This window comes from Cucurbita maxima, unplaced genomic scaffold (genome assembly GCF_002738345.1).
Source record: "Cucurbita maxima cultivar Rimu unplaced genomic scaffold, Cmax_1.0 Cma_Scf00027, whole genome shotgun sequence".
NCBI lineage: Eukaryota > Viridiplantae > Streptophyta > Magnoliopsida > Cucurbitales > Cucurbitaceae > Cucurbita > Cucurbita maxima.
In genome coordinates, this window is record NW_019272043.1 from 5,639 (window position 1) to 145,776 (window position 140,138).

Here is a 140,138-nt window from a genome sequence, read left to right on the forward strand (position 1 = left end):
AAATCATTATGCCCGATCACTCAGAACAGGAATTTTGAAAAACGCCAAGAGCTACTCAGTTTTTTTAACACGTGGTTCAAATGTCCTTGATTAGGGTTCACAAATCAGGGCTTCGATTTTAAGTTTTCTTTTACTGTTTTTCTACACTCTGTTTGTTCGACATTCTATTCTAAATCATCAACACTAAACATTCCCAACAAAATTTTCGAGAAACGTCAACCGTGACACGGTTTTTTTAGCACGTACTTCTAACTAATCAGGTTAGGGAATCGATTTAAAGCACTATTTTACTGTTTTATGCACTCCATTTCTTCTAAATTCTATTGTAAATAATTATGCCCGATCACTCGAAACTGGAATTTCGAAAAACGCCGACAGCTACTCAGTTTTTTTATCACGTGTTTCAAACTTCCTGGATTACTGTCCACAAATTAGGGCTTCGATTTTAAGCACTCTTTTACTGTTTTTCTCCACTCCGTTTCTTCGACATTCTATTCTAAATCATCAAGACTAAACATTCCATACAAAAGTTTCGAGAAACGTCGACCGTGACACGGTTATTTTAGCACGTACTTCAAACGTCATAGGTTAGGGAATCGATTTAAAGCACTCTTTTACTGCTTTATCCACTCCATTTCTTCCAAATTCTATTCTAAATCATTATGCCTGATAACTCCCAATAGGAATTTCGAAAAACGCCGACCGCCACTCAGTTTTTTTATCACGTGGTTCAAACGTTTTGGTTTATGGTTCACAAATTAGGGCTTCGATTTTAAGCCCTCTTTTACTGTTTTTCTACACTCCGTTTCTTCGACATTCTATTCTAAATCATCAAGACTAAACATTTCCAACAACAGTTTCGAGAAACGTCGACTGTGACACGGTTTTTTTAGAACGTACTTCTACCTAACCAGGTTAGGTAATCGATTTAAAGCACTCTTTTACTGTTTTATGCACTCCATTTCTACCAAATTCTATTCTAAATCATTATGCCCGATCACTCCCAATAGGAATTTCGAAAAACGCCGACCGCTACTTAATTTTTTTATCACGTGGTTCAAACGTTCTGGATTAGGGTTCACAAATTAGGGCTTCGATTTTAAGCACTCTCTTACTTTTTTTCTACACTCCGTTTCTTCGACATTCTATTCTAAATCATCAAGACTAAACATTCCCAACAAAAGTTTCAAGAAACGTCGACCGTGACACGGTTTTTTTAGCACGTACTTCTAACTAACCAGGTGAGGGAATCGATTTCAAGCACTCTTTTACTGTTTTATGCACTCCATTTCTTCCAAATTCTATTCTAAATCATTCTGTCCGATCACTCAGAACAGGAATTTTGAAAAACGTCGAGAGCTACTCAGTTTTTTTAACACGTGGTTCAAACGTCCTAGATTAGGGTTCACAAATTAGGGCTTCAATTGTAAGCACTTTTTTACTGTTTTTCTACACTTCGTTTCTTCGACATTCTATTCTAAATCATCAAGACTAAACATTCCCAACAAAAGTTTCGTGAAACGTCGACCGTGACACGATTTTTTAGCACGTACTTCTAACTAACCAGGTTAAGGAATCGATTTAAAGCACTCTTTTACTATTTTATGCACTCAATTTCTTCCAAATTCTATTCTAAATCAGTATGCCCGATCACTCGCAACAGTATTTTCGAAAAACGCCGACAGCTACTCAGCTTTTTTATCACTTGGTTCAAACGTCCTGGATTAGGGTTCACAAATTAGGGCTTCGATTTTAAGCACTCTTTTACTGTTTTTCTACACTCCGTTTCTTCGACATTCTATTCTAAATCATCAAGACTAAACATTCCCAACAAAAGTTTCGAGAAACGTCGACCGTTACACGGGTTTTTTAACACGTACTTCTAACTAACCAGGTTAGGGAATCGATTTAAAGCACTCTTTTACTATTTTATGCACTCCATTTCTTCCAAATTCTATTCTAAATCATTATGCCCGATGACTCCGAGCAGGAGTTTCGAAAAACGCAGACCGCTACTCAGTTTTTTTATCACGTGGTTCAAACGTCCCGGATTAGGGTTCACAAAGTAGGGCTTCGATTTTAAGAACTCTTTTACTGTTTTTCTACACTCCGTTTCTTCGACATTCTATTCTAAATCATCAAGACTAAACATTCCCAACAAATGTTTCGAGAAATGTCGACCGTGACACGGTTATTTTAGCACGTACTTCAAACGGCATAGGTTGGGGAATCGATTTTAAGCACTCTTTTACTGTTTTATGCACTCCGTTTCTTCCATTTTCTACTCTAAATCATTATGCCTGATCACTTCCAACTGGCATTTCGAATTACGCCGACCGCTACTCAGTGTTTTTATCACGTACTTCAAACGTCCTTGATTAGGGTTGACAAATTTGGGTTTCGATTTTAAGCCCTCTTTTAGTGTGATTTACACTCCGTTTCAACGACATTTTATTCTAAATCAACAAGCCTAAATGTTCCCCAAAATAGTTTCGAGAAACGTCGGCCGTGACACAGTTATTTTAGCACGTACTTCTAACGTCCAAGGTTCGGGAATAGATTTTAAGCACTCTTTTACTGTTTTATGCACTCCGTTCCTTGGAGATTCTATTTTAAATCATTATGTCTGATCACTCCCAACAGGGATTTCGAATTATGCCGACCGCTACTCAGTGTTTTTAACACGTGCTTCAAACATCCTTGATTATGGTTGACAAATTTGGGATTTGATTTTAAGCCCCCATTTAGTGCTTTTTACACTCTGTTTCTTCGACATTCTATTCTAAATTATCAAGCCTAAACATTTCCAACAAAAGTGATAAGATAAGGAACCACTACAAGGGGAGTAAGATTCAGATTACCTTGTTGATCGAATATCTCAAGACAAGAACATTGTTTGAGATTCGAATCACTCCACAAGCAAGATCGATCATGTCTAGCTTGAATGATTCTTGTTGATCAAATATCTCAAGACAATAACACTTGATTGAGATTCAAATTACTCCACAAGGAAGATTGATCACGTCAAGCTTGAATGATTCTACATGCAACCTAAACTACATAGAGTTGTAAAGAAAATTAGCCATTGGCCAAAGAAGAACACAAATGCTTCTTTTACTACATTTTCTAAGTCTCTTGCAAAAATAGCAAACATGGCTTTATATAGCCTCAAAATAAAACCACTAAAGGCATTCCAAGAGTTGTAACATTCCTTCTTAATGGCCTTAATTAACCATTATGTAATTGTAACCTAAAGTAAATTAAAAGTCTTAAAATACATTAATGAAATACAATAACTCTAAATCACTCTAAATTGTAATCCACCCTAAATTCAAAACATGAAATTTCATTCTTCTTCAATGTGGCATGAATTGAAATATCTTTTGATAATTTCAACAATATTTTCTTCTCATCTCATTGAAGCATAATGTATGATTGATGTCTCTTGGTTCATATCAAAAAGTTTCGAGAAAGGTCAACCGTGACACGGTTATTTTAGCACGTACTTCAAACGTCCTAGGTTGGGGAATCGATTTTAAGCACTGTTTTATCTTTTTATGCACTCCGTTTCTTCCACTTTCTACTCTAAATCATTATGCCTGATCACTTCCAACTGGCATTTCGAATTACGTCGACCGCTACTCAGTGTTTTTAGCACGTACTTCAAACGTCCTTGATTAGGGTTGACAAATTTGGGTTTCGATTTTAAGCCCTCTTTTAGTGTCTTTTACACTCCGTTTCAACGACATTCTTATCTAAATCATCAAGCCTAAACGTTCCCCAAAAAAGTTTTGAGAAACGTCGGCCGTGACACGGTTATTTTAGCACGTACTTCTAACATCCAAGGTTCAAGAATAGATTTTAAGCACTCTTTTACTGTTTTATGCACTCCGTTCCTTGGAGATTCTATTTTAATTCATTATGCCTGATCACTCCCAACAGGGATTTCGAATTACGCCGATCGCTACTCAGTGTTTTTAGCACGTGCTTCAAACGTCCTTGATTAGGGTTGACAAATTTGGGTTTTGATTTAAAGCCCCCATTTAGTGCTTTTTACACTATGTTTCTTCGACATTCTATTCTAAATCATCAAGCCTATACATTTCCCACATAAGTTTCGAGAAAGGTCGACCGTGACACAGTTATTTTAGCACGTACTTCAAACGTCCTAGGTTGGGGAATCGATTTTAAGCAGTCTTTTACTGTTTTATGCACTCCGTTTCTTCCATTTCCTACTCTAAATCATTATGTCTGATCACTTCCAACAGGGATTTCGAATTACGTCGACCGCTACTTAGTGTTTTTAGCACGTACTTCCAACGTCCTTGATTAGGGTTGACAAATTTGGGTTTTGATTTTAAGCTCTCTTTTAGTGTCTTTTACACTCCGTTTCAACGACATTCTATTCTAAATCATCAAGCCTAAACGTTCCCCAAAAAAGTTTCGAGAAACGTCGGCCGTGACACGGTTATTTTATCACGTACTTCTAACGTCCAAGGTTCGGGAATAGATTTTAAGCACTATTTTACTTTTTTATGCACTCTGTTTGATATGAACCAAAAGGCATCAATCATACAATATACTTCAATAAAGATGTGAAGAAAAGGTTGTCAAAATTATCAAAAGGTGTTTCAATTCATGCCACGTTGAAGAAGAATGAAGTTTGATTGTTAATAAATTTTTGGTGGGTTACAATTTAGAGTAATTTAGAGTTATTGTATTTTAAGACATTTTATTTACTTTAGGTTACATTTACATAATGGCTAATTATAGCCATAAAGTATAAAGATTACAACTCTTGGAATGCTTTTAATAGTTTCATTTTTTAGGTTATTTTAAAGCCATGTATGTTGTATTTGTAAGTAGACTTGGAAAAATATAGTAAAAAGAAGCATTTGTGCTCTTCTTTAGTCAATGGCTAAGTTTCTTTGCAATTCTATGTAGTTTAGGTTGCATGTAGAATCATTCAAGCTCGACATGATCAATCTTGCTTGTGGAGTGGTTCGAATCTCAAGCAAGTGTTCTTGCCTTGAGATATTTGATCAACAAGAATCATTCAAGCTAGACATGATCGATCTTGCTTGTGGAGTGATTCGAATCTCAAACAATGTTCTTGCCTTGAGATATTCGATCAACAAGGTAATCCGAATCTTACTCCCCTTGTAGTGGTTCCTTTTCTTATCACCGCTCCTTGGAGATTCTATTTTAAATCATTATGCCTGATCACTCTCAACAGGGATTTCGAATTACGCCGACCGCTACTCAGTGTTTTTAGCACTTGCTTCAAACGTCCTTGATTAGGGTTGACAAATTTGGGTTTTGATTTTAAGCCCCCTTTTAGTGCTTTTTACACTATGTTTCTTCGACATTCTACTCTAAATCATCAAGCCTATACATTTCCCACATAAGTTTCGAGAAAGGTCGACCGTGACACGGTTATTTTAGCACGTACTTCAAACGTCCTAGGTTGGGGAATCGATTTTAAGCACTCTTTTACTGTTTAATGCACTCCGTTCCTCGGAGATTCTATTTTAAATCATTATGCCTGATCACTCCCAACAGGGATTTTGAATTACGCCGACCACTACTCAGTGTTTTTAGCACGTGCTTTAAACGTCCTTGATTAGGGTTGACAAATTTGGGGTTTGATTTTAAGCCCCCATTTAGTGCTTTTTACACTCTATTTCTTCGACATTCTATTCTAAATTTTCAAGCCTAAACATTTCCAACAAAAGTTTCGAGAAAGGTCGACCGTGACACGGATATTGTAGCAGGTACTTCAAACGTCCTAGGTTGGGGAATCGATTTTAAGCACTCTTTTACTGTTTTATGCACTCCGTTTCTTCCATTTTCTACTCTAAATCATTATGCCTGATCACTTCCTACAACGATTTTGAATTACGCCGACCACTACTCAGTGTTGTTAGCATGTACTTCAAACGTCCTTGATTAGGGTTTTCAAATTTGGATTTCGATTTTTAGCCCTCTTTTAGTGTCTTATACACTCAGTTTCAACGACATTCTATTCTAAATCATCAAGCCTAAACGTTCCCTAAAAAATTTCGAGAAACGTCGGTCGTGACACGGTTATTTTAGCACGTACTTCTAACATCCAAGGTTCGGGAATAGATTTTAAGCACTCTTTTACCTTTTTATGCACTTCATTCCTTGGGGATTCTATATTAAATCATTATGCCAAATCACTCCGAACAGGGATTTCGAATTACGCCGACCGCTACTCAGTGTTTTTAGTACGTGCTTCAAACGTCCTTGATTAGGGTTGACAAATTTGGGTTTTGATTTTAAGCTCCCATTTAGTGCTTTTTACACTCTGTTTCTTCGACATTTTATTCTAAATTATCAAGCCTAAACATTTCCAACAAAAGTTTCTAGACAGGTCGACAGTGACACGAATATTGTAGCACGTACTTCAAACGTCCTAGGTTGGGGAATCGATTTTAAGCACTCTTTTACTATTTTATGCACTGTGTTTCTTCCATTTTCTACTCTAAATCATTATGTCTGATCACTTCCAACAGGGATTTCGAATTACGCCGACCGCTACTCAGTGTTTTTAGCACGTACTTCAAATGTCCCTAATTAGGGTTGACAAATTTGGGTTTCGATTTTAAGCCCTCTTTTAGTGTCTTGTACACTCTGTTTCTTCGACATTCTATTCTAAATCATCTAACCTAAACATTTCCCACATAAGTTTCGAGAAAGGTCGATCGTGACACGGTTATTTTAGCACGTACTTCAAACGTCCTAGGTTGGGGAATCGATTTTAAGCACTCTTTTACTGTTTAATTCACTCCGTTCCTCGGAGATTCTATTTTAAATCATTATGCCTGATCACTCCCAACAGGGATTTTGAATTACGCCGACCACTACTCAGTGTTTTTAGCACGTGCTTTAAACGTCCTTGATTAAGGTTGACAAATTTGGGATTTGATTTTAAGCCCCCATTTAGTGCTTTTTACACTCTGTTTCTTCGACATTCTATTCTAAATTATCAAGCCTAAACATTTCCAACAAAAGTTTCGAGAAAGGTCGACCGTGACACGAATATTGTAGCAGGTACTTCAAACGTCCTAGGTTGGGGAATTGATTTTAAGCACTCTTTTACTGTTTTATGCACTCCGTTTCTTCGATTTTCTACTCTAAATCATTATGCCTGGTCACTTCCAACAGGGATTTCAAATTACGCCGACCATTACTCAGTGTTTTTCGCACGTACTTCAAACTACCTTGATTAGGGTTGATAGATTTGGGTTATGATTTTAAGCCCTTTTTTAGTGTCGTTTACACTCCTTTTCAACGACATTCTATTCTAAATCATCAAGCGTAAACGTTCCCCAAAAAAGTTTCGAGAAACGTCGGCTGTGTCATGGTTATTTTAGCACGTACTTCTAACGTCCAAGGTTCGGGAATAGATTTTAAGCACTCTTTTACTTTTTTATGCACTCCGTTCCTTGGAGATTCTATTTTAAATCATTATGCCTGATCACTCCCAACAGGGATTTAGAATTACGCCGACCGATACTCAGTGTTTTTAGCACGAGCTTCAAACGTCCTTGATTAGGGTTGAAAATTTTGGGTTTTGATTTTAAGCCCCCTTTTAGTGCTTTTTACACTTTTTTTCTTCAACATTCTATTCTAAATTATCAAGCCTAAACATTTCCAACAAAAGTTTCGAGAAAGGTCGACCATGACACGGTTACTTTTGCAACGTACTTCAAACATCCTAGGTTGGGGAAAAAACTTAGTCATTGGCTAAAGAAAAGCACAAATGCTTATTTTATTATATTTTCCAAATCTGCTTACAAATAAACTTAAATGGCTTTATATAGCCTCAAAATGAAACTAATTACAAGAGTTGTAACATTCATACTTAGTGGTCATAATTAACCCTTATATAATTGTAACCTAAAGTAAATAAAAAGTCTTAAAATATATTGATGAAATACAATAATACTAAATTACTCTAAATTGTAATCTACCCAAAATTTATAACATGAAACTTCATTTTTCTTCCATGTGGCATGAATTGAAATATCTTTTGATAATTTCAACAATATTTTCTTCACATCTTCAATGAAGTATATTGTATGATTGATGTCTCTTGGTTCATATCATTCTTCACTTCTTCAAGAGGATTCATCCTCGAATCTATTCGTGAAACTTTGCTAAAAAAAATAAGTTATGGAAATACAAAGGACCTCACAACACTCTATCACGAGTATATACTCAAGTAATTTTTAGGCCACTCGTTTTACACGCATTTACACAAATGAAGCTCTCATTCTCACCTCTCAAATTTTTAAATAAAGCAAAGATTGAAATTTGAACTCTAGGTCGATTAAAAACTAAAAAGATAAAAATAAATAAAAATCAAATTGAGAAGAAATGCAAAGGAAACATATATCTGATCTTGAGCCTAAGGCTTTGATACCAAATGATATGGGGAAATCACTACAAGAGGAGTAAGATTCGGATTACCTTGTTGATCGAATATCTCAAGGCAAGAACATTGTTTGAAATTCGAATCACTCCACAAGAAAGATCAATCATGTTTAGCTTGAATGATTCTACATGCAACCTAAACTACATAGAATTGCAAAGAAACTTAACCATGGGCTAAAGAAAGCACGAATGCTCCTTTTACTATATTTTCAAGTCTACTTACAAATACAACGTACCTCAAAATGAAACTATTAAATTCATTCCAAGAGTTGTAACATTCATACTTAATGGTCATAATTAACCATTATGTAATTGTAACCTAAAGTAAATAAAATGTCTTAAAATACATTAATGAAATACAATAACTCTAAATTGTAATCCACCCAAAATTTATAACATGAAACTTCATTCTTCTTCAATGTGGCATGAATTGAAATATTTTTTGATAATTTCAACAATATTTTCTTCACATCTTCATTGAAGCATATTGTATGACTGATGTCTCTTGGTTCATATCAGTTGAACTCTCGCTCGAGAAGTAAGTAAGTTGGTCCTTGTTTGGTCACAAGGATAATGGTTCTTATTAGGTCAGGGGCAACCGACCCGAGGGTTACCTGTGCGATTGGTAATGGCATAATCAGAAGAGGGGTAGGGGAAATAAGGTTATGCGCTGGTTAGCGCAACGCATCTGTTTCAAGTACAAAGGCGACAAGAGGTGCTAACCCGGCCACCCAACCCAGCAGGTCAGGGGCGAGCTGGCCATAGGTTCGAATCACGAGTTTAGAAACGAGTTTTCTTTACTCTTGATCTTGATCATCAAGGTAATTTGTTCCATACTTTCCATATATTACATTGATGATCAATATCAAGAATAAAGAAAACTCGTTTCTAAACTCGTGATTCGAATCATTCCACAAGAGATTTGATCAATATCACTTGAATGACTCTTGCATGCAAGTTCTAAACACAAGAATTTGCAAAGAAAATCTTAGCTAATATGTGGAAATCACTACAAGGGGAGTAAGATTCAGATTACCTTGTTGATCGAATATCTCAAGGCAAGAACATTGGATATGAACCAAGAGACATCCATCCTACAATAGACTTCAATGCAGATGTGAAGAAAATATTGTTGAAATTATATAAAAAAAAAAATTCAATTCATGCCACATTGAAGAATAATGAAGTTTCATGTTATAAATTATGGGTGTATTACATTTTAGAGTAATTTAGAGTTATTGTATTTCATTAATGTATTTTAAGAACTCTAAATTACTCTAAAATGTAATCCACCCAAAATTTATAACATGAAATTTCATTATTCTTCAATGTGCCATGAATTGAAATATCTTTTGATAATTTCAAAAATATTTTCTTCATATCTTCATTGAAGCATATTGTATGATTGATGTCTCTTGGTTCATATCAACATTGTTTGAGATTCAAATCACTCCACAAGCAAGATCGATCATGTCTAGCTTGAATGATTCTTGTTGATCAAATATCTCAAGACAAGAACACTTGATTGAGATTCGAATCACTCCACAAGCAAGATTGATCATATCGAGCTTGAATGATTCTACATGCAACCTAACCTAAACTACATAGAATTGCAAAGAAACTTAGTCATTGGCTAAAGAAAGCACAAATGCTCCTTTTACTACATTTTCCAAGTCTACTTACAAATACAACATACATGGCTTTAAATAGCCTCAAAATGAAACTATTCAAGGCATTCCAAGAGTTGTAACATTCATACTTAATAGCCATAATTAACCATTATGTAATTGTAACCTAAAATAAATAAAAAGTCTTAAAATACATTAATGAAATACTATAACTCTAAATTACTCTAAATTGTAATCCACCCAAAATTTATAATATGAATTCTTCAATGTGGCATGAATTGAAATATCTTTTGATAATTTCAATAATATTTTCTTCACATCTTCATTGAAGTATATTGTATGATTGATGTCTCTTGTTTCATATCATTAGCTCTCAACAAAGCTAAAAAAAATAGAAATTCAATTCTTTTTTAATTCCAAAATGTGATTTGATATGAACCACAACCAAGGAATTTCCATACCTCAAGGTTCAATTACAAGGACGAGAGCAAGAAGCTACAACAAACCTTATACACTTATATTCAAGCTATGGAAAGCTCATCAATGGAAATTCTAGAAGACGTTGAAGACCTCCCTTATATGTTGTACAAAGTTGAGCTTCAAGAAAGAGATGAATTAAATGAACTTTAAGTCGCATTTAATGAACTCAGCTAGATTTATGAAACTAGTCCAAGGATGACTAATAAGCTCATTTCATTCATTGCCATATTTAATTATAATTAAAATATTTGTTTGTCATATTTAAGTTAGTTTTAAATATAGGAGTTAAGGTTATATTGTAACCCACATAGGTTACCATATTCCACCATTAACTAGTCATTTTAATATGGAGGTTATGGTATTTCTCATTTACTAGCCCATTTAATTTGAGAGTTATATATCACATAGGTTAAGGTTGTAAAGGCTATATAAAACCTTATTTTCTTTAATTAGAGACATCAGATTTTGGAATTAAGAATATAATTTCTATTTTAGTTTGGTTGAGAGCTAAGTTTTTCTTTGCAAATTCTTGATCAAATCTCTTGTGGAGTGATTTGAATCACGAGTTTAGAAACGAGTTTTCTTTACTCTTGATCTTGATCATCAACGTAATCCGTTCCATACTTTTCCTTGGGTTGATTTCCATATCATGATCTCTCTAATCAAAGAAAATAAGGCTGGTTATTCAAAGCCAGCAATTGGCTGCCGGATTTCGTCCCACAACTAGAAGAAGATCGCTTCAGGGGTCACAGTGGCGTGGTTGAATGTAGAGTCGTCTGCCTTCGTTTGACCAATCAATTCTTTTTTTCTTTGGAAGATGGTCAAGGTAGCTTGCTTCCAAGCCACTACACTAGATGCACATGGAGTCGTAGTAGTCGGCTTAGAATGCCTCTGTTCTATACTAAAAGACTACTTTGGAGGGATCTTTGCTCTGCAAAATTAGGCAGACGAGTATACCATTGATTCTTTTGATAGTTTTCTCGGTTTCAAATAGTATATGAGTAGAGCGAGAGTGACTAGAGTTTACTTCAGGAATAGAGGTTTTTTATGCAGTTGTGCACATTTTTGCTTTTTTCATTGAGATTGGGTCGGTATTCAGCGTCAGAACAAGATGGAAAAGAATTCATAGCATTCCAAGTGAGATGTCAAAGATAAAAGGAATGAAGGGAAGAATCGGCGAGCTTTTTAAACCCCAAAACTCAAAATCCATGGAATGAATGTATCTAAATCCATGAAAAGATCTTTTCTATCTGTATAGATAGGGAAAATAAAGAGAGCTTGTGATATGAACAAGGGACATCAATCATACAATATGCTTCAATGAAGATGTGAAGAAAATATTGTTGAAATTATCAAAAGATATTTCAATGCATGCAGAATTAAAGAAGAATGAAATTTCATGTGATAAATTTTGGGTAGATTACAATTTAGAGTTATTGTATTTCACTAATGTATATTAAGAGTTTTTAATTTACTTTAGGTTACAATTACATAATGGTTAAGTAAGGCCATTAAGTATGAATGTTACAACTCTTGGAATGCCTTTAGTAGCTTCATTTTAAGGCTATATAAAGCCATGTATGTTGTATTTGTAAGCAGACTTGGAAAATATATAGTAAAAGAAGCATTTGTGCTTTCTTTAGCAATGGCTAAGTTTATTTGCAATTCTATGTAGTTTAGGTTGCATGTAGAATCATTCAAGCTCGACATGATCAATCTTTCTTGTGGAGTGATTTGAATCTCAAACAAGTTTTTGAGATATTTGATCAACAAGAATGATTCAAGCTAGACATGATCGATCTTGCTTGTGGAGTGATTCGAATCTCAAACAATGTTCTTGTCTTGAGATATTCGATCAATAAGGTAATCCGAATCTTACTCTTCTTGTAGTGATTCCTTATCTTATCATTTGGTATAAAAGCTTCAGGCTCAAGATCGGATATATGTTTCCTTTGCATTTTTTTTTTCTCAATTTGATTTTTATTTATTTTTATCTTTTTAGTTTTTAATTGATCCAGAATTCAAAATTCAATCTTTGCTCTATTTCAAATTTTGAGAGGTGAGAATGAGGGCTTCATTTGTGTAACTGAGTGTAAAAAGAGTGGCCTAAACTTCCTCGAGTCTCGTGAGAGAGTGTTGTGAGGTCCATCGTATTTCCATAACTTATTTTTTGCAGCAAAGTTTCACAAATAGATTCGAGGGCGAATCCTCTTGAAGAAGTGGAGAATGATATGTACAAAAAAACATCAATCATACAATATACTTCAATGAAGATGTGAAGAAAAGATTGTAAAAATTATCAAAAGATGTTTCAATTCATGCAACATTGAAGAAGAATGAAGTTTGATTGTTATAAATTTTGGGAGGGTTACAATTTAGAGTTATTGTATTTCATTAATGTATTTTAAGAGTTTTTAATTTACTTTAGGTTACAATTACATAATGGTTAATTAAGGCCATTAAGTATCAATGTTACAACTCTTGGAATGCCTTTAATAGTTTCATTTTGAGGCTATATAAAGACATGTATGTTGTATTTGTAGGTAGACTTGAAAATGTAGTAAAAAAAGCATTTGTGCTTTCTTTAGTCAATGGCCAAGGTTCTTTGAAATTCTTTATAGTTTAGGTTGTATGTAGAATCATTCAAGCTCGACATGATCAATCTTGCTTGTGGAGTGATTCGAATCTCACACTAGTGTTTGAGATATTTGATCAACAAGAATGATTAAAGCTAGACATGATCGATCTTGCTTGCAGAGTGATTCGAATCTCAAAAAATGTTCTTGCCTTGAGATATTCGATCAACAAGGTAATTCGAATCTGAAACAATGTAGTGGAATAAGATTCGGATTACCTTATTGATCGAATATCTCAAGGCAAGAACATTGTTTGAGATTCGAATCACTCCACAAGCAAGATCGATCATGTCTAGCTTGAATCATTCTTGTTGATCAAATATCTCAAAAACTTGTTTGAGATTCGAATCACTCCACAAGAAAGATTGATCATATCGAGCTTGAATGATTCTACATGCAACCTAAACTACATAGAATTGCAAATAAACTTAGCCATTGGCTAAAGAAAGCACAAATGCTTCTTTTACTATATATTTTTCAAGTCTGCTTACAAATACAACATACAGCTTTATATAGCCTCAAAATGAAGCTACTAAAGCATTTCAAGAGTGGTAACATTCATACTTAATGGTCATAATTATTAACCATTATGTAATTGTAACTTAAAGTAAATAAAAAGTCCTAAAAACTCTAAATTACTTTAAATTGTAACCCACCCAAAATTTATAACAATCAAACTTCATTCTTCTTCAATGTGGCATGAATTCAAACATCTTTTTGATAATTTTTACAATCTTTTCTTCACATCTTCATTGAAGTATATTGTATGATTGATTTTTGTTCATATCATTCTCCACTTCTTCAAAAGGATTCGCCCTCGAATCTATTTGTGAAACTTTGCTGCAAAAAATAAGTTATGGAAATACGATGGACCTCACAACACTCTCTCACGAGACTCGAGGAAGTTTAGGCCACTCTTTTTACACTCAGTTACACAAATGAAGCCCTCATTCTCACCTCTCAAAATTTGAAATAGAGCAAAGATTGAATTTTGAATTCTGGATCAATTAAAAACTAAAAATATAAAAATAAATAAAAATCAAATTGAGAAAAAAAAAATGCAAAGGAAACATATATCCGATCTTGAGCCTGAAGCTTTGATACCAAATGATAAGATAAGGAATCACTACAAGAAGAGTAAGATTCGGATTACCTTATTGATCGAATATCTCAAGACAAGAACATTGTTTGAGATTCGAATCACTCCACAAGCAAGATCGATCATGTCTAGCTTGAATCATTCTTGTTGATCAAATATCTCAAAAACTTGTTTGAGATTCGAATCACTCCACAAGAAAGATTGATCATGTCGAGCTTGAATGATTCTACATGCAACCTAAACTACATAGAATTGCAAATAAACTTAGCCATTGGCTAAAGAAAGCACAAATGCTTCTTTTACTATATATTTTTCAAGTCTGCTTACAAATACAACATACAGCTTTATATAGCCTCAAAATGAAGCTACTAAAGCATTTCAAGAGTGGTAACATTCATACTTAATGGTCATAATTATTAACCATTATGTAATTGTAACTTAAAGTAAATAAAAAGTCCTAAAAACTCTAAATTACTTTAAATTGTAACCCACCCAAAATTTATAACAATCAAACTTCATTCTTCTTCAATGTGGCATGAATTCAAACATCTTTTTGATAATTTTTACAATCTTTTCTTCACATCTTCATTGAAGTATATTGTATGATTGATTTTTGTTCATATCATTCTCCACTTCTTCAAAAGGATTCGCCCTCGAATCTATTTGTGAAACTTTGCTGCAAAAAATAAGTTATGGAAATACGATGGACCTCACAACACTCTCTCACGAGACTCGAGGAAGTTTAGGCCACTCTTTTTACACTCAGTTACACAAATGAAGCCCTCATTCTCACCTCTCAAAATTTGAAATAGAGCAAAGATTGAATTTTGAATTCTGGATCAATTAAAAACTAAAAATATAAAAATAAATAAAAATCAAATTGAGAAAAAAAAAATGCAAAGGAAACATATATCCGATCTTGAGCCTGAAGCTTTGATACCAAATGATAAGATAAGGAATCACTACAAGAAGAGTAAGATTCGAATTACCTTATTGATCGAATATCTCAAGACAAGAACATTGTTTGAGATTCGAATCACTCCACAAGCAAGATCGATCATGTCTAGCTTGAATCATTCTTGTTGATCAAATATCTCAAAAACTTGTTTGAGATTCGAATCACTCCACAAGAAAGATTGATCATGTCGAGCTTGAATGATTCTACATGCAACCTAAACTACATAGAATTGCAAATAAACTTAGCCATTGGCTAAAGAAAGCACAAATGCTTCTTTTACTATATATTTTTCAAGTCTGCTTACAAATACAACATACAGCTTTATATAGCCTCAAAATGAAGCTACTAAAGCATTTCAAGAGTGGTAACATTCATACTTAATGGTCATAATTATTAACCATTATGTAATTGTAACTTAAAGTAAATAAAAAGTCCTAAAAACTCTAAATTACTTTAAATTGTAACCCACCCAAAATTTATAACAATCAAACTTCATTCTTCTTCAATGTGGCATGAATTCAAACATCTTTTTGATAATTTTTACAATCTTTTCTTCACATCTTCATTGAAGTATATTGTATGATTGATTTTTGTTCATATCATTCTCCACTTCTTCAAAAGGATTCGCCCTCGAATCTATTTGTGAAACTTTGCTGCAAAAAATAAGTTATGGAAATACGATGGACCTCACAACACTCTCTCACGAGACTCGAGGAAGTTTAGGCCACTCTTTTTACACTCAGTTACACAAATGAAGCCCTCATTCTCACCTCTCAAAATTTGAAATAGAGCAAAGATTGAATTTTGAATTCTGGATCAATTAAAAACTAAAAATATAAAAATAAATAAAAATCAAATTGAGAAAAAAAAAATGCAAAGGAAACATATATCCGATCTTGAGCCTGAAGCTTTGATACCAAATGATAAGATAAGGAATCACTACAAGAAGAGTAAGATTCGGATTACCTTATTGATCGAATATCTCAAGACAAGAACATTGTTTGAGATTCGAATCACTCCACAAGCAAGATCGATCATGTCTAGCTTGAATCATTCTTGTTAATCAAATATCTCAAAAACTTGTTTGAGATTCGAATCACTCCACAAGAAAGATTGATCATGTCGAGCTTGAATGATTCTACATGCAACTTAAACTACATAGAATTGCAAATAAACTTAGCCATTGGCTAAAGAAAGCACAAATGCTTCTTTTACTATATATTTTTCAAGTCTGCTTACAAATACAACATACAGCTTTATATAGCCTCAAAATGAAGCTACTAAAGGCATTTCAAGAGTGGTAACATTCATACTTAATGGTCATAATTATTAACCATTATGTAATTGTAACCTAAAGTAAATAAAAAGTCCTAAAAACTCTAAATTACTTTAAATTGTAACCCACCCAAAATTTATAACAATCAAACTTCATTTTTCTTCAATGTGGCATGAATTGAAACATCTTTTTGATAATTTTTACAATCTTTTCTTCACATCTTCATTGAAGTATATTGTATGATTGATGTTTTTTTGTTCATATCATTCTCCACTTCTTCAAGAGGATTCGCCCTCGAATCTATTTTTGAAACTTTGCTGCAAAAAATAAGTTATGGAAATACGATGGACCTCACAACACTCTCTCACGAGACTCGAGGAAGTTTAGGCCACTCTTTTTACACTCAGTTACACAAATGAAGCCCTCATTCTCACCTCTCAAAATTTGAAATAGAGCAAAGATTGAATTTTGAATTCTGGATCAATTAAAAACTAAAAATATAAAAATAAATAAAAATCAAATTGAGAAAAAAAAATGCAAAGGAAACATATATCCGATCTTGAGCCTGAAGCTTTGATACCAAATGATAAGATAAGGAATCACTACAAGAAGAGTAAGATTCGGATTACCTTATTGATCGAATATCTCAAGACAAGAACATTGTTTGAGATTCGAATCACTCCACAAGCAAGATCGATCATGTCTAGCTTGAATCATTCTTGTTGATCAAATATCTCAAAAACTTGTTTGAGATTCGAATCACTCCACAAGAAAGATTGATCATGTCGAGCTTGAATGATTCTACATGCAATCTAAACTACATAGAATTGCAAATAAACTTAGCCATTGGCTAAAGAAAGCACAAATGCTTCTTTTACTATATATTTTTCAAGTCTGCTTACAAATACAACATACAGCTTTATATAGCCTCAAAATGAAGCTACTAAAGCATTTCAAGAGTGGTAACATTCATACTTAATGGTCATAATTATTAACCATTATGTAATTGTAACTTAAAGTAAATAAAAAGTCCTAAAAACTCTAAATTACTTTAAATTGTAACCCACCCAAAATTTATAACAATCAAACTTCATTCTTCTTCAATGTGGCATGAATTCAAACATCTTTTTGATAATTTTTACAATCTTTTCTTCACATCTTCATTGAAGTATATTGTATGATTGATTTTTGTTCATATCATTCTCCACTTCTTCAAAAGGATTCGCCCTCGAATCTATTTGTGAAACTTTGCTGCAAAAAATAAGTTATGGAAATACGATGGACCTCACAACACTCTCTCACGAGACTCGAGGAAGTTTAGGCCACTCTTTTTACACTCAGTTACACAAATGAAGCCCTCATTCTCACCTCTCAAAATTTGAAATAGAGCAAAGATTGAATTTTGAATTCTGGATCAATTAAAAACTAAAAATATAAAAATAAATAAAAATCAAATTGAGAAAAAAAAAATGCAAAGGAAACATATATCCGATCTTGAGCCTGAAGCTTTGATACCAAATGATAAGATAAGGAATCACTACAAGAAGAGTAAGATTCGGATTACCTTATTGATCGAATATCTCAAGACAAGAACATTGTTTGAGATTCGAATCACTCCACAAGCAAGATCGATCATGTCTAGCTTGAATCATTCTTGTTGATCAAATATCTCAAAAACTTGTTTGAGATTCGAATCACTCCACAAGAAAGATTGATCATGTCGAGCTTGAATGATTCTACATGCAACCTAAACTACATAGAATTGCAAATAAACTTAGCCATTGGCTAAAGAAAGCACAAATGCTTCTTTTACTATATATTTTTCAAGTCTGCTTACAAATACAACATACAGCTTTATATAGCCTCAAAATGAAGCTACTAAAGCATTTCAAGAGTGGTAACATTCATACTTAATGGTCATAATTATTAACCATTATGTAATTGTAACTTAAAGTAAATAAAAAGTCCTAAAAACTCTAAATTACTTTAAATTGTAACCCACCCAAAATTTATAACAATCAAACTTCATTCTTCTTCAATGTGGCATGAATTCAAACATCTTTTTGATAATTTTTACAATCTTTTCTTCACATCTTCATTGAAGTATATTGTATGATTGATTTTTGTTCATATCATTCTCCACTTCTTCAAAAGGATTCGCCCTCGAATCTATTTGTGAAACTTTGCTGCAAAAAATAAGTTATGGAAATACGATGGACCTCACAACACTCTCTCACGAGACTCGAGGAAGTTTAGGCCACTCTTTTTACACTCAGTTACACAAATGAAGCCCTCATTCTCACCTCTCAAAATTTGAAATAGAGCAAAGATTGAATTTTGAATTCTGGATCAATTAAAAACTAAAAATATAAAAATAAATAAAAATCAAATTGAGAAAAAAAAAATGCAAAGGAAACATATATCCGATCTTGAGCCTGAAGCTTTGATACCAAATGATAAGATAAGGAATCACTACAAGAAGAGTAAGATTCGGATTACCTTATTGATCGAATATCTCAAGACAAGAACATTGTTTGAGATTCGAATCACTCCACAAGCAAGATCGATCATGTCTAGCTTGAATCATTCTTGTTGATCAAATATCTCAAAAACTTGTTTGAGATTCGAATCACTCCACAAGAAAGATTGATCATGTCGAGCTTGAATGATTCTACATGCAACCTAAACTACATAGAATTGCAAATAAACTTAGCCATTGGCTAAAGAAAGCACAAATGCTTCTTTTACTATATATTTTTCAAGTCTGCTTACAAATACAACATACAGCTTTATATAGCCTCAAAATGAAGCTACTAAAGGCATTTCAAGAGTGGTAACATTCATACTTAATGGTCATAATTATTAACCATTATGTAATTGTAACCTAAAGTAAATAAAAAGTCCTAAAAACTCTAAATTACTTTAAATTGTAACCCACCCAAAATTTATAACAATCAAACTTCATTCTTCTTCAATGTGGCATGAATTGAAACATCTTTTTGATAATTTTTACAATCTTTTCTTCACATCTTCATTGAAGTATATTGTATGATTGATGTTTTTTTGTTCATATCATTCTCCACTTCTTCAAGAGGATTCGCCCTCGAATCTATTTGTGAAACTTTGCTGCAAAAAATAAGTTATGGAAATACGATGGACCTCACAACACTCTCTCACGAGACTCGAGGAAGTTTAGGCCACTCTTTTTACACTCAGTTACACAAATGAAGCCCTCATTCTCACCTCTCAAAATTTGAAATAGAGCAAAGATTGAATTTTGAATTCTGGATCAATTAAAAACTAAAAAGATAAAAATAAATAAAAATCAAATTGAGAAAAAAAAAATGCAAAGGAAACATATATCCGATCTTGAGCCTGAAGCTTTGATACCAAATGATAAGATAAGGAATCACTACAAGAAGAGTAAGATTCGGATTACCTTATTGATCGAATATCTCAAGACAAGAACATTGTTTGAGATTCGAATCACTCCACAAGCAAGATCGATCATGTCTAGCTTGAATCATTCTTGTTGATCAAATATCTCAAAAACTTGTTTGAGATTCCAATCACTCCACAAGAAAGATTGATCATGTCGAGCTTGAATGATTCTACATGCAACCTAAACTACATAGAATTGCAAATAAACTTAGCCATTGGTTAAAGAAAGCACAAATGCTTCTTTTACTATATATTTTCCGAGTCTGCTTACAAATACAACATACAGCTTTATATAGCCTCAAAATGAAGCTACTAAAGGCATTCCAAGAGTTGTAACATTCATACTTAATGGCCTTAATTAACCATTATGTAACTGTAACCTAAAGTAAATTAAAAACTCTTAAAATACATTAATGAGATACAATAACTCTAAATTGTAATCCACCCAAAATTTATCACATGAAACTTCATTCTTCTTCAATGTGGCATGAATTGAAATATCTTTTGATAATTTCAACAATATTTTCTTCACATCTTCATTGAAGCATATTGTATGATTGATGTCTCTTAGTTCATATCATTCTCCACTTCTTCATGAGGATTCGTCCTCGAATCTATTTGTGAAACTTTGCTGCAAGAAATAAGTTATGAAAATACAAAGAACCTCACAACACTCTCTCACGAGTATATTCTCAAGGAATTTTTCGGCCACTCTTTTTACAGTCGTTTACACAAATGAAGCTCTCATTCTCATCTCTCAAAATTTTAAATCAAGAAAATATTGAATTTTTAACTTTGGGTAGATTAAAAACTAAAAAGATAAAAATAAATAAAAATCAAATTGAGAAGAAACGCAAATGAAATATATATCCGATTTGGAGCGTGAAGCTCTGATATCAAATGATATGATAAGGAACCACTACAAGGGGAGTAAGATTCGAATTACCTTGTTGATCGAATATCTCAAGGCAAGAACTTTGTTTGAGATTCGAATCACTCCACAAGCAAGATCAATCATGTCTAGCTTGAATGATTCTTGTTGATCAATTATCTCAAACACTTTTTTGAGATTCGAATCACTCCACAAGCAAAATTGATCATGTCGAGCTTGAATGATTCTACATGCAACCTAAACTACATAGAATTGTAAATAAAATTAGTCATTGGCTAAAGAAAGCACAAATGCTTGTTTTACTATATATTTTCCAAGTCTGCTTACAAATACAGCATACATGGCTTTATATAGCCTCAAAATGAAACTATCAAAGGCATTCCAAGAGTTAGAAACATTCATACTTAATGGCCATAATTAGCCATTATGTAATTGTAACCGAAAGTAAATAAAAAGTCTTAAAAATACAGTGACTCTAAATTACTTTAAATTGTAACCCACCCAAAATTTATAACAATCAAACTTCATTCTTCTTCAATGTGGTATGAATTGAAACATCTTTTGATAATTTTGACAACCTTTTCTTCACATCTTCATTGAAGCATATTGTATGATTGATGTCTTTTAGTTCATATCAGCTTGACTTTAAGATAGCTCGGGCAAGCAACTCCTCTTTCCGAAGAAGAGTGCCACCCCTTGACCTTACTTATTCAGACCTTTAGGTGAGCTTGCGTAAACTTAATAAGTAAGCACAACTCAACTCGTCTCAAAGTGACTGGATCGCCCCTGCGAGGTTGCTCTGACTCGGCCCTGAGAAACGCAACACCCCAATAACTGATCCTTTTGTAGGTTTAAGGGCAAAGAAAGCGTACCTTGTTTGATAAGCTCCCTTGGCAATAGTTTCACTTCTAATGTTCTGCCTTGATGAGTGGGAGAGGTAGCCTAATTAGGATCTAACTATTGGCACGGACACAGCGCAGGAAATTTAAATCCTCACAATGGGAAAGAAAGATGGAGGAAAACATCACCCTTTCAAAATCAAGCTAGACAGGGGATTCCACTACCTGCACTCTCAACTGTGTTGGTTTTATGTTCTAAAACTCATAGTGTGTAAACAAAACCATATTCTATTTTGATTAAAATTATTATTGTTGTTTATTCAGTAAAGATTGTTATTGAATAAAGTGAACTTTACGATTATTAATCTAAATCCAATAAACAAAGAACACTCTGACTATAGAATGATTACTTGAACTATTTATAGAGACATAAAAGTGGATCAAGTTCAAGTATATAAGTCAAAATGAGGATGAGGCTGAGTACCTTATCCTGGGGACACTATGGATGCGGCCCACTTTTGTATATGACATAAACAATGTGATCACTAAATTGTACATGTGAAGACATGTGAGTGGGGGTGTCCTATGCAATGAGTATTGCATAAGATTGAACCATGAAGAAAATCACTCTCACTTTATAATGTCGTTTACTGTTGAGACTAATTTTCTTTTCATTCGATGATCTAGGTAACTCGATTTTAATACTGAGCTAACCATGAACTCCTGTTTATTCAGAATTATCCTTAGATTTGCATGGGTGAGAGTGGCTCGAGTTCGCCGACTCAATAGGCCTCCCATTTCAGGGGTAAGACTGGGTGAATGGCTGGGGACGTGAGGTGCAAGATGGAATTCACTCCTACCCACTTTTAGGGATAGAAGAGAGGTAGTTCCCTTAAGAACTGACTCCAGGTCTTGAACAAGGGGCCCCACCCTCTCATTTTTCTAAAAGGGATTCGGTTTACTGGTTGGACCACAAACCAATTGTTCATTAGAGGATCAGTGAGACATAAGGAACAAGAAGTAACTTCAGGGGTAAAATGACTAATTGACCCAACACTAGTTACGAACAACCTGTGAAGGATCAACTTACTAATCATGGTTATATCAAATGAACAGAAATATATTTATAGTGAGGGGAGTGCAACTACTAGGCTATAGTGGAGTGTCCTAGTGGTTAACAAGGTTAATGAGTTTAACCGGTTAATCTTGGATCGTTGGAGCCCATTAGGTCTCTTTGCTAGCTCATATCGGACTAAACCATAGAACAGTGTGACGAGTGAGTTCGAAGTGTTCGAATTCAAATTAGAGAATATGCGCTACATATATACGATATATTTAACCGTAGTTTTGTTTTATTTACGAATTAAACAAAAACAGAGAATCTCAGATATTTGATATTACTTTAATTTGAAATTAATTATTCAAATTAATTGTAACGAAGAAAGTCAAGATGTTGACTTCATTTAATGAAAAAATCCATGTTTGAGTTAGTGAAATTTTGAGGTGTCAAAATTTGGTTTAACCAAACTTGCATGCTTGCCAAATAAACCCCACAAATTTTAGTTGAATTTTGAGTGTCAAAATTTGGTTAACTCAAGCTTGCATGCTTGCCACATAATCCCAAACATTTGAGTGGAATTTTGAGGGTCAAAATTTGGTGATCTCAAATTTGCATGAACATGCAAACATGACTCGATAAATAGAGTGATCATGGTACATGGAAGGTCTTCCTTGGGAAAAAAATCTTGAGAAAAACCTCTCACAAACTCTCTCTTCATATATACTAAATCCCTCCCAAGTTTAGTCACTCACCGGATTTCATAATCCCGTTCTAAGGCCGGAGAATAGTGGAGAAGACACTAGTGGTGATTCGAAAGCGGTTCGTGAGGAAAAAGAAACTTGAGCGACAAAAGGTTAGTATTCAAACTCATTGAGTTTTAATGCTTTTGAACATGCTAGCTAATTCACTATAATTGATGTACTTAGAGTGCTTAAGATCCAAATTGTTTCCGCATGTATTATATTAACACCATCAAACCGATAAATATGAGGGCGATAATTCTGATCACCACGAGGATAATCCACATGCGGTTAGTCGTGGCTTGATGCGAGGGAGAGACCATGGAAGAAGGTATCATAATTTACAACAACGAGTTCCTTATGATGATAGAATTGATCGTATCGTGGGAAGCATCAAATTAAAAATTTCCAAGTTTTATGGCAAAACTGATCCAGAGGAGTACCTTGAATGGGAGAAGATGGTGGAGTCGGTGTTCAACTGTCATAATTTTAGTGATGCAAAGAAGGTATTGTTATGCATTGCTCAATTCAAACAATATGCTCAAATTTGGTGAGATAAATTGATGTCAAGTAGGAGAAACTCTTGAAGCACCAATTGATTCATGGTACGAGTTCAAAGAGTCCATGCATAAGCATTTTGTTCCATAATATTTTCAACGAGACATGGCACAAAAGCTTCAAGCATTGAAACAAGGACGCAAATCTGTGGAGGATTATTACAAGGAGATGGATACATTGATGGATCGACTTGATCTCGATGAGGACATGGAGGCTCTCATGGCGCGGTTTCTTAATGGGTTAAACACAGAGATTGCGGACAAGACTGATTTACAGCCTTATTCTGATATCGAGGAGTTTGATATGAACCAAGGGACATCAATCATACAATATGCTTCAATGAAGATGTGAAGAAAATATTGTTGAAATTATCAAAAGAGATTTCAATTCATAAGTTTCATGTTATAAGTTTTGGGTGGATTACAATTTAGAGTAATTTAGAGTTATTGTATTTCATTAATGTATTTTAAATGTTACAACTCTATGAAGTTTTAATTTTGTGTATTTTAAATGTAGAATCATTCAAGCTCGACATGATCGATCTTGCTTGTGGAGTGATTCGAATCTTAAACAATGTTTTTGTCTTGAGATATTCCCTGATCACTCGCTCAACGACAACTCGACGCCGTCATCACTGCGTCGGCCTCTTCGTGGTAGTGATGAAGATGCTGACACTTAGAGTGGCGACGTGGAGGAGTGAGCGAGCCTGCTCGAGATGGATCCCACGATGTGTGTATTTTCGCACTTTGCATTTTCTTCTACTCGAATCTAAGACCTGTGCGTTATTAGGTCGATGCTCTAACCACTTGGAGCTATTCAACTTGACTATTGATAAGGTTGGCTCCTCGACAATGATATACCACCAATGGCTTCAACTTGGCTCTGATACCACTTGTTGTTTTTCAACAATCGACAAGGATAATCGGCAAGTGAAATCATTTTCAATGAGAGGAAATCGTTTGACGGGAAGTTGTTGGAAGAAAATAAAAATGCGAAAAATACTAGAGAGAGAATTGCTTAAGACTTTTGCTTAAAAGGAGGTGATGATGTATTTCTGAACAGATTCACTCTTTAAATATTTAACTTATCCTAAAAATGGCACCAGAGTGGCCAACTAACTCTGTGCTACTTCCTACCTACAAAATGGCCATCTAAAAAAGTTGGTAATCCATTTGACCTGTTTCTCAAATGATCAAAGAAAGATATTCAATCAACTAATAGAAATGTGTAAAGCTAAATAAGGAAACCTCAGGTTTTATCTAACAAGATTTAATAAAATTTAATGGATAGATCTATAAACTGGATGATCGTAGCCAAACAATCGACTTAAAATTGTCCAGTAATATCTATTTATACAATTGAAAATCTATTTACATAATGAAAATAATGAGAGAGAGTGGGAGGGAGATTGAGGAAAGATTTGTTGAGCAGAATTTACACTAAAAAAGGAAATATAAGAGAGGGCAATGAACTCCGTTAAATCTTGTCTAACAGGAAATATCAGGAAATATCATAATTTTACGATGGCCAATGTAAATTAGAGAAATAATTTTATAGAGTTCAAACTTGAAACTGATGTCATGAGCTCACATAGATTGACTTGGATTTCAAAGGACGAAATCGAACTTTCATTAAGGATATACGTGACAACGACTTAAACTAACCAAGTAAGTGGCCTTACTATTGGCATGGTTATATGATAGGTATAAAAATGTTAGGCTATGATAAGTTAGGGAACGATATGACCATGGAGTGTTTACGATATTCAATGTTTATGATACGATGTGATGTGTCATGTTTAGATTGTTTTGTGTGACCATTGAGGTAATTGTTGTATGAATTGCACGTTATGAAATGACATGTTAAAAGCATGGAGCGTTATGTTATGTTTTCTAAATTGTATGTATACATACAGCATGTTATGAATGACGTGATATCACGACAAATGAAATGAAATGTAACCCCGTTAAGATTATGTATGATATGTAGACTGAAAATGAGAAATGACATGTTAAGCATGAAAGATGATAGCTGGGTTATATTCATTAATGATAAAAGTAGAAATATTGGGGACCTCATGCATTATGTGTGATCATGCATTTGGGGGATACCCCTATTCCATCACTAGGGTACGGACACGTACATCCAATGGCAGAACAACGATCGTTATATTTGCATAGCGCTGCCGTGACGATGACTAGTTCTAACGGGTGTCGACCTAAAGAGCTCCCAGAGTATGCTTGTCGGACAAGGAAAGTGGCTCAGCAGTGTGCGAGCTGACTAGTGAGCCCATACTCGCATGTATGGGTTGTGTGTAGAGTATATGGTACACGTCCGAATTACTCGTTAGAACAGCACCGTAGGAAGACAGATTAAAAGATAGGTCCCATCATCTCATTTGCATGTGATTATTGCATTTAACCTCAATAGTGGGGTCACTTTGATATGAATCCAACAACTAATCACTTCCATGTACCCGAACGAGCAATTACAAGAAGCAATACAAAGAAGATTCAAGTATCAAATCAAGAAATAATGGAGTGGCTGACATTGAAAAGTGATTAGAAGACTTGTCATTGGTAGTTGAATTACCAATTAAGACAATTTATAAATGCCTTATTTTCTTCAATTTGTATTTAATAGCATTTATTAGTGATTTGTGGTTGGTGCTGAACTTTATTAGGTTAGGGTTATCTTTTGGGCCTATTTAAAGGCATTTAATATTCATGTTTGGGAAATGAATGGTTGAATACAAATAAAACCTTTGTGTTTTTTTGATACCATTTTGGTGTTATTCTTTTTCAAATCTTGCTTTAGGTTTGATGTTTAAACCGATTCATTGAATTAGTTTTGATAAGCTAATTCTGGAGTGAGTCGTCTTGGAATCTAAGAGTGACCATCATAGATTCTAAGTTCGATCTAAGAGTCATTCATCTTCTAACCAGCTCTTGGTTGGAATCAATCCGTTAAGTTAGCTTTCTCTGTGAACGTTTTGCAAAGATTCTAGAAGGACCTCTAGCTTTGCAAAAATCTAGCATTGTTAGCGCTTATCATTTGGTATCGAGCATTTGGTCGACGTTCTTTGGCCACTCTAGAGGTGAAATATCTTTATTGTTATTTTTTTTTCCATCAATTTTTTTCTCTCTCATATCATCGGAACAGAAAAAAAAAAAAAGAATTAGTAGAAAAAAAAAAACTTGTTAGTAAAAAAAAGAAAAAAAAAATCAGTTCTGAGAAATATATATATATATATATATATATATATTCTGTTCTTATCATTTATTTGAGTTTGTTCAAAATTTTCAAGCTCTTGATCATTGAGATACTAGTCTTAGCTTCATAGAGTTGATCGTTGAATTGGTTATAATCAAGCTTAAAGCAAGATTGCACCAAAAAAAAAAAAAAAAGTCAGCATTTACATTCTTGACCTAGTACCAAAAGTCTATCTTTGAGTGTTAAACACGAGTGTCCCTGAGTGAAAATTTTTGTGAGAAGTGTGGAGAGGTCCCTTAATAACAAAATGCCACATAATGGAGGAGTACCAACAGTACCAGATCTTAATATAACTATTCTTCAAGTAATTCAAGGTATGATGGAAATGATGATGGAAGATAGACAAGAAAGAGGGCGCAACAACAAAGACAAGAACGAACATTACAAGAAGATGAAGGTCGTACAAGAAAGAGAAGTTGAAGGAAGATGAAGAGGAAGAAATAACCATGCAACTATTATGCAACCTAGAAGGATGGAAAGAGTACATGAAGATAAAGATGGGGAGTTAAACTCAAAATCCCACCCTTTTGTGGAACAGTAGATTCTGAGGCGTACTTGCAATAGGAAAGAAAGATAGAGCATGTGTTTGATTGCAACATCTATAGTGAAAATAAGAAGATGAGACTTGTTGTTGCCGAATTTACCAATCATGTCGGTGATTGGTACCAACATCTCAAATCCTAGAGAAGAAGAAAAGATGAGGATCCAATAGAGACTTGGAAGAACTTAAAGAAGCCATGAGAAAAAGGTATGTTCCAAAACATTATGAAAGAAATTTGAAAACTAAATTGCAAGGTTTGAGGCAAGGAACAAAAAGTGTGGCAGAATATTATCAAGAGATGGAGACTATGATGGATAGAGCAAAGGTTAGAGAAGAACCATGTCTAGATTCCTTGGAGGTTTGAATCGAGAAATTGCTAATCTTATGGACAGAAATCCACCACCATATCTGGAAGACATGTATCATTATGCTCTCAAAATTGAAGACCAATTGAAGGAAGAAAAAGAGCATTAAAAAAGGTACACATCACGAACTAACACCTTTTCAAATTCTAAAACTTGGAACAATGATAGTTTTGTGAATAGAAATGAATCGTTGTCACCAAAAGAAAAGTTTGTGGCTGCTAAAAGAGTGGAGGCTGAGAGTTCCAATTGTAAAAAGAATGAAGCTTCAAAGACGGTAAAAGAGAAGTCTAATTCTATTCAATGTTGGAAGTGCAAAGGGTTTGAACACATGAGCAAAAAGTGTGTTAATAAAAAAGTTACGGTGATAAGGAATGGTATACTTGATTCAGATGATGAATGTGAGGATCATGATTCACAGTGTGTGGAAGAAATCGCAGCATATGATGATGAGTATGTTGAAGAAGGTAATTCCATATCTTTTATCACAAAAAGGGTACTTAATGTTCAAATCAAGGAAGAGAAATTTTAAAATCAAACGGAAAACTTGTTCCACACAAGATGTTTGATCAAAGGAAACCCATGCAGCTTGATGATTGATAGTGGAAGTTGCACAAATGTGGTAAGTAACTTCCTTGTAAAAAGACTTCAATTTTCTGTCAATCCACATCCAAAATCATATAAACTTCAATGGTTGACAAATGAAGAATAAATTAAGGTGAACTCCCAAGCTCTTATTTCTTTTACTCTTGGAAGATGTAAAGATGAAGTCCTTTGTGATGTCGTACCAATGTATGTGGGGGACATCTTGTTCGGCCGACCTTGGCAATATGATAGAAAGGTAACATTTGATGGTTTGATGAACAAGTATACTTTTACTTTGTGTGGGAAGAAATTTACTTTACTCTCGTTGTCTCCATATGAAATACATTGTGACAAATTGAAATTAGAGAAGAAAAGAAAAGAATATGAAGAACAACAGTGGAGAGAAGAAACTAAGGTAAAAGAGAGAGATAAGAGTGAAAAAAAAAAAGAGAAAAGTGAGGGGCAGAGGATGAGTGAAAACCAAGAAAGAAAAAAAAATGTGAGAAACAAAATGTGAGAAAAAAATATATTAGTAGAGAAAAAAAAATAATATTCAATTCTTGTTCGGAAAGAACGAATTATTTGATTTGAGGACAAATCCTTTTAAAGAAAGGGGGATGATATGAATCCAACAACAGATCACTTCCATGTACCCGAACGAGCAATTACAAAAAGCAATACAAAGAAGATTCAAGTATCAAATCAAGAAAATAATAGAGTGGTTGACATTGGAAAGTGATTAGAAGACTTGTCATTGGTAGTTGAATTACCAATTAAGAAAATTTATGAATGCCTCATTTTGTTTCATTCGTATTTAATAGCATTCATTAGTGATTTGTAGTTGGTGGTTGAACTTTATTAGGTTAGGGTTATTTTATGAGTGATTTGTAGTTGGTGGTTGAACTTTATTATGTTAGGGTTATCTTGTGGGCCTATTTAAGGCATGTAATATTCATGTTTGAGAAAAGAATTGTTGAATACAAACAAAACTTTTGTGTTTTCTTGATACATTTTTGGTGTTATTCTTTTTCAAACCTTGATTTAGGTTTGATGTTTAAACCGATTCATTGAATTAGTTTTGATCAAGCTAATTCTAGAGTGAGTCGTCTTGGAATCTAAGAGTGATCATCATAGGTTCCAAGTTCGATCTAAGAGTCATTCATCTTCTAACCAACTCTTGGTTGGAATCAATTCGTTAAGTTAGCTTTCATTGTGAACGTTTGCAAGGATTCTAGAAGGATCTCTAGCTTTGCAAAATCCAGCATTGTTGGCGCTTATCACACTTACTAATTATTTCTTTAAATACTCAAGTTATGTGCTACTACATTTTTCAGGTTAAGGCAAGACATTCTTGTACGGCTGACGACGGCATCGCAACTCGAGACCATGACACATGCATAGGATAGTGGTATTTATTTTCTTAGATTTAGGCTAGAATAGAATGTTTTAAACTTATACGCTTATTTATTTTATTTCGGGTCTTTTGTTGTGTCGTTTTAAAGATGTTTTTGAAACACGTAAGTTCATGGCTGTATTCTAAGATAAAGATTATGTTTTATGGAATTTAAATGAAGTCTTCCGCATTCAATGTTTATGGTACGTGCATAGTAGCGACCTTAAATTAAGTAGAAAATTTTGGGTCGTTATAGTGTTACTACAACTTTTAATGTTGTTGATTTTAGTCCTTTAGATGTAGGTGATGGCTAGGATTCGAGGACAAATCCTTCTCAAGAAGGGGAGAATGATATGAACCACGACCAAGAAATTTTCATACCTCAAGGTCTAATTACAAGAACGAGAGCCAAGAAACTACAACAAACCTTGTACAGTTATATTCAAGCTATGGTGAGCTCATCAAAAGAAATTCTAGAAGACGTTGGAGACCCCTTATATGTTGTGCAAAGTTGAGCTTCAAGAAAGAGGTGAATCAAATGCACTTTAAGTTGCATTTAATGAACTAAGTTGAATTTATGAAACTAGTCCAAGGATGACTAATAAGCACATTTCATTCATTGCGATATTTAATTATAATTTAAATATTTGTTTGTCATATTGAAGCTAGTTTTTAATATAGAAGTTAAGATTATATTGTAACCCACCTAGGCTACCATATTCCACCCTTAACTAGCCATTTTAATGTGGAGATTATGGGTAGTTTCATTTACTAGCCAATTTAATTTTAGAGTTATGTGTCGCATAGGTTAAGGCTGTGATAAGGTAACCCTAATCCTCAGCCCAACGATCCAAGCTTTTATTTTAGAACCCTTGAATCGAAGTAATTAACACCTCCTTATGCGAAATTTGGATCAACCAAGAGATAAGGCTAGAATTAAATTACCTCTTACGATCTAAGATCTAGAAGCAAGATTTGTAACCTTGTTCTAAATTGAGTCACTCCACAATCTAACTTGATCAAGGCTTGATTGAATGGCTTGGGTGCAATTCTACCACAAGAATTGCTTGAAACTTAGAAATGGCAAATATAATGCTCGGATTTCTAAGGAAAACGTCTCAATTTGAGATCTGAATTACATTCATCAACGAATCTGTTTTTTACATAACATATTGTGGGTATTTATAATCTCCCGACAAAAGACGTTTGTGGCCGGGATTCAATCCCGATATGTTTGTGGACGGGATTTATTCCCGATCCCCTTTAATCTCCACAAAGAATAAGTCGACTTTTACATAATTTATAAAATTAAACATAGTTTTTTCTAACAAATGTTGATGTGCTTGAGTGGTTAATGCAACAGATTTGAAATTAATTGAGCTCTTTGCGTGTAGGTTTGAATTTTGTAGTTGACATATTTTTTGAATATTCTTGGCAATTGGCCCATTTGGAACACCGTGATTCTTATCATCTTCCCCGATTCGTCCTCGAATCAGAAAAAACTTCACATTCAATTTCAATAGTTTTATCAAAGCTAGCCAAAACAAATAATGGTTTGCTTAATTTCTTCCTAAGAAAATTGGATGCATTCTCTTGCATTTCTCCCCATTTAAAAATAACATTCTTTTTCACTAAGTCATTCAATAGTTGATTTATGGTTCTAAAATCATTTATAAATCTCTTATAGAGGTTAGCTAACTCATGAGAACTCCGAAATTTACATGCACTTTTTGGTGTTGGCAAATCCATAATGAATTAACTTTGTCTCTATCCAAAGCTACTTTACTTTTACCAACTATGAAGCCAATAGAGTGAACTTTTTCCATGCAAAAACTACCCTACTAAAATTAAATTTCTCGATGTGTAATCAAAACTAATTTAACATGCTCCACATGCTTAAGCAAAATCTTCAAATAAATTATAATATCATCAATATAAACAACAACATGTTTTCTCATATATTTTATCAAAACATTATATATTAAGCGCAGGTGTACTAGGAACATTAGTTAACCTAAAAGGCATAACAAGTCATTCATACAATCCAAACATAATATTGAAAGTTGTTTTCCATTCATCTCCTACGTGCATTCTAATTTGATGATATCTAGATTTCAAAATAATTTTTATAAATAGACACGAATCATGCAATAAATCAAGCATATCGTCTAACCTAGGAATAGGATGTCGACACTTTATCGTGATTTTGTTGATGACTCTATTATCCATGCATATGCGCCAAGGTTCATCTTTCTTTGGCACCAATAAGTCTCGTATAGAACATGGACTCAAACTTTCTCGTACATAGCCCTTCTCCATGAGCTCCTCCACTTGCCTTTGAATTTCTTTTGTCTCGGTTGGATTGACTCTATAAGCTTGCTTATAAGGAATGACAGTCCTTGGAATTTGAAGTCTATTTTATGTTCAGTACCTCTAATGGGAGATATTTCTTTATCTTGAATCATGTCTTCAAATTCCTGTAAAAGAGATTATAAAACGCTAGGCAAAGCCAAGTTGTTATAGTTAAAGACCAAATATCCTCCATTGTACATAAGTACAAAGATGATTTTTGTGAAAGCCTTCTCACCTCTTCAACTGTAGCCAAATAACTCTCTCTCTCTTCCTTTTTCCTTCAATTTCATCCTTTTTTCATTCTTTTTTTTCTCTTTGATTTTTCTCTACTTTTTCACTCTACTCTTGTTTTTCTTTTAACTCTTTTTCCTCAAACTCTTTCTTTCTTTCCTCCAACTTTAATTGATCAGCAAATACATTTGTAGAACTCAAAGGTACAAGAATGGTTTTTCTACCATCTTTTACAAAAGAATACTTATTCAAATAGTCATCATACATAATCCTCCTGTCAAATTGCCATGGTCGGCCAAGCAATATGTCTCCAGCATGCATTGGCAACACATCACAAAGAACTTCATCTTTATATTTTCCCAAAGTAAAAGATATTAAAGCTTGGGAAATTACCTTCATTGTTCCACTATCATTGAGCCATTGGAGCTTGTAAGGTTTAGGATGATCTTGAGTTGGAATTTGCAACCTTTTGATCAACATAGTACTTACTACATTGGTGCAACTTCCACTATCAATGATAAGACTACAAGCAATTCCCTTGACTAAACACCGCGTGTGAAATAGGTTGTCTCTTTGATCATCAACATCATCCTCCATATCTTGAGTTTTAAGAAGTCTTTTTGTAATAAGGGCCAAATGAATATCATCTTCTAGTTTCTTCTCATTCTTCTGGACTTCTTCAACTAGATCATTGATCTCCCCTCCATTTTTCTCGTCTTGGTTCATGATTGTACAAACAATAGTTTTATATGCTTAGGACCTCACACACTCAACTCACTGATTTTACACTCAGGAACACTCGTGTTTAACACACAAAGGTAGGCTATTTGGAAAAGTGACTAATTTCTTATCAAGGTAGATAATATGGATAAACAATTCTGATAGTAGCGAGCTATTCAAGACAATCAAGACAAGGTAATTATGTAGTAACAACAAAATAAAACCAAGAAATGAACAAATAAATAAGGGACACGAAGATATTTTTGGATATAATTGCACACAGAAAAAAAAAATCCAAAAAGAAAGGACGTGAAGATTTTAAGAACGATCTAACTCTCCTTTTTACAGAATTCGAGAAATTTAGAAGTTATCTTCAAGCGTAGATTATGAGGAAAAGAAAAAAAAATATATCAAACACAACGGTTCTAGATTTAGATGGATGAAGAAAAAGATGTGAATCGAAGTTTATTTGATCTTCAAATAAACATGCAAATGATCTAAAAAAATGATAAGTATCGTTTATAATCACAATCGTAAAAACAAATATGATAAGATTTTTTTTTTTTTTTTTCAAGATCTCAACATGATCTTTAGGAAGAAAATGAGAAAAAAGTGAAAACGTTGATGAATAATGGCTAAAATGACCGCAAGAAAATAAATGGACAAATTTAGAGAAAAGATAAACAAGAGTAGAAATGAAAGATAAAATCAATTCTAGAGTCGGCCACAAAGATGTAAGCCTAGGCTCTGATACCAAATTGATAAGGCAACTCTAATCCTCAGCCTAACGATCCAAACTTTTATTTTAGCAAGAACCCTTAAATCAAAGTAATTAACACCTCCTTATGCGAAATTTGGATCAACCAAGAGATAAGGCTAGAATTAGATTACCTCTTACGATCTAAGATCTAGAAGCAAGATTTGGAACCTTGTTCTAAATTGAGTCACTCCACAATCTAACTTGATCAAGGCTTGATTGAATGGCTCGGGTGCAATTCTACCACAAAAATTGCTTGAAACTTAGGAATGGAAAATATGATGCTCAGATTTCTAAGGGAAACGTCTCAATTTGAGATCTGAATTACATTCATCAACGAATCTGTTTTTTACATAACATATTGTGGGTATTTATAGTCTCCCGACAAAAGACGTTTGCGGTCGGGATTCAATCCTGATATGTTTGTGGACGGGATTTATTCTCGATCCCCTTTAATCTCCACAAAGAATAAGTCAAATTGACCATTTGACTTTTACATAATTTATAAAATTAAACATAGTTTTTTCTAACAAATGTTGATGTGCTTGAGTGGTTAATGTAATAAACTTAAAATTAATTGAGCTTTTCGTGCGTAGGTTTGAATTCTGTTATTGACATATTTTTTTAAATCTTCATGACATTTTTTGAATCTTCTTGGCAATTGGTCCATTTGGAACACCGTATTCTTATTAAAGGCTATAATCTTCTTTTCTTTGATTAGAGACATACATTTTGGAATTAAGAATAGAATTTTTATTTTATCTTTATTGAGAACTAAGTTTTTTCTTTGCAAATTCTTGCGTTTAGAACTTGCATGCTAGAGTCATTCAAGTGGTATTGATCAAACCTCTTGTGGAGTAATTTCAACACGAGTTTAGAAACGAATTTTCTTTACTCTTGATCTTGATCATCAAGGTAATCCGTTATATACTTTCCCTTGAGTTGATTTCCATATCAATAAAGTATGAATGTTACCACTCTTGGAATGCCTTTAATAGTTTCATTTTGAGGCTATATAAAGCCATGTATGTTGTATTTGTAAGTAGACTTGAAAATGTAGTAAAAAAAGCATTTGTGCTTTCTTTAGTCAATGGTCAAGGTTCTTTGCAATTCTATATAGTTTAGGTTGTATGTAGAATCATTCAAGCTCGACATGATCAATCTTGCTTGTGGAGTGATTCGAATCTCAAACAAGTGTTTGAGATATTTGATCAACAAGAATCATTCAAGCTAGACATGATCGATCTTGCTTGTGGAGTGATTCGAATCTTAAACAATGTTCTTGCCTTGAGATATTCGATCAACAAGGTGATTTGAATCTTACTCCCCTTGTAGTGATTTCCACATATCATTTGGTATCTTAGGCTCAAGATCGGATATATGTTTCCTTTGCGTTTCTTCTCAATTTGATTTTTATTTATTTTTATCTTTTTAGTTTTTAATCGACCCAAAGTTTAAAATTCAATCTTTGCTATATTTAAAAATTTGAGAGGTGAGAATGAGAGCTTCATTTGTGTAAATGAGTGCAAACAGAGTGACCTAAAATTTCTTGAGTGTATACACGTTGAGAGAGTCTTGTGAGGTTCTTTGTATTTCCATAGGTTATTTTTGCAGCAAAGTTTAGCAATTAAGATTCGAGGACGAATCCTCTTGAAGAAGTGGCGAATGATATGAACCAAGAGACATCAATCATACAATATATTTCAATGAAGATGCCACCAATACTGGTAAGGATACTTTATTTGTCCTCGAATAAAGTAAGGTAGTCCCCTGGTTTGGAAGGAACATGAGTCCAAACGCTATGTTGAATGTGCCACCGACACTACACTACGTAGGTATCTATGCAGGTAAGGCGTCGATCGGTCATAGAAACAGCGGCAGCAACGCGAGGAGTTAACGACCAAATGTGCTGCAACCTAAGGATCACCAAGCCACTCCTGCCCCCGCAAGCAAAGAGGTTTTATTCAAGATATTAGGCGACCAAATGAAAGTGAACAGCCCCAAGCAAATCTTCTAGAGAGCATACCCTTTGTTTCGACTCTCTCTTCTAACAAAAGGCAAAAGAAATAATATCTTATTTTTCTTCTATAGACCCCTTGGACCTCCGACCAATGAGGTGATAATGCATGTGTGCACATTCACTTCTCAAAAGTGGGTTCCAAACCTGGGTGACACTATGTAACTTAATCCATGAGAGGTCGTTTATATGAATCAAGAGACATCAATCATACAATATACTTCAAATGTGTTGGGTTTTATGTCCTAAAACTCATAGTTTGTAAACAAAGACATATTCTATTTTCAATAAAGTTATTATTGATGTTTATTCAGTAAAGATTGTTATGGAATAAAGTGAACTTTACAATCATTAATCTAAATCCAATAAACTAAGAACACTCTGGCTATAGTATGATTACTTGAACTATATGTAGAGACATAAAGTGGATCAAGTTCAAGTATATAGTCAAAATGATCTATAGTATAAGGATAAGGTTGAGTACCTTATTCTAGGGACATTATGGATGCGGCCCACTTTTGTATATGATATAAACAATGTGATCACTAAATTGTACATGTGGAGACATGTGAGTGGAGGCGTCCTATGCAATGAGTATTGCATAAGATCGAACCATGAAGAAAATCACTCTCTCTTTATAATGTCGTTTACTATTGAGACTGATTTTCTTTTCATTCGATGACCTAGGTAACTCGATCTTAATCCTGAGCTAACCATGAACTCCTGTTCATTCGGAATTATCCTTAGATTTGCATGGGTGAGAGTGGCTCGAGTTTGCCGACTCAATAGGTCTCCCATTTCAGGGGTAAGACTGGGTGAATAGCTGGGGACGTGGGGTGCAAGATGGAATTCGCTCCTACCCACTTTTAGGGATAGAAGAGAGGTAGTTCCCTTAAGTACTGACTCCAGGTCTTGAACAAGGGGCCCCACCCACTCATTGGCCTGAGAAGGATTTGGTTTACTGGTTGGACCACAAACCAATTGTTCATAAGAGGATCAGTGGGACATAAGGAACAAGAAGTAACTTCAGAGGTAAAACGACTAATTGACCCAACTCTAGTTATGAACAACCTGTGAAGGATCGACTTACTAATTATGGTTATATCAAATGGACAGAAATATTTCTATAGTGAGGGGAGTGCAACTATTAGGCTATAGTGGAGTGTCCTAGTAGTTAACGAATGTTGGTTAACAAGGTTAATGAGTTTAACCGGTTAATCTTGGATCGTTGGAGCCCATGATCTATAGGTTCGTTAGGTCCCTCTGCTAGCTCATATCGGACTAAACCATAGAACAGTGTGACGAGTGAGTTCGAAGTGTTCAAATTCAAATTATGGAATATGCGCTACATATATACGATATATTTAACTGCATTTTTGTTTTATTTACGAATTAAACAAAAAGAGAGATATTTAAATAAGATTAAAATATCTTAATCAATTATGTGTCGGAATTGATTGGGATTGGCATTTGAATTAATATTAAATATTAATTAAATAGTTTAATTAATCATTTAATGTTACTTTAATTTGAAATTAATTATTCAAATTAATTGTTGAATTAAAATGAAGAAAGTCAAAATGTTGACTTTCATTGAATGGAAAAATCCATGTTAATGGAATTTTGAGGTGTCAAAATTTGGTTTAGCCAAATTTGCATGCTTGCCAAATAAACCCCACAAGTTTGAGTGAAATTTTGAGTGCCAAAATTTGGTTAACTCAAACATGCATGCTTGCCACATAATCCCAAACATTTGAGTGGAATTTTGAGTGTCAAAATTTGATGATCTCAAATTTGCATGAACATGCAAATATGACTCTTTAAATAGAGTGATCATGGTACATGGAAGGTATTCTTCCTTGAAAAAGACCTTGAGAAAATTCTCACAAGCTCTCTCTTCATATATACTAAATCCCTCCCAAGTTTAGTCACTCACCGAATTCCACAATCCCGTTCTAAGGCCAGAGGATAGTGGAGAAGACACTAGTGGTGGTTCGAAACCGATTCGTGAGGAAAAAGGAATTTGAACTACAAAAGGTTAGTATTCAAATTCATTAAGTTTTAATACTTATGAGTATGCTAGTTATTTACTATAATTGATGTTCTAAAAGTGTCTAAGATCCAAATTGCTTCCGCATGTGTTATATTAACACCAACCCAATGAAGATTCTTCGTCTGATCTTCAGGGTAAGATTGAGTTTTTGACAGATTTCGAGTAACCCCTAACCTTTGAACAGGATTTGCTACTGCAAGTAGATAAAGGGCTTTCCCTTTTGAGGGCAGTGTGTGATTTGGGAGGCGACTTTCTAGTAGTAAGGCAGTGTCTAAAGCCCAAGATATTTATATACATAAAATTAATCATTTAAAGTTTTCTCCCTATCAAAATTTGTTAAATAGTAATAATAATAACTTATATACCATAATAAAATTTTCTTACGAATTTATACATGGAAAACTATATTTCTTCTTCTTCTTCTAAATTTAATAAGAATAAATTACAATATAAATTAATTTAAAGATTTTTTTTAAGTATAATACTAAAATGAGCATTTAAAATTATAGAAATTAAAATAAAATAAAACTTAAATGTTATATTATTTAAATAAAAAGGTTAAAGAATCTAATTATATTAGCAATTTAAAGTATTAAATTATAAATTTCATCTTATCCAACTATAAAAACTCTATAAAATAAAATAAAAACTCAAAACGGTGCATTTAGGGCAGAGCTGGGAAAGAGGAGGGATATGCAAATCATTTCTTGAGCGAAGGGAAAAGAAGATCTCTACTAAAGTAGTGGAAAGACTCAAACCTCATTGCGACGCTTGACATCGATTCTGTTCTTAATCCGTTTGCTGAAACTTAATCCAAATCCGACAATGAGTGTAAGTTCATCGGCTCAAATCGATGTTCCCTATTCTTCTTTACATTCCGATTCTAACATTTATCGATCTCCCGATTTTTTATTGCACCCCGTTGATTCCAACCAGGCGAACCATAGTATTCTCTGCCCCGAAGCTCCAATTCAACGGACACAGTACGTTTTCTTTCTCTCTGTTTGCGTTCGTGGATACTTTTTGGTTAGACATTAAGTTTTATGTTCTAGACTTTGGGAGTTTTGGGGTTTTAATGACCTAAGATTTTCCGATTGGGAGTTGAGCGGTGAATGAATGGCGAAGTCTTGGTTTTGGAATCAGCTTAGCATTTGAACTCGTGGTTGTTTGTTTATAACTTCTGTTGTTGAATAGGTATCCCTATGTGACTGGGACATCCGTGGTTGCCATCAAATACAAAGATGGGATTTTAATGGTTTCCGATTTGGGAGGTCAGTGGAAAATCTTACCCATTCTTTTTCTTCAATATCCAATTAATTGTCTATTATATTGTATCTATGTCTTTCTACAATGTTTCAAAAGAAAGTTGTTGATGATTGTCAGCTTGTTTATCACTTTTTACTTGTTGATAGCAAAACACTTCTGGAAGTGATGTTTCTTTCTTTAAGTGATTCTGAATCTCGGATGTATGCGTTGGCAAATTATAATGGAATTGTGTTTGTATATGATATTTTAACTACAGGCTCCTATGGTTCCACATTGCGGTATAAGAGTGTGGAGCGAATCAAAGCTATTGGAAAACATTCTCTACTTGGTGCAAGTGGAGAAATTAGTGATTTTCAGGAGTTGTTGCGAAATCTCGATGAGCTCATGTAAGCCTAAGATGGTTTGCTTTACTCTCACGCTTCTTTATATATGTTCATTGGGAATGCATGGTGTTCTGGATTGGAAATCACAGAGGTTGAGCGAAATCTCTTAATTGTATTGTGAATGGTGCAGCTTGTATGACAACATGTGGGATGATGGTAATGCTCTCGGGCCCAAGGAGATCCATAGCTACTTGACTCGAGTGATGTATAACAGGCGGAACAAGTTCAACCCACTTTGGAACTCACTTGTTCTTGGTGGAGTAAAAAATGGGCAAAAGTATCTCGGCACGGTAGATCTTTTGTTCTCTTACCTCTCATTCAATTAATTTTAAGTTTAGATGCTTCATCAGCTAACAATTTACCATTTGCATGCAGGTTAATATGATAGGTGTAACTTTTGAAGATGACCATGTTACTACTGGTTTTGGCAACCACCTTGCACGGCCAATTCTTCGTGATGAGTGGCATGAGAACCTGACTTATGAAGAAGGTGTGAAATTGCTGGAGAAATGTATGAGGGTACTCTTATACCGTGATAGGTCGGCTGTCAACAAGCTCCAGGTTTGAATCATTTTAGAGCTACATTTATCACTTTCATTTTTATGTATATTTGTGAGTGTCCAGTCGGCTTCTATGCATATCCACTAGTCTCACTGGATAACCAATCAACATTTGGTTGTGAAACCCATAAGATTTCAATATCATAGGGAGTTTGCAACGATGGCATTTGAACCTATCCTTGTTCCTAATGATCACTTAACCAACCCAGTGGCATGCTTGGTTTTTTTTTTTTTTTTTTTTTTTTTTTTTTTTTTTTTTTTTTTTTTTTTTTTTTTTGCTGCTTCATGGGGTATTTGGCCTGAGGAATAATAGGTTTTTTAGAAGGGTGGAGAGATCATTGGAGGAGGTTTCCTTATGGGTGTCCATCCATCATGCTTTTTTTTTTTTTTAAATCATTGGCCTGGTTTGATTCTTTTGGATTGGAATCCGTTCTTGTAGTTAGTTCTTGAACTCCTTTTGTGGTCTCTTTTTGTGTACCTTTGTACGAAATTTTTTCAAATAGGAATGCCTTAAGAATGAAGCTCAGCAAGATTATGCGCATGCCCAAAAGCTCTAGCTTGGTTTCTCAAATATGTATTTATTAACCAACCCAGCCTAGCCCATGTTGATTCACTGATTATAGCTACATCCACCACGATCTCTCTAGTTTCTGGAACCTGTGTTTTGATCACTGGTTATAGTCTTCAATGGCTGGCGTTATTCTCTCATCATCTAATTTGGCATTTGCAGATAGCAAAAATAACTGAAGAAGGCGTGACAATCTCCCAACCTTACTCCTTAAAAACATTCTGGAACTACGCTGCTTTTGAGAATCCCACTTCTGGCGCTGAAGGATCATGGTAGATTGAAGCTACCTCGTTTATTTCAGGTTCCATTTTCGTGAATCGCTGTTCGGATCAAGAGTTGTGAAACAATTGACATATCAAAAGTTAGATGCGTCTTGGATACTTATTATTGGATTTGTATGAATGTCTACTTGGAACTATCTGTTTATATCCAACTCAGTGCATGTTGAGTTCATTTTCTTGACTTTTTTATAATCACAATCAGTTACTTTTTCATTATTAGTCTCTGCCTACTTTATTGCTTGACATGCTTTGATTTGGATGATGTAAAGTCGATCATTCGACCAAGATAGTTAGAATTAACAGATTTAGATATTAATGATTTATTACACAAACTTCAACGGGTAAACTGGGAGATCCTGCATCGGTTGGAAACATTCTTTATAAGGGTGTGGAAACCTCTTTCTAGCGTTTTAAAAACATGAGGGAAAGCCCTAAAATGAAAGTCCAAAGAGGACAATATCTACTAGCTGTAGGTTTGGATTGTTACAAATGATATCAGAGCCAAACACCGAACGGTGTGCCAACGAGAACCTTGAACCTCTAAGAGGGGTTGACACCAAACGGTGTGTTAGCAAAAACGCTGGGCCCTGAAGGGGGTGGATTGTGAGATCCCTCATCGATTGGAGAAAGGAACGAGTGCTAGCGTGGGCCCCGAAGAGAAGTAGATTGTGAGATCTCACATCGGTTGGAGAGGGAAACGAAACATGGGTGTGAAAACCTCATCCTAGTTAAAAACCTCGTAATGGAGACTATCTACCCTTGTAATGGAACATCTTAACTGACAGCGGTATTTTGAATTTGTTAGTATCCTCACCCTGCAAGAAAGAAACAAAGAACAAAGACACCCATGCATTCATCAGCCATACTATGCTTCACTGCTTCCTCATCATTCAAGTTGCCTTCACATTTGGAAATCAACCATTTACAAACTATCTGTATCAGCAAGTGATCTAAAGTTTCTGAAGCACAAAAACATTCCATGAACAGTCTCAAATTACCATAAAATCTAATAAAATGTTAGCGGGAAGATTAAGGTAAATGCACTCTTCTCCTTAACCTTTCTCCCCATTTTCTGAACTGCTAAATGAACAAAAAGCGAATTACATTGGAAGAGTTAGCCTGAAATTTCTAGTTTGCCCTAATAGATATTTGCATCTTAGTCTTTTGTACTTTGAACAAGAGAATGACACAAACCAAAATGTTACCTCCCATCTCTTTTCTTCTCATTCGATATTCAAATCATCGGTTTGCTTAGCAGAAGATATGATGCCGATACCAGAACCCCACTAAGAACGGGTGATGGCGCCATCTCCCCTGCGAAGTAAACCTTCCATTGGTTTTGTTGCAGACCTTTTTTGGCTACTAATTTGTATAGGGAAAAGCTTCCCATTCCATCCAGATTAGATCCAACTGCTTCTTGTAATGTTTGATGCATATTTATAGTTGAAATACATTATTGAAGGAAGAAAAGTCAGCTTAAAATTCATTGTTATTGTAAAATCTGTTTCTATTTTTATGGTTGGAGATTTGACATCACTTTAAATGCCAGCTGCTTGGTTATGATAACAATTGCATTATCATGTCCGAGGCCCGTCCTCGTATGACAGCAAAAGGACAACTTCAAGACAACATTTTATTATCTTCTTAACTTTCACGTTTGAATTGTACATTTGTTGTTGTTGGTGTTTATGTTTTCTTGTTCTTTAGTGGTAAAAAAAAGTTAAACAAAACTGTATCTATTTTCAAGTCTTTGCTTTGTTTTGTTTTCTGTTTTTGTTTTTGTTTTGATTGAAAAGATATTTTTCTCTTGTTTAGTCATTTTCTACCTCGAAAACTGGAGAGTTTGTAGCATTTTTTAATAGGGTTCATTTTTGGTAATTATGTTACATTCTAAATTATTATTAATGGTATAGACCATGTGATTTAATAGAAAATATAAATTAATGTATCGAATAGAAAAAAAAAAGTACTATTCTCGAAAATCCTCAAAAAAAAAAAAAAAAAAACTATGATATTGCAATGTNCAATTAGTTGAGTTATAATGAAACGAACACCCTCAAATGAGAAGTATATAAATGAATCGATATCATATCTTTGATTTTGAAGATAGAATAGTTAAAAAAACACTCAAAAGAATAAATAGTTAATATCTAATTAGTGGCTCAATCACAAAAACTTAAAAAAGAAAATATTATGATTTTTTTTTTTTTTTTTTATAGAAATAGGAAAATGATAACAAAACAGGCTAAAATTACTCTTCTAATAAAAATAATTTTTTTAATATAAAGTAAAAAAAAAAAAAAAAAAGTAATATTGGAACTAATGAGACATAAATTGGTTTCTCTTGTTTTATTTAAAAAAGAAATTGGGTGCACGAAGATCGGTGCTGCTTCAATAAATACCACGTCATCGGCCATTTAATTACAGCGACAGGCGGTTGGTTTTGGCGAAACATTCAGCATTAAATGTCCTTTTTTTTAACTCTTTCTTTGTTTTAATAGATTAATAATAGCTAAATTTGTTTTTAAAAATTTAATTTATGTAAGTGATTAAATAATTAAATGTTAATTAGTATATATATAATTTATTATATTTATTAAAAAATGATTATTAATTGGAAATGAAGCTTTGGTTTGTATTCTTTTCAGACTGCTGAGGGGGGAAGTCTGAAAAAGCCCAAAAGACCGTAAAGAAAGAAAATAAAAACCCATTCCTCAGTTTGGAGTTCTTTCTAATCTCTTCTTTTCCCCCTCCCCCCCGAGAATTACAGATCTTCTTCGTCTTCCTCTTCTCCGTCGTCGTCGTACTGTGGAGAGAAATGCCGTCCAAGCTCGTCTCTCCAGGTCTTCCTCTCTGTCTTTCCGGCTTCTCTCTCTCTCATCGTTCTCTCTCTACAGAGTATGTTTCTTTAACCTCTTTCTCTCTCTCTCTCTCTCTGTTTTTGTGTGAGTAAACTCTGTTTTCTTTCTGTGGTAGGATGGAAGATCATGATCGAAGGAGGGAAGCCATGAGAAGGCGAAGATCATCGAGTGCCGATGCAGGAGGGATCGGCTTCACCAGATACATCATTCAAGCTATTGGAGATGGAGATCTTCATGATTTGTGTGAAAAAACCAAATTAACTTCGGCTGCAAAAGCCGCTTAGATTACGAAAACACTGTCCATGATTCCACAATCTCAACTTTTTGGGTTGGTTTCGGATCTGTATTTTCATATTTTGTCAAAATCCTGATTTGGAGCTTCATGTATTGTTCTCCTTAGTTTCCAACTTTCCTGGATGGTTCAATGTAATCCTCTTCTAATTTTACTTTTCCATCTTTTTTGGAGTTGGTTTTGGCTCTAAATTGTCGAGATTTTCATAGGTTATGGTTCGAATCCTTCAAAAAATCAAGAACATGTTTGTCATCTAGTAACAAAGCAGAGTAAAATCATATAGGAAGACGGGGAAAGGAGAAAAGGACGTGAGAGGATAGGTCGGATATGACACTCTAAAATGTCTGTACTATATGAGACAACGTTTCACATGCCTTGAGTTTAAACAAGGTTACGTCCCCGTTGATATCAACATTAATTTGGTAATAAACCGAGATCTTCCAAGTAAAATCAAGACGCAAATTCACTGTAAAAATATGCAACCGATAATAGCTATAATGATAATAGTATGCAGGGGTATGTCGAAAATGGTTTGGACGAACCAAACCATGTCGAACTCGGGCAGAACGGACAAGGAAAGTAGAGGACCAAACACGACACAAAAAGAGACACTATAACAGGACAGCTGCGCCACCGTCTATCAAGCACCCAACTCTGAGATTGGGTACCTGATAACCAATGCCAACAACGATGATCACCATACAAAACAGCACCAACAGAAACCGGGTCTTTATTATTCGGACATTTGAAAACCTCAGACGAGAAGGTCTGAGGTTTTATAAGCACGGTTCACTTGCCAGCCTTCTTGGCTGCGGATTTGGTAACCTTGGCACCACTTGGATCCTTCTTCTCGACCGACTTGATGACACCAACTGCAACCGTCTGTCTCATGTCCCTCACGGCAAATCGTCCAAGAGGAGGGTATGAAGAGAATGTTTCCACCACCATCGGCTTGGTGGGAACCATCTTGATCATACCAGCATCACCATTCTTCAAGAACTTGGGCTCCTTCTCAAGTTCCTTACCAGATCGCCTGTCAATCTTAGTTAGAATCTCAGAAAACTTCACGGCAATGTGAGAGGTGTGGCAATCAAGCACTGGGGCATAGCCATTGCCGATCTGTCCTGGGTGGTTCATGATGATGACCTGAGAAGTGAAGTTGGCAGCCTCCCTGGCAGGGTCATCCTTGGAATTGGAGGCAACGAAACCACGCTTAAGATCCTTGACAGCAACATTCTTCACGTTGAATCCAACATTGTCACCAGGAACGGCCTCTGGGAGAGCTTCATGGTGCATCTCAACAGACTTAACTTCAGTTGTCAATCCAGTAGGGCCAAAACAGACGACCATTCCTGGCTTGAGTACACCGGTCTCAACTCGTCCAACTGGGACAGTTCCAATACCACCAATCTTGTAAACGTCCTGAAGTGGAAGACGGAGTGGCTTGTCTGAAGGCCTCTTGGGCTCCTGGATCAAGTCAAGAGCCTCAAGGAGGGTTGGGCCCTTGTACCAATCGAGGTTGGTTGACCTCTCAATCATGTTGTCTCCTTCAAAACCAGAGATGGGGACGAATGGGATTTTATCAGGGTTGTAGCCCACCTTCTTGAGGTAGGAAGAAACTTCCTTGACAATTTCATCATATCTTGCCTTCGAGTACTTGGGAGTGGTGGCATCCATCTACAAAGGGTAAAAGCAAACTGAGTTTAAAACGAAACCAAAATACATTAACATGATCAAATTTAACCATATATGTGAAACAGTAACCTTACCTTGTTGCAGCAGCAGATCATCTGCTTAACACCAAGGGTAAACGCAAGCAAAGCATGCTCACGGGTTTGACCGTCCTTGGAAATACCCGCTTCAAAACCACCAGTGGTGGAGTCAATAATGAGAACAGCACAATCGGCCTGTGAGGTACCAGTAATCATGTTCTTAATGAAATCACGATGTCCAGGAGCATCAATAACAGTGCAGTAGTATTTGGTGGTCTCAAACTTCCACAAGGCAATATCGATGGTGATACCACGCTCACGCTCAGCCTTGAGCTTGTCCAAGACCCAGGCATACTTGAAGGACCTCTTGTTCATCTCAGCAGCCTCCTTCTCGAATCTTTCAATCACACGCTTGTCAATACCACCAAGCTTGTAGATCAAGTGTCCAGTGGTGGTGGACTTCCCGGAATCGACGTGGCCAATGACCACAATGTTAATGTGAACCTTCTCTTTCCCCATTTTAAAATTGTAAACTGAAAAAGTTGACAACGATAAACCAAACGATAAGCTTATCGAACAATATCCTTTATACAGGCAAATCAAACGATATATCCTCGACAATTTACCATTAAATCTATTGATAAACTTAATCTAATTCGAAGATCTTCAATGGTATGAAAACCGTAAACAGTGTCATTGGAACTTCCTCTTTTACATTTAAAAAAGGACGTCTCCTCCATAAACTCAACAAATCTTACAAAGAATACATCCAAAACTAAACATAAAAAATGTCAAATCGTCACACAAACTCGACATTATTCAACGATGCTAATAACCTCAACGTAATTGCTACAACATACAGCTCGTTCAACGAACACGAAACAGGAGATAAATTTTCCTAGACCGAAACAACCGATTAAAAAGAATCACAAACTGAATCATAGACGACACTAATCAAAATCCTCTTCATACAAGTCAATACCTAGATAAATTCACCAATCCTTGCAAATCCGTAATACAACAATGGATTAAACAACATGCACGCATGAAGGACAAACGAATCATATGCGAAAACTATCGATCAAGTAAAGATATAATCAAACCTGAAACAGCGAAAATAAAAAAATCGAGAAGCCGGATATCTGACTAAGTTTACAAAAAATAAAGTGGAGGTAAAGAATGGTGGAGCTCTTTGACTATATATAGCAGAACTCTTGGCGCATATCTGACTAGGGTTTATTCCTCAGCCGTCAGATATTGAGCGATCTGATCCAACGGTATTAATCTTCCCTTCTTAAAGTAGACTGGACACCGGCCAAATGCGTGGACCGATTTCAATAATTCTCATTTATTTGCTTTAAAATTACATATTCACTTCATTGGAGAGTTTTCGTATGATTTTTAAGTGTATTTTTCTTTTTTTAAAGATGATTTATCCTGAATAATTTAGATTCTTTTTTAAAATATAATATTTTAAAATTAAATTAATTTTAAATTAAAATCTAGTAAATAATTAGCCTTTTTGCCTCTACCAAGAGGAAGATGATGCATATATAAAAGGAAGTAACGAGCAGGGGAAAATATTAAATATAATTAAATTATTACCTGAAAATAATTTTAAATAGTTTTTTTGTTTTAATGACATGGGAATATAATAATGAATGGAAAGTCCAGAAAGGTTTTATTTATTTATTAATTAATTTGTACTATAAGGTTATTATAGTAATGATACACAAATAATTAGCCCAAAAAAGAGTCTGGCAGATACAGAGTGCACTGAAGATGGATATGTTGAGGTTGGGTTTCGGAAAGTAGCGACACCATGAGCACATTGTGGCATTTACCCGCTACCTGCCTACCCGGTCCACTCCCAAAATTCCAATTCATGACGTCATTTTACAAAAAGCATTTACATAGGCAAAAAAAAAAAAAAAAAAAAAAAAAAAAAAAAAAAAAAAAAAAAAAAAAAAAAAAAATTACTCAAATATTGTTTTCGTTTTTTTTTTTTTAAATTATGGTAATTTGAAATATATTTATGGTAATTTTGATTTATAATTTAACACTCCTCTCCCAATGGGATCTCTTGAAAACCACAAGCACTCTCTTCCCCGGGTACGGCCCGACAACAAGCTAATTTAACAAGGCTTGGACACCTCAAAACGAGTATTCAAACCTTTGACCTCTCAGACAAAAGCACATGTTTTATTATCCAATTGAGCTATGATCAAACATAGCCAGTAACCACAAGTAACCACAAATGAACAATGCAAGGTATAATATATAATAAACCTATCGGTACAAAATTCTTTAATATCTTTCACATATTCCAACCAAAGGCAGTCTAAACATAAGAGGCAGAAAACAATGTCACTGAGATTACGGTCAAAATCTATCCATCCAAATTTAAGCATTCTTCTAAGAACATTGCAAGAAGCTTCAAGTGTTTATAGTCTAACACAGCATCAAAAGGAATCTATATGATCGTCAAAATCAAATATGTTCACCAAATCTTCGAGGGAATGGGTAAGAAAGAACTCCTCTGAATAAGTTAAAAGTTTTCCCTACCAATATAATCGCTGTTCTTCATCTTTTTCTTCACAATTCTTTAGCACTGTCCTGCTGTGCTTTTTCTACTGCTTTCTCAGCTTCTTCAAGAACAAAGCTTTTGAGAGATTCTACGTCTCTTGGCCCTGGGTCGTCATAAAATTAAAGCTGCTATATCAGGGTTCATCCGGATCCAAGAATATAATGAAATGAGGCATTTCATTCTGATTTCTAATATTGGTAAACAAAAATCATCTATAGCAGAACCACGAGGTGAATGAACTGACATGTCGATATGAACAAATATATCGTACCTTGCTAATCATCAAATTTTGAAGGCTGGAAATTGGCAACGTTTAATAAGACTTTGAACTAAGCTCAGCATGATTCATTAGACCAATGAGTTTATCTTTTTTAATTGATGTGTGCTTATGTGTGAAGAATGCGCAAAGACGACAAAGCTTCATTAAATAAATTGCCAAAGTAGAAGCAAAATCGGAACACATATAGAACATAGACAATAAGGGTAACAAAAAGGGGAGGAAAAATTCACCTTTATACTTTGCAACTTCTTCCCCTTCATAGAAAAGCTTGAATGTAGGATATGAATGGATATCAACTTTAGAACAGACTGATTTGTGAGAACCACAATCAACTTCTCCGACTTCGATTTCATCCTCGCCTTCCATTGTCTTGCCCATGTCCTCCCATAATGATCCTAAATTCTTGCTGAAATTTGCAATTTAAGTTGCAGGTAATTAGGCAATATGAACTCAATGACCGACAGGATAAAAACCAGGAAACTACGATAAGAAAGAATGCCAACCAATGCTTGCACCAAGGAACGCAGAACTTCACGAACCATGCAGTATCTTTTTCCTTTACCTGAAAAGTACATATTTCTACGATGAGGAATGTACTAAAAAGTTCGGTGAAATCATATCTTAGTCAGAATCCACCATTTCAAATATTGGTTCTGTTATTTTGAATCCTTGATTAATCAATGTTGGATGATATAAGAAGAAAAATGAAAATCCATCAAGGTATAACATATAAACCGAAGGGAAGATAACCAACCATGCATCATCTAGGCCAAAGATCAAAGCTTTAAGCCTAAGATGAAAGCTGATTTAACCAATCTTCAATGAAAAGTTATAATAGACGACACTGTATCAATAACTAGGTGAGAGTTCCATCGGCCTGCAGACTCAAAATGACATGACATCCATAGTTTCCAAGTCAACTCGATTATTCTCAAGAGACGACTATTTTATCCACCGGGATTTGATTGCAAAGGTAATTCAGAATACATTAAATCCTAATTAGGTGGTCGTCATGACATGAACTCATACCCTCTATGAACTTTACTATTAACCATTTATGAGCCTCACCAATGTCACTATATCTGGAAACAACAAACTTAATCTGTCCAATCATAGTCCTGCTTAACAACCTACACTTATCAAATTGGCTCAATCCCCACGAGCAAGTAATTTGATCTCAACTGTTGGCCCCCCGTTTGCCCGAAATCCGACCAAAAACCAAGACCAGAAGTTAGTTTCTACTGCATTTGTCATTGGATGTTCACAATAATATTCAGAATAAAGTTCGACAATTCTGGACAATAGTATCAAATTTTCTTCTTTTTTATTCAAACTGCCGCAATTCGTTCTTGCTGATCCCAAACTGCGACATCCCGGCTGATAGTAGCCATACCAATCCCAGACGAATCGCTCCAATCCAACTAACTCATATAGTAACTCGAATACAAAAACAACTGGATTCAACCGTGCATCATCGATTTTATAGGAACATCAATTAAAATTATAAAAAGAACATGCTGAATCGTCAAACAAGATTCAAAAACCAAGAGAATCATTCCCTCGCAGACAAAATTTTCCACTTAGAGAACACAGAAATGGACCTCAATGAGTAAATTAGGGTTTGAAAACAGTACCTTGTCGGAGAAGGTGTCCGCAGTTAGGGTTATAACTTCAGATTTGCAGAGAGAAGCTGTGTTTAGAAGGATAAGAGAAATTAACAAGAAAGACAAAATTGCAGATGAAATATGGAATTTCATGGTTGAATGTGGTCTCTGGATCTTCTCTATTGCTGTGGATTCAATGGAAGAAAAGATCAGGATTGGTGGCCGGAGTTCGCAATATGCAATTGAAACAACGATCCCGGTCGATCTGGAAAGCGTCGTTGGGGCCCGATGTTGAATACCTTGAAATTTTAATTTATTTTATCATATTTAATTTATGAATTTTTGAAATTTGTTAAATTCACTCATCTAGAGGTGAAGGTAAAATTTAAATTTATTGCTAATAGATCTAATTATTATTATTATTGTTATTATTATTATTTTCTCAGACGTAAGTGGGCCGAAAGCCCAGTGAACTAGATATGGTGACGTGGCACTTTTTGATTGGTTACAGAATTATCTTACAGGAACGTCGAAGCAGAGGATCAAGCTAGAGAAATAAGAACAGAAAGGAAGAACCCTAGAAAACTAAAAAGCAAGCGCACCGTTAACGGACGAATTACAATAAAAGCTCGACGACGGAATTACTCCGATGGCGCAAGATCGGAAGAGGCAAATGCCGAACATATTGATCACTGGAACTCCAGGAACCGGTAAGACAACAACGTCATCTGCTTTAGCAGATGCCGCTCAGCTCCGTCATGTCGCTATCGGAGACCTTGTGAAGGAGAAGAATCTACATGATGGCTGGGATGACGAACTCCAGTGTTATATCATTAACGAAGATCTGGTTAGTTTTTTCTTTTCCTGCTTTCTTGTTCTTTGATTCGTTTTAGTAACTGCTGGTTCATCCTCCTGTTGTTGGCTGAAGATTGATGCTAACCCGAAGGTGTATTAAATTACTCAGGTTTGCGATGAGTTGGAGGATTTGATGGAAGAAGGCGGAATAATTGTGGACCATCACGGCTGTGATTTTTTTCCTGAGCGGTGGTTCGATCGCGTGGTTGTCCTTCAGACTGAAAACTCCATCTTATATGACCGCTTGACGAAGAGGTAACAAAATTAAAGCGTTCATGTGTATGATTATTCTGTTTGTGTATTTTTTTCTGTCCGTTTTGGCTCTCTTCTCAGACGTTTGTGGATTCTGTCTGGTTCAGGGGATACGAAGGAGCCAAGCTTTCGAACAATATTGAATGCGAAATCTTTCAGATATTGCTCGAGGAGGCGAATGAAAGCTATCAGGAGAACATAGTGGTGGCTCTAAGGAGTGACACTGTAGACGATGTAGCTCGAAATGTTGAAACTCTGGCGGATTGGGTTAAGAATTGGCATCCTGTAAGCTAAGCAGATAACAAAAGAAAAGAAGAGAATATTACTTTTGTACCAGTTTTCTTGATTCTAAAGTATCTGGTCAGTTAAGAAAGTTGCCTTTGCTGCTTGATTGAATTAGTTTTTTTCTTAGCCATATCTTTTAGAGCTGTATATCTCCCAATTCCCCATTGTTTGGAATATTAGAACGCTGCATCATTTTGTTTAGGTTTTACCCTGTTTGTATTAATGTTATCATTGAAACAATGGATATTATCGAAGTTTTTTTTAGGATTTTGTTAGTTACAAGGCCTTGCATTCCCATTGAAGCTTTATTCTCAACTTATATTTCTTCTTCTTTGAAATGCTTCTCTTCTTCAACTTCGAATGTGCTTAAAATGGGAGATATCTTGAGCCATACTAGAATATTCACCAGTGAAGATGTGTTGGAATACTCCAAGGTGAGTCACGACTCAAATCCTCTGCCTTTTGATTCTGAATTAGCCTGACGTGCTGGATTTGACGATCGTCTTGTTCACGGGATGCTTGTTGCTTCAATGTTCCCTCATATCATTTCCTCCCATTTTGTAAGTTTAGCAAGCCAGTCTGAGTTTCTTTTAAGACCATCGAATTTTAAGGGAAGGGGACTGAGAAATGGCACCTGAATCTTTCTTACAACTTATAACTGTTTTGCGCTCTGTTTAAGCTGTTTTAATGTATGGTGTAGATGCTCTGATTTATGGTATATGTTGAGGATGATTGTAGCCGGGAGCTATTTACGTGTCGCAAAGCTTGAATTTCAAGTTACCAGTCTATGTTGGAGAGAAGATCATTGGCCAGGTATAGGCAATCGGCCTTACTTCTCAGATTCAAATTTGAAGTTGTCATTTCATTGAGTTAGGTACTTGCTGAATTTGTTTCAGGGCGAAATTTAAAACGGAGTGCTTGAGGAATGGCGTCGAACTCGTTCTTGAGGGTGAGGCAAGGGCCATCTTACCTTCCACAAACACGTTCATTTCTCAGACAGATAGAAGATGATGGTCAAAGATAAGTCTCGACCGCTACCTTCGACTCGGGTTGAAGGGTTTTGCCAGCCTAAAATGGGGTCGAAGGAGCTTTTTCCATCTGAATTCATTCAGTTTTTTATGCTGTTGAGGCTGATGAAACTGGGCGTAGGAGACGACTTCCAGGAGAGTCAGTCCGACTTCCATTCTTTTTACTTCATCTCCTATTCATTGGATTGTATCTTTTAAGAAATTAGCCATGAGCCCTTTGATCTTGAAACTGATCAATATCATCAATGGAGAGTAACAAAATGAAACAGATTCGTTTCAGAGAAAAGTTTTGCTTGTGTACTCACTGAGACCACAACTTACGGAGAATAATGAATTGGATCTTTATTCAATTGTTTGTGTTCAACGAGACATCCAAGCAGCACAAAAATGTAAATGAAGTTTAAAAATCAAAATTCTGCTTTGTTTGTACTTCTATTGCAAGGAGTAACTTGCACCTTTGACAGGTTCACTAGAATTTTGCTATAAAAGCAATGGGGCAACAAAGAAAAAAAATGAAAGAAAAATAAAGCTGCAACTTTCTGTATCCTTTATACCTGCTAGAGAAGCAACAGAACAATTGTATGGTATTTACATTACCTATAGTGAACTACAGCAGCTATGTCTCTCTTAATCTGCGGTAGGATCACTGTCGGTTTGAGCTTCGAGATCTTCTGTGTCGCAATCGAAGGAAGTTTGATCAAGACGAGAATTGTTCAGTTGGCCCTGTGGGGTTCCAAAGAGGGTTGTGAATATCTGTCTATGGCATTCATCACAAAAGTAGATATAGGTAAAATGGCCTTCATATGGGAGCTTATGAACTGCAGCGCCTTGTAGGATTCGATGCACGTAATCAGTTATGGATGGTGGAACAACCATATCATCCATCCCCTGTTTGAATGAACATATGAGATCAAAAGGGAAAGGGGAAATCATACTACAATTGACAGCTCCAATTAGGATTTGAAAAGATTTGAAACGATTTGAAAAGGTAGGAGTTCTATTGCTTAGACGTTATTCATCAGCCAGTTCAGGGGAAGCAGAGGCCACTATAATCGGTAGTGGGCATTGATATCATCTTAGTAAAGGAGAAAGGTTAAATTTTGACGAATACGAACATGAGCAATCAAAATCTAACCTGCCATATGTGTATAGGACCAAGGAAGCCTGTGAATTCCTCTTGGAGATCACCTAGCAATGACTTGAGCCAATAAATGAGGGATCTTACTCGTCGTTTCTCTAATCTGAGGTCGCGAAGCCTGAAACCCCAATCTGACACAAGTAATGCAGCTTCCTCCATGAAAGGCTTTGGATTACCTTGCCTGATTGATTCTTCTACATCCCTTTGCCAGAACTCTTCATGGATAGGATCCTCCACTAAAGCTCTATCCTGAACAAATAATGATAAGATCTCAAGTGATGCTTTACACTGTATAAGTTTTCTACGCAGTCTCAGGATCTAAATGGCTTGGACCAATCACTATGAAGTTTTGTGCAAAGAGCCTGACAATAGATGCCTAGAACTACACATTACACATAAAAATAATACAAAACATGAATTAGGTATCCGCGGGCAATAGTTGTGTTCAGTCATAAAATGAGAAACATGAAGACATTCTTAGCATATCAATATCATAGGTGTGTAATCATCAATTAACTGGGAAGAACAGTAGGAAACCTTACAATAGAAGGATTGTGAGGATAGATCGACTGTGATTGTGGAAAATAATGTCTCACCCTTTTTCCTAGTGACAATGCCAGCCACTTATCAATCTGATCATGCTTCCCAGACAGGAAGCTGTTACGGTAAAACAGAGGAAGGATAGCAGGAAACCTTCGAGCTAGGAAGTACATAAATTTCCGCTTTCTACTCCATTTCTCCCACATCCGACGTCTTTCCTCCTTGTTTATACTTGGATCATAGGGATTAACCATTGGAGCAAACATAGCTGCACCTGCAGCACGATGCCAATGAGTATCAGAGATTCTATTACCAATGTGTCATTACAATTCTGAAAATGTAAATAGGTATTCGCATCTAATATCCCTATCTCTATCTCTATCTCTTCCTCTCACCCTCTCAATTGGCTTAAAATCCCTCCCTGGCATACTATTTCAATGGTCTACTGAATGTGAACTAGATTCTTACAAGCCCTTGTTTGTTTTAGTAATGTTACATTTCTGCATTGAGATCTAAGAACTAAACTGGAGAACAATGGGATTAAATAATTCGTACCTGCAAGTTTATCAGGAATGTATCTAAGAGCAGCCCAAGCATGCATGCTCCCTGTTGAGTACCCTATTACCCAAAATCTGTCATTGACACCCAAAGCATTTGCTAAAAACGACATGTCCATTGCTGAAGATTCAAGGTTTCTTTGAGGATGAGGATCACTCTCTCCAAAGCCTGGGAGATCATATGTCAGCAAGCGAATGCCAAACTCTTCCAACAGCGATGTCTTAAGCCCCGGCATTCCTAAGGATAAGAATACCGTGAAAGTACGTCCAAATTAACAGATAGAAAAGATTGCAGAAAGATATACAGGAACAGTTTAACGTAATAATGTCTTGAAATTTTAACCCCTCCGATACAACCTGCAAGCCGAGAAGAGAGGAAAGAATGAGGAGCTATCATTGAAAATCTAGCTCTGTCCGCAGGAACACCTTGCTCCTTGTATGCCAAGAATCTTCCGTCGGGAAGCATTACTCGCCTGGCGCTCGGAGGATGTATGTATACCTTTTTAATTTGCGAGATGGAAATACCATCGCGTTGAGCATCTAAACTTAAAACTGTAGATAAACAAACCAGATCATTAAAGAGACTCTTCAGAGGAAATTCATCAGGGAGGTACAAAACAATTCTTCAGTCGGTTAGAAGCACGAAAACGATTCAAGTAACCAAGTATTGAAATGAAGTAAAATTCGAAGAACACAGATGAAATTAATTCGCTTAAAAAACACAGATACAGCACAAGCGAATCCAGAATTTCACCTGCCAAAACAACAACGGAAACGGACAGTAAGACCATCCAGACATGAAACGGATCCTTATCCTCCGGCAAGTAATCATTGAAGAATCGCAATTTAGCACAAACCTTCTCACAAGGCCCTCTAACTCTCTTCTCAATGTACGAGCCCTTCCCAAACGTCTTCACAAGGTACGACTCCTTATCTCCCAAACTCTGCACCACAATATCCCTACACCCCTTCCCAAACTCCACAGCCATCTCCCCAGCCGCCTTAATGAACTCCATAGCTTGATCTCCAAAATTCTCCGGTTCACCAAAACCACCTCCTACTCCATGGCGAGCAGCATACGACTGCGGCGGCACTGTCGAAGTCATTCCGTCGGTCTCAGAACCAGATCACCACACTGTAAGATCGCCGAGGGCATGAAACGAATCAAAACGCAGCATAAAATTCAGCGTCCAGGAAGTGAAATTAAATTCAAATAAAGAGGGGAAACAGAAACAAAGTGATTGCGAAAAGGCTTCAATGAGACGCAAAGTGAAAAAGAAGAGAGAGAAAGAGAAGTAGAAGAATTTAGGGTTCGTAGAAGGAAAAACGTTGACAAAGAAAAGGAAGCGAAAAGGCAATGGTGATGGCTGTGGTGGTGGGTGGGGACGAAGACGAACACGAAGACGAAGACGGAGACGAATTCAATTATTTTTTAAACTTGTTTATTAAAATAATAAATTATGATTATTATTATTATTTTATTTAAAAATAAGAGACAGAGGGGTTTTGGGATTGCTCGAACAATGTCTCTGGTTGCCGTGCCCGTTTATTATTTATTTTATTATTATTCTTTTTCTAATTCTTATGTTTTATTTTCTTTTTCTTTTCAAAATTTTTACAATATTTTATTATATTATAATATGTGGATAATGGGAATGATCAGACAAAAATAATAAATATACACAACATTCCTTTTTTTTTTTTTTTTTAAGAGAGAATTTTGAACTTACTTGAGATATAAAAAAATTAGTATTTATAAATGCTACAAAAAAAGATTATAGGCAGTGATAAATAATTGTTATAAATTTTAAAATAATTCTAGTAACTATAAAATGAAGTAAATAAAGTAGGATTAATTTTGAGTTAGAGAAAATTATTTAGTGTGAATTAGGTGTAGTGACTATCTTTTTATCTAAATTATTTGAAATAAAAATTTAAATCATTAAAATTTTAGAAAAATAAGAGAGAGTAGATGTGAAATATACATATAGAAAGAAAAGAGAAATTAATAAATAATTTGTTTTTTTAAATAAAAAAATTGTTACTTAGAAAAGTTTAAGAATATGACAAAATTCCTACCAAAAGAAAACTTTATTAAATTAACCAAAAAAATATTACTAAATTCAACTTTATTTCTAAATTATGCACAGTATTGAAATAGAAAGAAATCTAATTAAATTATATAAAATTTTAAAAAGAACAATTTTTTTGGGAAGCTAAAAGGAATATATATATATATATATATATATTTTGGAGAAACTAAAAATATTAAATATTAAGGAATAAGGAATATATATTGAAGGCAGTGCGAAGGTTGATGCAGATCCGGTGAAAGAAACCGTGAGTGGAGGTGGCGATGGCGACGGCGACACCGACGACCACCAGTCTCCTCGGTTATTGGACAGATCAAATCAGTCGCTACCCGACAAAACCGCCGCCCATTTTTTTCCCACGGAATTGCTCTAAATTTCCCCTTGCATTTAATATTAATGCCCACTTGCAATTCGGGTCCCCAAATCCGAACCTTTTAATTACTAATTTTTCAAAATTTAATAATTTAGTCATTAAATGTTATTTGATATTTGATTTAATGTCATATACTTTAGGAGTATATAACAATTTCATCTCTAAAATTTAATATACAAAAACTTAATTAACTCAATCTCTTTAATTTAAAATTTATAATATTTCTTAACATTTAATGTTTTTCACCGATGTAAACCAAATAATATGCCTATAAATGGTAAAGACTAAATGGTTATAAATGACTGAGAAAAAGACATAAATGTTTATCCACTTCACATACAAGTAAAAATGTAACTATCTAAATTTTCCGCTAGTAAATATTAGAAAAAGTGTTACAATCCAAACTTACTATTAGTGAATATTGTTTACTTTAACACGTTATACATCGCCGTTAGCTTCATAATTTGAAAAATGCAGCTGTTAGAGCAATGTGCCAATGAGAACGTTGGTGGTCCCAAAAGGAGTGAATTGTGAAATGGGAACAAAACATTTTTTTTTATAAGGGTGTGAAAACCTTTCCTAATAAACAGTTTTAAAATTGTGAGGCTAATGGTGATACATAATAGGTAAGAGCTAACAATATATGTTAGCAATAGGCTTCGACTATTCAAAATGGTATTAAAATCAAACACCCAACACTGTGTCAATGAGAACGTTGAACTCCAAAGAGAGGTAGATTGTGAGATCCACATTGATTGGAGAGAAAACGAAACATTCTTTACAAAGGTGTGAAAACATCTTTTAATAGACGCGTGCGATACATAAGTAGCCAAAACTAACAATATCGATTAAGAATGAGTTTGGGCGACTCAAGGATATATATTATTGCCTTATAAGAATGTAATTATTAAGCTTAGCACAGTCAAATCAATGTTGTAATTAATAGTAAAAAGATATGATGATCACTAAGATTAGAGAGAAACCTATAATCCGCCCTGAATTCCTCAAGCAATCTCCCTAACATTCATCCATTACTGTTCATCATTTAAGATAAGATGTTCATCCCACATCGGACACAAACATGTTGGCTGCCTGTTCTTCCACTCAGCTCCACAGGAATAGCAGAATTCATGTCCACATCTGAAGAACATCAGCAAATAATGAGGTAACTTCCTTCTGCAAGCATAGGAAATGCAAGAGGAGATAGAAGAAAGCAAACCTGCAAACGATGTGGAAGCATCCTTCTGCAAGCTCAACCAAATGGCCACATCTCAGACATGGCTGCCAGAGCTTCTCCTTGGCCAGAGAATTCAGCTTTGCGTCTTCCGTATGAGTGCCATGGCTTGACTTCCTGTACTCCTCACACGTCATGTCGTTGTGCCAAGTGGCTTTGCATTTGATGCAAAAAAGTCCATGGCATTTCATGCACTTCCTAGCTCCAGATTGCTCTGCATTTCCAAGAATGTCTTTTGTATAATCCAAAACTTCAGTCTTCGACATCAAAGCAGAGCATCTGGGTTGTGGGCAATAAACTTTCTCTGAAAAAGGGATGGAAGATTCTTTGAAGCGTTGATGAATGATTTCAATTACTTTTGGGGGGAAAAGTTTTTCAAAATTCTCAATACCCACTGTCGATTTACAGCCTTCATGAGGACATTTTGCCTCAGATCCATCAAGAAACTTCACTTCCACATGCTTTTTCATGCAAGAGAAGCAGTATCTATGAAGGCAGTCATTAACAGTATACATTTGATCCAATTCGTTATCTACATAGCAAATCTTGCAGTTCTCTAGCAAGTGATGGGTATTGCTAGTTTCTGCATCAGGCAAGGTGATCTGAGAAGCTGTGGCTTGTTCTACTAATTTAAAGGCACTCTTCATGACATTTTGTTCTACCAAAAAGGGTTCACAATAAGAGAATTGCATTCGTAGAAAAGCTACTTTTTCGACTAAACTTGCAATCTTGCTCAGTTTTGGCCGTAATCTGCCTGTAACCTGCATTCGGTAATCAATCACTGATAGGACTAAATGTTTATGCTACGAAATCTAACAATGAACACAATCAGGGCTTGGAACAATCCAGCAATGAACAAGAACAGAATTAACATCTACAGCAAAATGAACAAGAACAGGAAACGGCAGAACCAAATATTCCATAATGTTTATGCTATGAAATCTAACAATGAACACAATCAGGGATTGGAACAATCCAACAGTGAACAAGAACAGAATTAACGTCTACAGCCAAATGAACACGAACATGAAAGGGCAGAATCAAATATTATAATGTTTATACTACGAAATCTTACAATGAACACAATCAGGGATTGGAACAATCCAACAGTGAACAAGAACAGAATTAACATCTACAGCCAAATGAACAAGAACATGAAAAGGCAGAATCAAATGTTATAATGTTTATGCTATGAAATCTAACAATGAACACAATCAGGGCCCGGAACAATCCAACAATGAACAAGAACAGAATTAACATCTACAGCAAAACGAACAAGAACATGAGAGGGCAGAATCAAATATTTCATAATGTTTGCTCGAAATGTACGCTAACTCACATATTGGTGAAGCATATAGTCATCGCAGAAGAAGGAAACTCTTTCCAAGTGAAGGGAACGAGCCGCCTCAAGCCCTTCGATTAAGGCCATAAGCTCAGCAACCTCGGGACTGACGGCCTCGTTTTCTCGAGCAGCTTCCAATGGCTTCCTCACATGTATCAATAAATCATCTCTCGAATCGAAAACAGCCACCGCAATGATCGTTACGTCTCCGGCGGTCTCTTTGCCGACCAAACCCTTGAAATACAATCTGTAACTTTCAGAATCAAATAAAGGATCGAGGAGAGCAGATACGTCCGTATCAGAGGGCATCCGATAATCGTACCCCATCCGGTCGTCATCGGAGGTCAGATACGTCCATAGGTTAGTCGCATAGCGCATCTCGTTATCGTCGTCGAGAAAGGGCGACGATCGGGATGAAGCCGATGGTGGAGGAGAGTAGGAAGTAGGGGGAGAAAACTGGGTCTGTGAAAGGGCAATGACTTCTTTCAACTGGAGGTCGTAGGCGAGTTCATCGTCATCTAGGCCGGAATCAAGGATTACTGTCCCATCCACCATGGATGCCGACGGAGAAGCGCTGTTAAAAAAGATACGGATTCGGAGTGGAAGTGGCTGCGCTTACAAGTGAGTCTACAATTGCTTGCTTAGTGGAAAGCCATTGTAGTTTCCTTTCCTTCAACAACTACATTAAAAAAATAGAAGACTCTGTCTATTATATATTATTAAATAAGCGGCAACGCAAAACGGCACGATAGAAACCAATGCCTTACAAAAATCTATCACGCCCTCTCCTATTTCTCTCAACTGTTTTACAGTGATCGACTGTTTTACCTTAATCGACAGGGATGATGTTTTTTTATTTATAAATACATAATTTTCTCCTAATTTACTCAATGTGGGACTAATAATTTGATACTCCAGTGCCAAAACCGCCTTCGAAACCATAAGAAATTTCCAGGAAAAGAAAAAAAAAAGTTAATAAAAACAGATTTATATTTTTCAAAAACTCATTTTTTTAATTTTTTTTCCTCTTTTAAAAATTTCTTATTTTTCAAAATCTCTTTTTTTTTTTCTATTTATTTAACTTTCATCTCCAATTTATCTCTCTTAAAATAAAATATTTCCTTCTAAAATTTCCTTTTTCTTATAACTTACGTAATAATATTTCTCTAAAACTTTATTTTTATTTTCATGCCTCCACACATTTTTCTCTCTCTAAACATCTCTTCATCTCTCTTATTTAAAAAATAAATAAAAAATAAAAAATTATTATCAAACATATATAGTTTTTGTTATAATAATAATAAAAAAAAATTGGTTTTTTAAACCGGTCCAAATAAATACAATTCTTAAACAGTTGACTTGACGACGACGAGACGCAAAAAATGACAAATTGGAAAATGACATGCCAGAGTAGTGTCAAGTTTCACACCACCAACTATTTCTAAATTAATATATATAAAAATTACATGTGTATATATATGTATACATGTACATATATAAATTTAAAAAAAAAAACAAAAACTCAGATATTATTCTCTTTGAGCTTTCTCTTGAGGGGAGCCCAACTCCACCACTAGTAGATATTGTTGTCCTCTTTAGAGTTTTTCTTTTGAGTTTTCCCTCAAAATTTTAAAACTCGTCTGAGAAGGTTTCCACACTCCCCCAACTAACCTGGGATATCACTCAAATAATAGATAGTAGAGAATAGAAATGAAGAAGAAAGTGTTACCGTTTGTACGTTCAGAATGTGTAAAGCAGCTTCACACCAGGAGGAGAGGAAGCAAATTTCATTGATGATTAAAACCTGTTACACAAAAAAAGAGAGCTCCCAACAAAGTTCAACTATGTCAATATCTATCTACGAACAGGCAATTTACAGGCACAAAATCAATTCCCCAGTTGGATCAGATCATTGACTCAAATTGAAGATGAACAAGAAGGATTGTTTTTCTATTCTTTCTCATTTTTTGATCAAATATAATAATGTTCATCATCTGAATCATAAAACTCTTCTTCTTCTTCTTCTTCTTCATCTAAGTATATACCATCAAGATCCAATTCCCTATTATTATCATTATTCCAGATACAATCCTCACCCCAGAGCGGGCAAGAACACGTCGCCTTTTTAACTTTCCATTCCACTCCACATTTATAGCAAAACTGGTGACCGCATCTGCAATGAAAATATGAGCAAAGAGTTGATTTTGTGATCAACTCAAAGTTGGATGAAGAAATGAACAAGTGCAAACTAGATTTGGTTTAGACAACTTGCAGGTATTGTAGGCATTCATATTACTATTTTGATTCCTATCCTTCAATCAAATTCAAGTTGGTGTGCAGAAAAATGTACTTAATCTGTCAAAACTTCATGCCAAGCAAGAATTTCAAGTAAGATGGGAATAATAAGATTACCTGCAAGTCATGTGATAGCAACCTTCAGCAAGTTCAATCATGTGATTACATTTCACACATTGGCGCCACAGGCACGTCGATGCCAGGGACTTCAATTTCACATCTTCTAATTCCAGATTACTTGACCCTTTATAGTCACTGCATGAAACGAGATTATGCCAAGGAACCTTGCAGTTGATGCAGAAAAGACCATGACACTTCATGCATTTCCTCAATCCAGATTGGTTGGCACTACCAATAACATCTCTAGTGTATTCCAAGGCCTCGCCTTTTGTCGTTAGAGCCGAGCATTTCGGATATGGGCAATAAACTTTCTCAGAAACTGGTATGGAAGCCTCTTTAAGATGTTGGCGCATGGTAGCCATATCTTTAGGTGTCAAGAATTTTGTGCAGCTATCAACGTTGAGGTCGATCATACAACCCTTGTGCGGACACTTTGGCACCAAACCTTGAAGTAATTTCACTTCCATGTGTTGTTTCATACAAGAAAAGCAGTACCGATGCAAGCAGCCATCAACTGCAAACATCCTATTAACATCACAATCCTCATAACAAATAACACAAGTCTCATTTAGCTTCATTGGGACAGGATCTTCAGTTTGTGTGATCTGAGGAACTATTGCCTCTCTGGCTAGTTTGAATGCAAATTTGATATCATGTCGAGCCACGAGCCTGGGATAGCAAGAGTCGAAACGTGCTTGAAGATGAGTTATCTGTCTGAGTAGAGCGGCAACCTTGCGCTTCTTGGGCAGCCATCTACCAGTTACCTGCACATGGGATAATGATATGAGGTTGGATTCTTTATTGTAGTTCTAGACATAAAGTGCTAGTGAAAAGCTTAACCCTGAGCTCAACTATTCATCAAACATTTTTGGAATTCTAAATCACATTTCAGGTAACAGGTTTGAGGATGGTTGGGAGGGAGACCTACATTAACTAATTTAGAGAATGATCGTTGATTTATAAGCAAGGAATACATCTCCATTGGTGTGAGGCCTTTTGGAGAAGCTCAAAGCAAAATCATGAGAGCTTAGGCTCAAAGTGGACAATATCATACCATTATGGAGAGTCGTGATTCCTAACATGGTATCAAAGTCATGCCCTTAACTTAGCCATGTCAAAAGAATCCTCAAATGTCGAAGAGAGCCTCGATTAAATGGAGGTTGTTCAAGGGCTTCATAGGCCTTAGAGGACCAAAGAAGGATTCGAGTCTCGATTAAGGGGAGGTTGTTCGAGGATTCCATAGGCCCTAGAGGAGGCTCTATAGTGTACATTGTTCGAGGGGAGGATTGTTGAGAATTGGTGGGAGGGATTCTCACATTAGCTAATTTAAAGAACTGATCATGAGTTTATAAGTAAGAAATATCATTTCCATTGATATGAGACCCTTTGAGAAAGCTCAAAACAAAGCCATGAGAGTAAGTTGACAATATCATACCATTATGGAGAGTCGTAATTCAACCCTGGAGAATGAGTTTATGATCCCTAAACTTAATGCTCAACAGAAAGAAACCAGACTATTATGAAAGTAAAACGTAAGGGCCTCATGCCACGTGATAGTTCATATAAACGTCTCTTGATCGACGCACTACTTGTAGATTACAGCTAAAGTTTTAAACAGCACGAAATCATATCGGATGCTAATGATAAACAAGTAACTGCAACAAATTTGTTCAAGAATAAACGACAAACAAAAGTATAGAGAAGGCTTACAAATTGATAAAGCGAATAGTAATCGCAGTAAAAACAAAGTTGCTTCAATTCCAAATCAATAGCTGCGTTCAGCCCTGCGATCAAAGCCTTACATTCAGCCACCATTTTTCACCTTTCGTTTCCTACAAGACGTCTTTTAACCTCGAAGACTAATTCATTCTTTGGATTACAAATCGAAACACCAATTCCAATCCCTTCCTCACTTACAAGACCCTTGAAATAGAGGCTAGAAACGCCCTGATTCTCCTCGCTCTTCGAGGATCCCTCCCCGAAGGATTTCCCAATACTATATTCGCGCTCACTCAAGTCACCATCGGGAATATTTAGAATCTCCCCGGAATCGTGAGTCCTGCGCGTGTCGAACGCCGATTGCAGCCATTCTTGGAATATTTGATCGCATTCCCCGAGTTCACCGGAGTAGAGCGTACCGATTGTCGTGATATCATTCCCTTCGAGTTCTTGAAATTCTGGCAGAGGAGTGAAGGAAGAGGCAGAGGAAGCGAGTGATGCGTCGAGAGCTTCTTCGATTTGAAGTTTATAGGAAAATTCATGGTCCGAATCGAGTGCAAGGGCGTCCATGAGATCACGAAGCTGCGCGGAAACTATGGCGTTTAAGTCTTCCCCGTCGGGATTCTGAGAGGTCTGGTCGGCCGGGGTCCACATTGGGCTCTATATTAACACATGAGGAAATCGTCGGTGAATTACATGTTGGATGATGAAAGTCCCACATCGGCTAATTTAGGGAATGATCATGGGTTTATAAGTGAGGAATACTAACTCCATTGGAATGAGGCCTTTTGGGGAAGCCCAAAGCAAAGCCATGAGAGCTTATGCTCAAAGTGGACAATATCATACCATTGTGGGGAGTCGTGTTCATCNAGCTTATGCTCAAAGTGGACAATATCATACCATTGTGGAGAGTCGTGTTCGTCTAACATGGTATCAGAGCCATGCCCTAAACTTAGCCGTGTCAATAGATTGACAAATCCTTAAATGTCGAACAAAGTATTCCAAAAGGAGTCAAGCCTCCTCGAAGGTACGAAGGCAGTCAAAAATGACTAAGACTCCAAAGGAGTCGAGCCTCGATTAAGGGGAGATGTGCTTTGTTCGAGGGGAGGTGTTGGATGATGAAAGTCCCACATCGGTTAATTTAGGAAGAATACACTCTCCATTGGTATGAGGCCTTTTGGGAAGCCCAAAGCAAAGCCATGAGAGCTTATGCTCAAAGTGGACAATATCATACCATTGTGGGGAGTCGTGTTCATCTAACATNATGATCATGGGTTTATAAGTGAGGAATACTAACTCCATTGGTATGAGGCCTTTTGGGAAGCCCAAAGCAAAGCCATGAGAGCTTATGCTCAAAGTGGACAATATCATACCATTGTGGGGAGTCGTGTTCATCTAACATTACAATTATACATATAAGTCTATCGGTAATAAACAAGTTAGGGAGTCTCCAGACGTCAACAGGGACCTCGAGAAGAGTTATCTTTTTTGTTTAACATTGAAACGCTTTAGCTGGAGGTTATTGGATGATGAAAGTCTCACATCCACTAATTTAGAGAATGATGATGGGTGTATAAGTGAGGAATACTAACTACATTGGTATGGGCTCTTTTAGGAAAGCCTAAAACAAAATCATGAGAACGTATTCTCAGAGTGCACAATATCATATCATTGTGGAGAGTCGTGTTCCTCTAACAGAGGTATGGTTTATCAGTTGGAAGAGCCCACCCAATTTGTGGTGTTCGGTGTACCTCCAATGGCCCTTGAGAGTTAGGAGGACGGTGTGTCTCCCACACCCAATTGTACTCATAACTGCATAAGTCTGAGTAACTCTTATTCACCAGGTTTTTTTTGTTATTATTATTATTATTTAAATATGTTGTGTAAGTTTATTTTTTAGGGTTTTTGTATTTATAGTGGTTAATCTTGTAAAATAGAGCAAGTTGAAGTAAAATCGAGTCAAATTCATATTTTCAACCGTGATTATGTTGGGTTTTATGTCCTAAAACTCATAGTTTGTAAACAAAGACATATTCTATTTTCAATAAAGTTATTATTGATGTTTATTCAGTAAAAATTGTTATTGAATAAAGTGAACTTTACGATCATTAATCTAAATCCAATAAACTAAGAACATTTTGGCTATAGTATGATTACTTGAACTATATGTAGAGACATAAAAGTGGATCAAGTTCAAGTATATAGTCAAAATGATCTATAGTATAAGGATAAGGTTGAGTACCTTATTCTAGGGACATTATGGATGCGGCCCACTTTTGTATATGATATAAATAATGTGATAACTAAATTGTAAATGTGGAGACATGTGAGTGGGGACGTCCTATGCAATAAGTATTGCATAAGATCGGACCATGAAGAAAATCGCTCTCTTTTTATAATGTCGTTTACTGTTGAGACTGATTTTCTTTTCATTCGATGACCTAGGTAACTCGATCTTAATCCTGAGCTAACTATGAACTTCTGTTTATTCGAAATTATCCTTAGATTTGCATGGGTGAGAGTGGCTCGAGTTCGCCAACTCAATAGGCCTCCCATTTCAGGGGTAAGACTGGGTGAATAGCTAGGGACGTGGGGTGCAATATGGAATTCGCTCCTACCCACTTTTAGGGATAGAAGAGAGGTAGTTCACTCCAGGTCTTGAACAAGGCGCCCACCCACTCATTGGCCTGAGAGGGATTTGGTTTACTGGTTGGACCACAAACTAATTGTTCATAAGAGGATCAGTGGGACATAAGAAACAAGAAGTAACTTCAGGGGTAAAACGACTAATTGACCCAACTCTAGTTACGAACAACCTGTGAATGATCGACTTACTAATCATGGTTATATCAAATGGACAAAAATATATCTATAGTGAAGGGAGTGCAACTACTAGGCTATAGTGGAGTGTCCTAGTAGTTAACGAATATTGGTTAACAAGGTTAATGAGTTTAACCAGTTAATCTTGGATCGTTGGAGCCCATGATCTATAGGTCCGTTAGGTCCCTCTGCTAGCACATATCGGACTAAACCATAGAACAGTGTGACGAGTGAGTTCGAAGTGTTCGAATTCAAATTATTGAATATGCGCTACATATACACGATATATTTAACTGCATTTTTGTTTTATTTACGAATTAAACAAAAAGAGAGAATTTGAGATATTTAAATAATTTTAAATATCTTAATCAATTATGTGTCGGAATTGATTGAGATTGACATTTGAATTAATATTAAATATTAATTAAATAATTTAATTAATTTGAAATTAATTATTCAAATTAATTGTTGAATTAAAATGAAGAAAGTCAAAATGTTGACTTCATTTAATGGAAAAATACATGTTAGTGGAATTTTGAGGTGTCAAAATTTGGTTTGACCAAACTTGCATGCTTCACAAATAAACCCCACAAATTTGAGTGGAATTTTGAGTGTCAAAATTTGGTGATCTCAAATTTGCACGAACATGCAAACATGACTCTTTAAATAGAGTGATCATGATACATGGAAAGTCTTCTTCCTTGAAAAAGACCTTGAGAAAATTCTCAAAGTTCTCTTTCATATATATTAAATCCCTCCTAAATTTAGTCACTCACTAGATTCCACAATCCCCTTCTAAGGCCGGAGGATAGTGGAGAAGACACTAGTGGTAATTCGAAACCGGTTCATGAGGAAAAATGAATTTGAACTACAAAAGGTTAGTATTCAAATTCATTAAGTTTTAATACTTATGAACAGGTTAGTTATTTACTATAATTGATGTTCTAAAAGTGCCTAAGATCCAAATTGTTTCCGCATGTGTTATATTAACAACATCAGATTCATCCCGATGCGAAAAATGTGATTGCAAAATTAAATTTGTGTTTAATGCCATTTTTGGGTTGGATGCTCGAAGTACTCTTCACTTCATTACTTAGTAGACTGCGTGTGGTTGCACTAGGTTGTAACCCTCTCATCACCCATCGAGACGATGGGGTCGGTCCATGGATTTTCCTGATAGACTTCACAGTTATTGATGGATGTTTATCATTAATTTTGATTTTTTTTTTTTTTGTTTTTTTGCCAGAAAAATTTCTCCATATTAAAAAATATATATTATTAAATAATTTTCATTAAAAAAAAAAGGGTAACACATACTAATAAATCCGATATCATTCTATAAGCAAAAATATAATATATTTTAACATAATTTCTAAAAACTTAAAATTTTATATTACAAAAATAATTATATATTTATTGATTGGACCCTCGGAGAAACTTAATTGGGCCGCCCATTCCAAGTAAGGAGTTGGAACTTGGGCTCTTGGTGAAGGCCCAATTATCCTTTCAAGATATAACGAATTTGATGTAAAATTAAATTTACCATAATTTATTAACAAAATATAGTACACATTTTGCTGTATAATATCATTTTTTTTCCTAATTAATACCGATAATAATTTATTAAAATTAAATTTTATATCTAATATAGAAGTCTAAGAATTTTTGAATTTATTAAATATTAAATTAAAGTTTAATACAAAATTTTTAAAAATATATATTATTAGAATTTTTTAAAAGGAATATAAAGTTTAAAAATAAAATCTAATTTAATTATTTAATTATTGAAAACAAATGTAGTTTAAATAATTTAAAATATAAAATAACATCTCTAGTGCTCTCTTCACCCAAAGTTGAATTCAAAATTATGCAAATTCCATTTCAATAAATAAATAATAAATTAATTAATTAAATAAAGGCTTCATTACATGTTACATTTAAATAGGAAAAGAAAGAAGTCTTTGTTAAAAAACAGACAGTATTTTTTCCATAAATAAAACCAACAAAAATCATGTTTTTATTCAAACATGTCATCAACAAAAGCGGACAATAATAATAATAATAATAAATAAATAAACAGGAAACCAAAGGTAGAAGCTTTGTTTGACTCAAACTTTGACTTTATTTGGACAATCTTAGTACTACAAATTAATGGCCACTAGGGTTCTTTAACCCCATTTCTCGTTTTAAAATTGTGAGACTAACGATGATACATAACGAGCTAAAACATACAATATCTACTAATAGTGAGCTTGGGTGTGTCAGCGAGGACATTGGAGGGCCCTCATGGTGGTGAGATCTCACGTCGGTTTGAGAGAAAAATAAAGCATTTCTTATAAGAGTGTGGAAACCTCTCTCTAACATACACGTTTTAAAAATCGTAAGGCTAACGGTGATACATAACGAGTCAAAGTGGACAATATATGTTAGTGATGGATTTTAGATGTTACAAATAGTATTAGAGTCAAACACCAAATGGTGTGCCAACGAGCCAAAACAGACAATATCTACTAGTGGTGGATTTAGGTTGGTACAAATGATATTAGAGAAAGATACCGAGCAATAAGCTAGAGAGGACGTTGAGCTCCTAAGTGTTGTGGATTGTGAGATTACTCATTAGTTGGAAAGGGAACGAAACATTCTTTATAAGGGTGTGAAACATCTTCTTAGTAGACACGTTTTAAAATCAACATACTTAATGAAAGTTTAGTTTTAAATTGAAATAATTATTAGTTTATGATCGGGAATAAATCAAAATTGGACTAATTTTAAAATAAAATATAATATAAGTATAGAAAAAGTTTTAAAAAGTAATAATATAAGAATAAAGTAAGTACGGAAAGTTTGTTGGAAAGATAAATGTAAAGATGAAAGAAAGAATTAAACTTTATTAAAAGCTATTTTTTAGTTTAATACGAATTAAAAAAACATTTTTTAATTAAAACGTCAAAAATTTAAATCTAAAATAAAAAAAATTATATTCTATTTTAAATCTATAGGATAAAAAATAAATTATTTTTAAAATTTTTATGTTTATTAATTATTAAAAATGAGATAGAAAATAGAATTGGGAAGGTATATATAATATTGATATCCTTTAAATAGGAAACAAGAAGTATAAATGAGGAAAATATAAAATAATTAATTACCGAAAATAAAATAAAATATACTCTAAATCAAATCATAAATAGAAGAATATTAAAATATAATATCTAAGATATATGCTATAAATAATATATGTGAACGTTAATAAAAAAAAAAACAGAAACATAAGATTGCTGTTGAATTCAAATAGTTTGAAGTGTAGAACACATGAGGCGTAAGCTTTATGTCTTTTTCCATTTTGAATAATAAAATGAATGAGGAATTCGCAAATTGGTGTTGGAATTTAGAATTTGAGCTTTTTTTTTGGGTGCCTTTTTCTTTTACCAAGCCAACCCGGTTCAACTATGCTGATATTGTCAATAAAGAGTTCGAGAAAATCAAAATTCTTCCCACGAGGTGGCGGGTGAGGAGGATGGTAAGTGAAGATAACGAGCAGAACTCGAGATGAGGTTGAAGAAGAAAAGAAAGGAAGAGATAATAAGTCATCTCGTAAAGTCATATACAATATATCATTCCGTTAACGGCCAATTGAAGTACCATTTAAAACCAATTTGAATATCAAACTTTGGAATTAAAACATGTTCATTTTAAATTTTTAGGGATGAATGAACATTAAATCTAAATTTGAAAGACGGAATATATATTTCGTTAGAAAATTTTCATATGCGTTTTTAGAACTATTTTCTGATTAAAAAAATTACAACTCTGTGTATATTTGATCCACTTTAAAAAATATTACCACGGTCAAACTTTTGAATTATAGAATCATTATAATTTGATCTAATTTTTCTCCTTCCATCAAAATTGAAAACTATTATGTAAAAAAAAAAAAAGTTCATTAAGAACTTTAAGATCGAGAATAAGTTTATAGTTAAAGGGTATAATTGCAATATTTATAAGTTAAAAATTGTTTGTGCTAGATGAAAGATTATAGTTTTTCTAATATAGCAAATATGGGAGCAAAAATTTAAACTTTCAAACTATATTCGACCCTTTTTTGTAATAGCTTATATTTGATCGACATTTTACTTTATAACGATAATATGAACATTAAACTTGAAAATATCTGGGTTTAAATGAATATTTTATCTCATAGGAGAGAGGTTTAAGCAATTGGTATACATGGCATCTACCTTTCTTTTCCTTTTTTTTTTTTTTTTTTTTTTTTTTTTTTTTTTTTTTTTTTTTTTTTTTTTNCAAGTTATCTTTCTTGGATTTAGATCTCACACTTACTTTATTGGCATGTTCCTTGCGAAACCATTGTTTATTCTTTTTCTTTTTCAACTACCCACCATCAGTTTTTTTTTTTTTTTTTTTTTTTTTTTTTTTTTTTTTTTTGGGCCTAACAGAGGAATTGAGGATAGAGAGATTTAATCTCCCTCCTTTTGAAGCAGAAATTGGCTCAAGAGTTTGGTGAAAATTCATTGGAACCTTTTATCAAACACCTTAGATGCACAAACCAAATGATCAGATAATCCATAGTTGGTTTACATTGCTATTATCATCGAAGTTGGTTTGGGTGATGCTATGGAAGTCGCTGTGAGTGCTGGCATTGAAATCATCAAAACACTTGTAGTGAGACTGAGCTAATTCCCTGCAAACGAAGGCCACCAGATTGGCTTGTTGGCATTCCATGTTGACAAGCTCAGCCTGAGCCTTGGCTAGCTGCGCTTGAAGATCATTGACTTGCTTTTGGAGTTGGCAAATGGCCCCGGCTGATCCATAAACAGGGTCTCTGATCCTCGCATTTGCTTCATAAACCATGCTGCTCACTGCATCGGCCCTTTGTGATTCAGGCAGTTCCTGCAATTATCCCCAACAAACAATTTCAGTTCGCAACAAAATGGGGGAATCTAGAGAATTGAAGCCCAATGGAATCAGATCAAACAGAATCAAACAGAATGTTGTATTCAAATTTCCATACTTCAAAAGTTATATTATAAACATACTCTAATATAATGTTCAAGTTAGAGATAGAAATTGAGATACTTATTAGGTTAAGTAGCTGAAAAGACATCACGAAGAAAGTTTAGGAACAAACAAAATGTTCGATGGAAAAGTCCTATATGCGTCGATTGAACAAATAATTTAGGGATTTAATTCAACAAGATCTTGAGAAAAGTCAATTTCAGAAAAATCCTTTTTCCAGTTGCGTAGTTTCTTAATGTGTAAAACCTTTTGCCTCCTTTTTGACAACAACGTTGGAGCCTCCTTTAATGGCTTTTCCGATTACGTTTCACATTAACACACAAATCAACGCGAAAAAAGAAAGAAGGAAGTAACAAGGCCCTTAGTTTCAAAGTTTATAACAAATCAACGATTGTTTTCAGCCCTAGTTCATTGATAAGAGCCTCCAAACTAATCGATCGTCAATTCAAAGTTAAAACAAAAAAAAAAAAAAAAAAACAGCGATCATATCAACGAATTCACAGAATATAAAAGGCGGATGAAAAAAGACCTGCAAGCATTTAATGATATTACTCGCGCCAAAAACTCGATGAGCGATGGCGAACTTCGCCGGCTCAGTGGGAGGGAAATAGGGCGCCAATACACATCGTCCGGCACATCGCCGCCTCAAAATCTTGCATGCCGCACAAGGACTAAGAACGAGAGGCGGCGGTGAAGCGGGAGAAGAAGAAGAAGAAGGAGATTGAGATAGTGGAGTAGACGAAACGGTGGAGATTGAATTACTTCCTTCCATTATTGACGAACGGAAGCAAAGAGAAGAAGAAGAAGAAGAAGAAGAAGAAGAAGAAGAAGAAGAAGAAGAAGAAGAAGAAGAAGAAGAAGAGATGGGTTGCAGTTGCAGAGGGAAAAACAGAGATATAAATAAAGAAAAGAAGAGAGAAAAAAGGCAAGAAATTATGGTCTCTTAAGCCTTTGGATGGTGCGCTGCCTCATTAATTCCATACACTTAGGTTCGACCTGCCTCATTAATTCCAAACAATATGGCTAGCTAGGTTCGAGAGGCTTGGCCTGCCTCGAACCCAAATTTTAGGTTAAATCTAGAATTTCGAAAGGCATCTCTAAACATCTCGAACCTTTTTCGTTTAAAATTTATTGAACGTGACGATTGTTATAGTACAACTACGTCCATATAATTATTTAGGGTTTAGGTTCGAAATCTAAATACCGAACATATATTTAATGTAAAAGAACGAGTCATTGATTATTTAGATATAATTAATTAATTATTTAGGAGAGATATATCATAATTTTAAACATTATTAATTAAATCAAATTAATTTTATAACTAATAATAATTAACTATTTTATATCTGTCATACAAATTCTTTCTTAATATTGGTTAAATATTTTTTATTTTAGAAATATAATATGCTTAATTAATTAGAGACGCCCTTATCTCTGTGTCTCCATTTTCCAATTTTGTTGGAGTTAATTAGAAAATTAAGACCATAAAAGTCTTTTAATTACTCCATTAACATAAATTAAAGAACTTAATTGGCTTATTAAATTAGTTTCAAAAGCTTTTTAATTTTAATTTTAAAAAATGAACTCTATTTTAATTTGGTTTTTTAGGTAAATTCATAAATCAAGGTCATTATAGAAATTGTGTTCCAAAAACGTCAGCCATAACTGGATTAAGTGAGGAAGAGTATCATTGAGATAAATAGGTTTTGACCCCACACGCTAAGATAGACAAGAGGCGACCCTCAAATGGCACCCATGTGGCCATGTTTGAGCAAAGATTAAGAAGTGTCATGATGCGACCGAGGAGAATGGTGCATCATCCAACACACCAACCGTGTGCATTGAAAATAAATCGAGGCATATGTAAAGCTTGAGAGAACGAGGAGACACGAGCGTCAAAGACAAGCTCGAAGAGGGTTGGGTAGAGCCCTAGGCCATAACGCTTTTCATATTCGAGCTAGCAGATATTGTGCTCTTTGAGCTTTCCCTTTTGAGCTTCCCCTCAAGGCTTTAAAACACGTCTACTAGGGGAAGGTTTCCACACTCTTGTAAATGGTGTTTTGTTCTCCTCCCCAACCAATGTGGGACATCACATATATATTGACTTACGATGAGTCTATCCCACTTCAAGAACAAGTCCTTTCTGTGTGGACCTAAGCAACATAAGCCCACCCTTTCTCTTCAATCTGGACCATCGGATCGTTTCCGCTCCGTAGGAACTACGAAAGTACTCCGACAATATAATAGATATACACGAGTGGCAGACAATTATATAGAATTTGTTCGATATGTGAAACCTATTGGTTGTTAACTCTCTAGTTAGATAGAGATGTCTACTAGGCAAGACATGGTTGGAGCAGGAATAGGGAATATAATCTATGTTTCTAGTCCTGTTTAGACCAATTGCATAAACTAAATGGAAATGGCAAAACTGGCAATATGAGATTCTACACTGATTGGAGAGGGGATGAGGGGTGTACATTCAACCCGACAACCCGAAAACCCGGACCAACCCAACCCGAACTAGATTGGGTTGGGTTGGGTTGGATTAGCATTTCGGGTAGGAATGGGTTCATTTTTCTGAACCCGAATTGAATTGGTTCGATTTCGAGTTTGTGGGTATGGCGTCTCTATTCGATTTAAAAATGAATCAATAAAATATTCTTATTTCATTTTTAATTGAAGTTTTAATTTATGACAAGCAAGAGAGCCTTCCTCTAATTTTTTCCTTTAGGAGCCAAATTTAGTAGAAGTTTTAAGTTTTGTCAGCTTGGTATTTTGGCCGGTCGAAGAAGACGTACGAGTGAGTTCGAATCCGGGCAAACACATGTTTTTTTTTCTTTTATATATATATATATATATATTAAAAATACCTTACTATAATTGTTTATAAATTATATATATATATAAAGATCTTACTATAATTGTTTATAAATTTCAATGTATTTATTTTCTATTTGTAATAACATTATTATATCACAATTTATATATATATATATATATATATATTATATATTATATTCTAAATTTAAATGTATTTATTTTCTATTTGTAACAACATTATTATATCACAATATATATATATATAGATATATATATTATATATATTATATTCTAAATTCAAATGTCACAAAATTATTATATCACAATTTATATATATTATATATATCATATATATTAGTTTTTTTAATAGTTTAGAGCTATCTACTAAAATATTTTTATATGTTTTTTTTTTTTTTTGTTATATACAATATATTTAAATTAATAAAANTGATTGTTTATTTAATTTTTTATATATTCTTATTTTTTTTTTATTTTAACCCATTTTCAAAAAATGTCGGACATTTTCTAGTTTTTATGACAGGTTAAACTATGTTAATATGTCACAATTTTCACTCAAACTATGTTAATATGTCACAATTTTCACTCAAACTATGTTAATATGTTATAATTTTCGCTCGTTATTTTTTATTATTATTTTTTTTTTGAATAATTATAGATTGATTTGTGTTTGTTTGTAAATTTTTAATATATTTTATATAAGATTGTATCCGAATAATTATAAATTGTGGATACATAAAACTTAAAAAAAAAAAACAACCCAACCCGAAAATAGAGGGTTGGGTTGGGTCGAGTTGTAAAAAGTTTCGGGTTGGGTTGGGTTACTACTCCAACCAACCCAAACTTTTGAGTTGGATCAAAAAAATCGCTCAACCCAACCCAACCCGGACAATGTACACCCGTAGAGGGGATTGAAGCATCATTTCTTATAAAGATTGGAAAATCTTTTACTAGCAGACGTGTTTTAAAATCTGAAGAGAAGAGTCAAAATAGGACAATATCTGCAAGCGGTGAGCTTGAGCTGTTACAAATAGCATCAAAACCAGTTATTGAGCGTGTGTCAGCAAAGACCCTAAGGAAGGTGGATTGTGAGATCCCACATCGGTTAGAAAGGGAAACGAAATATTCCTTATAAGGATATATAAACCTCTCTGTAGTAGATGTGTTTTAAAATCGTGAGGCTGACGACGATACATAACAAGTGAAAACGAACAATAATAAAGTTGTATTAGTGTGGCGGCATTCTCATCTAGTTCAATTATAGTTGTGGTCAAAGCAAAACATTCCCTCCAATACAAGCAAAGGGAAAAGTATGGAACATTAATGTTACAAAGGGAAGATGATGTGGACATTGTAATGCTTAAAAAAAGCATTTGGTAAGGGCGGCGAAGACCCATGTGCTAATTCTTCACACTTTGACTCAAATTTCTTCATTAGATTTTAGAAGTGGCTCTAAAGTTTTCAAATTTCTAGAGTGTTCCTTCGTGATAATTAGCTTTCCTAGGTTATATGGTAGATAATTATATACAGAGAGAGAACTATATATATATATATATATATATATTTGTGTTTATCAAAATCGATCGAGTGTGTGTTGTGGTGCGGTGAGATCGCACATTGATTGGAGAGGAAAACAAATGATTCTTTATAAAGGATGTGAAAACCTCTCTCCGCAGACATGTTTTAAAAATCTTAAGGGAAAGCTCAAAAAAGACAATACATACTAGCCATGAGCTTGAGTTATTACAAATGGTATCATAGTCAAATAACGGACGATGTGCCAATGAGGAGGTTGAACCTTGAAGGGAGATGGACACGAGGTAGTGTGCCAGAAAAGATGCTGGATCCTAAAGGGGTAGATTGGAGAAGAGAACGAGTATGCCTCGAGTGGAGATGATGAGATGTTTTAGAAACCTTGAAAACCGTAAAGTGTGTAGCAATCACTAATGATTAAAAAGGACCAAAATTAGGCCATCCAGGAAGCAAATTGTTCTTGGTTGTCCATTCATGGTTAAAGGAGAAAATATGTGTCATTATCGAACAACTTTTAAGCTTTAAGCTAAACCTTGAGGATTGGGTATAGAAGAAATCCTCTTTTTGGAAGTGTGCCAACTCAATCTGCTCTATTATCCACTTCATTGCCATATTTTCATACAAATCATATAAAATAAAATGATATAAAACCGAATCGAATCACTTTACAGGTAAGATCGATCATGTCACGTTTGAATGATTCTACATGCAACTTAAACTACACATAACTGCAAAGAAACTTGTTCATTTTACTGCATTTTTCACCCTCGAAATGAAAACTCTTAACCTTTCATGAAGTTTTTCAAGAGTTGTAACCATGGTTAATGCAGTGCTCAATTAAAGGAGAGGCTTTGCAACCATTTTTGGAGTCATGACTCAATATGATCATTCTCCTAAAACGAGGAAATAAAAACAAAAAAAGTAAACGGAAACAAAAAACCGGAAACATTTATATTTTTAGTTTATCATGTAATTTATATTTGTAACGTCTTCTAAATATAAAAAATTCAAACCTCTAACCTTTTGATCAAGATAAATATTTTATATCCGTTAAACTATACTCATGTTGGCATTAGTTAAAATGCATATCAAAATCATTATTTGTGTTCGTGGATCACACAAAAAAAAGAAAAATCACAGACAAAAAACGCGAAATAAGATAATGAAAGGCAAAATAATTGAAAATCACTACCTATTACCGGTAAGATACACCATCCTTATCGATAGCTCATGAGAACTTTATGCTCACATATGTTTTACTTGAAACGAATTCTATGTTGAGTGACCTTTTAGGAATTTACACCCCACCGACTTCTATGGGGTCAAGAAGAAAACAAAGATGATATAATTATAATAACAATCGGACATTTCAATCACTTAAAAGATGCCATAAACAAAATATACCTATGGACCTAAAAACATCACACTAACAAACATCACTAGAGGCAAAAAAAAGAAAACCAAAGCCTCAAAATGCATACTTTAGACAATCATATATCCCATACAATGATTCAGCTAAGAATGAATCCAGCTCGGTCGTGCCTTTTCCATCCGGGCTTCCCCGGAGGGTTCTTCATTATCGATGCGTCGATTGTTCCTGAATGCTGCAATGCCAATGACATAAGCAATCACCAGAATGATCAAGACAACAATGTTGATCACAGAGACCTTCCTCCAGCTCCTCTTGAGGCTGGCCAGCACGCCTGCTTTACACGAGTTGCAGTCGTAACAGAGCAGCGTTTGATCGGAGTTCCATTTCGTGCAGTCGGGATTGACAAGCACCATCCCTTCAAAACCAGTCCAGACAGTCTCGTTTTGATAGACAAAGCCACAATCTGTAGGAGGCTTACAGCAACCAGACTGAACAAACAAAATTTAAAACGTTTAAGACTCTAGAAAGAACAGATTTATTACTCTTGCTAGTTGCAAAAAACAAGCATTAGGTGCAAAAGTTAATATTAAAAGTCAAGGTTTCTACAAACAGCGGAATCAATTCACGAGGAAGATGCTAAATTATTGAATATTATAAGATTCCCTCCGCCTTTGACAGATAAAGTTTCAGAGTTACTTTATGTGATATCGCACGTTGGTTAGAGAGGGGAACAAAACATTCCTTATAAGGGTGTGGAAACCTCTCCCTAGTAGACGTGTTTTAAACCGTGAGATTAATGGTGGTATGTAATGAGCTAAAGCCGATAATATCGGTCAGCGGTGGGTTTAGGCGGTTACAAATGGTATTAGAGTTAGACACTGAGCAGTCATCTGACTGATAAAGTTTCGGAGTTACTTCATGTAAGATCCCACATTAGTTGGAGAGGAGAACGAAGCATACTTATAAGGGTGTGGAAACCTCTCCCTAGTAGATGTGTTTTAAAACTGCGAAGCTGACAGCGGTACGTAACAGGCTAAAGAAAACAATATCTACTAGCGGTGGGCTTGGGCGGTTATAAATGGTATTAGAGTCAGATACTGAGCGGTGTGCCAACAAGAACGTTGGCCCCCAAAGGGAGTGGATTGTGAGATCTCACGTCGATTGGAGAGGAGAATGAAACATTCTTTATAAGGGTACAAAAACCTCTTCCTAGTAAACGTGTTTTAAAACCGTGAGATTGACAGGCTAAAGAGAACAATATCTGCTAAGGTAGGCTTGGGCTTGAGCTGTTACACTTTACTCGATGGCTTTGTCTTCTACTCTAATCCAATATACAAAGCAAAAGAATATGCCCCACCAAAAGAAGAGGATGTTCAAGATTGAAGCAACATCCAAAATACAGAACTTTCAAGTTCAGCAAACACAGCTATCACAGAAGAATACAGGAAAACAACAAGGTGCTTTTCAAAGGAAGAGAAAAGCCTCACCATCAATGCTAGAACATTCAAAAAGTTCAGGGAAAAAGCTTTTCACCCCAAATCCTAAATGGGTTTTCTAATTTTGTTTCGTCTTTTTCTCGAAGCAAGCATGGCGGGCAACCGCCAGCCCATATGGGATGCAACAGCAGGAAGTAGTCTATAGGAAACATGTAGGCTGATCTTTTCCAAGAGCACACATCGACAGGAACATTTGGATCCTCGATGTCGACTCTTCGCCACCTGGAGCTATAGTATATTCCAAGGATTTAACTGTTTGCCCACTAAAGCGGTTCGTGAGCTGGGTTCAACGACAGTTCGGTTCATATCCGATGTAGGCGTTAGAGTATTAAGAGGACCGGGAAGGATGAACCTCTGTGTACCAGTTACATGTTCTAAATGATTCAGTCATCCTAATCTTGGGGAACTGTTGGGAGATCTATAGATAATGGAAGTTCAAAGTTCCACCACAGAAACAGATGTGCAAGAACAATAACCTCTTTCAATTAGGCCAACCCCACTGAGTTGAGCTTTACCATTTAATATTAGAAACCTTAAATCAATCAAAGCTATCTAAAAGTGCCTTTCCAATCCTATTCTATTACTCTGGTTTCAACTTTTTTCAGATCCAAAAAGGTATAAACAAATCAAAAAACAGGGGAAATCAAATGAAGAACATCAAACAAACAAAATCTTCAAAACAATACCTCAATAGGGCTGAGCTTCCTGAGATTAAACATTTCAACAGTCTCAGGAACACCTCCAACAGTTCTTCCCATCTTCCGACAAACCCTAGAATCCCTGATACACGAACTAATTTTCCCCCAATAGCTCTCTTCCGCAACTCGATCCTTCAACCAACCGGAATAATCTTGAAGATAGTAATCCAAATACGCCCTACTCGGAACCGTCCGGCCGGATCCTTTATCAGTGACAGCATAAGCGAAGACGATAAACACAATCAGAGCAACGATAACGAAGAACATAACGAATAGGTATAACCACATCAAAAAAGTGTTCCGGTAACACGCGCCGGCGAATCCAGCCAGAGAAACGACCATGATAGCAACTCCGATTATGATCAACGGCCACTGGAGGAATCGGAGACACTCTGTACTGTTGGCTTGAGTACTCAGCCATATCCCGCCGGCGAGGATCGGGATTGAGAGGACGAAAGTGAGGAAGTTGAGTAATCCAATCAAATGGTTGCTGGTTCTCATACTTCAAATCTCACTGCCGGAGTTGGTAGTTACGGCGGGGTTTGTGGCTGTTGGGACGGTGGTTATGGTGCAGGTTGTGGAAATGGAGAAAGTTGAATCAGTGAAGAAGGAAGGAGGAGGAGCAGGTGGAAGGAAGATGGGCGAAGGATGTGTGGGGGCTAATAAAGAAGGCGCCATAATGCAGTTATGAGGTCAATGAGAGTGTGACTGTACTGTAATGTGTTGTCGTGCATGGACCGAGCCGACATGTCGGCCAGCGCTAGTTTCGCCCGAAAAAGCTGGGCTCCGGGGGGCGCGGCAGAGAGAGAAAATGCGACTAAAGAACGCTGTTTCGTCCATTTCGAACTTTTTCTAGTTTTTATATTATAAATAAATTTTAAATTATAAATATTTATTTAATCCAAGCTTGGTGGTTGCTTTGGTTTGGACTTTCCTAAAATATCTCGTACCAATCTAGATGTATTCGTTACTTATTGATGATTGTTCCCTAAATTATCCAATATGGGGCTCTCTCCAACCATCTTTTCCTCGAATAAAGTGCACCGTAGAGTCTCCCTTGGAGCCTATGAAACCCTCGAACAATCTCCTCTTAATCGAGGTTCGACTCGTTCTTCGGAGTTCTCGAACAAAATACATCATTTGTTCGACATTTGAATAGCTTTTGACTACATCTTCGAGCTCACATGACTAAGTTCACTGCATGACTCTGATACTATACTAAGAACCATAGATCTTGATAATGGTAAGATTGAGAAGGGAGGATAGAGATACTAATAATAAAACATCCTATTAATGTTATTAACTATTGCATTAATGATTAATATTTTTGTTTATTATAGTATGAGGATATTTATGTCAGCATTTTTTTAAGATTAATTAATAGTATATTTAATCCATTAACAATAATAATATGCAAAAATTGAATTACAATTTTACCCCTTTTTAACGCTCTTGGTCGGTAGTTAATTGTTCCATTAATTAATTAAAAAACTATAGGTGCTTTTCATTAGTAATTAATGAAATAAATGCAATTTAAAAAATAAAAGGGTGATGAAATAGAGCTAAAATGTTGGGTATTAACTGAATAAAAATATTTTAAAATTCTGATTTTAAATTTTATGAAATAATTTTTTATATTTTATTAGAAAAAAAAAAAAAAAATTAGAGGTGGAACCCAAATTAGTAATTTTAGGTTGATGTGATTTGTTTGGCAATAATGCAAGAGGTTGAAGTGCTTGACTGCCCCGCGCTTGAGCGCCACGTATGAAACTCCACGTGTACCTGTTGGCTTAATTATGACAGAATTTTATTAATGAATAATATTTTTTTCAAAATAAATAAATAAGACAGTTACAAAATTGAGTTCAATTATGGTTTCAACGACCATAGAACACAATAAATCATCTTTCATAAAGATGCTTTTTAATTGAAAGGACCGCTGCATTGCGACACGTCACTACACATATTTTCAACAAATAACCATTTTCTTTTTATCCTAAATTTTATATATATATATAATATGACTGAAAAATAATATCGGGTGAAAAGTAGAGGTACTTAAATCTAGACAAGTATCATGGCTAGTAGGGCAGAGGAACCACAGTGAACGAGACGACAAAAGTTACACAAGAATATGATAAAGGAGCCGGAGCTGAAAAATGTAAGCTCATTTTTATTTAATAGTAGTGTATCAATTGCGGAAAACAAAAACTAAACTTTCAAAAAGTTATAAACTATAGGCTAGCATAAAAATGACTTTTTCACCATTGTTACTGACTCGAAAATCTCTCGTTTGCCTCTTCCATGTCTCTATTCGTAAATAATCTGTTTTTGTCTTTGATCTCTATATGTGGTCGCTTCCAAAGTACATTTGTGATATTTCTTACAACTTTACATAAAAAAAATTTGATCGTTAGTGTAATTTTAAACGTAATTGACATACACGAAGATCATGTTAAAAAAAAATCTATATAATCCAAGATATATAGATAAATTACATGTGTCTTATATTGATCACTAATGTGAGTCGCTTATTATTATTATAAATAATTTAATTTAAATTATTCATGTGAAAACATGTGCGTATTAATATAAAATTAATATTTCATAGGTATAATTATTTGATTTATATGTAATTTTTACTCTTGATGAATAAATAAAAATTAATTAAGTATTATTATTTTTAAATCAAAATATTAAATTATAGGTTAATTGACGAAAATGTTAGGTAGTGGTTCGCGTTCACACTTCACATCGAATTTCTTTTTTAAATTAAAAGAAATAAACATTTACTTTAATAATGATTAAAAAAAAAAAAAGAATATCTACTTAACCTGAATAAAACAATTGAATTGACTACTGGAGTTATGAATATAATTTTTTTTCTGTTAATCTAAAAATATTATCGACAATTTAATTTTGTTTACCATAGGTTAAAAACTTATTTAAATTATTAATTAAATTAACATAAATATAGTTTGATTTGACTAAGATAACTTTATATTAATTAATTAAATTATTTAGATAAATCACTTCCTTTGAATAATTAATTATTTCATGCCCTTTAAGTACCTCAAATAATTCTAATTTTTTTAAACGAAGCCACGTGGGCGTTACAGCGTCAACCACTAATACAATTTCGAATAATTCGTTATGGTGGTTGATATTCCTATGATTTGAAAAATACTGCATGAAGATTTCAGTATTAATATTTGGAGATGATATTTACGTTTTCGTCCTTCAAATTTCAGTATTTTTTCAATTTAGCCTCTATTATTTAACTTATTCAATTTAAACACCACTAATCACTTGGACAAACTTCCATAATTACTTTTTTTTTTTAAAGGTGAAAAGTAAGTGAATGGTTCTGTTAAGTACTAATTTCAGAATTTAAATAATGGGGTCTCATTCTCTCACTCGCTCGAGAATAACTTACCTTATGGTTTGATCATAAATAAATTGTTTATTAGAGAATAAGTGACATTTATAGTCAAAGATGTAATTATAAGGGTAAAACGGACTTTTGACGTGACTGTAGTTATAAACGACTCGTGAATTATTTCAATAGATCTAATCTATCTATATAAGAGTTCAACTATCATCAATGAACAAAGTCGAGTGGCTTCAAATTTTACACATTAATGAACATAATCTTAGTAGCTCCAAACCAAATTTCATGGCAGTTTGTCGGGACTACTACTCACAAGCCAGGTGGTTTCACTTTAGTTATTATTTTGTTTTTTTTCGTCGCAAATTTTTATGAAAAATAAAATATATATCAATAAATTTTGGATTATAATTCAGTTTTATTAATATAATCTATTGAAGGAAGATCGAGATCCCTGAAGATCCACTGGGAATGTAGTAGAAAATTATCATTTAAATGAAAAATGAAGGAGGTACCGAGGAGAGGTTTCTCTATATGAGTCAAAATGACTCCAGGAACACAGAAATTCTAATCTTTATCCTTGCCCCGGACCTATCACATAGCTATCTTTATATATTTATTTTAGGGGTTTATTGATATGTTAATGTTTGGTTCCTTTTTGCAATAAAAACTATATTGAAAAAGGAATGATTTATTTTTAAAATTATATAAAAATCGGGAAAAAATCCACGTGAAAAATCTCGACCAGGTGTCCTACAAATCCTACAAAAAGTAAAATAGAAAATTTCGTGGGAATGCATAATAATTTCGATCCCCACCGAGTAGACTTATTCTTAACTTTTTCATAAATATTTTAAATTTAAATAATTTTAAATAATTTTTATATAATTTAGCTTCAGAAAAAAAAAATATAAATATAGGTTTAAAATATTTGTAAATTTAGAATTTAGCTATTTATTTATAAAACCCAATAAAATATTATAATCAAACCCATAAATTTAAAATAAAAATAAAAACCAGAATATATTTTAATATTGAATGTAGTCTGGTTGGGGAGCAGTTTTCCGTCTTGAATAAAAACCTCACACGTGCGAACCCAATTAATTTTTAAATATTTGTAAATTTCGTGGCCATGCCTGGATAACGAAATAAATAAATACATAAATATTTTTTTATAAAAAAATATGTGTTTTATTTATTTATTTATTTATTTATAGGTTGTGACGAAAGGGATTGAACAACAACCATTGACTTTACGGTGCATTTTTCAAAAAATAATTTGTCCAATAAATAATTTAAAATCGGATGATTTTACAGCTGTCCCGTGCTCCCAATTTGTACTGTTTTGGGACAGACACATAGCTGCCTACGTAGTACCCAAATAAACAATTTATTAACGTTTTCCTTTTCTAAATTATTCTTAATTATTTTTAATTTTATTATTAAATAATACATTAAACCAATATTATGCAATTTAAATATGTTCGCCTACATTTTGAATAAACCAATAATATCTTTAATCAATTACATAATTATTTATATTCTACTTCATTTTACTAATTTAAATATGTAAATGAAATATTTAAAGCTCATAATTATTTATAATCTACTTCATTTTACTAATTTAAATATTTAAATGAAATATTTAAAGTTGAAGCATCCGGACGGACTACTATAATGTGTCTAGTGACAATTAGAGTCGAGGTATGGTATAGCAGCCTTTTCGACCGAGCCAGCTAAATTAATTAATACATTTTTTTTTATAAAAAAACAACGGTTTAAGCTAAAAAAAATCATATTTTTTCTTAGCTACAAATTTAGTTATGAGATCCATTTGGGTGGGAGAGAAGGACAAGACATGACTTATAATAAGGGTGTGAAAACTTCTCAATAACATACATGTTTTAAAATTGAGGGTGACAGTGATTTCTAATGAGCCAAAGAAGACAATATCGACTAATAGTGGGTTTGAACTAATAAATGATATCAGAGTCAAACAACAGGCAATGTGACGAATGTGAGGTTGTAAATAATGAAACAAAACATTTTTTATAAGGCTGTGAAAACCTATCACAAATAGACACGTTTTAAAACTGTGAAGCTGATGACGGTACATAACAGATCAACACGAACAAGATGAGCTACGAGTGGTCGAGTATGATTAATAAGCCTTGGCCAAATGTTTCCTCAAACCTTTTAAATGGCTCACTTCATATAAATACTATTAAGCCGTATCTCTGCTCTGCCTCGGACTGCGAGAGCTTGAAAATTGCAGGCTTTTGTTCCTTTCAACGCTTTAATTACATCCAAAATCGCTTCCATTTCGTCGTTCATCACCTTCTTCATCTACAAAAATGGCTGCTTGAGCTCACATTTCCACCAGGTTTGCCCTTTTCTTCTGTTCTTTAAACCTAATTTATACCCTTTTCATGTTTCTGCAGCTCGGTATGAACTGTTTAATGCCACATTCCTCTTGATTCTGAACCTACTTTTTAGGGTTTTCAAAATTTAGGGCTTACAGATTGTTCTTCATTTGGTGAATAATGGACAAAAGGAGAAGTTTAGGGCAGTTTTTTTTTGTTTGTTTTCTTTCTCATCCGTTTCAAAAACTCTTCTTTTCATGTGGGGTTTTCAAATTTCAAACCCTCTTAGCATTTAATTATTCTTGCCCTTTTCCTCTGGGAAGTTACTAAAAGGCACCTCTTAGGCTTGGATTTACTGTTTTTTCTCATCTGGGGGAAGGGCTATTTGTGGAACTTTACACTCTTGTAGGCCCTTGAAACCATTATAGAGGGGGGGCTGAGTATTAAAGAAGTGTGCTTTGTTTTGAAGCTTTGACCCTCTTGTTTCCTCTATGAACTTGATCTGTTGCAGAGTTGCTTGGCTTGTGGGTGAGGGAACTGTTGTTCAAATCCGTTTTTTTTTGGTGTTTTTCAGAAGGGAAGTGATGCAGACTTCTAAATCCAGGTGATTTTTAGTGGTTTTTTCATATGTTGTTTGGTCATTTTCTGGAAATGGGTGTTGCTGTTTGAAGTTGAATGTGCATTTGATTCATGATTGGAGCGAAGGGATGCTGTTTGTGGTTCAGTTGTTCTTCATTATTAGTCTCATTCTGCTCGTCGAACAACAAGTGAAGTCGATATCATTTCTTGCTGTTTATATGCGTAATCTACGTTCGATAAGCAATGGAGATTTGCTATTGCTCGGCTGGACATGGATGATCCAGCATCTTTTCTTCTTTTCGAAGAGTGCCTATGATTTCCACCAATCTGTCAAATGGATCTATGTGAGATTCCACGTCGGTTTGAGAGGGAAACAAAGTATTCCTTTTAAGGGTGTGAAAACCTCTCGTTTTAAAACCTTGAATAGAAGCCCAGAAGGGAAAACCCAAAGAGGATAATGTCTGCTAGTAGCGGTGGACTTGGACTATTACAAATGGTATTAGAGTTAGGCACTAAGCGGTGTGCCAGCGAGGATGTTTGGCTCTCGAGTGGGTGGATTGTGAGATCCCACATCGGTTGGAGAGGGGAACGAATCATTCCTTATAAGGGTGTGGAAACCTCCTTAATATACGCGTTGTAAAATCTTGGGAGGATGCTCAGAAGGGAAAGTCCAAAGAGGATAATATTTGCTAACGGTGGGGTTGTGCTGTTACAAATGGTATCAGAGCCAGACAATGGGCGGTGTGCCAGCGAGGATACTAACCCACCTTATTTATGAGTCTATGAACACCATTTCTTAACAAACTCTTATCAGCTAATTGAACACCATTTCTTAACAAACTCTTATCAGCTAATTGCTAATTTCCATGGCCTTTAAAAGTCTCATGTGATAGGCAAAACTAGTTCTAATGATTGATGTATTTTGATTTGATTCCAGAAGTTCATTGGAGGCACCCAAGAAGGTCTCTTTAAAAGCTGCTCGTCAGGTTAAACCAGCAGCATTGAAGTGCGACTCGTCGTCTTCGTCCAATCAAATGGGAAAGATATTGAAAGAAAGGAGTCCGAAGGTCGTTGGCAGGTCGCCCAGGACTCCACTATCAGAGGTACACTACTTAACGCAAGTGGGCTATTACAAATGCTAGCGGTGGTCTTGGGCTATTACAAATGGTATCAGAGCCAGTCACCGAACAGTGTTCCAGCGAGGGCGCTGGGCCCCTAGGGTGAGTGGATTGTGAGATCCCACATTGGTTGGAGAGGGGAACGAAGCATTCCTTACCAGGGTGTGGAAATCTCTCCCAGTAAACGTGTTTTAAAAATCTTGAGAGGAAGTCCGAAAGGAAAAACTCATAGAGGACAATATCTGCTAGCGGTGGGTTTGGGCTGTTACATGATCCGAGTTCGAGTCTCAAATCTCTGTTCTCTCTCTTGTTCAGAAGAAGTGCCAAAACAGAATATCCGAGTTGGAGTCTCAGATTTCCATCCTTCAGAAGGATCTTAAAAAGGCCAAGGAGCAGCTACATTCGTCTAAGTTACGGAAAGATCGAGCCCGAGTAGATACGGAGGTGTCCAGCGCAACATCAATTGTCAAGGAGCATCAGCCTCCATCTTCCGAACAAGGTCATACTTCCGAGCTTCAGAATGTGGCACGAGAAGACGATCAATCGCTGCACTCTGCACCTGAGGTCACTGAGAAGTCGGAATCCGTGGACTCTGTTGCCTTAGCAATGGCAAACGTTACGCAGCAGCTTAAACTCAAACTTCTCGTAGTCGATAAATCCAAAGCTTTTCAGACAAAACATGTCGAATCAGTGAACGAGAAGCACGGTAAATTGAAACAAGTACTGTCGGAAACCATCTCGATTATGGCAACCATGAAAAGCCAACTGCAAGATTGTGAAGTATCAGAAACTCAAGTTCAAGCACTCATACATGAAGCTACAGCTCAATTGGATATTGCAAAAGAAATGGCTGAGTTGCTCGGTTCTGATTCGACAAAAGCCTTCGAAGATTGGAACTCGGTTATAATAGAGCTGGACGAGTCCCGGGAACACGTAAGCTTACTGGAGACGCTTGTTCTTAAGCTAGAACCCGCCCTTGCAAATTTTTGCTCGTTGCAGTCGGAGGTTGAGCAACAAGCTGCCGAGGCAGAATACCGGGGTAGACGAGATCTGCGTTCCCTCGAACCCAAACCCGCCGTGGTGAAGCCTGATACAAATCTGAGGGAGGTTGAACTCAAGAAGGAATTAGAGAAATCGAGAGTTGAAATAGACGAGTTTAAGACGAAGTTACGCGACAGGGAAACCGAGTTAAGGAGCATCACGGAAGAGAATTTGGAGTTGAGTTGTAAGCTCGAGAAGAGCCTATCGAGCCACCGAGTCTATGGACTAGAGAAAGAGCTGGATGACTTGAAGAACTGCATTGCAGATTTAAAGACCAATCTCTTAGACAAAGAGACAGAGTTTCAGAGCATATCAGAAGAGAATGAAATGCTGATATCTGAAATCAGTAGAAGGGACACAATCGAGACCAAAATGAAGGACGAAACAACGACCGAACTCGTTACGTTCACAACCATAGAGAAGCTCGGGATTACAGCAGAAGATGCCGATCGAAGCACGGGCAGCAGGAAATCTGTAGGGGTGGCTGAACTCGAGGCAGCACAAGCAGCCAATGCAGAAATGGAGATGGAGCTGAGAAGGGTGAAGGTGCAGTCGGAGCAATGGAGGAAGGCGGCGGAGGCAGCTGCAGCGATGATTGGAAGCAACGGAGAGCTCGTGGGCAGAGCGGGATCGATGGACAGCAGCTACAACACCATTACTGGTAAGATCGGGGCGCTGTATTCGGAGGATTCGGACGAGGATTTAGTGAAAAAGAAAAATGTGAATGTACTAAAAAAGATAGGGGTGCTTTGGAAGAAACCGCAGAAATAGAAATGGGATTTTGTAGGAGTTTTCTTCATTTTGTAGAGAGCTTTCTTCCAAATTTGAGGATTCAGAATGCTATGAATAACTCATATGGTGGCTGTTCACTTGAAAGCAATGGAATTGGTGATAGTTCTTTGTTCGTTTAAGTCGAGCCAAACCCATTGCCACCAAATGTTGTTCATTTTGGATTTTTTCTTTCAGGCTCATTCTCAAAGTTTTAAAACGCGTCTACTAGAGAGAGATTTTCACACTCTTATAAAGAATGTCCAACGTCCTTGTTGGCACACCGTCCAATATAATTGTTGTCCATTGATCTTGCTCTGCCCATGAGTTCTCCTACTTCCAATCATGGCAAGAATTGACTCTTCCTAATATACGCGTTTAAAAACATTAAAGGGAAACTTAGAAAAGAAAGGTGAAAGAGGACGATGTCTACTCGCGATGAACTTGAGCGGTTGCAAATGGTATCAGAGTCGGACATCAGGTAGTATGCTAGTGAGGACGTTGGCCTCTAAGAGAGTAGATTGTGAGATACCCACATTAGTTGGAGAGGAGAACGAAACATTTTTTATAAGAGTGTAGAAACATACATACGTTTTTTAAAACATTAAAACGTTGAGGGGAAACACGAAAAAAGAAAGTGGAAAGAGATAATATCATCCGGTAGAAGTTGGTTTAAGTAAGTAAAAAAAAAAAAAAATCCTGATAAACTTAAAAGTTAATATAAATAGATATTATTTAAATTAAGAAGAACAAAAATTGTTGCTCCATTCTTCATCTCTTGCTCCGCAAATCTTCTTCCATTCTCAAGGTCTTAGGTATTCTCTCAAACTTCATCGATCTCTCTTACCTCTTCTAAACGGATAAAATCGAACAAAATCAGTTCTTGTTAGTCGACATTCGAAGGCATAGATTCAATCTTAAACCCTCGATTTCACCGTTTCAACTCTCTCAGGCCGGCGTAAATGGGGCCGAGATGGAAAGGGAAGGGTTCGGAAGCCAAAGCTCTAGCAGATCCCATGTCGAAGATTGTATGTCAGCTCCAGTCTTCTCTAATACAATCTGACGCTCAAGGATTACTATCTAGTTGTAGTGTACTTTATCAAGCGGATGAAGAACAAGCCGAACTTCTTAATCGCGCTTGTTTCGGTCGACCAATTGTTTCCGCCGAGAAGGATAAGCAATGGTTTCAATTCGGCATGGAGGAGGCTTTTTACTTGTGTTATCATTTGAATTGCCTTAAAATTGTGGATGGACAGGATTGTGAAACGAATTTCGAAGAACTCTGGCATTATATGAAGTCGCAAAACGCTACATTCCCTGAGTTTTACAAGGCTTATCAAAATCTTCGGATGAAGAATTGGGTTGTGAGACCTGGATCTCAATACGGAGTTGATTTTGTTGCTTACCGTCACCATCCGGCTCTCGTCCACTCTGAATTTGCTGTGCTTGTGTTGTCCGAAGGAGAAGGAAGTAATGAAAATGGGAGATTGAGAGTTTGGTCTGATTTTCTTTGCACAATTCGGCTTTGTGGAAGCGTTGCAAAAACTCTGCTAGTTCTTACTGTCAATAGCAATGGAAACCGTTCTGTTTCTCCTTCGTGTTTGGACAGTTACTCCATTGAAGAGCGCACAGTTACGGGATGGAGTCCAGAACAGTGCCGCGAAAATCCTGCAACGAAGATATAATGTACGCTGTTTATTTGTTATTTGGATAATTTCTAATTGTTCTTCACGTACAACGAACATGGACTAGCTAGGGGTATAATCACAATCATGTTCTTCCTATTAATTTCAACTTGAAATTGCTCAAATACATGTATCTTTCAGGAATTACTACAATTACACAAATAAACACTGTTGAATGATAGGAGTTTGAAAGCTGAATTATTGTTTAACTCAAATTTAAGCTGATTAGGTAGAGTATATGTAATCTTTTGTTTATATTCTTAACATTTGAATAAGTATCTAGCTGGGTTGTGAGTTTTCGATCCATATTGTCCTCCACGAAAATTCATCTTATTGATCTTTAGCTTTTCCTTAATATACTAATGGGAATGTCAGAAACAAATAATTGAATGATTAAGACAATGTTGTTTGCCAGCGACATGTTCTTCCAGCTCTTCTTGGTCCTTCTATGCAAGAATTGTAGACATAATAGAGTTAGTTCTCTTGAAAATTGCTCCACCAGTTCAAAATGTCTCATTATATATGTGGAGGATTGTTGGAGAGGATTCTTGGGAGGGTTTCTTAGGAGGATTGTTGGAGAGGATTCTTGGGAGGGTTTCTTAGGAGGATTGTTGGAGAGGATTCTTGGGAGGGTTTCTTAGGCTCAAAGTGGACAATATTATACCTACATGGTATCAAAGAGCCATACCCTTAACTTAGCTAGGTTAATTTCCTCAAATGTCAAACAAAGAATGGCAAGCCTCAAAGGTGTAGTCAAGAGTGACTAAAGTGTTGAACAAAGAGTGTACTTTGTTCGAGAGCTCTAGAGAAGGAGTCGAGGCTCGATTAAGGGGAGACTGTTCGAGAGCTACATAGACCTTATGGGAGGCTCTATGGTGTACTTTGTTCAAGGGGAGGATTGTTGAGGATTGTTGGGGATTGTTGGGAGGGAGTCCCACATTGACTAATTTAGATAAGGATCATGAGTTTATAAGTAAGGAATACATCGTCATTAGAATGAGGCCTTTTGGGGAAGCTCAAAGCAAAGCCATGAGATCTTATGCTCAAAGTAGCTAATATCATACCATTGTGGAGAGTCGTAATTTCTAACCATGTAGGCTTAGCCTCTCTCACTCTCTCTATGGAATCTTGGTCGAAGACTGAACAATTGCAGCAAGCGTTTACTTCTTGCAACAAAGTTTGACTTGCAAGTATGATAGTTCTCTTTTGTATATGAGCTTATATTGAACGTAATTGCATGACTAGAAATGTATTGCCTAGAAAGTTAGTTAGACGTAATTAAAGATCATAGTTCTGTCGGTATCATATAATTGGATGAAAAAAGGAACATCCCACTTTCTGAAATAGGCCTCTGACATTTGCTAATGCTTTATATGCAGTCAATGTAGATGAAGAATTGTGTGTGGAAACGGAAGCCGTAAATGTTGAGAAAGAAGGTATATGGTGCGAGGTAGGAGGAACACCGAGAAGGAACTACTGAGAAACGATGTTGTCTGTTTCAATGGAGGCTATTCCAGCTATAGTGTAATAGCACAATCCCACCGCTAACCGATATTGTCCGCTTTGGCTCATTATGTATCATCGTCAACCTCACGGTTTTATATCGCGTCTACTAGGGAGAGGTTTTCACACTCTTATTAGAAAACACGTCTACTAGGGAGAGGTTTTCACACTCTTATTAGAAAACACGTCTACTAGGGTTATTAGAAAATGGATCTACTAGGGTTATTAGAAAACGCGTCTATTAGGGAGAGGTTTTCACACCCTTATTAGAAAACCCGTCTATTAGGGAGAGTTTTTCACACCCTTATTAGAAAACGCGTCTACTAGAGAGAGGTTTTCACATCCTTATTAGAAAACACGCTACTAAGGAGAGATTTTCACACCCTTAGTAGAAAACGCGTCTACTAGGGAGAGGTTTTCACGCCCTTATTAGAAAACGCGTCTACTAAGGAAAGATTTTCACACCGTTATTAGAAAATGCGTCTACTAAAGAAAGATTTTCACACCCTTATTAGAAAACGCATTTACTAGGGAGAGATTTTCACACCCTTATTAGAAAACGCATTTACTAGGGAGAGATTTTCACACCCTTATTAGAAAACAGGTCTATTAAGGAGAGATTTTCCCACCCTTATTAGAAAACGCGTCTACTAGGAGAAGTTCTCGCACCCTTATTAGAAATGTTTCGTTTCTCTCTAACTAATATGAGATCTCACAATCCACTCCCTAGGACGCCAGCATCTTCCGCCTAGTGTCTGGCCCTAGTACCATTTGTAACAGTCAAAGCCCACCGCCAGCAGATATTGTTTTCTTTTGGCTTTCTCTCTGGGGCTTTAAATCATGTCTACTAGTGAGATGTTTCCACACCCTTATAAGGTGTGCTTCGTTCCCTCTCTAATCAACATGAGATTATATTGCCATAGAAAGACCGTATGAAGGACAAGGAACTACTTCCATGTGAAGGAGAAGGCTAGGATGATCATCTCCATTGTTACATCTGTCTGGAAGTTATAGTTCTGTAATGGGTTGAGGATTTGATGGAAGAGTGCAGAAACAGCGAAGAAAAGCACATCTGGATCTTATCTTTTTGCTGATTTGAATAGTAGAAAGAAACAATAGTAGTTTAGGGGGTCATAGCCAAAATAGAAGCTACTCGACAAAATGATAAGGGCTAATCTTAGGTTCTTGTAGTAGAGATGACAAATATATTGAACTCCGAGCTTGTGATCATTTTTGTGTCTGATATTGGTGGATTTACTTGGTTTCTCACCATAATAGCATATGGTATGTTTAGGGTGAAAAAAAATGAAAGATATATCCATAATTAGGTGAACTGATGGTGGATTTGAGACAAAACATGATTATGGTAAGAATGTATAAACTCTCAAATCCAAGATGTTTCTGTTTTTGACTGATTGATTACCCCCTTTTCCAATGATGATATTCAACCATTTTTGTGAATATCAAGTTTGGTTGCCAAACCCTACTCATTTAGGATTTAGCAGGAAAAAAAGTGGACTATTTTAGAGTTATTTTCCATGGTTGGTTAGCAGTCCCAAAATTTACCCAACTCGTCATTCATTGTTATGGCCTAAACACATTACTAGTAGATATTGTTTACTCTGTATTTGTCATCTCTCTATATATTTTTTTTTTTGGATATTGTCCCCTGTAACTTTTCTTTTTTGAGCTTCTTTTCAAGATTTTTTTAAATGCGTCTATTAAGGAAAGGTTTTTACACCCCTGTAATTAATATTTCGTTCTTCTTCCCAACTAGTATGAGATTTCATTTCTACACCTTTATAAGTAATATTTCGTTCTTCTTCCCAACTAATATGAGATTTCGCAGTGCCCTTTTTCATTCCTCGTCTCCTGGTTTGGATAACTATTCTCTATCATAAATGAATGGTAGATCAAGTTTTTGCATAAAAAGTTTTCTCCATTTTTTAAATGTTTTTCTTCCATGTATAATTATTATTTTACCATATAATCTTTATTAAAATATTGTAAAACATTCACAAACAAAAAAGATAATATAATATTCTAAAAAAAAAAAAAAGTTAAAATTTAATATTATAACCCAAGTATTTAAAAAAAAAAAACAACAACATACTTTAACTTAAATATAAATATTATAATAGCCAAAATAAAGCATAGTGGCCTGACAAAAATAATGACCAATTTATTGAAAATCATGAAAATGTAATGATAAAATAAAGAAATTATATAAAAAGAAAAAACTTATTTCTTACAAATATATATATATATATATATATTCATGATTTATCTTTTTTTTTTTTATATGTAATATTTCCCAATGTGAACCTCGTTTATTTAACAAAACGAAATGCCTCTCATTTTTTTCTCCTCTTCTTCGTTTAATTTGGATTTTTTTTATCTCAATCGAACTAAAAATAATTGATTTATTTTCTTAAAAAAAAAAGAAAAAAGCATTTTAAAAAAAATAATTTATATATTATCTATTAAGATATGTTTATTTTAATAAATATGTGGACATATATTTAAGCCAAAGACTAAAATTAGACCTATAAGACACGCTAAATAGAAAAATTAATACTAAAATAAGAATGGAACATAATTTTAATAAATATGAAAAATACAATAATTTTTCTAATTAAAAACACTAGAGATACTATTTACGTAAAATTATAAATTTGGTTATTATAATTAGAAAAATATATATATTACAAGGACCCACTACAATTTAAGTTTGTAATTAAAAGAGGTGCGAAACCCGATATCTGGTAGCGGGCCCTTCCATTTGTTTTATCGGATACGAACATCGAAAACTCTGCCATCTTATTAGCGCTAATACAGGGCTCGATAGAGACTCCGAAGATCCTTTCTCGGTTCAATCTGAATTGGTAAAAAAGCTTCAATCCTCACCCCACTCGGGACTTGGAAGATTCCGTAATTTTGTCTTTCAACAGATACAGCAGCAGCAGCAGCAGCAGCCCCTCTCCCATGGCTATGTCGCTGTCCCCCCAAGATTTCTGTAAGTCATTGTTATTGCTTACAATGTGTTTGACAAAATGCCCCATTGAAAATCACATACAATATCATGCACGCGTCTTTAATTTTCAAACTGAATCTGTTGACTATTTTGAATTTTCTCACGCCTAAATCTTATCCCTTAGGAGAAAAATCTACCCCAAATTCGGTGCTTATTCTTACTGAAATTGTAACCCCATTGGATAGAAAAGGGACCCGAATTAACCCCCTTCCCCATGTGAATTATTATAAAATTATTGTGCCTCCTCTGTTTTGGATTTTAATATTGGGGGGGCTGGATTTGGGAATATAGAGATCAACTAGCTGCAATCATGGCGGAATATCTTGAAAACAGCACTTGTTTAAATTTGCAAAGCTCTGTTGCAGCCACCCGTTCAGTACTTACTTGGTGTTCAGACTATTACCCACCCTATGAAATGTCATCTTCAATTTGGATATAGTTTCAAGGCGTTTGAATTAGTGCCATTTTTCTCTTCTTTTTAGCTTAATTTCTGTTGGGTTCTACCTTTAAGGCTTGAGGAGTTCTGTTGATTCTGCTTAGATTGTAGTGTTGGAAGGTGGTGTTATGCCCTTGATGAGAGCTTATCAATGAGATGGTTGAGAGGGTTGTAAATGGAAGTTTTTAGTTACTAGTCCGAGTAAGCGGCATAATTTGAGAAACTTAAGATAGTTTAAATAACTGTGTTTATAGAAGAATGGTTAAGAATGGGTGGGGGAGAGTCCTACATTGACTAATTAAAGGGATGATCATGAGTTTACAAGTAAGGAACACATCTTCATTGGTACGAAACTTTTTGGAAAAACCAAAAGTCACGAGAGCTTATGTTCAAAGTGGATAACATCATACTATTTTGGAGACTCCGTGATTCCTGGTATTAGAGTCATGTCCTTAACTTAGTCATGCCAATAAAATCCTCAATTGTGAAACAAAAAAGTTGTGAGCCTCGAAGGTGTAGTGAAAAAGTGACTTAAGTGTCAAACAAAAGGTGAATTTTATTCGAGGGCTCCAGAGAAAGAAGTTGAGCCTCAATTAAAAAAAGGCGGTTCGAGGGCTCTATAAGCCTCAGGGGAGGCTCTATGTTATACTATGGGTTCAAGAGGAAGATTGTTGAAGATTATTTTGGCTAATGAAGGGGATAATCATGGATTTATAAGTAAGGAACACATCTCCATTAGTATGATATAGATTTATGTTCAAAGTGGACAATATCATATCATTGTGTAGATTCATAACTCCTAACAAGGATCGGTTCCAATTCTAATGAAACGTTTTTATTTTTTATTTTTTTAATTTCTTCTTTTAAACAATGTTACTAACCCATGGGCCGTGTGAAACTGTATTAGTTGGAAAAGGATTAGAAAAGAAATTTCCTTGACTTCTCAGGTAATCGAGATCTCGAAAAATTCACATTGGAATGAACAGATAAACAAGTGAAAAGAGAGCTTATCCAAGTTTGAATTTGCTTTCTGTAACCAGAACACTGATAGCTAGATCAAAGGTTTGGTATGATGAAAATATTACAGGGAATTCGCACACTACCACAAAACAAACCCACTCCTAAACTTACATTAGAGGACTGTTGAGAAGCCCATGCCAAGACGAAGCAATTCCATTTCCATTGAAACTCCAGCTTTCTCTTCCAGAATCAAGATCACCCATGTAATTTCCATCCTCATTGTTGAACTGCCATGGAAATCCCCAAGAAACCATATTTTGATCTCCATTGGGTAGCAACTCTTGCTTCATTGCTGTAGCAGTCTCTGTAGACGCATGTTCAACCTCCCCAGAGCTTCCATTACCAAGTCCACTGTACATATTATGATAGTTGTTGTGGGTATCAAAAAGACCCATCCTTCCATTTGATTGATTTAGAAGCTTAGCATAGCTAGAATTGGCAGCCTGATCATGTGATCTCTTTGAAGATGGAGATGGAGAGGAAGACGATGAAGTAGAAGGTGAAGGTCTTTTGTTCTTCCTGCAAGAGCCACCCACAGGAACATTTCTTAGAGTTCCCCCTTTAGTCCAATACCTTCTACAGGACTTGCAAAAGAACCTTGGCTGGGAGAGACTGTAGTTATTGTAGTAGCAGAACTTGGTGTTGGTAGAATCACATCTTGGGCATCTCAGGACTTGCTCTGGCTGTGGCCTCATTGGCTTCCTGTTTTCTTGCTGCACTTTTGGACATGAAATCATGTCCACCATGTCCTCCAGTGGTTGGGCTTGAGCTTCCTGAAGTAAAATTAAACAAACAAATCAGGAGTTGAAATTAATGGATATCTTGAGAACTTGAACAAAAACCATTCTAATCCTTACTTGTTGGCCGCTTGAATGATCCATTCATAAAACCAGCGAATGGATGAAGGTTGGAAGACTGAGTTTTGTGTTTTCGATAGAGAGAGAGAGAGGTTTGTTGAGAATGGGGTAACACAGGGAGATAAATAGATGGGTGGAAGCTAGGGAACTCTCGACAGAGTGTCAGATGGGTCCTACATTGACTACTTTAGAGAATGATCATAAATTTATAGAATACATATTCATTGGAATGAGACCTTTTGGGAAGTCAAAGCAAAGCGACGAGAGCTTATGCTCAAAGTGTACAGTATCATATTATAGTAGCTCGTAGTTTGCAACGAGCTCAGGAAAGAGGAATAGAGAGAGGGAGAGAGTTCTGTAAGTTAAGAATAACTATCTCCTTATCTTTGTACTATATGTACATGGCAAGACAAGGCAGCTAACTTGATCTCATCAGTCTCGATGTCATCTGGTCTGCAAACGGTTCTGCCGTGGAATTGTTTTTTTTCAAATAGAATATTAAATCTTAATTAGGTAACCATTATGATTTAAATTCATATGTTTATACTATTATTATTAATATATATATAATTCTTCTTTTTAGAAAATTAAATTTTTACGTTACCCTATTAAGCTATTATTTTCTAAATGTTGAGGATTGTTAGGAGGGTGTCCTATCTTGGCTAATTAAAAGATGATCGTGGGTTTATAAGGAACACTATCTCTATTGGCAACTATCATAGGCATTTTGGGGAAATAAAAAACAAAGTCATGAGAGTTTATGTTCAAAGTGGACAATATCATACCATTATGGAGATTTGTGATTCCTAACATGATGTCAAACAAAGAAGTTGTGAATCTCGAAGGTGTAGTAAAAAAAGTGACTCAAGTGTCGAACAAAGAGTGTACTTTGTTCGAGGGCTCCAGGGAAACGAGTCGAACTTCAATTAAGAAGAGGTTGTTCGAGGGCTCCATAGTCCTTAAGGGAGGCTCTATGATGTAATTTGTTCGATGGGAAGATTGCCGAGGATTGTTGGAAGGAGTCCTCCATCGGCTAATTAAGAGGATGATCATGAATTTATATGGAATATATCTCAATTGGTATGAAGACTTTTGAGGAAATCAAAAGTAAAGCCGTCAGAGCTTATGGTCAAAGTGGACAACATCATACCATTGTAGAGATTCGTGAATCCTAACACAGTCACTAAATAATTATTTGCTTCCCTGGGTTATCATTTCCATCCTCACTTCCATATACATATACTCATTCTTATAATTAATTTTAATTACATTATTACAAAACTTAATGATACCATTTAATTATATATGTTTTTTTTTTATTTTAATAAAATAATAATAATAATTGGAACTATGTGTAATTATTACTTTTATAATTATATATAAGGATTATTAAACAGAAGTGACAGACGCTTTCAATTATGAAATTGGTCCCACCCTTTACACTATATTGTCTTTGATTTTCAATATATTAAAAAATAAAATAAAATAAAATAAAATAAATAAATAAAAGTCATTGGTTTGGTTTTTGTCGTGTCTTTAGTGAGATTGTGATTTGAATATGATACAAATTTGATGCTTATCATTGAATTCATGTCCGTTTCTTTCCAATATTCCAAATAACCTTAGTCTAAAGCTCGTTTCACGATACACCTTATCCAAATCTACCACTCGTTGTGCGACCGTTTTTATGAACATTACACCATTGAATGATGAATTTTGTCGGGTCTTCACCTCCAAACCGGCATGGAGAGTAAGGATTTGGCTCGCCCTAAATATAATTCATATCTCCTTTCTTTGATCGATCGAGAAGAGTAAGGCTAAAGAATAGTAGTATGATTCGTCTATTACATTACTGATGAATGAAAAATCCTTACCTCCTAGGTTGGGGTTGACACTATGTTGGTGAGCCTTGCTTTCCTTTTCCTTATGTTATATTCATTTTTCGATGGTCTCTTACTTTATTCTCAATTGAATTTAGTAGTTGTGCAAAAAGATAATTAGCCCGGAAGAGATTGAAACTTTTACATCAAGGGTACGTTAGATTTTATCTTTTCTAAATTTCCTTACTGTGAACAGTCAATTTGAAATTACAATCAATAGGTGAAGTACCCAAGTGATTTCAAGAATTAACACATGTATTGATTTCTCGTGTTCGTAAATAAAAGGGCTTTCGATTAACTTATCGACTCCAAATATCCAAAAAATTTGTTATCTTGTTGATTAACTATCTTTTCATAATATTATAAGAATCGGGGTGGAGAAATTAGCATGATTGTGACATGATTGGTGATGGCAGGTGTGGAAAAATGATAGAAAAGAGTGTTTGGAGGGTGTAATGTGGAAGTGGAACCATTCTTTTATTCTCAAAACAAAAAAAAAAAAAAAAAAAAAAAAAAGATAATTATTTTATGCTCAAAATTAAACCTAAAATGTTTGGGTTTCATAGGCGTAATCATGAGATAAAGAAGTGGGACACACTTTGAATATTAATCAATCAACTTAAATTAATTCTTTGGCTATGGTTAGTATCTACCTTTTGGGCTTCATTTAACAATTGCTATAAATAAATAATTCAAATATAAAAACTGTTTAACAATATGTATGGCTTTTTATTTTTTCTTTTTTAAAACAGGAAAAATATCAAATCATTCCCTAATATCAATATTTATATTTGTTCATATTTTAGGTAAATTCGATTAATTAAATTCAATCCATACTATTTGAATTTAAATAAATTTTATATGTTTTTTTAAGGAAAGTATAAGTCAAATTTATTATTATATATTTTTTTTAAAAAAATGTTATTTACTTACAATCAAATTATATATGAAATTTTAATTCAATTCTTAATATATAATTTTATTAAAGACAGAATCTATTCAACCATCGACACAAACACAAAATTTTGTTAAATTTATTATTTAACAGTTATTTCAGTTAAAAAAATTCACACATAGAAAACAATCAGATTGAATAGAAAAAACACAATATCTCAATCAAACCTAAACGTGCTCGGCTACCTAATTTTTACATAAAAGTAAAAAATATTTATATAATAATAATATAACAATAAACGTGATTAACACATAACTTTAAGACAATCAAAATTGGTTTTGAAAAACGGAAAGCAAAACAATTGGATAAAAACAAATTGTATTTTAATTTTTATAAATAAATTTATATTGAATTGGATAATATTTAATTCCCAATAAATTAGGAAGTAATTTTAGATATTTAAAAATATAGTGAGTAAAATAATAATTTTAACGTCAAGATAAAGCATTCAATACAATCATTGAAGTTGGATCCGAAGCAAACTTATCTTCTCATAATATATTTTCTTTTTTTTTAAAAAAAGAAAGATAAAGAGAAAAAAAAAACAAAAAAGGAAAATAATATGATGAGCGACAAGAAGTAAATGGAGTTGTGGGCCAAGGAGAAGAAGTGGGCCCATGGGCCTTGATGATTAGTCATTGTAGTGGTTGGTTGGTCAAACAAAATAAACACTCACACCCACACATGATTTTGTAAATAAATAAATAAATAAATAAATAAACCCAAAAAATAATAATTAAAAAAATGTGGTAAAAAAAAAAGGGATAGTATCCATTGAAAAACAAGGTGGGTTGGGTTCTTTTCTCTAAAATCTTGGCATTTTTATTTTTATTTTTTTCAAAATATTTATTTATTTTTCTAGTTCAATATTTGACTCAAATATTTAATATTTGTAGATTTTGCTATATAAAGTTGTAAAAGGGAACCGCCTCTCATCAAATTTGTGGTTCAAGTAGTAATCTAGTAATGCACTTTGCGCAACCACGTTTCAAACAAAATTGTCGCGTCGAGTTGCACGCCTAGGTGGGTGCTCCTTGTCGCCATGAAGGTTTTTCAACATCGGGGGCTACTTGCATCATGGATTCGTGAGGTGGAAGGATGGTCTTCTACACATTAACAATGATCAAATTTATTGAAGAGTAATTTCAAAACATGTTTAAAAGTAATTTTGAAAATGTTTAAATCACTTTCGTCCTAATCAAAATCATCACACATGTTTGAAAGGAAACTTCTATCAAATTCACCCCAAAAATGGGGTTTAGCTGACTTTTCGACGCATTTCAAAACTGAGTCAATGTGGGAGCAAACATTGTCCATTAGCAACACAAATGCGGCCCTAAAGGGGGAATGAATGAACCATATGGAAAATTAACAACGGCGAGTTACTTAGAAGCCGGTTGGTATTCCTTAAGAGCCATGAAACTTCGTATTAGCCCTAAGATTTCACTACGCATATCAGCAACCGAAGATGGGGTAACCTCCTTCACCACTGCAGAAAACCACAAAAAACCATCTCCACCACCAGCCTCTTTCCTCTCCTGCTCATACCACCTGCATATACTTCTTGATATGGCTGTAACATACAAACCACAATCATGTCCATTTACTTGCTGAGGAGACTCACTGCATTCCACATAACTGGGTTCGGATGTCGAATTCGTAACACCCATGAATCTAGCCACAGCTCTGTAGAGTCGCTTGGCGGAGGAATTATTCACCCCTTTGCAGCTATCATGATGAACAAAAACGTTTGCTTCTCTGTAAAATACAAGAACACTCCAGTGGTTTCCACCTTCAGCTTTACTAACATCATTGTTGTCATTGACTGGGAAGATTACCAGATTCCTGACGCGTAGATTGAGTGGTTGTAGGAAATCATTGAGACCGTCGGTGTCCGGGCAGTTCATTATCCAGAAAGCAATTGAAGGTGGAGATAGAAGGATGTCCTCGGAAGGATGGCATGTGCATAGATAGCTAAAATAGAACTCGATGATTCGATCATTCAGATAACATGGACCATTAAGGATGTCTAAGTCTGATTTTCTGAGTACAACATCATTGTAGCTTAAGATCTTCTCATCTCCTTCAGACTTGCCCATTTCAGACCAGGTAATCGATCCCTATGAAGAAGGGGAAAGAGAACATTAATACCAATTTTATACAACCTTTTTCTTGAAAAGGATTCTTCACAATTGAGTAATGAAATTATGTGAAATAAAATAGGAAAAAGATCCACCAGAAAAGTGAGTTAATTGTACTTTGTTCATCATCAATATCTGCCATGTTCTTGACATCTTTCATGAAAGCTCTCAGTAATTCTATTTACATTCACCAGAAGAAATAAAGTTCAGGCCTAAGGTGTGGGAGTTGATGGATTTCCCTCTTTGAATGCCTTCAACTCTTTTGGGTATCATATGAAAGAGCCTATAATCAATCTCTCCAAGAACTCAGAGAAAAAATCTTTCTTTACTCAAAATCAAGATAGCTTCTAATATTCTAATTCAAAAGCCTAAACCCCCATTTGTAGAGGATTTGTCAACTAAAAGATTATAACATTTCAACCAATACCACTTGAGCCAACGCCTTTTCAACAATTGCAGGGGTGAGAAATTCAACTATCTATGTCTAAGACTTACATATTTGAGACAGTACGAAGAGCTTGTTGATCCACTATGCTATGGTGGCAAATCAAACCTACTAAATTAGTCATAACATTAAAGAGAATTCATAAAATAATTAAAAGATTAAAAAATAACTGCTATCCTTTGAACCGGATGGATAGTGTAGTAAGTAACGGATTAATAGTCGAGAATTTTTCAGTTACTCCCTCCCTCTGAAATTTTCTAGAAACACGCCAGACTTATCTTGCCAGAATTAGTTCTTGTCTTCAGTTTTACGTGAACTCTTTAAACTCGATCAACCACCAAGCATAAACAATCGAGTTCAAAATAGTATCTAAGTTGGATTAGGGATCTTGGACACACATAATTGTTGCGATAACATCAGCCCAAACTGCTTGATTCTACCATGATTAATAAAATTCTCGGAACCTCCTCAACAATCAAGAAATTGAAGATGCCAATAGAAATGATCGAACATCGCCACATAAATAATTTATAAATTTCATGTTCTTCTGGAGAAATTGAAAATAAAGAACAATTGGATCTTGTAAAAGATAAGTAAGGAACAAAACTTACTGAGAGAACAACGAAGCTTTCAGAATCGGAAACCGATCTGGAAATTTTGTTCTTTTTCCAGTGAAGAAGTTCCGACGGGAATTGCAGTGCAGGAGGTTTCAGTGAAGTTTTGCGTTACAAATTTCAGGTTTTATAGTACTTCCACTCCCAAAGCTCTGAAGAAAAATGGGGAAAAACCGCGCGCTTACAAAACTCACAATTTTGGATAATAATTCATTTGAGAAAATATATATGATAATTAGATTTTAAGTATTGTTTAAAAGCTAGTTTTTTTTTTCCTTAAAAAAATTAAAAATATTAAAAATAGTTTGGTAAATTAATGAATTTTTAAATAGTTTGGATTTAATTTGTTTCCAACCTATTTTTTAACTTTAAAAATTTTATTAATACTTTTAAAATTTTAAAAAAATTAAAAAATATCATACTCTCAATACTATATTTAAAAATATATCATAAAATATAAAATTTAAAGTTGGTGAAAATATTTAAAATGTGGTAACTTTTCTTTTAACTGGTTTAAATGTGTTTTTGAAGTTTTTATTTAAGGGTATTTATTATTAATAAAATTTTTGAAAATTCAAGACTATTTATGAAACAATTTTTTTTTAAGTTAAAAAAAAAATATTTTTGAAAGCCGTTTAATAGTAGAATATTTTTTAAATAAATATTAACCGTTTATTTTTATTAATATAGTGGATTTATTTTTGTTCTTAACTCCATATTTTTTAAATCATATATTTTGGTATAATTTTGAAAATATATTTTTTCATTTTTATTATCGTGAACTAAATATTAGCTTAAATCAACCACCTTCAAGTTATTTCACACACATATATAAAATTATAAAAAAAAATATTATTAATTTGTAGATACTACTTTCTAATTTTTTTAAATTTAAGTTAAAATTTAAAAAAAAAAAAAAATGTAGTTTCTTTTAAACCATTTTTTAATTTTGTAATTCGGTTGAGATTTCGAAAAATGACTAAAATAAAAATAATAGTAAAGAAATTTTAAAAAAATGAAAATAAACACCCCAAATATTCCAAATGCCATAAAGTTATAAATATATATATATTTTTGAAGAAAAATTTGTAAGAGACTCATTGTTAATGTTCAAGCTTACCACTAGTATAAAGATCTCTGTCGGTTAGAGAGAGGTTTCTACACACTTACAAGTAATGCTTCGTTCTATTCTCTAAATAATGAGATCTCTCGTGTATTAACATTTTATTAAAAACTGGAAGACTCATATACCCCTAGCAGATAGCCATCGCCATGAGCCTCACGTTTATAAAACGTGTATGTTAGGGAGAGAGTTCTATACGGTTAAAAGAAATGTTTCGTTATTTTCTCTAAACAATGTGAAATCACTCGTGTATTAACATTTTTTTTTTATTATAACTATCAAAGTCTATATTTGTATATGGTTATAAGGAATGTTTTGTCTAATAATGTTGTATTGAAATTATTTATTTATTATAAATAAATATTGAGAAAAAGCTGGATTTAAAAAAATAAAACAGGGAAACGAATTTATAGTTATGTATTGTATTCTATACGTGGAAGCTTAGACGGATCAATGGATGGAATTACATGGAAGCATTTCTTCGGTTGGCGACCATATTCGTTTACAATTTGATTTGACGTTAAGAAAGCGTTTATTTCAATTTACACAAATTTTTCTTCGTTCTGCAATGGCAGTTGCAAGCGGAAAACTGAAGAATTGACGCAACAGAAATCTCACTCTCCTTCCCCGCGAGGACCAAGGGACTGCGGAACCGAGCTTCAGATCTGAGAGAGAACAGATCTCAAACCGCCGGCGACGGTTTCTGTTTCGTTTCCGGGAAGAAACAATCATGGAGGACTTTTTAGACAATATACCGCCCATGGATCTGATGCGTTCTGAGAAGATGACTTTTGTTCAGCTTATCATCCCTGTCGAGTCCGCTCATCGAGCCATTTCTTACCTTGGCGAGCTTGGCATCCTTCAATTTAAAGATGTATGTTTCCAATTCGTCGTATTCTGCTGTTCTAATCTATAAATGACGTCATTTTGTTTGATATCGAGTTTTGCTGTTCTAATCTATAACTGACGTCATTTTGTTTGATTTCAAAATTTGCTGTTCTAATCTATAACTGACGTCATTTTGTTTGATATCAAAATTTGCGTGGTGTTGCGTTTGTGTTTTCGCATTCTCTTCACTGCAATTGTTGAAAATTTTGCGTGGTCATCATGATTCAAGCCTATTTATTATGTTTTATCATTGTTTCCGGGGAGGGATTACCGGTTTGCCGTTGAATTCTCAGTTCTTACTTGGTTAGATGATTATAAAACTCTAATGTTAGTTAGTAGGTTTGCTTGGTTGCTTCAGAGTTGATGCAAATCCAGTCTATGTGTGAGAGTATGTTCAATGCAATTTGTTTACTGGTTTCACGATTTCTGAATTGCACCACAAGTCACCAGTTGGCTGGATTTATGCCTTGACATATAGAATGCGTAATGGGGAGGTTTTGTGCATTTGACTATTTTAGAATCTAATGGATCAAGCGTCGGGGGCCAAATTGTAGTCCTCGATAATTACTGTTTGATGAAATGTTTTAGAGGTAACATGGAATATGCTGGGGACCGTACTTTAAGTATGTTTCTTTTCTTTTCCTCCCTGGCAGTTAAACGAGGCCAAAAGTCCTTTCCAGAGAACCTTTGTTAACCAGGTAACTACTATACTTTGTGAAGAGCAACGTATGGCACATGAGTGTTTTCTATCGTTCATAACTGAATGTTGGCAGATTTGATAAGTTTTCTGCAACGTCCACTTCCAAACTTTACTGAGTACTGCTTTCTGTGCATGACTTATTTACAGATTTGATAGGTTCTTCGTGGATTCCATTTAACTTTCTTTTTAGTTAACGATTTTCCTTCTTGAATTCAACCCCCCTTCTATCAACTGTTGGAGAACAATCCCTATGTTGGAAGCCACCTATTAATGGTTTATAACATATTATTAATTTAGGTGTCACTCGAGTTATTTTAACTTTTTGATTTTCAACTTTCCTTTTAATGTTCAACATGTCTACGCGTGATTGCATCTCATAAATACTAGTTGTTTTATTGTTTGGGAGATTTTCACAGGTAAAGCGATGTGCAGAGATGTCAAGGAAGCTGAGATTTTTCAAAGATCAATTCAGTAAAGCTGGTGTACTGGCATCTACTCGACCAATCCTTCAAGAACACATTGAGCTAGAGGATTTAGAGGTAGATTTCAAGCATTACCCTTTTCCTCTTCAATAAATGCTTTATTAGTTTGAGGTTATGTAAGGTTCCCATAGGTGTTGCTTGACTGCAAAGCTGGATCAGCAATAAAATATTGATAGACTCAAAATTCAATGAATGTTTGTGCTCCTTCTGTAGACTTTGTTTATGGAAAATGATCTATAATGTTGGGGTTTTTCGTTGATTAGGCCTTTTCCTTGCCTCCTGAGTTGGTGAACTCCTCCCCTCTTTATTCTTTCATTCTTCTTAAGCGTTTTGATTCCACTTATACATTGTTTGCAAACCCGTATCTCATTTCAAAGTATATAGCCTTACTGACACGAATAAATGGAGACCGTCTCTTTAGCTTGTTAGGACTGCTTTCTTTCAGCATTTAATTTCAGTTTCCTTGTTTTATTATTGTCAGATACGACTAGCTGATCATGAGCATGAACTGATCGAAATGAATTCCAACAGTGAGAAACTTCGACAGTCATATAATGAACTCTTAGAATTCAAGATGGTATTGCAAAAGGTAAATTACTCGACATCTTTATCCTCCCCTTCATTTTTTTCATGAATATGAACTTGGTTTTGGTAATGTACTACTGTGATCTTATAATATTTTTATCCCTAGAACTTAAATTAGTTGAGACCAGCTATTGATCTTTTTCACTTATTTTCTGGGCAGCTTTAATATTTTTTTATCTGGCAATTTCAGGCAAGTGTATTTTTGGTGTCCAGTAATAGCCATTCAGTCTCAGAAGAAAGGGAGTTGAATGAAAATGTTTTCATGAATGATAACTATGTTGATGATGGATTACCACTTGAGGTAGATTTTTCTTACTTCAATCAATGCAACTCCTATGCGAGGCAATCTGATACCTGCATTATTTTGTAGGAAATGAGACCTGGACCGTCCAGTCAATCTGGTTTGAGATTTATTTGTGGTATTATTTGTAAATCCAAAGTTCTTAGATTTGAAAGGATGCTGTTTCGTGCAACAAGGGGCAATATGCTTTTCAATCAGGCACCAGCAGATATACAGATCATGGATCCCATATCTACGGAAATGGTCCTCTCCGTACTCTTGCCTTGTTTTGGTTTTAAGATTTAGGCATATTGTGCAACCCCCCCCCCCCCCCCCCCCCCCCCCCCCCCCCCCCCCCCCCCCCCCCCCCCCCCCCCCCCCCCCCCCCCCCCCCCCCCCCCCCCCCCCCCCCCTTTTTTTTTTATGCATGTTCCCATCTGCTTTATTGTGGTTAGTTATCATGAAATGATGTGTTTTGTTGAACCTTGGTTTCCTTAAGAATTGTTTATTAACCAGATGTCTCTTGCATCATTTACTCTGAAATATCTTCTGTTTTGAGAAATTCTCTGAAGGAATCAGGGAAGAAAATTGCATGCAATAAGCTTCATCAGCATATTTTACAAAGAAAACTAGGTCCATACCAATGAGAAATTTGTTTTCCCAGTCTTCATGTGGAGAAAGTGAATTATTTGAAAACAAATGTTTCTAATTCCCAGCTCTTTTATCAACTATTTTTGGAATAAATATTTTCACTAAGGAATTTTATTTATGCCTATGTGCTTATCATTGCAGGTTGAGAAAACAGTATTTGTAGTGTTTTTCTCTGGGGAGCAAGCCAGAAATAAAGTTCTGAAGATCTGTGAGGCTTTTGGAGCAAATTGCTATCCTGTTCCTGAAGATATAACCAAACAAAGGAAGATAACTAGAGAAGTGAGTTGCTTTTTTGAAAGGTTGTTGAAAAAAATTGCATAGTTGATCTATCTTTCGTCTTTCTTAATTTGGAGAAAAATATATGTTTCTGGTTCCAATAAAACAATAGCGAACTTCATTCTGCCGTCCCTTTATTTGAATAGGCAATGCATCAATGACAAACTATTTATCTCTACTTAAAAGGAATTAAATCTTGGCCTACTTTCAATGGCATTGGCTCTAAGTATTTGAAACACATTAATTAATATAACTTAATTCTGCAACTTTCTGCACTTTTTTTATTTTTTTTATTTTTTATTTTATTTCATCACAAAAGTATTGTTGACCCCTCAATTTGTATGCTTTTGGCTGCAGGTTTCATCTCGCCTCATTGAACTTGAAGCCACTTTAGATGCTGGGATCCGTCACCGAAATGAGGCTCTTGCATCGATTGGGTTTCACTTGATTAAATGGATGAATATGGTAAGATGTAATAGAGTGACTTTTCTCCCTTGATTTTAAACTTCTTTCAATTTTGGAAGTGTGCATATAAGCTTCTAATTAATGGGCCTCCCATTTTTTCTCAGGTAAGAAGGGAAAAGGCTGTATATGATACCCTGAACATGTTGAATTTTGATGTCACTAAAAAATGTCTTGTTGGAGAAGGCTGGTGCCCAATCTTTGCAAAATCTCAGGTAGCTTGTTACACTAATACATTAAAAAATAGTTTGTGATATTGGTTAACCTAACTTTGCATTTGAACATATTGTTTGTTGTCCTATTTCGTGGAACCTTTCTCTAGTTAACGGTACAAAAAAATTTATTCTTAATAATTGTTAGATTCAAGAGGCACTTCAACGAGCAACATTTGATAGCAGTTCACAAGTGGGCATAATATTTCATGTGATGGATACGGTTGAATCCCCTCCTACATATTTTAGAACAAACCGTTTGACAAATGCTTTTCAGGAAATTGTTGATGCCTATGGGTACGTTTCTTGTCAAGATTTGAAATATTAAGGCTGTGTCTAATAATGATTTTGCTTTCACTTTTCTGTTTTTAAATATATACTTGTTTACTCTTGATATCTTTTTCATCTTTTTTTCATCTTTCTTAAAAATACGCTTGAATTAGAAGCCAAATTTTGAAAACTTCTAAAAACAATACTTTTTATTTTTAATATTTAGCATAGATTTTGGTAGGGTTTTTATAAAAAAGATCATTTGTAAACGTTCTTAAAATGTTGATAACAAAACAAAAAAAATATAGTTGTGGGAGTAGTATTACAAGCTTAATATTAAAAAAAAAAAAAAACAAAATAGTTATAGAATGAGACCTAGATTAGTTTGTTTATAAGTTTAATAACTAATAAGCTTTTCACGTTCTGCAAGCAAAGCAGAATGAATAAGTGAAATATATCAGCATTGACAGGTACTGTGGTTTGAATCTATGAAAATTGCAACGAAAATATCCACATCTTCGGAAATCTTGGGAAAAGTCACAAAGGATTGTGAACTGGAATAAAAAATACGACATTGAGGTAGGTTCTAGACCGTCGTTGAAATCCAAATTACAATACTATTTAGGATGACATCAAGTTAGAGGAGTGATTTGATGAGGCGTATTAGGAAATGGCCTCTGTGAGCAGTAAGTGCGATGATGTGCCAGTGTTTGTATCGGTGCAAGTATTAGGCTGTCGTATCATTCTCCTTTATGGTCCTTGGTGCATCTACGTGGCTTGTAACCACTAAATTTGTGGTACATATTATTTTTTGATAAATTATATACTTTGTCTTCAAATGCCGACATATACTTACTAATTAGAATTGCAGTTTGTGGGCATGGTCTAACAGATACATTTCTCGTCATATTTATTATACATCTAGTTCTACTAATTTTAGTTTGAGTATAACATTCTAATTTGCGATTGCAGTGTTGCTAGATATCAAGAAGCAAATCCTGCAGTTTACACTGTTATTACATTTCCGTTCCTATTCGCAGTTATGTTTGGGGATTGGGGTCATGGAATATGCTTGTTGCTTGGAGCTTTATTTCTTATAGCTCGTGAGAGTAAGCTCAATAATCAGGTAAACAATCTTTTTCTTCAAGTAAGCTCAATTCCTTTTATTATTATTTTTTTTTTTTGCAGAAAATGTAGACTGAAAATTGTGTTTCGTTTTTAAACACGAGACTTTTTGAATTTCATTTTCTCTCTCATGGAAAGAAAATTGTTGCCTTTCGAACCCAACATTCTTAAAGAGAAGTTTTTTCAAATAAAATTTCTTTGTCCTCATTGTTAGTTATTTCGGTGTAGATGAAAGAAATCCGTAGAATCAATTAACATACCCTGCCGATTATCTCTTGCTTTTCTTGAAAAAAAAGAAAAAAAGAAAAAAAAAAAAGAGAACACCTGTGAAGCTGATGCTGTAACGAACACTCACTGGGGGAGTTCTTAAAGCGTGTGACCAACCTTCCTCCACTATTATCGCCAACCAAGATGAAATGTTGCTTACATATCAGTTAAGAGAGCTGCATGCTTAAGAAAATCATTGCTTCTGATTCCAATCCAATAAAACTGTTGACGAAGTTGACAAAAAAGGTCTTTACTACCATGTCCTATCCACAAATGGATTTTTTCACCTTTGGTTGACACTCATCTTTGAGAGGAACATCTACAGAAACTAACCTTTTGGGATGACAATGGTTTGAATTTGACGATTACATAATAATTATCTGAGAACTGTTTAACTGAAATAGGTACTTGTCTGGAACGTTATTAGTTTGCTTCAGTAATCTACCTGGTTCTTAATAAATATCAAATCATCTCCAGTCTCTGGACTACCTATTTTGTAATTAGGTATCCTATGTGTGGTCCTGGTCTCACATTACCTAATATACATATCTCATTGTTACCAGAAATTAGGAAGCTTTATGGAGATGCTATTTGGTGGACGCTATGTTCTTCTTTTGATGTCCCTCTTTTCAATTTATTGTGGGTTGATCTACAATGAGTTCTTCTCTGTTCCGTATCATATATTTGGTGCATCTGCTTACAAGTGTCGAGATAATTCATGCAGGTGATTCTTTGTTTCCTTGTATAATTTTTATGGTTAAGGAGGCAATCTAGCATCTGTTTATTCTGAAGGTTGTTAATTGTTTTTCACTTGTTGATTTTGAATTTTTTTTATTATCGGCAGTGATGCACACACTGTTGGGTTAGTTAAATACCGTGATGCCTACCCGTTTGGTGTTGACCCGAGTTGGCGTGGAAGTCGTTCAGAACTTCCTTTTCTGAACTCTCTTAAAATGAAGTTGTCTATCTTGTTGGGTATTGCCCAAATGAACTTAGGGATCATATTGAGTTATTTTAACGCACGTTTTATTGGAAGCTCAATTGATATCAGGTCTCTACTCTCTCCTTCAGTTCATCACGTTTGTCCTTCCTTCAAAATGAATTTCTGTCGCACTTTAAAAAGAAATTATCTGTATGCTATATTATCAGGTACCAGTTTGTACCACAAGTGATCTTTCTTAACAGCCTTTTTGGATATCTTTCTCTTCTCATTGTCATCAAGTGGTGCACTGGATCTCAAGCTGACCTCTACCATGTGATGATTTACATGTTTTTGAGCCCATTTGATGATCTTGGAGAGAACGAATTGTTTTGGGGCCAAAGACCACTTCAAGTATGATCTCTAGCTCTGGTTTCTGATGTTGCTGACAAGGTAAGCTTAATGTTAACCTTTGTAATGCTCACTATTGCAGGTTATCTTGTTGATATTGGCTATAGTTGCAGTGCCTTGGATGCTTTTTCCTAAGCCCTTTATCTTGAAAAAGATTCATACAGAGGTATGCTGGATCTTACAGCTTTTAATACTCTCCTGTGGTATCTCAGACAGCCTTTTTGAATTGATTTAAAATGTCGTCTTCTGATTAGTTAAGCTGGTATATGTTTCCTTTCGAGTTAGATTTTTCTGCTAGTTACTTACCTAATGATACATTCCAGAGATTTCAAGGTCGTACTTATGGGGTGCTTGGATCCTTTGAGGTAGATCTTGAGATGGAACCTAATTCGGCAAAGGAACACCAAGAGGATTTCAATTTTAGCGAGATCTTTGTTCACCAAATGATTCACTCCATAGAATTTGTCTTGGGTGCAGTTTCAAATACAGCATCATATCTTCGACTTTGGGCTTTAAGGTACTCCATGGTGTTGTCGCTATTTCTTGGGAACCTCCAGCCATCTCATAATTATTCAACTATGTAGCTGAGCTTCGAAATTTTAGTTAAATTAAATAATAATGTGAATAGATGATAGCTGAGCCTTATATTTGTTGTTTTGTACAGCTTGGCGCACTCAGAACTGTCAACAGTTTTCTATGAGAAAGTTCTTCTCCTAGCTTGGGGGTAAGTTTAAAATTTCCTTATTATAATTCTTCATAGTCACCACCTCAAACATGCATAATGAAGGAAATACAACGGTTCTTTAAACTCGTAAAATACATGGCACATAGTTATCTCCTCTTAAGCACAAAGACTAGAACAATAGGACTAGAAAAGCATTCAAAACTTGATCGAGAAACCAACATATGTTCAAGAAGCTGTAGAGTCAATTACAAAAGGTACTAGTTTGAAAGGTAGGTTGGAATTGAGTTACTCTTGAATTTACATTATATAGGACTAGTTTGATAATGGTAGGAGTCCAACCAAGATCTCTTTTTTTTTTTTTTTTTTTTTTTTTTTTTTTTTTTTTTTTTTTTTTTTTTTTTTTTTTTTTTTTTTTTTTTTTTTTTTTTTTTTTTTTTTTGTAGTAGAAGGGTATAAAAATATGAGCTCCAAAAGATCTTGTAAAATTCCATTGTCATCCAAGTGATCGAGTTTAGTTAAAATTTGCACCCATATAAGTTGTGGAAAAGGAGAGCAAGAAAGAGTAGCAAAATGAAAGGGGGTTAGGGTGGGCAAAATTATTGTATTTATGGAATGTCTGTCATGTTGTAGTACTGATACTGTTCTGGCAATTCAATAGGTATGACAGCTTTGTCATCCGGCTGATTGGTTTAGCTGTTTTTTCCTTTGCCACTGCTTTCATACTTCTTATGATGGAGACCCTTAGTGCCTTCCTTCATGCCTTGCGTCTTCATTGGGTTGAGTTTCAAAATAAATTCTACCTTGGTGATGGCCACAAGTTCAAACCATTTTCCTTTGCCTCCAACGAGGATGAAGATTAAGCGACCCTCTGCAGTTCATCGTAAGAGCAAGAGCTAGGAGGCCGAGCGATGGACCTAAAAAAACTAACATTATAGAAAGAAAAAGAAAAAGAAAAAGAAAAAAATACCATTTTGTTTGGCAGAGTATTAGTAATACTTTGATCTGACTGTTGCGATCCCCAATTTTGACTTAGAAACATGAAATCCTGGCTCATTCCTTGGATCTGCTCACCTGAAAAGCGTTCCAGCTTGCAACCATGGCAATCTTTCTCCGAGATATATATAAATATTTTCCCTTTTTTTTTTTTCCCCTCTTTCCTTTCATATTTTTATATCAAAAGTTAAGTCTTAGTTCAGTTGATGTAAAGAGGAGGAGGTGGGGGTATCTTCTATCATACATCTTGTAATTTGGGTTCTTGTGTAGGAATTTACATGAACATGAACGCACAAAAGCTTGTGTGAATTTTTTCAGGTACTTGTGCCTTTATTTTTCTTTCTATTTCCATAATGTAATTGTTTATCATTTGATTTAAATAAGAAGACTAAACCATTGACCTTCAGGATTGTGATTATTATATTCCACTTCAAATTACTTCAAATTGACCTAATGTGGTTATATTTATTCTCCCAGCACATTTTAATTTCATATCGGAGAAGGGAGATTATCTATGATAAGTGAATGTAGTGATGTCCACGAGGTGGGTGGGATTGGGAAGCCTTTACCATCTCCGTCAATCTCGTAATAGAGATTTTTCATCCCATTCAAGGCAGGTCTCCAACCTTCCAAATTAAATAAACATCCCTAAGTGAAAGGAATTGAGTTTAACATTAAATTTGTGATACATGCTATTTTAACCGATAGAATTTAATACCTCAATCTAAAAGTAATATATATTTCACACACAATTTTAGTTTAACTATAATTCACACGCTCTACAGTTTAATTCGTATGACATTCTCCTGTCCACTGCCAAGCCATAATGTGGGATTCGACAAGAAATTTTGAAAGGTTTTAGTATCCTTCTATGTCAATGTATGGTGATTTGAAAAATTATTTAATGAGATCATTACAATTTGATAGACAGTTTTTACACCGTTAGAAGATTTGTAAAATTATTTGCTCTTGTATCGAGTGATTATTAGAGAATAAATATATTATTAGATCTACCTCCCACAATTATTAAGAGACAACTACATTTTATTTGTTATTAGATTTAAAAAGCCTAACTATTTTTTTTTCTTAACTTCAGCCGCTTGTCAAGTTACCCGAAGTATGTAAAAGTTTTTTACTAAATAATTTATTTTAAAAAATCAAATAAAACTATTAAAATAAATTTGGTTAACTCAACTCCCAAGTCATTTTTTTAGGGGTGTAACATCTAATCCAACAACCAAACAACTCGAACCAATCCAACCCAAATGATAGGAGTTCGAGTTCATCGGACAAAATCTTGAATTGACCCAAAACGAATAAAACATATTAAAATACCTTATATATTAGGCTGGAATCTCTTATATACGCACGAGATTTCATACGTACGGGTTTTCATTGTTTATTTTTACAGTCAGTAAAAATAATTTTCATCCGTACGAGTTTAAAAGTAAGTTTGACTTGGGATAACGACGTAAAAGTCTTTCCTTAAAATTAAATTTATTGATTGAAGTCAAAAGAACACCGTCCTTGCCGCCCACTTATTCATATTTCAACCCAATAATCAAGTCTCCATTATAACGGAGGTTTTATTTAAGATAATTAAAAATAAAATGTTTTAAAATGTAAATAAAACACGTGTACCATAATTTTACATATATAAATAATATTTTTGTTTGATGTTAATTTTTATTATTAGTTAATTTATTTATATTAAATTAAATTATTAAAATATTTTTAACTAATTAAATTTTTCATTCATTAAAATAGTCTTAGAGGATACTTTCCGCCCGGGTTGTGTTTTAAAAACTTAAAAAAAATATAGATATTTATTAAAGCTCGTAAAATTAAGATAAACTTTTAACCGTTTGATCTCTTTTTTCCCTATAAATACATTCCTCAAAGCCAATCCTACTGCACATTCCTTTGCTTCTTCTTATTCATTTTCTTACAAAATTATGCGAAATTCAACGCTGCCACAAAAAAGAGGCAATGTCGTCAAAGCTCAAATTTTCAAGAGCTTTTATAATTTGATGTTGTTCCTTATGAATTCCATGTCGGAATTAGCTTCTGGGAAGAAGCTCGTTTCATAAGGGATCAGTTTGTGAGTTAGATTCCAAATGTTCGTTCGTTTTTAATTATGAAATTTGTAGATGATGATGTTATTAATGAAATAAATAGAATGAGAATAAAATAAATTTAAATTGTTCCTTTATTTTTCTTTTAATTTTTAAATTATATGAATCTACCTCAAATTTTATATATATATATATGAAAATGACTAAAATGTCCTTGGACGTGGCGGGTAATTTAATATAAAATTACATAGAATTTTATATTAAAATAGAACTTATTAATTTAATATTAAGTAAAAATAAAATTATTTTTAAAAAACTTGTGGGCGCTTTCACTTTGCACCGTGTCCTTATCTTCACCCGACCCGCCTCCCCTTATCTTTTTCCCTCCAACTCTCTGTTTCATCTTCTCCGCCTTCTTTCTAACCCCTCCTTCCCGGCTTAAACCCTCCACGTTCGGCAGAGGTCAACCGGAATTGGATCAGCCATATGGTTTGAAATTCTCCTGCGCCCAGCATGGTGGAACTTGTATCAATGGTGGTTTTGCCCACAAGACTGGATAATGTTATTGCTACCAGGTATATCCTTTGCCTTTGGTCACGAACCATTTGAATTCTGAAATGAAGAGGATAGCTTGTGCTTTGATTCTTCATTTCATACTGATTACTTGCTCTGTATGCTTGTAAGCGTAACATTTGCTTTAAAGTTTAAACGCCATCGTTGAATCTTTCTTTTGTAGTCTAAAATTAGGTTAGAACAGATGGCGGATATATGCAATGTATGGACTATGTTAGAATTCACTATTGGAACCAGAAGCGAAGCCAATATGTTTGATGATAGGTTATGATAAATTTAATGGATAATTTATGCTCTTTTGACTAACTAGACATTAGGTAAGAGTGAATTATGATGCCAAAGAATTGTATTCTTGTTGTTTTGTTTAGTTTTCCTAAAGAAAGTAAAATGGATCAAAGAAAGGTGTATGATCTGGGCTTCTTAAATTTTTCAAAAGTAAAGATCTATGCTCCATGATTTCTACATATTTCCAACAAACTAGACTTAACTTAGTGTGCTTAATTTTCGTTCTTGCTCTGTCTCTGTGCTTCAGGCCTAATTTTCATTTCTCCTCCCACGTTTCTGGAATATGCTGTTTCCCATTCCCCACTAGTGCAATTGTTCCCTATGTAAAAGAATCCGTGCCACTCCTCTGCCCTCAAGCCTCGCTTCGCGCTTCTACTTCTTTCTCCAAAAATTCTGTGGGTAAAGAGAGCAGTTCTGTTTTAGTTTCTTCCATTGAACCAATACCAAAGATTGACAAGAGTGGGAGATTTTGCAGCCCCAGAGCTGCTAGAGAGCTTGCTTTGTAAGATCCACAACTTCCTTCTCACTTATTATTTCCTTTATATATATATATATATATATATATATTTATTTATTTATGGGTATCTCTTCTGTCTGCCTATTCAGAAAGTTGGTCTAGTCACTAGGAACATGCTCTAAGAATTTGTTTAATTTGAAGACTTGTAATCAATTCTAATCCTGCTAGATTATTCAATCACAGGTCAATTATTTATGCGTCTTGTTTAGAAGGCTCTGATCCAGTTCGACTCTTTGAGAAGCGGTTGAATGCTCGTCTAGGTAATCTTTGGTTGAGATGTGGTGTTCTGCTGCTCCATATACAATTTGATGCTTTTTTATTGTTTTGGAGAAATAGAAGTCACGTCTTTAATTCAAAAATGACACCAACTTCTTACTTTATCCATTCATACAATTCAGAACCGGGATATGAATTTGACAAGACATCATTGATGGAATACAACCATATGAGCTTTGGTGGGCCGCCAGTAACTGTGGAAACAGCTGAAGAAGCAGATGAGCTTCTACGTAAGGATGAAAAGGATTCTGCAATCGGTAAATAGTTTTGTGGCTTTTGTATGTATATTATTTGTCCTTATTTCACTCATTACTTTGTTCTAAAAGCACAATTGGGCAGTATTATATGCTTCTCTGCTTTCAATTAGAGATGCCTTTTCTTCATACCATGTACGAAAAGAATTTGAGGGAAAAATCCATCTTCTTCAATTCAAAGTGATATCATGACTCGTGAGATCTGTTGGTATCGTTTTCTTTTAGATGGGAGTTTGTAAACAAGCAGTAGAGAGCAAAAACTTTTTGACAAACATCTTGAACGCTAACTCTTGGAGACTAACCTAGATTTGGTTCTAAAATCAATAACACATTGCTTGAACTCTTCAAGAAATATGCAAGCGAAAGTTTTGCTTCAGGCTTTATCGTCTTGTTCAATTATGTTACCTTTATTTGTATATCGATCTGGCGATGTTTTTCTCTTTATGCACCACATAAATTGTTGTGACATATCGTAATTACTAACAAACTACTGTCTATAGCTTCTCCTTCTATATATTTTCATTACAGTTGTAAATACAGTCTTGTCAAACCTCGAAGTCCCATTTCATTGCTTTTAGTGATAGCTAAGTTCTGTTTCCTGCATGACTGTATCTCAGAGGCAGAAATCCTTGCGGCCCCTCCAAAGGTTGTCTACAGCAAACTGATCTTACGGTAAATGTGGTTTTTATTTCCCTGCTTTTGGCAGAGGATGATCTGATGAAAATTTAGTATGAATTTCATGTATTTTATCAATGTTATTATTTATTGGGTGATATAAGGTCAGTCGTCGTCTTCATGGTTTTTCAGGTTTACACGAAAACTTTTGGTTGCAGTTGTGGACAGATGGGACAGTCACGTGCTTAAAATTGATAAAGTCATTCCTTCAACTTGGAAGGTTCGTAAAGAGCTTTATGCTACTTTTGTTTTCTGATTTTTCTCTTCTCTTCTAGTTGGGACTATAAGTTGAACCATTTGCTGTGGAGCTATAATACTCTTGGTCAACAAGGACCATATAAATAATAAGACTTAAAAAGGGAAATGAGTTCAAAATCATGGTAGCTACCTACCTAAAGTTTAATATCTCATGAGTTATTTGGTAACCAAACGTAGTAGGATGAGATAGTTGTCTTGTGAGAATAATTAAGGTGTGTGCAAGCTAGTCTGAACACTCACGAATATATATTTATATATTATATACACAAAATTCCTCCCATATTGATCTTTGCCTCTTAGTCATAGCATATGCATGCTTTTTGCACGACTTATAGAAATTTGAAAATCTGTATATGATGATGGAAAGGGTGGAACCACAAATCTAACTGCAACATATTTCAATGATGGGTATTGTTGAATCTCTCACGCGAGTGTTGGAAACCCTGAGCTTTGATGGTCAACGATTTGAGCTTAGTGGTAAATGTCTTAGGACTCGGCAAATAGTTAATGGTTTCAAAATGTATTGGATCACCATTCCAGAATATTATATCTTGCGGGTTCTTGACAACAGCCTTTATGTTCTTATGATCCAGACATTGGTGTTGCATGAGTAAGCCAAGATTATGCGCTTGGACATGCACTTCTTGAATTAAATTGCTGATTTTAAAAACTTTCTTCAAAATTTATAATGCTGGCATAGATTATACATCTCGTGCCTTCATATATTTCAGGACAAGCCAGCAGGACGGATTCTGGAACTTTGTATTCTTCACCTGGCTATGTCTGAAATAACGGTGGTTGGAACAAGGCATCAGATTGTGATTAACGAGGTAAATACATTTAAAGCTTCTTACTACAAGGTCACAATTATCCTCTCTTGTATCTGTTAATAGATGTCTGCATCAATCCCGTTTTTTAAAATTTTCCTGGTGATTGATGAAGGCCGTCGATCTTGCAAAACGATTCTGCGACGGAGCAGCACCTCGTATTATTAATGGGTGCCTTAGGACCTTTGTGAAGGACATCCAAGAAACTGATTCTACTCATGCTCGTGTGAAGGAAGTAGTCAGTACATGACTCTAAACTCTTGGGGTGGCTCAGGACCTTTGTAAGGATATACAAATTTTTGACTCAACTCGTGCTCTAGAGAAGCAAGAAGTGACTCTGAAAGTGGTGAGTCGTTAAGATGCTGTTGGCCGGATGGATAAGGAATTAAGAGGGCACTTCCCTTCCATGGAAATGGAGTACTACGGAGTTTTAGATGTGTAATTGTTCTAGGGAGATAGTTCCTACAAAAGACTTCGATTAAGTGTATCAACTTTACCTCCTAAGTTTTAATTTTATCAAATGAAAATCTGGACTTAGAACATGTATTGAAATCTTTACCTCAGGGTTAAGGTCGACTCCCTGATAGGCCCTCCAAAACAATGAAAAACTTAATTCCAAACAAACCCATAAATATTTGTCCTGCTTCCCTTTTATTCTTGATATTGATACATGGCTATTACACAGGAAGGATAGCCTTTCCCAACTTCATAGTTATCAAACTACTAAGGCAGTTGCAATTATTACAGAGGACGTATAAAATAAACATTGTTATGTAGGGGAGACTGGCTGTGTTAAGGAACAGTGATTCAGTCGCACACTAGCTAGCGCTGCTAACACGAACAACCAGAGGACTTGTGACCCTATGGAACCCATCTGACCATTCAATCTCCCCAAAATCATACCTCCCATGAGCTTTCTTGAGCGGGGTTATGGTGATATAGTAAGAAACATGCTGCCTAAACCAAGAGAAAAGAAGAATCCTAGGCCATACCAATACTTGCACTCCATTGGGAGGATTCAGCTTAAGAAAGTAGATGGCATTTTTGTTTGCTGCTACATTACGAACAGTCCTTTTGATTGTGGTTGTGGATTTGAGATTTGCAAGTGTAATGGAAGGATAATTGAGATTGGCAATGGAGGTGGATAGAATTGGTGGACAACAAACAAGTGTTTGTTGAGAAGGGTTCATAATCATCCTGATTTGCTGCTCTGTGTACCCAATATTGCAGAGAAAAATAATGTAATCATTGGCTGTCATGTCGTACACTAGTCCTGGATTTACTGCCTTCAATGGGTTCACTTGGCCACCTCCAATGTCGAATGGATCGGATGGTTTCGTGGATCCACCTGCTAGGATGGTGTTGCGAGTGGAGTCCCTCTTGGTGGCTGAATTATGAGTCACGAGTTAGTTAATAGACGGGTTGTTTGAAAGTTTAGAGATCAAAATGAAAGGGACGGAAATGGTTAACCTGTGGTGATGAGGGCAGATCTAATGGCTGCAGGAGACCAGCTTGGATGCAGAGATTTGACGAGGGCAACGACTCCAGAGATGTGGGGGCATGACATGGAAGTCCCTGATTGGAAATTCCATTTGACTTGCCTTTGGCTTTCTCCTTCTGTCGATGTTGGCCGCACTGTTGGAGCAGTTTCTGGAGGCCATGCCGCCAATATGTTCACTCCTGGGGCACTTATGTCTGGCTGCACCATACATAATACCCTCATTAGTGTTAAAAATGATCCTCATACATCACTAATACGTCTGTCGGTGATAGTTTTCTATTATCGATATTTTTAGAAAATCTTCTACACACTACCATTAAAATTTGTACAACTAGATCAAATTTTGTACCTTAAGAATGTCGGGTGAAAGTGAGCTCGGTCCTCTAGACGAGAAGTATGCCACACTCGGAGCGGCCGACTTCCCAATCACACTTCTTGCAGCCCTGATCTCTACTACTGGCAGCCTTTCAAACAAACACTGAGTACAATAAGAATTAGAATGGATGGATTTAAGTGAAAGAAGGAAAAAGAAGAAGTAAATTAGACCTGGGCAGTTCAGCAAGAAAGTTTCTAATTTGAGTTGCGTGGGTAATGTCAATTCGAACGGTGGGGAGGAGATCAAGGTCAGGGAGCTGCAGCGTGGGCGGGGCACCAAATATCAAAGCCGAGGCATTGATGGCCTTCAGCGCTTCTTGTGCATCCCCCATCGAAACTGGGCCTACTGTGGAGAAACAAACCACCACTTTCCCTGCCCCCGATTTCCTACCTTTCCTTATACTTCGCCGCTCGCAAACTCTGAATTTTACACCCAACCAAACAACATATCAAAAGAAAGTATTGTATTATTATTAAAGAGGGGATGTTTTGATGATAAGTTATATATGTCTAAACCCGAGAAATCTCACCCTGAATTGGATGAATAATCTCTGTTAAATTAAGAATGGAGAGAGGGCAACAAGAGATGTCTCTCGTGTTAGTTCAACTCGGCTGTTTAAACTAAGAATGGATAGAGGGCAACAAAAGATGTCTCTCCTGCTCACTTTTTTAAATATTATTTTACTTGATATGTGTGTATATATTTATATATATGTCAATATGTATATGTATACATGTATATGTACATGTCTATATGTATATGTATGTATATATATATATATATATATATATATATTAAATGAGTAAGACTGTTTCAACATTGAAACTTTTGTTTTCAAAAATTTATGTTAAATAAAAAACATATTATAAAATTTATACTAGAAAATAAAAATTATTTACTAATATTTTTATAAAAAGTATATAAAGGATAGGAAAAAAAAGTGCCATGAATTTGATTCCTAAAAATATAGCCTGAGAATTCTCTCCCAACCCCACTAAAATAAATGAAAAATTTAAGAATAAATGGAGAATTTCGTGAACATGGGCCCTACCTCATTGAAATCAATAGAAAATTTCGTGAAGATGGGCTCCACTCCACTTAAATAAATGAGAAATTTTGTGAAGATGAGCTTCACTCCACTAAATAAATGGAGAATTTCGTGAGGACGAAGATTGAAACAAGAGGCGCCAACGGGAGATTCAATTTAAAATGACGTGAGATTCTCTAATGATATTCGAACTCACCCATCTATAAAATAGTTGATCGCATTCGCTAGTTTTGCATTAATTATGTTTGTAGTGATCAAGCTCTCCCCCTGATGAAGAGAATGAACATAATTCAACCAGAGATAAATAAGGTTATAATAATATTTTGTTCGAGAGAGAGAAGAGAGGTAACCACAATAGAGATCCGGTTTTGGATGAGTATTTGAGTGGGAAAGGTTCGATCCATAGTTGAAGCAGCAACACAAATGCTCCACGGAAATACATTTTGAACGAGTGAACGATAAGGTCCATCGTTACCAGCTGAGAACACAACACTCACTCCCTTCTGCATGGCATGGAACGACCCAATCGCACTGCTAGACTCAATAAATGGAGCCAATGGTGGCGACCCTCCAAACGATGCCGAGATAACGTCGACTCCGTCGCATAAAGCGTCGTCAAACGCAGCCATCACGTCTGCATCCGTGCACTTCCCTTCGTAGTCCTTTCCCCAGCACACCTTGTACACTGCCAGCCTAGCTCTTGGCGCTCCTCCTCGAGCAATGCCTTTTCCGAGTGACGACCCTGTGAAGCTCACGTCCTCTACAATGCCACCCACGGCCGTTGAAGCCGTATGAGTTCCGTGCCCCAAAAAGTCTCGAGGCGATTCAAACTCAGGGTTCCCGCTTGTGTTGAGTCCTCCGTATTCGGCCTCGAAACCTTTGAGATAGTAACGAGCGCCAATTAGCTTGCGATTGCAAGCTAATGCAGGATTGAATCTATACGCTTTCACGCATTTTCCCTTCCAGCTGCATGGAACCGGAAACATCCACTGATCATCCTCGAAACTTTCCGATTCAGGCCATATGCCTAAAAATCAAATTTGGTCATATATCATAGAGAATAAATTTGTAATTTAACTTACACAGACACAAGACATATGATTAACGAATATTATGCAAATTAATCCAAAGACCTGAATCGAAGATGCCAACAACAACATCATCACCATCGGCCAGCTTACGCGAACGTGGTGTATCAGGCGTTCTACTACCGCTATACGAAGGAATGGGAAGCCCCAAGAAGTCCCAACTTCTTGTTGTGTGGAGCTCCATAGTTCTACTCATGAATATGGATATCACTCCTTCCATCTCTGCATGGCAATGTTGCATGCATTCCTTTCAATATCAAACTCATAAACTAATACCCATTTCATATTAAGTTAAATTTCATCGAATTCTTAACCGAGTTCGATCAATTAATTACTTGATAACGTCATTGCTTGGCTTGCATTGAGCTTCGCGGAGAACCCAGAAAAGCTACGCTTGTAGCTATACAACATGGCTCGTTTACCATCTTCTTCACTGCACGGATACCATTTTATTTATTATATACTTCTAACGTTAGTAAGAATCACACGTGCATATATATATATATATATATAATCAACCTTGCAAATACTTTAGAAAGCAAACGAAGATGAGATTCGGAGGTCAAAGTTGCATCCTCGAGATGGGTGTGCCCTAAATACACTATATACACCTACATTAAACACGTAAACATATGAATATAAGCTTAGTGGGGGGGGGGNGGGGGGGGGGGGGGGGGGGGGGGGGGGGGGGGGGGGGGGGGGGGGGGGGGGGGGGGGGGGGGGGGGGGGGGGGGGGGGGGGGGGGGGGGGGGGGGGGGGGGGGGGGGGGGGGGGGGGGGGGGGGGGGGGGGGGGGGGGGGGGGGGGAGAAAATTAGATTAAGTGGAGGAAATTGAGTGTTATACATGTGAAGAAATTGATGTTAAGTGAAGAACAAAGAGAGAAAGGAAGAGGCAAAAATAATTAGCGAACATTATGATTGTGTGTGGCTATGTGGTTTGTTTGAACAAGGTGGTGAATGGATGGTTGGGGTTTAAATAATTGAAGCCAAGGATGGCGTTGGGTTGGCTTGGGCGTGGTGGTGCTTGTGTTGTAAGGCTCTCTGGGTATTAACTTCATGTGGCTATGGCTAAGGCTATGGCTAAGCTAAGGTAGCAGCACCAACACTGACAGGACTGCATTTTTCAATTATGGTATTTTGGGTTTAAAGCTAGGTAGCTACCACCACAACACCATATTTGATCACTCAAGTCTATTTCCAACCCCCATCTGGGTGTGTTATAGCCTCGTAGGCTGAGCTTGTAGTTACTGTCTGTTTTAACTCATTATGTATCGTTGTTAATCTCACCGTTTTAAAATGCGTTTGTTAAGGGGAAGTCTTCATACCCTTATAATAAATAATGTTTCGTTTTCCTCTTCAACCGATGTGGGATTTCACATTTCACCCCAACCTCACGGTTTTAAAACACGACTGTTAGGGAAAATTTTTCATACCCTTATAATAAAGAATGATGGGTTGTGTTGTAGCCTTGTATGGCTCTACCTACATAATGAATGAGTTTGTGCAGTAGCTCAAACCCACCGTTGGTAGATATTGCCCGTTTTGGGTCGTTACGTATCGTCGTCAGCCTCACGGTTTTAAACCGCGTCTGTTTGGGAGAAGTTTTCACACCTTTATAATAAAGAATGTTTCGTTCCCCTCTTCAACCGATGTGAGATTTCACAACCTACCCAAGCCTCATGGTTTTAAAACGCGATTGTTAAGGAAAGGTTTCACACCCTTATAATAAAGAATGACGGGTTGTGTTGTAGCCTTGTATGGCTCTGCCTACAGAATCAATGAGTTTGAGTAATAGTTTAAGTCAATTGCTAGTAGATATTATATGCTTTAGCTCGTTACCTATCGTCTTTAGCCTCACGATTTTAAAACGCGTCTGTTTGGGAGAAGTTTCTACACCCTTATAATAAAGAATGCTTTGTTCCCCTCTTCAACCAATGTGAGATTTCACAATCTATCTTAGCATCACGATCTTAAAATGCGACTATTAGGGAAAGGTTTCACACCCTTATAATAAAGAATGATGGGTTTTGTTGTAGCCTTGTATGTCTCTACCTACACAATAAATGAGTTTGTGTCACAACCCAAGCCTACTGCTAGTAAATATTGTCCGTTTTTGGCTCGTTACGTATCGTCGTCAGCCTCACGATTTTAAAATGTATCTGTTAGGAAGAGGTTTCTACACCGTTATAATAAGAATGTTCCGTTCCTTCTCCAATCGATGTGAGATCTCATAATCCACCCCCCTTTAGGGTCCAGTGTTCTCGTTGGCACACCACTGGCACATATTATTCGCTTTGGTCCGTTACGTATCATTATTAGCCTCAGTTTTAAAACGTATCTATTAGGGAGAGATTTTCACATCCTTATAAAGTTTTCACACTCTGCTTGCTTCTATAATTTTATTTTATGTATCCACATACCCTTTTAGGTTTCAAGATCTAAATGCTAGTGAAGGTATGCTCCAACCGATTTAAGTATTATGGGCTAAATGCTAGCCAAGGTATGCATCAACATATAACCATTTCAAAAGCAGTCGAATACTCATAATTTTGAACTAATTAAGTAGGGCTAAGGGTTGATAGCGGTCTAGTTTTCTTTAGATAAAATTCATCCAACTTGGATTGTAACATCATCGATCACCCGTGTTAAATATCATCCTCTATTACATAACCATTACACCGAGTAAATTTGAAAGTACGAGATTTCACGAAAAAAATTAGGTTTCTACAAATACTATTGGTTTGAAGTAAGGTTGAAAGTGAAAATGAAAACGAGTATGATTGCTTTGCGTAATGGGAAACATATAATGAGCAATGATGAGACGGGGACGACGGCACTCAACATTGTCTAGTGAAGCTCAACATCATGAGATTAATATATTTCTTCTTCCACTTCAATTTGGATATCTTTATAGAGAGCCTATAGGTCTCTATACTTCCTTCTTTGCTTTCACCTGCGGTGAAGTTTGATTTAAGATTTTGTAAGCCCTAACTCGATATAGGGTTTTATTTATATTCATTTTCAACCGACATTTAAGTTTCTGTCTATTTGGTCTCTAAACTTTATAGATATAGGGGTTTTAAAACACGTCTAAGGTTCCACACCCTTATAAGGAATGTTTCGCTCTCCTCATTCACCTCTTACGTTTTAAAACGCGTCTAGGGTTCCACCATTCTCCTCGTTTCGTCTAGGATTCCACACCCTTATAAGAAATGTTTCGTTCTTCTCATGGTTTTAAAACGTGTCTAGGGTTCCACACCCTTATAAGGAATGTTTTGATCTCCTCGTTCACCTCTCACCGTTTTAAAACGCGTCTAGGGTTCCACCATTCCCCTCGTTTCGTCTAGGATTCCATACCCTTATAAGAAATGTTTCGTTCTCCTCATGGTTTTAAAGCGTGTCTAGGGTTGCACACCCTTATAAGGAATGGTTTGATCCCCTCTCACGGTTTTAAAACGCATCTAGGGTTCCACTGTTCCCCTCTCACGGTTTTAAACGCGTCTAGGCTTCCACTATTCCCCTTGTTCCGTCTAGGATTCCACACCATTGTAAGGAAATGTTTTATTCTCCTAAAAACGCATCTAGGGTTCCACACCCTTATATGAAATGTTTTGTTCCTCTCATTCCCCTCTCCAACCAATGTGGGATCTCACAGTTTTAAAACGTGTCTACTGGGGAGAGGTTTCCATACCCTTATAAGGAATCCCCTTGGGAGCAACTCCGGTGTCTGTCTCTAATACCATTTGTAACAACCCAAAGTCTCATGATTTTAAAATGCATCAACTAGGAAGAGGTTTCAACACTTTCATAAGAAATGTTTCGTTTTTTTCTCTCTAACCAATGTGGGATGTCATATAGTGTCTCATATACACTCGACTTATACCACTTCCTAACTTATTATATAAAATTAAAATTTTAAAATTTTATTGGATATAAAATTCAAATAAATCTGCTGATTTTTAAAATATTTGAATATTTCTTATACTTGTTAAAAATTTAATTTATTGTTATAAATTAAAATTAATACTAATTTTCATTTGATTTAAAGAGGTTTTGAATGATTAGTATATGTTATTTAGTGTGATTTTAGAACCATAAAATTTATTAAAAAAAGAATTACATTTGAGAAATTAAAAAAAAAAATAGATTGAAAAAAAAAAAAGGGGGATAAAATAAAAAATCTGGCCACTCTGTTTCTTCCAGTTTTTTTGCCGCCATTTCAACTGCTTACCAGATCAACCATTCTAGGGTTTCGCATTTGGCGAGGAAGGAAAAGCGGACCGAGATAGATTGGTTTGACAGAGAGATTGAGGGAGATGGAATGACGAACAAATTAATTAATCAGATGAGATTACCGAAATCGATAACTAATATTTTCGCAGAGCGAATTATTAACACAGCCAAGGTAATGATTGAACTTCGTGTATCTTCTTCATTAATTCCTCGATTTATTCGTCCAGTTCGTGTTTAATACGCCATAGGAACCGATGTGAAGCTTTCAATTATGTAGTTTAGGCTAACTTCTTTTTTCAGTTTCTCGATTGACTGCTAATTGGAATTTCTTTACGTAGAAATTGAACAATGGCAATGGTTCTTAATTTAGACTTGGTTCATAATGTCACGTATTGAACGAGAGTTTCTCTTTTGAAATATTTTTCCAGGCTTGTTCTCTGTTCTTGGTTGGATTAGTTTTCAGCCCTGGTGCCGGTTCTAGTCTATAGAAAATTAAATTGCAGTATTGGTTTATTTAATTTGTGTCAGGAAGCTTTATCCTTAACTGAATTTGAGTTGATGGAGTTATTGGACGTGGGATTATTGGAAGTTGCATCAGCAGTTGCGCACATTATTTAAATTGCTTCTCCTCCTTATCAGACGGTAAGAAATTAGTTGTTTCTATTTATTGATTGTCAAGCCCATTATACTTGTCTAAGAGGATTTCTTTTTGTTTATGCTTTCCACATCCCTGACTTCTGTTGCTTTTAGAGGTGATGATCTAGTTGCATCAATTGGTGCTTTCTCTTATGGATCAAAGACTTCAAAACGAGCATTTAACTGGCCATCTTTCTACATGTAAAAGGTTTAGACGAGGCCTTATTTGGTGGAATCCCATTTGGTGTCTTGACAGAGCTTGTTGGTCCAGCTTGAATTGGGAAAACGCAAGTGTAATTCTTTCCTAGTTTTCGGGTTTGTTAATTATCTTTTATGTTATATCAGAAAATTTTCGTTGATTGGATTGGAGTATCAATTGGAATATATGGTTGCTTAAGTTGAAGCATGTTCAACTACTTTCTGCTGACATGCGACTTTTTCTTTAAATAGAACACAATTCAGTTCGAGGTATGTAATGCAGTTCGAGGTATGTACATATTAGTTCAATTGCAATGATTTACCTGCAACGGCATTGAATATTTAAATAGAACACAATTCAGGTGCTTGTTAGGACTGGGATTTCGTGGACTATCCATACATAGCCTATAGATAATCAACAATCATTGGTTAGAATAATGAAGATTGTAAACGGAAAAGAAAAATGAATGCTGATCTTACTCATCTATTTTTAGAGTTTATTCCCAACCAATGTCTGATGTCAAGTGCCAGAGCGTTTATCTGATCACCTTCTGTATAGACAGGCATAAGTTTGCAACTCAAACGTGACTGGAGATTAAATGAAATGCAGTTATATGCATTCGTTTACGTTATAGAAATGGATCTGAATAAGTCTGTATCATATAGTGCTTTTGCGAGAGATTGACTGTGCACACTTAACTTGCATCTCTCAAACTCGATTCAGTTATCTAATAAAATTGCTGTGAATTCTGCATGTGGAGGCTCTTCTCTTTTTTCATTAACCTACAAACCCATGAAAGATTTTCAATATCTGTATTGTTATAGCACTATGGTTCATTGACTCATTCTGTGACAATTTGTTTGGTGCTTGAAGCAAAATCTGGTTGGAACACTTTTCACTGATTATTGCCCTTTAGCTGATATAATGCTCAAATGGCTCTGATGTCAACGGATCTTTATGTTTAATGATATCTTCTCAACTTGTTTAAGTTTTAAGCGAGATAGGGGCAGTCAAAACTAGAGAAAGTGCTTCTAACAATGTTTCATAACTCATCATTTCCATCATCTCTCATAGATCAGAGGTTCATCAAGATTGCAAAGTCTCCAATGTCTCCACCCCTAACTTTCCCTTTTATCATAACCTCATCCGGAATTTCATTGCCGAGTGACAATTGAAAAGAACCAAGTGGAGCTGAGATCAATGAGAGTCACCGTCAAGGTTTCTGTTACTCCCTAGGAAGAACGGTACCAACATAAACAGCGCCTTCTCTTCAATTAAAAATCTTGATGGACATAAGTTAGAAGCTCAAGTACTCTCAAAACACTTTACTCTTTGTTTTCTCCAAAACATTTTGAACTGATAGTTGCAAATTCAATATCATTGCCTCCATGATGTTAATGACTTATCTCCCAGCTTCATTATCTGAAATTTACCAAGGATGCTACGAGAAGTTGATGTTTTTAGTGTATTATATTCTACTATTAAGCCTAAGATATACTCCGTACTAGGTTTCTCTTTAGCTTTGTTGTTTTTTGGTTGTTTGACTTTATGACATTAATGCATGACACGGTGATATTATCAGCTATTTTTGGAAAATGCACAACGTGAATGGGACTGCTAAAAATCTCAGGCTTGTCATGCATATACGAGACTTATGCTGAATTGGTGGTTTCCTGTTGTTAATGGTCGGTTAATGAGGAAATAGTTCATTAATTTCGAATTATGATTTGGATTCTCATTTCATGTTCAATTTTAACATTTGAAATTACAGTGAATATTTTTCCTATTTCATGAGAATCCATGATTATTCTACCATTTTCTTTTTGATCATGTTATGTTAAGCGGATAGCTTAGAACTAACCAACCGGACATGGAAGATGGAAAAGATATCAAAGCTGCGGATGATTTGTGTGGAGTGTAACTGTTTGTCTAATTTCTTAGTGATAAAAATGTTTGGAAAGTACGGGTAGGACGTTATGTTGATTCATTATAATGCTGGAACAAGGTTGCCACCAATTTGATCGTGCTCCAGCCAGCTCCTAATTGATACAATGATGCCTTATGACATTTACCTATATCGATTGAAGTTCTACAGGTTATGGAATATGTTTTGATTTTTTTTTTTTTTTTTTTAATGTATCTGTGAGTGTCTAAGTCCACTTGCACACAACTCGACTAATCAACGAGACAACTGTCCAACCCTACTACATTTGGTTGGTTGTAAAAAAAAATGGTATCTACCATAAATTGAACTAGTTCTCTCCAAGTTTTCTGGTCCTTGCAACTCTTGATGATTATAGCCACAAACATTTTAAGATTGAACCTTGCATGCTTTAACAAAAATTCTGTTGATGCATTGACGATTGTGGTAGACTATTAAAACAAAGGAATTGTGGTATGTTCTAAATATGGAGAATAAACATTTCTATGTACTAACATATTTTATGGTCACGTGAATGTTTCATTATTCCTAACTTTCAAGTACTGCAAGCTGTGGAAGGAAAAAAGAAAGGAGTTAACCTGAAGGTTTGTAATCAATGTTATATCCTGTCCTAAGACTTGGTCTACTTCAGGAAAAATGAAAATTTGGAGTTGATTTATGTTTCTACATTTCAGGGTTTTCTATCAAGGAAGATGGCTTGCTTGCTGGAAACCAGAGCAGGTTCTCTAGAACATTTTTGTGGGCATTTTTGCAAGTGGATGGTTGAAAGAAAGCAATCTCGATGCTGTCAAATTAAGGAAGGTGGTTTGCTAAAACACTTCTCATTTTAAAATTGCAGATATGTTTCCCAGTAACTTATGCTCTTTCTAGTAGATTCTCCATTCCCATTAGTTTATTTTAGTGTAGATGATTTAACTAATCCTACCCACTTTGTATTTTATATTTTAAAACCTGATCGAGATCCACCAATTATCTTGAACTTTGAGAAACAAGGAATAAATAATGCAGCAACTTATCGAATCCTTCGACAGAGAAAAGGAATATTGGCCCTGCAATTGTCACAAACGAAGAACAAACTAAGGAACATAAAAGAAACAAATCAAGGAAAAGAAAAGAAAAGCTGAAGAAACATAGAAACATGAAGCCAGCCAGTTAGAAACAGATGTTTTCACCTTGAAATTTTGTCCTTTACTCTACAAATAAAATCCTGATTTACCTTCTGTAACTCCTGTCTTTGTTGGTTGTCAAATTTACCACGTGTTAGTTATATAAGGTTAAGTTGTATTATTGGCTGTCTCTTGGCCATAGTTTGCTTTGGACATAATATCAAAAAGAAAACAAAATGTGCTTTATATGATGATAAGATTCATGTTGGGTGGAGTGACAATGCCATCAAAACACAAACCTTTTAGTTCAACCCAAAAACCTTCAAATGGAAGAATGAAACACAAATATTAACCAAAAGCCCTACCTGCTGTTCCCTGTATCATTGCTTTTTAAAAACTATGATAAGATTCATCTCTGGGAATAAAATCGTATTTAGATTGAATTCTGGAAACCCTTCAAAAGGAAGAGGGGGGGTAAAATTCTCAGCCAATTACTTCCCTGTCCCACATACCTACCTACTAAAGATGTAGAACAGTTTACATCTTTTTCTTTTAGTTCTTCATGATCTTGTTTTCTTTTCTATGGGTAATAAACCAATAGAAGGTTAAAGAAAGGGGGGTGGGGGGAAAGCAATGCATAGAAGAAAAGGACTGGGGTGATTTTGTTTTAGCCCAAGTAGACATAAAAGTACTTGAAATCTTCCTCCACTGCTTTATTTTAACAAGAAAAAGGTTGGTTTGTAGCTGTGGGGAGTCCAAACATTTGACATTTTCTGTTCCTCAAACTTTTTTAAGGATTCATTCTCTTTTCTGCCTTCTTTTCCTTCCCATTTGGACTCATTATCCTTTCTCTTTCTCTCTCTTGCAGATTGTGTTCTATTTGACATGTGAGCCATTGACCCCGCCAGCAACTGAGGTATTTTTTATGCTTTTAAAAGAATTGCAAATTGGTATTCAAATTTGGTACTTCTTTTTTTTGTTTTTTCAATGAATGTCTGAACATGTTTAGCTTTTAAGTACAGAAATGATCCGATGCTGTTTGCAATAAATTAATGAGGCATTTAGTCACTAATACATTGGACTTAGCTTTTCTTTATCATTAACTTTCAGACATCTTAATCTCCTCGAAATGTTTTGTCGCTTTATATTATATTGTTATAAATATACGATGCTCCTCCTTTTATATTTTATTCTATTTTATTTGTGGCATCATGTTCAGTGCACTCACGCATTTTATTTTTAGAGTTCGATCTTTGAGAAAATGTCCAATTTATCTTTAACTTCTTCTAATTTTATATATATATATATATATATATATATATATTTTAATTCACTATTTAAATGTATACACGTACAAGATTTTGTATGCTTTAAAAATGTTAAATTATTTGCTTGATATTTGTCGCTAACTCTTGACTTTATCCATAGGAATTGAATTGATGGATTTGTTATGATATACAGTTGTGATTCATGTGAAGGTTATCTCTACAATATGCTTTTCTAGAAAATTCAAATTAAAAAAATCCTGAAAAGATTGAGCCATAAGATTAATAATTGTGAGTTATTTTATTGGATAATCTCTTGATTTTGGTAATGGCCAGTTGTTGTTCTTAATTCTATTTAATATTCCTTGTTTTTTTTCGAGGTTTCTTTATTTTAATTGCTTCTCTCGTGGTTGAGAGGCATCATTATTTGGATTTTCTTTCTTTTTTTTTTTTTTTATTACACAGGTTTCTCAATAATTTGTGACTAGGATGATTTTATTATTTATTTCTTTAAAACTTAAGTGTACCTGCTACTGATATAGAATCGTTACTATATGCATGACATTACATGACATTTTTATTTGGAAACATTCATTTAAAATAATTTTACAAAACGAATGCAACTACTCTAAGGTAGGTTTTATGGTCTTCAATGCGACGTTGTCGTCACCCGAACTGATGTGCCTTGCCTTTATCTAAAATATAAGAGTAGCTCAGGATAAATATTTAAGGAAGTGACTTCACCATTAGACTCTGTTATTGAATCCATGGAATGCAAAACATGAATGAGATCTTTCTTTAAAATAGTGGCCTCCAGTCCGAGCAAGCTAGATGTGTAGTACTTCTCTACACACAACCTACATGTGCGAGCATGGGCCCACCAGGTGAGCTCGCACACCCTCTAGGGTTGTTGGTCGGGCTAGCTCCTCTCTCTGGGCTCGTTCGACTACTTCGAAGATTTTCAAACTACGTTTCTCTCTATTTCCAAAACTTTCGGTCTTCCTTTCTGTTTCTCCTCCGTTCGAGATCCGACCATTGTGACTTCATGTCGACATGCCTTCCACCCCCACGACATCGTAATCCCTCGTATGCATCTACAAACATGAATTTTTTTTAACGTCTCAATTCTCTATAACCACGTATTCATTGATAGTAAAGACAAACACAACTGAGCGATGTAAAACATGAGCGGCTTACCATTTGTGTACTTGGAATTGTTGGTCATTTACCACAATGTGTGTATTGTTCGTCGTAACATGTTAAATCGAGTTCCTTATTCTCGACCGCCTCACTTTGACAGGGAAAATTGTTTCCTCTCAAATAGTAAGGGATGCTTTGGTGATGAAATTAGTGCGTGGGGGCCTTTGTAAGGACATATGGGTACTTCAATTGTCAAATATATTCCCTTCTTGAAAGTTAGGTTCACCAAGCTCAACAAATCCTTTAAAAACTACCCATTTTCTTGGTCCAAGCTATGACTATTTGCACTCATCGGCAACCATGTATGATACTGTCCACTTTGAACATAAGCTCTCATGACTTTGCTTAGGATTTCTCTAAAAGGCCTCATACTAATGAAGATAGTGTTCCTTGATTTTACCTATAATCATTCCTTAAATTAGCCGTGGGATTTTTATCATCCAACATATATCACAACACAAGCTCGCCACATAAAAATCTTCATTTCAGTGGAATTTTTTAATTTCAAAAAGTCGTTCAGAATGAAATTGTTACACTTTGTGAACAAAAAGTTAATGTATCATTAAATTATTTACTTATTAACATATTAGGATATATACCGTGTCACTACAAACAAATAGACTTTATTGTTAAACAGGTCAAATACTATCTGTAAAAGTCGGGTTTTATGTGTTAAAATAACATTTGAGTAACGCATTCATAAATATAGTAATGAAATTACTGATTTTGATGTTAAACGAGTCAACTTTTATCTGTAAAAGCCGGGTTTTATGTGTTAAAGTAACATTTGAGTAATGCATTCATAAATATAGTAATGAAATCACTGACTTTGTTGCTAAATAGGTCTAACTTTTATTTGTAAAAGTCGGGTTTTATATGTTCAAGTAACATTTGAAGTCGAATTTTATGGGTTAAAAGTAACATTTGAGTAACGCATTCATAAATATGGTAATGAAATTATGCAACAAACTTAAAATATTAATAATAAAAAATTATTTAAAAGATTAGAAATCATTTAATGTAATTAGAAAAAAAAATATACTTGGTTATTGATATTTTTATTTTGTAATCTATTTATTTCTATATAAAAATAAATAAATAAATAAATAAAAGCGGTAGAGATAAATGGGACAATTCCAAGCAATAATTAAAAACTTCCGAAAATAAATACTAAGAAACATGTGGGAGGTCAACAACGTAATTTCACACTATAAAAAGGAAGATTAAGAAAAGTAGTACTAAATATCTTGAAGATAAAAATATTATAAAAATAGAAAAGTTTATGAAAACCCAACGTTTAAAATATTATAAAAATGACTTTGTACGAATGGATGCAGAACGTCCACGTCGACAACTTTCCAATGTGCCTGCCGACAACATTTCTCCCCCCTTAAAATAAATGGTTCCAATATTTTTAATTTAATTAAGAATTTCAAAATTAATCTTTAATACTATAAATATATATTAGGATAATTTGTGAAATTTAATTAAATATTGAATTTATTGATTTTTTTTTAAAATTTTAATGTGTCAATATAGGATATGTTTTAATTATTTGAATGGAGGAGGATAGAATCGGAAATTTAATACGTTTTAAATTATGATTTTTTTTTTATATTAATAAATTAATTTGGGTAATGGGTCGCGTGTGGTTCACGTAAATTTTAAGGCAGTGAGTGCGTCTGGGTCAGTATGATCATAGTGCGGTTTGAAACAAAGTTTGATTTGTTGATATCTAGTTGGGCCAATTTAATTCATTATTTATTTATTTATTTATTTATTTTATTACTATAATTTATGATTCCTTTGTAGGTAGACCTCCTGGATTTTGGCTACATTTCTAGTGGGTTTGGTTTACAAATTTTATTTATTTTTTAAAATAATAATAAAATTAATTTGTACCGATAAAAATTTATATTAGAAAAATAATAATTGTTCGATTACAATATTAGCCCTTAACCGAAGTAAACTATAAATTTTTATAAGCATTATTGCCAAAATCTTGACGGAGTAACACTGTCGACCTTCACGTGACAACAACGATAAAATTTATTTGAAGAACGAAGAATGTGATTTACGAGAGGAAAAATTTGCATATCAGTGAGTTGTGCATGACACGTGCTATTTTGAGAAGTCAATGGTAGAGTTCGCCTCTTGCCGAGCTTTTTTCTCCATGGCATGATCTTTCTGTGTTGTCCCAATTTTATCTTATGTTGGGATCTTTTTTCCTTAATTCTTGAAAATTGATTATCGGGAGTTAACTTTAATGCTCTAAGGTGTACCTTAGATTATTGTTACGTTGAGCTCGGGAGTTATATTTTCAAGCTCGACTTGATTCTTGCAACTATACTTCATTTAATTAGGGCTCGTAGGGCTCGACCTTTTAAGCTTCAATAAAACCACATTTATGTTATGAATAGTTATAATTTTGATAATAAGTTTGTGTAGAAATAATTGAGGTATGACTATGGGGTGTTGATCGTTTTATTTTCATAAGATTTTAATTTATTTCATGCAATTAAAATAGTCTAGTTGGCTTTCGCCAGTAAATGTTTGGTAGTTTCGATTAAATTTTTGACTTTTCCGCACAAAAATACTTATCGTTGTCATTATTTAGACATTTTAACACACTTGACTTTCATGTGACAACAACGATAAACTTTGTTTAAACGAGGAAAAACCTTACCTACAAAACTGCTCAACAGTGTATTTATACAACACCTGAAGTGTTTTTGTCTATCTCTTTCTAAATTAGGTTAAAAACGAACCGGCTCGAGTTGAACTAAAATACTACAATCCAAGTGCATGCATGGTACGTGCCCCGTTTAGATGCCAAATATAGGGTCGGCCTCATCTACGAGGCCGACGCTATGCAATTAGGCTTCATCCCAATTGTTTCAATTTTGGTTTTGTATGTCAAAACTCTTTGTCATAGATGTTATGATATGTTATTTAATTAATAATATTAATTTTTATTTCTTCAATTATTAAATTTATATTAATGGCATAACTTTGATTTTGATTTTAATTTGATATTAATCTATAATATATAGTTTCATCTTTATCTTATTAATGGTCTCTATTATTGCATTTTATTATTTTCGTGGAAATGAATTCATTTTTTTATTTCGTTCCTCGTAATAAAATTTAAAACTATTAGTGATAATAAAATTTAAAACTAAGAAATAAAAAATAGTTTAGAGGCAATGGTGAGATTTAAGCAAATTATAGTTAAATTAGTGTTTAATTATAGAGATTAGTTAAAGTTTTTAAAGTAATGTGGTCCAAATTTAAATTAAACTCAAATTATAAATACTATAATGATAATTAAGCCTAATTTATATAATTGTACCCAAAAAAACCTAATTTATTTAATTGAAAACCGAAAAAGAAAAATAATATTATAACTAATTTAGATTTTTATTCTAACAATATATTCTTTGTTTTTCCATAAAATAGCATCACAACGTATCTAATAAGGTATTATTATCTTTAATGACATTAATTAATTGGTTTAAATAATATATCCTATAGTTTAGGTTTTATTTATTTATTACTTTAGTTTAAAAAAAGTAGAACTGGAAATTAAATTCTCATATATTATTCATTAATATATGTTTGAATCCTCATATTTAATTAAAAAAAATTTAACAACAATCGTGACTTAATTTAAATTTAATAGTTATTATATTATATTAAATAATAGCTTAAAAGCAATTAGTGAGATTTGGCCCAGTAAATAGAGATTAATTAAAACTAACATTATAGATAATAATGCATAATTTTAACCTAAATTACTCAAATTGGAACTATTGTGACGTGGCACGTCCTTATTGGCAGGTGAAAAGATTTACGAGTACAGCTAGAAGTGGGGATACTAAGATTACCTGCAACCGGCTAGGGAAGATAGGAAGGTTGTAATTGGTAATGGCTGAGGTAGCGTGGGGTTTCTATAATTAGAAAATAGGTTTAGTAAAATGTTTTAAGGCTGAGGATTACCCAATGGGGAAGGAACTAATTTATCCGCTCTATTTTTCCTTTTTTTATATATATATTTTCCTTTGCCTTTTTTAGTTTCTCACCGCCACGTGTAGGTCATCTATTTTTCGTCTAAAAATACCATTAAATACATAGTTAATTTTTTTTTTTAAATAAATTTTTTAAAACATCCTATTATCACAAACAAATTAGTAGCTCTCGAATTTTTAAATTGTGAGATCTCACGTCAGTTAGAGAGGGAAACGAAACATTCTTTATAAATGCGTGGAAACTTCTCTATAGTAGACGTATTTTAAAATCACAAGGCTGACGACGATACATAGTGGGCCAAAGCGGACAATATCTACTGTCAGTGGACTTGGGTTGTACCAAATGGTATTAGAGCCAAACATAGGCTGTGTGCCAGAGATACATAATGGGTCAAAACAGACAATATCTACTAGCAGTGAACTTGGGTTGTACAAATGGTATTAGAGCCAAATATAGGGGTGTGTGCTAGTGAGAACGCTGGGCTCTCAAGAGGGGTGGATTGTGAGATTCTACATCGGTTGGAGAGGGAAACAAAATATTCTTTATAATGGTGTGGAAACCTCTTTATAGTAGATGTATTTTAAAATCGTGAGGTTGACGATGATACGTAAGGCCAAAGCGGACAATATCGGTTAGCAGTAGACTTGGGTTGTACCAAATTGTATTATAGCTAGATAACGGACGTGTGCCAGTGAGAACGTTGGGCTTGTGGATTGTGAGATCTCATATTAGTTGGAGAGGAAAACAAAACATTCTTTATAAGAGTGTGGAAACCTCTGTCTAGTAGACACGTTTTAAAATCGTGAGGCTGACAATAATACATAACGTGCCAAAGCGGATAATATCTGCTCGTTGTTACACAAACTTACATTAACATCGCATATACAATAAGATTGTTAAATAAAAAATAAGGAAGGAATCAGGTTGAACATAGGGAAAAGGGAGAGAAGAGAAGTAAGTAGATCAAAATGTGTGTACTTTAGACAATTTGATATTTCCTAAAGATTTTGATGTTTCCTATGATAACTTATTTTAATGTACACTCAAACATGTTACACCTATGTCTCAAAACCCTATATAGTTTAATAAAATGAAATTTAAAAAAAAATAATAACCCCAACACAGGTTGGTCAACATTTGCGGCAACCCAACACAATATTTGAAGCCCAAAAACGTGATTGACTTGTCAACCTACGAAACTATAACAGCCTACACCGCTCATGTTTAATCATTTAGAGTTCAG

At 35.0% G+C, this 140,138-nt stretch overlaps 18 protein-coding genes and 1 long non-coding RNA gene across 27 annotated transcripts; 8 read left to right on the forward strand and 11 right to left on the reverse strand.

The window, feature by feature from the left end:
• The first annotated feature begins 39,019 nt into the window (after positions 1 to 39,019).
• LOC111499823 (proteasome subunit beta type-4-like) lies at positions 39,020 to 41,631 on the forward strand. 2 transcript variants are annotated; one of them, XM_023151513.1, is made up of 7 exons: positions 39,020 to 39,185; positions 39,291 to 39,337; positions 39,549 to 39,625; positions 39,877 to 40,006; positions 40,134 to 40,293; positions 40,379 to 40,564; positions 41,294 to 41,631. In XM_023151513.1, the coding sequence occupies exons 1-7, from the start codon at positions 39,180 to 39,182 to the stop codon at positions 41,405 to 41,407; spliced, it is 720 nt and encodes a 239-aa protein (XP_023007281.1). In that variant the 5' UTR covers positions 39,020 to 39,179; the 3' UTR covers positions 41,408 to 41,631. The 2 variants fall into 2 exon arrangements, with proteins under 2 accessions (XP_023007281.1, XP_023007280.1); XM_023151512.1 differs by having other exon boundaries at positions 39,021 to 39,185; positions 39,273 to 39,337.
• A 2,443-nt stretch (positions 41,632 to 44,074) lies between these two features.
• LOC111499567 lies at positions 44,075 to 44,723 on the forward strand. Its single transcript, XM_023151155.1, has 2 exons — positions 44,075 to 44,310; positions 44,389 to 44,723. Exons 1-2 carry the CDS (start codon positions 44,231 to 44,233, stop codon positions 44,555 to 44,557), a joined length of 249 nt encoding a protein of 82 aa, XP_023006923.1. The 5' UTR covers positions 44,075 to 44,230; the 3' UTR covers positions 44,558 to 44,723.
• Positions 44,724 to 44,943: 220 nt separating this feature from the next.
• LOC111499566 (elongation factor 1-alpha-like) lies at positions 44,944 to 47,471 on the reverse strand. The gene is made up of 3 exons (XM_023151154.1): positions 47,381 to 47,471; positions 46,335 to 46,810; positions 44,944 to 46,242 (listed from the first exon to the last, which is right to left on the reverse strand). The coding sequence occupies exons 2-3, from the start codon at positions 46,794 to 46,796 to the stop codon at positions 45,355 to 45,357; spliced, it is 1,350 nt and encodes a 449-aa protein (XP_023006922.1). The 5' UTR covers positions 46,797 to 46,810; positions 47,381 to 47,471; the 3' UTR covers positions 44,944 to 45,354.
• Positions 47,472 to 48,541: 1,070 nt separating this feature from the next.
• LOC111499869 (protein disulfide-isomerase 5-1) lies at positions 48,542 to 51,084 on the reverse strand. Its single transcript, XM_023151579.1, has 4 exons — positions 50,779 to 51,084; positions 49,648 to 49,706; positions 49,375 to 49,550; positions 48,542 to 48,967 (listed from the first exon to the last, which is right to left on the reverse strand). The coding sequence occupies exons 1-4, from the start codon at positions 50,899 to 50,901 to the stop codon at positions 48,873 to 48,875; spliced, it is 453 nt and encodes a 150-aa protein (XP_023007347.1). The 5' UTR covers positions 50,902 to 51,084; the 3' UTR covers positions 48,542 to 48,872.
• A 202-nt stretch (positions 51,085 to 51,286) lies between these two features.
• Positions 51,287 to 52,433, forward strand: LOC111499909 (adenylate kinase isoenzyme 6 homolog). The gene is made up of 3 exons (XM_023151634.1): positions 51,287 to 51,595; positions 51,713 to 51,858; positions 51,963 to 52,433. Exons 1-3 carry the CDS (start codon positions 51,398 to 51,400, stop codon positions 52,147 to 52,149), a joined length of 531 nt encoding a protein of 176 aa, XP_023007402.1. The 5' UTR covers positions 51,287 to 51,397; the 3' UTR covers positions 52,150 to 52,433.
• A 1,124-nt stretch (positions 52,434 to 53,557) lies between these two features.
• Positions 53,558 to 56,817, reverse strand: LOC111499904. The gene is made up of 6 exons (XM_023151626.1): positions 56,158 to 56,817; positions 55,761 to 55,955; positions 55,402 to 55,641; positions 54,903 to 55,120; positions 54,304 to 54,555; positions 53,558 to 54,056 (listed from the first exon to the last, which is right to left on the reverse strand). The coding sequence occupies exons 1-6, from the start codon at positions 56,507 to 56,509 to the stop codon at positions 53,796 to 53,798; spliced, it is 1,518 nt and encodes a 505-aa protein (XP_023007394.1). The 5' UTR covers positions 56,510 to 56,817; the 3' UTR covers positions 53,558 to 53,795.
• A 1,911-nt stretch (positions 56,818 to 58,728) lies between these two features.
• LOC111499905 (probable E3 ubiquitin-protein ligase ARI9) lies at positions 58,729 to 62,916 on the reverse strand. Its single transcript, XM_023151627.1, has 5 exons — positions 62,858 to 62,916; positions 62,175 to 62,249; positions 60,443 to 61,124; positions 59,089 to 59,864; positions 58,729 to 59,009 (listed from the first exon to the last, which is right to left on the reverse strand). The coding sequence occupies exons 3-5, from the start codon at positions 60,998 to 61,000 to the stop codon at positions 58,901 to 58,903; spliced, it is 1,443 nt and encodes a 480-aa protein (XP_023007395.1). The 5' UTR covers positions 61,001 to 61,124; positions 62,175 to 62,249; positions 62,858 to 62,916; the 3' UTR covers positions 58,729 to 58,900.
• Positions 62,417 to 64,675, reverse strand: LOC111499699 (uncharacterized protein DDB_G0292642-like). The gene is made up of 3 exons (XM_023151329.1): positions 64,571 to 64,675; positions 62,858 to 63,624; positions 62,417 to 62,618 (listed from the first exon to the last, which is right to left on the reverse strand). The coding sequence occupies exons 1-3, from the start codon at positions 64,673 to 64,675 to the stop codon at positions 62,417 to 62,419; spliced, it is 1,074 nt and encodes a 357-aa protein (XP_023007097.1).
• A 3-nt stretch (positions 64,676 to 64,678) lies between these two features.
• On the reverse strand, positions 64,679 to 65,233 carry LOC111499463. The gene has a single exon (XM_023151031.1). The coding sequence runs from the start codon at positions 65,231 to 65,233 to the stop codon at positions 64,679 to 64,681; it is 555 nt and encodes a 184-aa protein (XP_023006799.1).
• A 6,610-nt stretch (positions 65,234 to 71,843) lies between these two features.
• LOC111499908 (LOB domain-containing protein 1-like) lies at positions 71,844 to 73,279 on the reverse strand. Its single transcript, XM_023151633.1, has 2 exons — positions 72,963 to 73,279; positions 71,844 to 72,307 (listed from the first exon to the last, which is right to left on the reverse strand). The coding sequence occupies exons 1-2, from the start codon at positions 73,203 to 73,205 to the stop codon at positions 71,972 to 71,974; spliced, it is 579 nt and encodes a 192-aa protein (XP_023007401.1). The 5' UTR covers positions 73,206 to 73,279; the 3' UTR covers positions 71,844 to 71,971.
• A 4,853-nt stretch (positions 73,280 to 78,132) lies between these two features.
• LOC111499906 (tetraspanin-3-like) lies at positions 78,133 to 81,119 on the reverse strand. The gene is made up of 2 exons (XM_023151630.1): positions 80,365 to 81,119; positions 78,133 to 78,670 (listed from the first exon to the last, which is right to left on the reverse strand). Exons 1-2 carry the CDS (start codon positions 80,875 to 80,877, stop codon positions 78,326 to 78,328), a joined length of 858 nt encoding a protein of 285 aa, XP_023007398.1. The 5' UTR covers positions 80,878 to 81,119; the 3' UTR covers positions 78,133 to 78,325.
• Positions 81,120 to 85,971: 4,852 nt separating this feature from the next.
• Positions 85,972 to 89,725, forward strand: LOC111499902 (interactor of constitutive active ROPs 3-like). Of its 2 annotated transcripts, XM_023151625.1 has the most exons (4): positions 85,972 to 86,147; positions 86,639 to 86,731; positions 87,644 to 87,809; positions 88,140 to 89,725. In XM_023151625.1, exons 2-4 carry the CDS (start codon positions 86,712 to 86,714, stop codon positions 89,634 to 89,636), a joined length of 1,683 nt encoding a protein of 560 aa, XP_023007393.1. In that variant the 5' UTR covers positions 85,972 to 86,147; positions 86,639 to 86,711; the 3' UTR covers positions 89,637 to 89,725. The 2 variants fall into 2 exon arrangements, with proteins under 2 accessions (XP_023007393.1, XP_023007392.1); XM_023151624.1 differs by lacking the exon at positions 85,972 to 86,147 and having other exon boundaries at positions 86,191 to 86,731.
• A 678-nt stretch (positions 89,726 to 90,403) lies between these two features.
• Positions 90,404 to 92,892, forward strand: LOC111499907 (tRNA-splicing endonuclease subunit Sen2-1-like). Of its 2 annotated transcripts, none has more exons than XM_023151632.1 (2): positions 90,404 to 91,319; positions 92,698 to 92,892. In XM_023151632.1, exon 1 carries the CDS (start codon positions 90,596 to 90,598, stop codon positions 91,316 to 91,318), a length of 723 nt encoding a protein of 240 aa, XP_023007400.1. In that variant the 5' UTR covers positions 90,404 to 90,595; the 3' UTR covers position 91,319; positions 92,698 to 92,892. The 2 variants fall into 2 exon arrangements, with proteins under 2 accessions (XP_023007400.1, XP_023007399.1); XM_023151631.1 differs by having other exon boundaries at positions 90,404 to 91,312.
• Positions 92,893 to 97,237: 4,345 nt separating this feature from the next.
• LOC111499920 (dof zinc finger protein DOF2.1-like) lies at positions 97,238 to 98,585 on the reverse strand. 3 transcript variants are annotated; one of them, XM_023151650.1, is made up of 3 exons: positions 98,173 to 98,585; positions 97,909 to 98,087; positions 97,238 to 97,830 (listed from the first exon to the last, which is right to left on the reverse strand). In XM_023151650.1, the coding sequence occupies exons 1-3, from the start codon at positions 98,194 to 98,196 to the stop codon at positions 97,419 to 97,421; spliced, it is 615 nt and encodes a 204-aa protein (XP_023007418.1). In that variant the 5' UTR covers positions 98,197 to 98,585; the 3' UTR covers positions 97,238 to 97,418. The 3 variants fall into 3 exon arrangements, with proteins under 3 accessions (XP_023007418.1, XP_023007416.1, XP_023007417.1); XM_023151648.1 differs by having other exon boundaries at positions 97,238 to 98,087; positions 98,173 to 98,584; XM_023151649.1 differs by having other exon boundaries at positions 97,238 to 98,084; positions 98,169 to 98,458.
• A 3,634-nt stretch (positions 98,586 to 102,219) lies between these two features.
• On the reverse strand, positions 102,220 to 104,396 carry LOC111499890 (NEDD8-specific protease 1). The gene is made up of 2 exons (XM_023151609.1): positions 104,201 to 104,396; positions 102,220 to 103,123 (listed from the first exon to the last, which is right to left on the reverse strand). The coding sequence occupies exon 2, from the start codon at positions 103,100 to 103,102 to the stop codon at positions 102,386 to 102,388; it is 717 nt and encodes a 238-aa protein (XP_023007377.1). The 5' UTR covers positions 103,103 to 103,123; positions 104,201 to 104,396; the 3' UTR covers positions 102,220 to 102,385.
• A 1,352-nt stretch (positions 104,397 to 105,748) lies between these two features.
• LOC111499645 (V-type proton ATPase subunit a1-like) lies at positions 105,749 to 114,907 on the forward strand. 4 transcript variants are annotated; one of them, XM_023151265.1, is made up of 19 exons: positions 105,749 to 105,810; positions 105,902 to 106,200; positions 106,868 to 106,912; positions 107,331 to 107,453; positions 107,878 to 107,985; positions 108,172 to 108,282; positions 108,352 to 108,525; positions 109,054 to 109,191; positions 109,546 to 109,653; positions 109,758 to 109,865; positions 110,011 to 110,159; positions 111,105 to 111,258; positions 112,088 to 112,248; positions 112,369 to 112,575; positions 112,674 to 112,857; positions 112,937 to 113,020; positions 113,178 to 113,371; positions 113,519 to 113,578; positions 114,198 to 114,907. In XM_023151265.1, the coding sequence occupies exons 2-19, from the start codon at positions 106,057 to 106,059 to the stop codon at positions 114,397 to 114,399; spliced, it is 2,454 nt and encodes an 817-aa protein (XP_023007033.1). In that variant the 5' UTR covers positions 105,749 to 105,810; positions 105,902 to 106,056; the 3' UTR covers positions 114,400 to 114,907. The 4 variants fall into 4 exon arrangements, with proteins under 4 accessions (XP_023007033.1, XP_023007032.1, XP_023007035.1 ...); XM_023151264.1 differs by lacking the exon at positions 105,749 to 105,810 and having other exon boundaries at positions 105,817 to 106,200; XM_023151267.1 differs by lacking the exons at positions 105,749 to 105,810; positions 105,902 to 106,200 and adding an exon at positions 106,354 to 106,602 and having other exon boundaries at positions 107,321 to 107,453.
• Positions 114,908 to 116,984: 2,077 nt separating this feature from the next.
• On the forward strand, positions 116,985 to 120,821 carry LOC111499665. Its single transcript, XM_023151294.1, has 8 exons — positions 116,985 to 117,182; positions 117,713 to 117,967; positions 118,166 to 118,242; positions 118,381 to 118,515; positions 119,130 to 119,184; positions 119,320 to 119,407; positions 120,177 to 120,275; positions 120,388 to 120,821. The coding sequence occupies exons 1-8, from the start codon at positions 117,121 to 117,123 to the stop codon at positions 120,520 to 120,522; spliced, it is 906 nt and encodes a 301-aa protein (XP_023007062.1). The 5' UTR covers positions 116,985 to 117,120; the 3' UTR covers positions 120,523 to 120,821.
• Positions 120,822 to 120,868: 47 nt separating this feature from the next.
• On the reverse strand, positions 120,869 to 125,198 carry LOC111499664 (subtilisin-like protease SBT3.18). Its single transcript, XM_023151293.1, has 10 exons — positions 125,130 to 125,198; positions 124,805 to 124,896; positions 124,621 to 124,718; positions 124,331 to 124,507; positions 123,548 to 124,224; positions 123,394 to 123,464; positions 122,320 to 122,568; positions 122,123 to 122,237; positions 121,743 to 121,971; positions 120,869 to 121,659 (listed from the first exon to the last, which is right to left on the reverse strand). The coding sequence occupies exons 1-10, from the start codon at positions 125,196 to 125,198 to the stop codon at positions 121,091 to 121,093; spliced, it is 2,346 nt and encodes a 781-aa protein (XP_023007061.1). The 3' UTR covers positions 120,869 to 121,090.
• Positions 125,199 to 128,500: 3,302 nt separating this feature from the next.
• Positions 128,501 to 133,473, forward strand: LOC111499667. Its single transcript, XR_002720981.1, has 5 exons — positions 128,501 to 128,690; positions 129,047 to 129,160; positions 129,269 to 131,879; positions 131,970 to 132,096; positions 133,270 to 133,473. It is a non-coding gene; the product is annotated as an uncharacterized LOC111499667 (long non-coding RNA).
• The last annotated feature ends 6,665 nt before the right edge of the window (positions 133,474 to 140,138 follow it).

Coding starts and splice junctions, on each gene's coding strand:
- LOC111499823 (XM_023151512.1), top strand. Junction 39,626..39,876: donor AATGGTTTCCGATTTGGGAG/GTCAGTGGAAAA, acceptor TTTTAACTACAG/GCTCCTATGGTTCCACATTG. Junction 40,294..40,378: donor GGCAAAAGTATCTCGGCACG/GTAGATCTTTTG, acceptor ATTTGCATGCAG/GTTAATATGATAGGTGTAAC.
- LOC111499567 (XM_023151155.1), top strand. CDS start 44,231: ATGCCGTCCAAGCTCGTCTCTCCAGGTCTTCCTCTCTGTCTTTCCGGC. Junction 44,311..44,388: donor CATCGTTCTCTCTCTACAGA/GTATGTTTCTTT, acceptor TTTCTGTGGTAG/GATGGAAGATCATGATCGAA.
- LOC111499566 (XM_023151154.1), bottom strand. CDS start 46,796: ATGGGGAAAGAGAAGGTTCACATTAACATTGTGGTCATTGGCCACGTC. Junction 46,243..46,334: donor TGATCTGCTGCTGCAACAAG/GTAAGGTTACTG, acceptor TACCCTTTGTAG/ATGGATGCCACCACTCCCAA.
- LOC111499869 (XM_023151579.1), bottom strand. CDS start 50,901: ATGAAATTCCATATTTCATCTGCAATTTTGTCTTTCTTGTTAATTTCT. Junction 49,707..50,778: donor CGGACACCTTCTCCGACAAG/GTACTGTTTTCA, acceptor TGTACTTTTCAG/GTAAAGGAAAAAGATACTGC. Junction 48,968..49,374: donor AGAAGTTGCAAAGTATAAAG/GTGAATTTTTCC, acceptor ATGACGACCCAG/GGCCAAGAGACGTAGAATCT.
- LOC111499909 (XM_023151634.1), top strand. CDS start 51,398: ATGGCGCAAGATCGGAAGAGGCAAATGCCGAACATATTGATCACTGGA. Junction 51,596..51,712: donor ATATCATTAACGAAGATCTG/GTTAGTTTTTTC, acceptor TAAATTACTCAG/GTTTGCGATGAGTTGGAGGA. Junction 51,859..51,962: donor TATGACCGCTTGACGAAGAG/GTAACAAAATTA, acceptor TGTCTGGTTCAG/GGGATACGAAGGAGCCAAGC.
- LOC111499904 (XM_023151626.1), bottom strand. CDS start 56,509: ATGACTTCGACAGTGCCGCCGCAGTCGTATGCTGCTCGCCATGGAGTA. Junction 55,956..56,157: donor TTCCGTTGTTGTTTTGGCAG/GTGAAATTCTGG, acceptor GTTTATCTACAG/TTTTAAGTTTAGATGCTCAA. Junction 55,121..55,401: donor CATTCCTGATAAACTTGCAG/GTACGAATTATT, acceptor ATCGTGCTGCAG/GTGCAGCTATGTTTGCTCCA.
- LOC111499905 (XM_023151627.1), bottom strand. CDS start 61,000: ATGGTGGATGGGACAGTAATCCTTGATTCCGGCCTAGATGACGATGAA. Junction 59,865..60,442: donor ACTATATGCTTCACCAATAT/GTGAGTTAGCGT, acceptor TACCGAATGCAG/GTTACAGGCAGATTACGGCC. Junction 59,010..59,088: donor TGCTTCCACATCGTTTGCAG/GTTTGCTTTCTT, acceptor GATGTTCTTCAG/ATGTGGACATGAATTCTGCT.
- LOC111499699 (XM_023151329.1), bottom strand. CDS start 64,675: ATGGTGGCTGAATGTAAGGCTTTGATCGCAGGGCTGAACGCAGCTATT. Junction 63,625..64,570: donor ACTATTCGCTTTATCAATTT/GTAAGCCTTCTC, acceptor TCCCATGTGCAG/GTAACTGGTAGATGGCTGCC. Junction 62,619..62,857: donor TGCTATCACATGACTTGCAG/GTAATCTTATTA, acceptor TTTTCATTGCAG/ATGCGGTCACCAGTTTTGCT.
- LOC111499463 (XM_023151031.1), bottom strand. CDS start 65,233: ATGTGGACCCCGGCCGACCAGACCTCTCAGAATCCCGACGGGGAAGAC.
- LOC111499908 (XM_023151633.1), bottom strand. CDS start 73,205: ATGGAAGGAAGTAATTCAATCTCCACCGTTTCGTCTACTCCACTATCT. Junction 72,308..72,962: donor ATATCATTAAATGCTTGCAG/GTCTTTTTTCAT, acceptor GGATAATTGCAG/GAACTGCCTGAATCACAAAG.
- LOC111499906 (XM_023151630.1), bottom strand. CDS start 80,877: ATGAGAACCAGCAACCATTTGATTGGATTACTCAACTTCCTCACTTTC. Junction 78,671..80,364: donor GGAAGCTCAGCCCTATTGAG/GTATTGTTTTGA, acceptor TTGTTTGTTCAG/TCTGGTTGCTGTAAGCCTCC.
- LOC111499902 (XM_023151624.1), top strand. CDS start 86,619: ATGAACTTGATCTGTTGCAGAGTTGCTTGGCTTGTGGGTGAGGGAACT. Junction 86,732..87,643: donor ATGCAGACTTCTAAATCCAG/GTGATTTTTAGT, acceptor ATTTGATTCCAG/AAGTTCATTGGAGGCACCCA. Junction 87,810..88,139: donor CCAGGACTCCACTATCAGAG/GTACACTACTTA, acceptor TCTCTTGTTCAG/AAGAAGTGCCAAAACAGAAT.
- LOC111499907 (XM_023151631.1), top strand. CDS start 90,596: ATGGGGCCGAGATGGAAAGGGAAGGGTTCGGAAGCCAAAGCTCTAGCA.
- LOC111499920 (XM_023151648.1), bottom strand. CDS start 98,196: ATGAATGGATCATTCAAGCGGCCA. Junction 98,088..98,172: donor ATGGATCATTCAAGCGGCCA/ACAAGTAAGGAT, acceptor TTAATTTTACTT/CAGGAAGCTCAAGCCCAACC.
- LOC111499890 (XM_023151609.1), bottom strand. CDS start 103,102: ATGGGCAAGTCTGAAGGAGATGAGAAGATCTTAAGCTACAATGATGTT.
- LOC111499645 (XM_023151265.1), top strand. CDS start 106,057: ATGGAGGACTTTTTAGACAATATACCGCCCATGGATCTGATGCGTTCT. Junction 106,201..106,867: donor GCATCCTTCAATTTAAAGAT/GTATGTTTCCAA, acceptor CCTCCCTGGCAG/TTAAACGAGGCCAAAAGTCC. Junction 110,160..111,104: donor GAAATTGTTGATGCCTATGG/GTACGTTTCTTG, acceptor TTGCGATTGCAG/TGTTGCTAGATATCAAGAAG.
- LOC111499665 (XM_023151294.1), top strand. CDS start 117,121: ATGGTGGAACTTGTATCAATGGTGGTTTTGCCCACAAGACTGGATAAT. Junction 118,243..118,380: donor GCGGTTGAATGCTCGTCTAG/GTAATCTTTGGT, acceptor CATACAATTCAG/AACCGGGATATGAATTTGAC. Junction 120,276..120,387: donor ATCAGATTGTGATTAACGAG/GTAAATACATTT, acceptor TGATTGATGAAG/GCCGTCGATCTTGCAAAACG.
- LOC111499664 (XM_023151293.1), bottom strand. CDS start 125,198: ATGTTCGCTAATTATTTTTGCCTCTTCCTTTCTCTCTTTGTTCTTCAC. Junction 124,225..124,330: donor TGTTGGCATCTTCGATTCAG/GTCTTTGGATTA, acceptor TTTGATTTTTAG/GCATATGGCCTGAATCGGAA. Junction 121,660..121,742: donor ATCTGCCCTCATCACCACAG/GTTAACCATTTC, acceptor CTCATAATTCAG/CCACCAAGAGGGACTCCACT.